This window comes from Brienomyrus brachyistius, chromosome 9 (assembly GCF_023856365.1).
Source record: "Brienomyrus brachyistius isolate T26 chromosome 9, BBRACH_0.4, whole genome shotgun sequence".
Classification (NCBI taxonomy): Eukaryota; Metazoa; Chordata; class Actinopteri; order Osteoglossiformes; family Mormyridae; genus Brienomyrus; species Brienomyrus brachyistius.
In genome coordinates, this window is record NC_064541.1 from 29,919,834 (window position 1) to 30,064,012 (window position 144,179).

Below are 144,179 nucleotides of genomic sequence, written 5' to 3' on the forward strand. Positions count from 1 at the left end.
AGCAGAGAGGCATGCTGGGTAGCCTGAGATGAATCGGTGCCTGTCTGCCGCGAGAGGCTCCGCTCCCCTCTACCAGGGAATTATCGTCCATAAAGCATGCCATTGATTTCACCAGCTGTTTAGGTAAATAAAAACTGCAAGAGCAGGTCTGCCAAGGGCTTGGTGATTGATGGGTCACTGCACTCCCTGTTGCCCAGCGCTCCCCAGGAAATCAGCCCAAGCCAACTCACATCCGTCCTCCTTAAGACCGACAGGCTCTTCCGGGGTGGGGGGGCGGGGGGACCTGGAAGCGGAGGTGGGTGATCGAGGTGTTTTCTGACAGCTGTGGGAGCATCTTCAGCGCTGATGGCTGAAGAGAATTTGTTTTAATTAAAGCGACTGTCACAGCTGACAGTGAAGCCCAGGTTTCAGATCGAGCACCAACTCAAGGACACGACTGCTTTGCCCCTGCGAAGTTCCAGCTTCCTGCTCATCCTGTCATCAAGAAGCTTAACTAAGACAATTAGCAATTAACAATATCTGTGCATATGCCAAGTGGTTTACGTATCATAGAATTTTTCTTAGTTCCTTGGTTTAAATTTTTTTCACTGCTTTATTTTAATGGAAATGCAGTGTGAAGACAATTTTTGGGCCCCATGAAAGCGTATTATATTAGGCCCGCAACCCAGATCAATACAATTACTTAAAGCATTTTTGTGAGGGCCTTTCGAATCATCCTAACTCGCCCTCCCACCCCCTTTATGGCAACCCTGGGTACAAAAAACAGGCATGCATTACACAGACCAGTGTTTCTCAGACCAGTTGTTGGGGACATACAGACGATCCATGTTTTTGCTCCCTCCCAACTCCCTGCAAATTGAGATGGAGCAAAAACATGGACAGTCTCGGGGTGCCTGAGGACTGGTTTGAGAAATTCTAACATAGACCACGGCACAAAAACACAACTCAATAAAAACATGCACTGAATATCTGACATATTATAGTCTGTTTCCTCTCTATGTTTTTCAGTTATTTAATACGTAACTTATTATTTTTTTGTAGGTGGAAACAGCCAACTGAAATGTTATTGGAACATAATATAGGATTCTGAAGCAGATTTTTTATTTTTTTTTTGCCTTCGTGATGCCTGGAATTTAAGGAGAAAATAGATTTCAAAATTACCCTGCAGCGTGTCCTCGGCAAACTCGAGATCGCAGGAATAAACGCTGCCCGCCTTGCAGGATTCCAAGTTCCTCTGGTTATCCTTCTCAAATGCATAGGGGTTTGTTCCAGGGTACACATAATTAAGACAATTAGATATAAATGGACGTGAAATTTCCTAGAAGGATGGGCGGGCTTGGCCAGGTCGCCCTGATTGCTGTGTCCGTTCTACATGCTGTCGCCTTCTAGTGTCATCATAGGCAACCCGCCATACTTTGTGGGAACCGCCGCTGGAGTCGGACCAACTCACGGTGTTACCCTGTCCCATGGGTGGTCAATTCCGCTTCCTGTTCTCCCACAAGCCAGACCACCCATCATTAGCACCCTCCGCTCAGTGAGGACAATCTCGTTTTCTCCTCATGGATATTAAGAGCTTCAGCAGGACAGAGTGGTTGAGCCGTTTAAGCGGGTACAGGTCTAAATACACCTAATTTCAGGTTAAAGAGGCAGTAAGCGGACAAGTGCTGAAGAGCAACGACGTGCTATATTGGGTCTGAACCTAATTGAAGACAATTATTCATAGTCACCGTCGTTGATTAGGGAGGGGATAATGATATTGGCAGGTGAAGATTAATTAAAGAGCTGAAAGACTACTCATGTGGCCTCTTATTTCTTAGCTTTGCGGCCGATCAAAGACCACACCAGAGGTTTTTTTTAAAGAAATATCGAACCAGCGCCCTACTGCGATCATTTCAGCTTTGGATGAATACCAAGAGTTCATTGTTTTAACTTTTTTTTCATTATCTGGCATATTATTTTTTTCCGGGGAGGGGGTGGCCACTCTAGAGAATTAAACTGTGGAAGGTTTATTGATTCTAATTTCAATAAATATTAGTAAAAATCCCCCCCCATGGTTCATTTTATATGCCATACTTATTTTTTTTTGCCTACAAATTACTTTCAGTGACTTCCAGTCCAGTCAAACAGCATCTTACTTACAACATGGTTACACAATTACAAATTATTTATTTATCTGCTGAACATTAGGACGCCTCCAGTGCCATGTGGGATTCCTGTTCCTCCATAACCCCTCCTCCACTGCCTTCACTGCATAATCTTTCCATTGCAAAACGATGGCTTATTTTTTTACTTAATATATATGCCGAAAACAGACTGCATCAAGTTAAATTCCGGGCACCGGTTCGATTAAAAATAATCCCCTCCTCTCTCCTGTCCCCCTCCCACTTGCGCTACGATCATTCGTAAGACAAATACGCTCGGTAAGTAAGTAAAGTAAGCAAGCAGATCCACACCGTTCCCGGAACGGCCTCTCTGCGGCCAGCTCCGGCATGTTCCGTCATTCCTCACGGGCGAGAGCGGTCAGATCTGCTGGGGGGGGGGGGGGGCACGGCGAGGCCAGCTCGGGACTCTCCTTCGGTGTGAGACGGCCCCCGGCTAAATGAAGATGTTTACTGACAGGCTAATGAACAAATGGGTCCTCTTGATTTAACCTTGATGAATGGTTTACCCAGGTGTTTTCAATAATGACAATAAGCACTGGAAGCCACAAGCCCACTGATACCGGTATAATGTATTATTAGGCCATTAGAGACCTGCTAGAGGAGAGCACTTACGCTCCGGCCTATCAATAATGCCGTGTCCTCGTCTACATTTAGGCCGGGGGAAATTAGTCATACTGATATTCTATTTAATAAAAAATCACAAGAAGTCGCATAAAGAATCTCATTACATTTTAACAGGGTTACAGTAGTCTGGGTGGAGCGTAGGTTTAATTTTCATAAGAGCATCCATTTTTCAATTATGTCAAGCAGGGAAAATGTAAATGGCAAATGGAATGATAACAATATCTCTACAAGCACATTGGCAGATAGGAGCCCGGGAGGAAAGTGGACAGCAGGGCTGGGGTGTGTGTGTGTGTGTGGGTGGGTGTGTGTGCACACAGGCTGTGTAACTGCGTGTCAGGGTTCGGCCATATTGCGTCTCAACAAAGATGATAACTGCTGAGTAACAGATGTGGTGACAATGACACATTCCAAAACCTCCCGCCACTTACAGTGCACATGTGGCTTCCAGCTTTGTCAAAATGGGGTGCAGCTGATAATTGCTTTAATTAAGGCGAGAGGCGTTAATTACATTGCTTAAGCGCAAACGTGTGCGTCTCAGCAAAACGCCCCCCGCCCCTTCTTTTTTCATCACGCACCAGATCCGCAGCCGTCTCTTGGTTCCTGCGCCGCCCTCAGCCCCAGTTCACACGTTCCCTTCCACCCCCATGCGAAGCTCCTCTGTGTCACTCCTGAACATCATGCACGTCCTGTGAGCACCGGACCCCCCAGCAGAGGACAAACTCCAGCAACGGGTTGGATAACTTTACTCAGGAACTTTTCCAACTAGCTTTAGCCAGGATTCTACAAACAATTTTAGCTAATTATTTTAATATAAGACAACTCATATATACGCAGTAAACGAAGAAGCCGAAATTTATTCAGTGTCTGTCCGGGTCGTGGTGCTCAGTAATGGCTCTTCCTTCAGTTTATGTCTGGTAATAGTGTTACATACGGATGCTATTGCATGCTGTCATTCGCTCGCTGTACTGGGATCAGTTAGTGCAGCATTCTGAGTAGCTTCTGCTGTATCTGAACTGATAAACAGAAGAGAAAATGTGACGGCGTCCTCTGACATGAGTGACAGATGTCATTCTCAAGACTCCTCCCCCTGACCCGCCCACTGGCCCTAGAGGAAAGCCTTTCGCCCCAATGTAGAGATCTCTTCTGCATTGCTGGCACTCAGCACCCAGGTCTGTCCCCCCCCCCCCCCCCCAGCAATAATAAACCGCTAATTGAGACCTGGTCTGAGCCAAGCCGCTGAAAGATGGCCACAGGGCCCCGTGTTGCTAAGGTGCTGAAAGAAGTCATTACTGCGGTGGTTCTACCTGTGAGACTCGCGGCTCAGGCCTGCGCCTCGCTGTTTGCAGAAGGAGAGAATAACAAGCCGGAGCACCAAGGAGGCAGAGTGTGTGTGAATCAGGCTGTGAACGACAGGCGCGCCTTAGACCCACACACACACACAGACACACACACACACAGACACACACACACACAGACACACACACGCACGCGCAAACACACGGGCATCCTCTCCCACCCAGTAACGCAGATAAAGTCGCACCAAACCACAGATGTACACAAAATGCAGACACATGAATTCACACACATGGCATGCGAAAATATACACAGGCATACCGAGAAAAATACACAAACACACTTTTGCTCGCACCGAAGATCAAAGGCGGGGTTGTGGAATTGTCTGAAATACACAGCCGGCTCGGCAGATTAAAAGTACAGTGTTAAATACGTTCACAGAATATTTAACTAGGACCAAAAAACCTGTAAATAGCGGTGGAGCGTAGACTCCTCCGCCCCCCCCCCCCCCCCAGATCCAGCAGACCGTGAAGAGAAAGGCCGGCATCCTGCCTTCAACCTCGCATGGACCCTGGTAATCCCCTAATGCCCTCAGAAGCAGACAGATTAAAGCGTCAGAGTGTTGACAGGTGACAGAGGAACTTCTGCAGAGAGTGTGTGTCTCTGAGGCAGACGAACACCCTGAGCTTTCATTCTGCCCTTGCCATGCTAATTAAAATAATTGGCTTTCCAGGTTGCTTGAAGAGTGGCTGGGGTCGTTCTGTCAGTAAACCGCTTATCTAGAAAGTTTCTCATAATTAGGAGGTTAAACAGCCAGAGGAATCTCTCTGTGCACCCCAGCTCTTTAGGGGTGCCTCACGGCTCCTTCCTGGGGTCCAGCTGGGACAGGGACGAAAGCTGTGGACAGCTTCTTTTAGGCCAAGGAATGGGTCGTAAAAGTGTGTCCTATTGACTAAGCTCAGTTGGAGCCTAACCAAACCCATCCCCTTCTAAAACTCACGTTGGTCTTCTCCTTAGTTGCCTAATTATCAGCCTGTGATGGACATATAAAGAGACTCGTCCAAAGCTCCCCTCCATTAGAGAGATAGGACCAGCTGGGTTGCCGCAGAAGGGCTTCGTTCTTTGTGCACTGGCTGACAATAGGTCACCGTAATGGGCTAATTGGGTTACAGGGCTGCAGGCCTCATCTAGGACAACATGGAGGACAACAGCTTCTCTTTATACGTCTGGCAGATTTGAGGATTTCAGGTCTGGCGGTTGTCAGCAGGCTTTGTTTGATCAACAGGTGTCACACGTCCACGGCCTCTTGACTCCATCGAACAAACTCATATGATACATTGATCTCTACCCTACATCTGTACACACACACACACACGCACATACACACAGACGTGTACTCATACTGTTTTTTGAGACCACTCATTCATTTCTGTGGGAAAAATGCTAATGCTAACTATAATAACCTTAACCCCTGCTCAGTCCTAATCATAACCATAAGTAACCAAACAAAATACAAGACTTCTGGCTTTTTTTTTTTATTTTTGTCACAGATTTTTATAAACCTGGGTTTCCCTTATGGGGACATTTGGTCCCCACAAGGTAAGGTGTATCTGGACCACACACACACACACACACACACAAATGCAGGTAATGCTTTGCTAACAGAATGACCGAGATTCAGGGAAAGAGACCGACTGATGCTGAAAATGCTTGAAACTGTTTCATTTTCAGCTCCGCTTCAGTGGTTTCTGAAATATTTTTTTTCCTTTGTTAGAGACTCATGCAGCTCGGAAGATTTGCTCAAGGTCACTGTCTAAATGCTGCTTCGACATCATGCTTCTGTAAAATGACGGCCGCCAGTTTTTGAACTGCATCTAACCCCACAGTCCACAGGTGACAAGATCTCACTCTGCCTTGTGAACGCAGAAGTTGGCCTCACTACTGATTTTTTGGATGATTTTGTCTTTCCTTAGCACTAAAAAAAAAAATCCAGTTATTTTTTTCTTCACCAAGCTGTTTTCTTCTTCTACCTTTTTATGTGGCTGTAAGTAATTTGCCATTTTACGAGCCATAATGGTTTGTTTTTTTCCAGGCCAAAGATGACACACCGTTACTGTTGCTGTTTCACGGTCTTGCGGAGACAGGGGTGGGGGAGTCGGCAGCACGGAGTGTCACCCCCCTCACCGCCTCCCCAGCGCCGCCTGCGATCGTTCTCCTGGGAGAGCGGCCGGCTGTACCAGCATTTATTTATTTACTCTTTGTCAGGCCCATATGCTGGCTGTGTACTCGGCTATTCCAAAGCAAACACGTTTACTGACCTTAATTTTCAAATGTCTTGACCAAGTCCTGTGCAGGAGAGTAAGAACATAAGAACATAAGAACTATACAAACGAGAGGAGGCCATTCGGCCCATCAAGCTCGCTTGGGGAAGGACCAACAAACTCCTGAAGTATTAGTGTGTGTATATATGTGTGAATATGTATTTGCGTGTATATCATGGACATAAATTACATGGGGGATGGGGTAGTTGTAACCCCCCCCCCCCAATAATCAAAAGCAGCCAATACAGTCTCCCCAGTACCCCCCCGAGTTGTTCAAACCAAACTTACGCCCTATATACATACATATATAAGAATGTATGGCCACCTTTGTTAAATGTTGCTGGATTACGCCCAGGGTTGCCTGCTTAGCTGGCTGTCCTGTGCCGTGAGCCTGTCATGTGACTGCATGCTCTGCACATTGCTCTAATCATGTGGAAGAGATGATCACAGGGCAGGAAATCCAAGCTCAGTCCTAGAGGAAGCAATCTTTCTGCACCGAGCCAAGCCAATCATGTCCCTTCGACGTCTCTCCCAAAGCCACCTCAGTCTCTCTGAAACTCCAGCCATGACCCTCATACCAGGTGGAACCACTCTCTGTCATGGTGAAGAAATAAAAACCACGAAAACTAAAATTGTTTCATCAAGGCTGCACTCCTGTTTGCATTGGTTTAAAGGCTTAACATATTTTAAAGATTTCGCCAGTTGTAACAGGACTTAAATCATTAACAAATAAGGTCTGGTTTTGCCAAAAGATGTGTTTTAAGGGAACTTAATGCGTACCTGATGACTGATAGTTATCTAGTAACATTTCTGGACATTTGAGGCTGAAAATATAGACAGACGTCTCTATGCAAAAAAAAGCCGGAACGGTGAGGAACTGTGCTGCTGTTGTCGTGGTGATAAAACCCTCCCCCCAGGTAAGCAGCTTAGGCCCCCAGTGGCCCAGAAAGATGCCTCATTAAGGTAATGGGCTTTTTAAAGGGACAAGGGACTTTTGATACATACAAGTCCTGAGACTATACGGGTGCAGAGAAAGGGTTGGCAAAGTGGGTAATTTATTTCAACATTCCACAGTGCTTTGCTGCGCCCTCGTTAACCTAATTTGGTGATTACTTGGGATGTTCTTCTCTGTGCCCATGGAGGGGGGTGCAAACAAATGGCCCTGCCGAGAGGTTTATGTGTGCTTTCGGCTACACTCTACGCCGGCGGTCTATCGGCACATCAGCAATATGGAGAGCAAGCGGCAGGTGTGAAGGTGGGTGGGGGGGTCAGGTTATTACCCGGATTAGAACTGCCCAGAAGGCCTTGAGCTTGATCTTGAGCAGGTGGATTTGCCCCACTCCACAGCTGGCCTGTTGGCATAGCAACGTGTTACGTGCATGTCCATGTGGGTAGGATCGTGCTTTGAAAAAGAAGAAACATTCGCTCATTCGTGGAAAATTCACGGGAAGGTCAAAAAAAACCAAACAATCTGTGCTTCTGACGCTTCCTAACATCCCACGCAGCTGGGCAGTGCTTGCGGCAGCTGTGCACGCCCTCGGTTTCAGACTCGAGGGCAGGATGGATGCCGAGAGCGGGCCGGCCCAGCCCGACTTAAATGCCTCCGCGGCTCTGTGGGTCACGGAACACTGGGAGTCCCGCTGCTTCACACATGATTCCTGTCTCCGGGATCTTCCGCAGAACACAAAGCCAGCGCACATCCAGGGCCTGGCGGCAGCAGGGAATAAGCTGCACCGTTGCACTCACAGGGTGGATCAGTGGGCGGAAACTATTGCCTCAAAACTCTTGTGTGGGGGGTCAGCAGGCTAAGGCCCTCGCCTGTCACTGGATGGCTGCCAGTTGATGTCCACCCTCAGCACGTCTGCCGGCCCTTAAGCAAGGTCCTTACCCCCCAGCTCCTGGGGTGCTGCTACAGGTGGCTCCCCCTTGCCGTCAAGCTTACTTTCACCTACAGAGAGCAAGATGGGGTGGGCAAAAATTAAATTTCCCTACAGGGATTAATAAAGTTTTTGGGGGCAGACTCAGTAGGCTAAGTCTCTGTGCCTGTGATCAGAATATTAGCAGTTCAAGCCCAAGCCTTGACAGAACAGCCATGTGCCAAGGCCCTTAACCCCCCAGCTCCAGGGGTGCTGCATGACCCTGCACTGTGACCCCCCCCCCCCCCCCCCCTAAGCTATGGACGGAAAGACCGGGCGAGCAAAGAGAAGCGTTGCAATGTCCTGTATTTCTGCACTTGGAAAATAAAGCGTGTCCCCCTGTTTGGGTCTGGGAAATGGGTTAGAATTCTGGTGTCTCATGAACTGCCTGCAATGTGCTCATGTACATGCCCTGCGATGGACCAGCCCGCTGTCCAGATTACAGCTCTGCTCTGTCTGGGATGATGATCACTGCTAATCATATACAAATCTGTCACTCTTTAAGCGACAGGTATTAGCCATATATACAAAATTATGGATATAAACAATCCGCTGTATGAATGTATGTGTAAATCACCTATATAAAATATTCATAAAATATTCTTCCATAGTATACTGTTCTTTTTAAATCTTCCCTCGTTAACGTAACGTTGTATGACGATATGCCCAGGTTTGTGCAGTGTCCCTTCCCAGTGTTTCTGCACTGGCGAGGGGCCCCATCGTCATGGCGACAGGCCGGCGTAAACCCCAGGCTCCTGCTTACAGCTCTGAGGCTGATCAGTCCCCGGTATGTAGTGTGTTTACAGAACGCCTGTCATCTGTCCGTCTGTTAGCGCCTCGCACTGCGGTATGTGTTACCAAGGCCCTCTGTGTGTGCAGCAGCTATGTGTGTGTCCGTCTCTGCATGTGTGTGTGGACTGTGCTTCACAGGATACCACCCCTGACCACCCCCCCGAAAATAAGGAATAAGGTGCCAGTTATGGCTGGTCTGAAGCAGGGGTTAGCAAGAAGCAATGGCCAATTTGACCGAGACAGCTAAAATTGAGCGTACTGGAAGGGTACGTAAGTGTGATCTATAATGAAAGTCTAAATGTTGCCTGAGTCCAGTGCTCTTCAGTATCAAGGGAAAAGACTGCGGATTTTGCTTCATCGAGTGAGTAAGTATACACACCTTCCCCCGTATTACGTACTGAAGAAGGCGTGAGCCGCTACGCATTAGCATTTTTAACTGCAATTAGGATGTCATTATAATAAAGCCAATTTAACTTAAGGAGTGCCTTGGTTTGCAATTTTCTTTTCTGTTTCATAAAAAAGACTATACTTCCATCTGAGGTGTCTTTAATGCCCTTCAGTGCCATATACAAAAAAAATCCGTGAAACGCAAAACATGACCTGAAAACGTAAAAGCGAGAGCATCGAATCGCCAATCCCCCCCCCCCTCCCCCGCAAGGACATAGGGTATATACAAGGACATCCCGAAATAAAAATAAATAAATAAAATACCGTGAACGTAAAAGCGATAAAACCGGATGCCCCGTCACACGAACAGGCAGGGTGACTCTGAACGGTGACGCTCCTTTGGCTGCAGGACCGCTGCCTGCCAAGCGCGCTGTTCTGGGAGGTAAATGCCCTACCGTCCCAGCAGGAGATGCCTAAGTGAATGAGCTTCCAAGGAATGCTAAATGGAGCGTAATGTTGAGATAACGGATTCCGTAAGAATAACCGATCATTGACAATACGCGGCCCTGGCCGGTAATAAACATGTCACGGGAATCGGGAGTCGGCTGAAGTGAAATGAATATCCTCCGACCCTGACAGTACTGCAAACCCAAAGCACGGTTTGTTTTATGGCTTGCTGAGTAAATCACCGTGAATTTAACCTCCATCGAACAAAATTAATACCGCAGGGAAAAGCAGATAATAAGAAATAAAGGATTGATTTGTTAATGTGAGCGCAATACATGGTTATAGATGGACAGAGGCTACTTTCATTCTTTCAACCCAATGCCTCTGTGAGGAAAAGCCCGACGATGACTTTGGTGTGATCTTCGCCGACTGGACGACGCGAAGGCGGGTTGTGCTGCGGAAGGGGCGAGAGTGGAAGCGGCACCTGGTAAACCGAATGGATGCTCAGGTGAGTAATCGGTGCTATAGAAGGTAATAATGGGCAAATGCATTAGTCAGACCGACTATAAGCAGGAAAGTTGCAGAAAATAATAACCTAATAATCACTGTATAATTTAATGACGCTCTGCTGTCACATGTAAAGTGGTCACAGCCCTCCTCCTGCACCTGACCTCACCACACCTCCTGGAGGCTTTACAGGCTCTCCGACTACTTATAAATACCGAATTAATGGGCTCACCTAAAACCTCAAATGTCAAATTGCGTTAAGCCATATGACCTCTTCCAGTGGACCATTCTGAGCTACATTGTTTTACTAACAATCTTCATAATTAATAAGAATAACAATTATTATGCTGATGTAATTATTTAAATGTGAAATCATGTTAAGTGCTTTTGATTGCTCTTTTGTTTTAATGTCACAGCACTTTATTACCTGACTGTCGGAAATGCATTTCTGATTGTCGTAGCTGTGCTTTAATTACCGCTAATTTGTTACCTAATCCATCAGTCAGAGTGACATAATTAGGAGGCCCTCCAAGCCCATTCTCTTCTGACGGATTGCCTTCCCAATGATGTGGCTGGGCCTACAGCCCCCCCCCCCCCTTCCTCCTCACCCCCACCCCCATTGCTGACCCCGCTCAACCACGGACCTCCATCCAAATACTCATAGTTACATTGGCACCCGCTGCCTTCCACGGCGGGACTCCAGATGTGGAACCCCCACTGATGCCCCCCCCCCCCAGTTCCACTCATCTGGGAGCCGTTTAGGGGGGCGGGTTGGGAAACTTCACTGATCCGACTGAGCTTTGCATAAACATTAGTCAACAATTCACACTTTAGAATCCCCCCCCCCACCACCCTGGGCTGTTGGCCTTGACAGCCAGCTTTCGTCTCTCCTGCGCCTGTTTGCAGTCATTCTTTTTGTTTGGTTTCATTTATGTTTGTTTCACTATTGTTAGTGTTTTCACACATGTTCCATTTCCTTCACATTTTCTCCACTTCACTCATTCTGCCCATTAGACGTGCCCCCCCCCCCCCCCCCCCCCCCCCCATCTAAGTGATTGAGGGTCGTTTGAAAAATAAAGCCTCCGAATCAAATCACCACCCCACAATTGAAAGTCGAAATCCTTCTGACCATTCTCTGTAAAAACTGTTACTAACTGGAAAACCGTGGAAAGCCTTTGGGCAGATTGATTTTCCCAAGCTGACCGGTGCTTTTACATCCAAAAGAACCCTTTCTGTTTCTCAGATAGCAGCCATATCTGTCCATGACATGGCTGCAAATGGTTTGTCTGGGCACTTGATCAAAGGTGTGTTTATCGGAGCACAAGAAACAGAGACTAAGATATATATGCACGCATGCGTTCACATCTGACACGTGGGAACAGTGATGATTCCAACATCAATGACGCTAAGGACTCCGAATCCTCATTAGTGACCCAAGCTCAAAGATATTCAGCAGGCAAAAAAGCAGAGTTAATTTTTCATTTTTGTTGATGTACCTGCAAAACTAGGTTTTCAAGAGTCATTATCCATGTCTGGACATTTTCTCAGAATTTTGTCCCAGTGCCCGTTCACACACACGCACCTTCCAGGTACCTCTCCCCACCGTCGGCTTGATTACAGCGCAGCGGCCCTCAGCACCGTCCCCAGGATCTGGGATGTCATCGTCCGGCACCAGGGTCCACGGTTTCCCCGGCAAAACAAGCCGCAATCTGCCGTTTATTTGGTGAGAAAACAAATTCCCTCAGTGTGGTCGCAAGCTGAGCTAACAGCAGAGATATTTCTGATGGCACCTCACTCATGCACACAGTGGGCACCGGGCCCCCGGACTCCGTATTTAGGTTCGGTCTGGGATGCTGAGAATGCCACCAACAACTTGGCTTGGGCACAGCGGGTGACGGAGTGGCAAACTCGCCATGGCCACTGCAGCGCTTTTCAGGCCCAGAAACAACATCTCACTGAAATGCCAGTAGAATCTTTGTATGTAGCACACTGATCTCTTCAAGGTACCAAATGAAATCACAGCCCCTATCGCTAGCAGAAGTTCTGGGTCGAATAGCAGTGGTTTCACTGGAAAGCATCTTCCTCAGTATGCTAGTTCTGAACTGAAAACCAGGCTCAGGTCAAGGCCATCTTTATAAGCACAGTCCCCTGTGTTAGCGTGCTAATCTGGCAGCACACAAGCCCTGCGTGGTTCAGTGTCTTTACTGTATACTGGAGGTTAGAGGCGACACAAAGACAACAAACAAGAAGAGAATTGGGGAATCATATGTGAATTTCTCACTCTTAATGAAAGTCCGTTACGGTAATGAAAGTTACGTTTGTAGTTGATGGTGACCTTTTGCTACAGTAATACTGTTATGTTTTGGAAATGGTTGTTCTCAGTGTGGCTTGATGTTCACGGTCTGCAACTTCTAAAAATCACTTGAGTAGCTGACATCAGATTAATTGATTTTTTAATGTTTAATGTTTGTGAAACATATTGGGAAATGTGTGATATATTTCTATGCGTTTAAACAGTAATGCAGATGCAATGCAGATTGGTCCAGTTTGGTTACTGGACTCATTTTGGTGGAAAATCATCACAAACACTGAGTCAAAGCAGTATTATGGAATATGCACCAACAATCATGTGAATCTTGCCCATCTTCACCACGTTATTGGGACTCCATTTGCCTTTATCAAAGATTGTTGTCTGGATTCACATTTTCTCTGTTAAAGATCATGTGTAGGATAAAACCACCAATCAAACCAAGGATCATGGCCAACCAGTCAAATGTCCCAGAGTCTCTCGACCAATCAGATTTAGTGTCTACTGGGTCTACCAGGGTCTGTAGTTTTGATGTTCTCTAGATCAATCAGGCAGCCACTGTTTTCTAGCTATTTCTCCAGATACTGAGATAATCCACTGAAATAAAATGTCTCACTTATGTTTGTAGTGGGAAGGTCATGACTGCAGGGCTTGTTATCCCTAAAACCTTTATTAAGCTACTTTCAGTTTACATACTAGCTTTTGTTCAATGAAAGGTCCATCTTCAATACTAATCTGATCTCTCTCAGCTTGATTACACTCTCAGCTGTATTGTGGAGCTCCGTGCCGCACTGATTAAATGAAGCAACCGATTGGAATGAATGAGCAGAGTTAAGTCTGATGTATTTAAATGTCGCTAGTTACTAATGTGGACACAGACTGTGCTTCAACTATTTCCATAGTGAGTGGAACAGTGCTTGCAAACCAGAGATTACTAATAAGCTGTAATATACAGATCGATAGATAGTCTACTGCTCCAAGTGGTGACAGAGTGCACTGCATGTGAGAAAGGCAGAAGTAAAGGTGGGAGATGAAATATCACCAGTACATTAACTATAGCACTTTGAGTTTTGTGACTTTATTTCAGTTTTATGTGACTCAACTTTGAGTAGGAACCCCATACATGAAATGCACTGTGGAAGTCTATATAAAAGGCACTAAAGGAACTAGATTTGGCCACCAGCTGGATCTCTTGACTGGGTCTTGAGTGATTTTTGGTGTGATGTTATTTTTCTCACAGCTGATTTCTGCCCCACGGCGAACATCGCTTTCTATAATGTAGGTCCACCCAGTCATGGAGTTTACAGGTTCACAGACGGCTCCTGTCTGCCAGATTTCCAGCACTACCCGCTGCGTGCTTACCATGCATCACCTCAGCCAGGCCGCAGCCACTCCCACGCCTGGCATGGTGGCATGTGCCTAAGTAAAAACAAACAGGGAGTGCTCTCCAAGCTCACCAAAGATGTCAGAAGAGGGGAAAAAGGCAGTCCGTTCAGGGAGTTTGTTTGTGGAGATGGTGGGAAGCTGTCATGATGTCACTGTCGCCTAGCCAACCAAAACAGATGAGATCAGGGCACCTTCCTGGTGTCCCATAACCAAGCGATTCCTGTCGCCCAGCAGTGCTGAGAGGCACACAAGGGGAATCCCAATGAACCAGATGCTATTTCAATGTGGGAGAACCAAGTATGTATGTTGTTATGAATCATTTTAGGCCACCCGAAATCAAACATGAATGCAATTTCACGTTTAGAAAAAGACAACACAGGATTACAGCAAATTTACATGCCAGCTAAACTGACAAAAACTATTGTTATAATCAGTTAATAATCTGCCCATATATCATACATACATTATTTCGCATTACAACTTTCAATTCAGTTAATGGAAAAATAGTTATAGTTCTCCATCAGACTTGATTCTTCACACATAAAAAAAAAATAAAAATCATCGCAAGTACTGCACAACATTTTCGTAAAAAGATGGTGAGATATAATTAATTTACATATCACACAGCGTCTTATCAATAGACATCTTTGATGTAAAACATTGCAGTATTTGCAGGAAACAGCGGCACCAAGTGACAGAGATACGTTAAGGGCTCGTATTTGTAACCAAAAAGGTGCAGTTGAACGTAACTTGAACTGCGCGTTAAGTTATACGACACAGGCGAAGTTAATTCCGTCCATTTCAAGGTACACAGAACAAATGATTAACTAGATATTTTACATAACTGATGGAAATTACAATTGGGTTCACGACTGCAACAATTGAAAGCAGCGGCGGTTCTAGTCCAGGGGGGCAGACTGGGGCAACTGGCCTTTTCAGGGGCCAGATGAATTTAACCTTAAGGTCCTCCAAGTTTTACTTACATTTTACAGATATGTAACTCCGTTTTCTTGTTTAGACTGTCTTGCTTCCACAAGCTTGATTATTTTTTTCTGCCGTTAACTTCGCTTTTCACGAGCTGAAGCGACGTGTCCGTCAAGAAACTGAGCTTACGATTGTTTCGCCTGTCGCCAGGGCACAAAATTTTAAGCTGTTAAATAGTGACATGGTAAACATCAGGTTTGGTAGGCTAAATTGTGAATTCTTCACATTGTCATTGTAAGACTTGATTTGCGCAAAAATACTGCATTGCGAATCATTATATTTAAGAGACAGATATCATTACTAGTATAGTTTTTGAACCCAAAATCCTGAACAAGATCTTTCCATTTAAACGTCGGTATCCTAGATATCCCTGTCTTCCACTTTCCTGAAACTTCATTGTGATTCGGTTTATGAAACACCCCGTGTATAACAGGGTAGTTTCGTTTTTACACCGAGTACCGACACTGTATTAAGTGTGTAGTACTTTTGTGCCTTTAAATGCTCTGTCGACCGTATGTCAGTCAGTCAACCAAGTAACAAGCAGGAATCAACAAAGCAGCCTAACTGGCAGTAAATCGTAATCCCATAGTACGTGCAGTGAATGATAGCTTTATTATTTGGTCGGTTTTATTCAAGGGGCTGGGAAATTCATTTCCCTCAGTTATCTTTAGTAAGTTTGTGTTTAAATGATAATCTGCCGGAATTTGTCCGAAGAATAATTTTTAAATTAACATTTTATGCACTTCTGTTATGAAAGTAGGCATATGTCATGCAAAGTGTATATTCGTACTCTTTTTAGAGTAGTTAGTACCTGATGAAAAATGACTCCTAACCCTACCCGTTGGCGGACGGTGTGTTGTAATGAACGCTGCCTCGGCAAGGGGGAGAGAAATAAGGGAACAGCGGAAACACCCGTTCTAGACGGTGACCCGATTTAACCCATATCAGCTAAAACACCATTTTAGCACATAACCTGTTTTTGTTGTATTTTAGTTTTGTCTTCATAATATGTACCCGCGTTTTCTTGATTCAGACTAAGGCTATAGACCACCTTCGTTTTATGTTTGTTTTTAATTTGACGCGGATTTGCCAGGTTTATATACATATTGTGTTTTGTATGTGTAGCGATCACTTAGGAAGGAAACAAAAAGATACATCACCCACAATTTGCACGGGTTATCATTTACTCACCCAGCAATGTAAACCGCGTTCCCAACGCTTGAGCGCAAATACTTTAGCTGATTGTAGAACAAACATTGTTTTACTCGTTATAATTCGCAAAAATAAAAACATCTAACACCATCTTCAAAATTATTCACTGCCGTGGCGCTTTTAAACTGGGACTTGTTTGTCGTGAGGTATAGACCTATGTTTTTTTGTCTTAATAACAACGTCTTTCATATTGTTTCACTATTATTTTGAGGTATTAAACGTTGGATTTAAACCCACTCTATTTAAAATGCTCTGAGTAAAAAGTTCATATTTATAAAAATGTGTGAAAGTGGAGTTAATCATAAATGAATAGTTATTGGCAGCGCAGCCTAGCCACATTAATGCCTAGTTGTGATGTGCCATGTGCCTCACTTGTACATCTATTTGCGCAGAAGCACCTGCTAAATAAAAATATATGTAAATGTAAATGAATACGAGCAGTAGTTTTGTCTGTTACTTTTTGCCAATAGACATAATGAAAGAAAATCATTTATAACCCTGAAGCAAGTCTGCAGCAAAGGTCAGTTTATTAGAACTTATGCAAACCAAGCATGAATGAAGTTCAAGGTTTCACCAGTGCTGCTTACATAATGCAGTAGCCTACAGGGTGTTAAATAGGTTCTTAATCGCTTGACATGTTTGACTATGAGCATCTTTCATTAAAGTGCAGCTTAACCATGTGAAATGCTGGTGTAAGATAACAGAGAAGTGTCTTCTAGTTGCGATTAGGTGATTTATAAAGGTACAACGTAATTGTGTTTAAACTGTAGTTTTGATTTAAACCGGCGGCACAGGGGACACAGCAATGGAAGTTACGAAACCACGTGCCAGTTGTGTCTACAGTATACCTACCGTAATTGGCCTGGACTCACTGCCCAGCTTCTCGCATGGTCATGCCATCGTTGGCAGTGTCAACCAAAACAGCTTTTTATAATTTGATATTTATCTACTTTTTTATCCTCTACATCTTCATCTACCTGTTTCCCACTGCAGGGAACCCTCCCTACTAGTTCCATTTTGTTGCCTACCTCTTTGTGCCATGTTAAATTACTAAAGAATCTATAGGGAACCAAGTTAACTTCTTAGGTTGTTTGTGTTTTTTCTCACCTGTCGAACGTGTTTTCCTGCATTAGTCCATTGTGTTTGGATGGTTGACGGAGGGATTTCTCCAAAATGAACAGGCGTGCTTACAATGATTACAGCTGTGCTACTGCTCTAAGATCTGCACGTAGAGTTTTGGGAAATATGTGCATCAGGTTTGCTAATTGTGTGAAAACAACAGTAATGCGTTTATAATTGTGGAGACAAAGTACATGCATCTGCGGTGTTGGCGTCTGCAACTGATTCATTGGTGAATTCATTCAGTCAAGGCGTGTAACCAACTGAGAAAAACTGTAACACGCAGCGACGTGTTATATCCTAAAATAAACCGTTTAGCATAACTCGTTTTAAACCAGGGGTAAAGTCAAGCTAATGACAAGTAAGCTAATGACGAGCAATTGCCCTTCGGTTATGTGTGTCTAAGTGAATTTGTAATCGACATTTTGGCATAAATTGCGGTAGTAATTGAAACCTTCGGAACATGTTATTTTTAAAAGAACAATCGCACCATCTAGTGGCTATGTGTAAAATCAAGCATTTCGTCCCTACTATCCAACTGAAAAGCGAACCTACGAAAGTCTTAACCTTTTCAGTTGTTAAAGGTTGATAAAGGGTTGTTGATTAAAAAATGATTAATTGTATAGTTTGTTCGAAAGGCAAGGCTTGGTTTACGTTGAAGCACTCAAAACTGGACCTAAACAAACCTTTTTTTAAAAAGCATGAAAGTATTAATTTCACCACTCAAGGCAAATACTTAAAGGAAATTATGCTGGTGTAATAACGGTTTAAGGCCGGTGCCCGTTAGAGTAGGCTATTCATAAATAGGAGCAGAGCAGTGAAAAGTTCTTTATCGGTGGAACAGCAGTTATTTAATATAATACAGAAGCATTAAAAACACGAATTTGACGCAATACAAATGAAGTTCGTGTGAATTTCATCAAAGTGAACACATTCATAAGCGGTTAGAATTGGGCACCGATGCTGCTGTGTCTTTAAATGGAGCAGATCCGCCACGCTGACTGGGGCCGCGGAGGGTGACTCCGGATGGGGGCAGAGACTCCGAGGAGCAGGTAGAGAAAGTACGGCTGTGGCTTCGCATGGAAAGGCACAGAGAGCGGACCCGGTGAGCAGCCGAGCGCCTGCTCCATCTAAGCACCACCGATACTTCCTCCCTTTTAAAAAAAACCACCCCAACTACTTCCCGGATTTGGGGTATGAAAACATGGCGGTAAAAGCAAGAAAGCAGCCTGCGAGGGACGCGTCAGCTCAGATCACGGACAAGGAGAGAAGCGCGTCCGCGTCCTCAGCACCGAGCACCGGCAGGGGCAGGCGATCGGGCAGGGATGGCAAAGGCGGCGCTTTCGGCTGCAGCTCGCCGCACAGCAGGAACGGGCTGTTCGCCGCCGGCGCGTCCTCCCGGAGCAGGCTGGGCCTCTCACCGTCCGCGCTGCTGGCCGCAGCCGTCACCGTAGCGCTTGGTGAGCGGGGTGTTGGCTCTCTTACGTACCGAGCGCATCTAGCCCGCAGTCCGGCCGCGGCTCCAGCGCAGATTGTGCGGTATGGTGGTTTGCGGATGCTAATAAAGACTTTCCGTCAGTGACGCTGTTTTATTTCTTTTTGATCAGTTGCTGTTTTGGTTTCTCGCTGTGATTGCTTTTCCCATTAACGAAAGGCATATAAATACTTAATATTATATTTAATTATCAGGGAGCCAAGTAATGGGGGGGTGCATTAAAACTTAATATAGCCCGTGAGCAAATGAACATACATTTTTAAGAATTTCCGGCAGTAGGCTCAGTCATTTAGCCTAGTTTTACGAAACAATTTGTTTTTAAATCCGTATTACCAGAGTTTGCACTCCCCTTATTTGAGTCAATAGAAACGCATGACGAAACGTGTCCTGATCCTGGATCAGGGGGGAGCTCGACTCAGTTAACCTGATAGTCGGACCCCTAGCAAAACCCTGCCGAAGTAACCAGTGATCTAGAAAGTGACCCATTTAACATGAGTGTGTGTGTTTGACTGCGCTGGTTAAGTTACTCTTCCACGTGTGGGCTTGCGGATAATTACTGAGCTGTAATTAAACTTAAGCAGATCACCACCTCAGCCCTGTTCGTCTTGTCGGAGTGGAAAATTGTCTTACCAAATGTGGGCAGGGTTCTATTGCATGAAATTGACATTTTCATTTAAAATAATATTTTAAAAGTGGTTGTATGCAGGCCAAACGCGGCTTGATGTGCAAACATGGTCTGTTGACTCCCGATAAGCCTACGGTTTTATTCTCTGAATTTTAAACCGAATACTGTTCATTAAAAAACATCTTGAATATCTGATGAGAACAAAGCCTCTCACTTGTGTTATTCAAGTAATAAGGGTGATTTGAAGGGGAAAATTAACATTCTTTTTTTACGATTGTTATTTATAGCTGCTGTAGCAGGCCTGGCGCACTGGTGAGTTCATTTCCTTGGTGGTGATGCCGTTATTTACCCCTGTTGATTGCTGCTACTCGGCAAGTCAATCTCAACCACACTGGGGGAAAATTCGCTGTTAGTCTAATCAAGGCAGCACTCAATCAGATAGTCAATGAGGTGTTTTGTTCCCCCATAGGTATCATCTTTCATACCTGTTTGAAAATGACAGGCACTTTTCCCACCTTTCGACACTGGAGAAGGAGATGGCGTTTCGGACAGAGATGGTAAGTGAGCAGGTCGTCTACCTGAAGGCATTGGTGCACTTCTTCAAGGGGGGGACAAAAAGTGGAGCTCTACTTAAATGGCACCATGTTCTCTGAAAATAATGTTTACCGGTAAAGTAGCTCATCCTCATGCTTCTCTCGACAGGGTCTTTATTTTTCATACTTTAAGACCATAATCGAAGCACCATCCTTTGCCACTGGACTGCATTCGATAATGAACGATCGCTTGACGGAATACCCGCTGGTCATAAACACGCTGAAGAGGTTCAACCTGTACCCAGAGGTGGGTGTTGGGTGTCCTGTGCCAGTTTGAGAAGCACCAGTTTGGGGCTGCCCTGTGTCTGCTCTCCAGCGGGATCTGATGAGATCAGTGCCTGTTCATCGCTGCTCAGCGAACTCTGCTGGAACGGCTGAATTTGCCAAAGTCACGCCAGGAGAAATGATCCCAAAAGGTCACTGTTGGGTTTTATGGCTGATGTTCGAAGGATGTTGTTTTTGTTATTAATCGTTATTGCCTTGACTTAGCAGCCGAGCCTCCCCCTTCGGAGGCCTACCTTCCTCCCTGTTTGGAGGCCTACCTGGTATCTCTTATGTGTGATTTTGCGAATTTGGCATGAATGGGGCACTTAGCTGCAGTAAGGAGGAGTCTGACTGATGCCTTCAGAGGTAACTAGAAGATAGAAGCACCACTGGTAGCACCTTGGGCTGCAGACACTGCCTTTGGCTTGTTTGCTTTTTGGAAACTTCCTGTTAAACTCCCTTCCCCCTCCTTTTTGTCTTGGTAGGTGGTCTTGGCCAGCTGGTACAGAATCTACACCAGTACAATGAACTTCTTTGGGATTCCCACTAAGATGTGCTGGTCTGTGAACAGGGGAGAGGGGCTGAATGCGGTGGACAGCTGTGAAGGTACTCAGTCCTATTTGCTGCAGAGACGTCTTGCCGGAGGCCTTTCGTTTGGCTTTGGTGTGGGTCCAGCGTTTGTTTGTGACCTTTGCCTTGCCCACACTGATGTTTCTCTTTTTCACACATGATGCTGGTGGAAACCCGGGTGTCTATAACTTGTTCTTTCCGTTTTGACCACGAACCTTTTCCGAGAGGAAGGTGGCCCAACCCCAGTTCGGTGATGTTTACAGTAAGGCAGATTAACCTGGGGGGGTCGAGTGTATTGACTGGGTGTGTGTGCGCTGTCTCCCCCGCCAGGTCTGGGGGACCCCGCCTACTTCTACGTCACGTTTGTGTTCCTCCTGAATGGAGGGATGATGAGCCTGTTCTTTGTATACGGGGCGTATTTGAGGTAAGTCCTCTGAAGTACTGATAGATTATGTTGGTGGAAAACAGAGTGTTTAGTGAACCCCCCCCCCCTCCGGTTGCCCACTTCCAGTGACTTTCTCTCTTCATCTGTCCATGAAGTTCATAGGTTAGACAAGAAATTTGTTGAAGTTTGCAGGAAATCTCTGACCGTTATAGATGCTGAAAAGGCTGAATTATGTGTGCTGTTGGGGGGGGGGGGGGGTCCCATACTGACTGGTACAAAGTAAAAAGACAGGTAGAGCGACAATGTTACGACCAGAAGCCGCTTAGGGGAGCTGAATGTGGCCGTCTGGTACATTATGACCGGCACCCACCACCAAAAAACAATGAACACCTTCAACTTTGGTTTAGACGCCCTGAACTAAAGGAAACCTTTTTGGGTTTTTTTTTGGTTTTGTTGACAAAAGACCAACAGAGGTACCTTACCTTGGAGAGCCAGTGAAAGGAAGCCATTGTGGTATTGATATGGTACAGTTTGTTAGATTGTTTGTTTGGTAACTTTTATTTTAATAGCATCAGTTACCAATTCCTGTGAGTCTTGCTAGGTTATGTTTAGTTTTCCGCTCTCTGCTAAAGTGATGTCATCGTGCACTAAGCCCAATGACTTATTTACAACAATACGCAATACATTATTACTGTAAATAACCCATTGTACTTGCTGCATAGTTTTGCACATATTCTGTTGTTCTGTACTTGTGCTGACATGCACTTCTGCTCTTTTTATACATTTATCTACAAAACATCCACATTGCGTATAACAACTGGACTGTACTGATCAGCCAGTGTCAGTCGGAGTCATATTCCCTATATGCGAGAACATGCTTGGCCAAATGAACCTGATTTTCATTCTGATGTCTGTTAATCATCAGGTTATTTTTTTAATTAGCATGTGTACTTTGTAATCGGCACGTCATCTGTGTCGTGATTTAACCTTAGTTTTAGTTCAGTTTACTTCACATGAAGACATCCGCATTCAAGGACATGGGTAGATTGTAACACACAAAGTTCAGTGAGGTCAGTACTTCAGGTACTTGGGGCATTCCAGTGGCAGTTGGGCAGGCTGTAAGTGAGACTGTCTGTGTCGCTGTCTCTGTCTGTGTCGCTGTCTCTGTCTGTGTCGCTGTCTCTGTCTGTGTCGCTGTCTCTGTCGCTGTCTCTGTCTGTGTCGCTGTCTCTGTCTGTGTTGCTGTCTCTGTCGCTGTCTGTGTCTCGGCCATTGAGAGCCCATCCTCCCATGATGCTCGCCTCACGGTCTCTCCTCCCTCATCCCACACAGCGGAAGTCACCTTGGTGGAGTCATCACCACGCTCTGCTTTTTCTTCAACCACGGCGAGGTGCGTGGGGTTGGGGGCAGGGTGGGGTGGGGGCGGGGGGGCATGCCGTACTGCCATATGTGCATAGGCTGACCCAGGTTTTTCCGCAGCCATTCTTGAATTTTTACTCTGTTGCTCTCCCCTCTGTTCTTTCAAATTACTGCTGCTGTTATTAATGCGAGCAGTACAGTGTGTTAATGTCCCACGTTGACGGCGGAGGTCAGCGCTATGGCTGTCCGATGGTGTCTGACGTTCTTTGCCCTGCGGTGACAGAGCACTCGCGTCATGTGGACGCCCCCCCTCCGTGAGAGCTTCTCCTACCCCTTCCTCGTTCTGCAGATGCTGCTGCTGACCTACATCCTCCGGTAGGTGTGTGTGTGATGGGGGGAGAGAGAGAGAGATGTGTGGGGGTCAGCACATACTGCAAAGCTTCCATCAGCATTATGCTCAAGTTGCCATGGGGGGGGGGGGCGGGTGGACTCCTTTTTGTCTATGCAGGGCCCCCACGCCTGGGAAGAAGGCCTTGCTGGCACTGGGAGTCTCCAGTTTGCTCTTCATGGTGCCCTGGCAATTTGCCCAGTTCGTTTTACTCACTCAGGTAGGTGGCTCATTCAAGGTCGGGGGTTCCAGGCGACATCGCCTAGCAACAGTCACCACGTGACTCCGCTCCGAGCCACAGGGCTTGGTGCTGGAGGAAAAAAAAAAAACATCATGCTAGAGAAGTGCACTTCAGAAGCTTTGGGGGGCATTAGTGTGAGAAATAAACTGGAGAACACTTAGTGGGTGGGGATTAGTTGGCTGTAAGTCACTTGCCTCAACCAATGAAAAAAGTCATGAGCTAACCCTGAAAGTGATTGACGGCACTTAGCCCCGCCCACCGGTCGCCGAAGCTCTGCTTCTCCGGTTTGTCACGGTTTGTGGTGCTGTTATGTTGCGTGACGATTCCCTCGTTTCAGATCGCCTGCCTGTTTGCTTGCTACATCCTGGGCTACCTTTCCCCTGCCAAGATGCACGCACTCCTCGTCACGCACATGGTAATTCTGCCCCGGGGGGGTGCCACAGGCTCAGCCTGACAGTTTTTTGATTTTCCACGTTTGAACCTTTGTGGACTATTGTAGAGGTTGACCGACCAGCTAGGGGAAAAAATGGCCAGTTTTTTTAAAAAAAAAATGTATTTTAAAGGGGCAGTTCACCTCAAAACTGAAAATAAGCTTTAGAGGGACTTCAGTGCTGTCTGTCCATCTAGGTTGTTCTGCTGCGAGTTTCCTATTTTTGGGAGGCATCTCTCTTACCAGAAATCATCACCCAGTTATTGAGTTAGCAGTTTAACGTACAAACTATTTTCTTCTACCAAATTGCACATATGTATTACAGTGCAGGAGATACGAGCATGAGCACAATGGCGATGGCCATGCACCCCCCCCCCCCCCCCCGAAGAAAATTACTGAAAAACTCATTTCGGTCGACCTCTACTCCTGAGTAGCAAAATGCAGACCACAATGCAGACTAGCGACAGAACAGGCCGGGGGAGCTGCCTCCTGCATTCCCCTCGCCTATCGCCCCCCCGTGGCTGGTCGTGAAGGTGCCCACTGGCCCACGGTGGCCCCCTCCTCCTCTTCCCAGGTCTCGTTGGGGGTCTGCTTCGTGGCCATGTTCGGGAACGCGATGCTGCTGACGTCTTTCTACGCCTCCTCGCTGGCATCCATCTGGGTGAGCGGCATCTCTGGCCGGCAGGAATTCGGCTCACTTATCCGCCGCGCCGCGGGCTGCTTTGGCGGCCGACGCTGGCAGAGACGCCCGTTTTACTCCTACAAATGATCTGCTGTCTTCCAGGGGATCACTGCACTGAGAGGCCGAATCATCAGGGCCTGCAAACCGGGGATGATGACCTGGGTAAGATCACCGGCTTGGTGCCTCTGGTCATTGTCGCCGCGTGTCTGAAACGCTGTGATGTGATGCGCCCTCTGTTTCGGCCAGCTGGTGCAAGGACTCGGCTGGGTCGTCGTCACAGTCGCCCTGAAATTCGCCCTGTCCGCTGCATTCGGATCCGCGGACGATGTGAGCTGTGGATGTTTGGTGGTGATGGGGACGGGGACGGGCGGGGGTGTCTTCTGTGAAGCCGGCTGCCCCTCTGACGCCTTTTTATTTTCGTGGTTTATTTTTATTTCCCAGGCTCACATAAGCAGCCTGATCAAGTCCAAGTTCACCAATTACAGGGACTTCGACACCTTGATGTACACTTGCGCCGCCGAGTTTGACTTCATGGAAAGAGAGGTGAGGTGGGGGGGGGGGTTTCATCTACAAAAATAATTAATTGCCGGAGGTGGTGATTATTTGGGAAAGCGAGCGTGATTATGTAACGGCCAGCCTCTCGGTAGAGCTGCCTCTCGAAGCGTCTCCTCCTCCTCTCTTTCAGACCCCTCTCCGCTACACAAAGACGCTGCTGCTTCCGGTGAACGTCCTCATCTTGGTGGCCGTCGCGGTGAAGGTGAGAAGCGCTTGGGCGTCCGTCGCCGATTCCGCCAGCATCGCCTGACCCGCACAGACGGCGTCGACTTGGCTAGTGACGAGCGGGTGATGGCCCGTCCACTCGGCAGGCTGAGAGTTTGACTGACTGAAATGACTGCTGTAGCTGCTTCAGACCGGCCTTCTGTTCACTGTGCTGCGTCCTCCTCAGATGATAAAAGATATTCTGCGGTCGCTGAGGCAGGAAGCCGAGCCAGTGAAAGGGCCTCATGTGGATTCTGAGCAGTAAGACCCCCCCCCCCATTCTTTGGCCTTGCATGCAGTGGTATGGTCCATTCTGCTAAGAACAGCGTGTCTGTGTAATTAATGAAACTTAGATGTAGCAGGACCTACACAGAACCACTAGTTAACAAGTTCTTGGCTTGAGGCTGCTTTCTGTAAGCTTTGTTTGTGAAAAATAGACCACAGTCTCATCTCTCTCTCTCTCTCTCTCTCTCCTCTCTCTCTCCCATCTCTGAAGAACCACACAAAGTGCCAATGGAGAGGTAATCTGTTCTCTGCAATCCCCTCACCGAATAACCAACGCTTTCCCCACCCCGCCCGGTCTGAATACTTAGCCTACCATTTGCGTATGCCAATGTTGCAGCTGCATGAAAGCTGCAAACTAAGGGCCTTATTATGGTCTGTGCCCGGTTGTCTTGGAGATTGTGTTTTCTCTCACATAATGCCATTTGTCTGTAAGATCTAAGGCAGTAATCTTCTTTAAATGAATTTTCATTACCTGCCTCATTAAGTGGTAATGGAGGGCGTTTTTCTGCATGGCGTCTCTCACTCTCGGTTCTATCAGAGTGACACACATGAAGGAGTTTGGCTCGAGCGTCACCATCCTGTCAAAGCTTTTAATCAATATGACATCAACCCCCCCTTTTGTTAATCTACCTCTTCCTCTCTATCTTCCGTTTTCCTTTACTCTTCCACCTCTCCCTCCCTTCCCCTGTTTTCTTTCCCTCTTCCTCTTCGTTTCTCCCTCCCCCTTTCTTCATGTCTCCCTTTCCCTCTCTTCTTCCCCTTTCTCTTATCACTCTCTCCCTTCTCTCCATTTTTTCCCCCTTCATTTCTCCTCTTCCTCCTCCCTTTCCCATATTCTTTCCCTCTCATCACTCCCTCCCTCCCTCTTCCTCTTTCTCTCGCTCCCTCCCTCCAGTTGGTGTTTCACGCCCTGCAGCTCCTCGCCTTTGCCGTCTTGGCCGTCCTCATCATGAGGCTGAAGCTCTTCCTCACGCCCCACATGTGCCTGATGGCCTCGCTGATCTGCTCGCGTCCGGTGAGCCATGCCCCCCCCCTCCTGGCTGGGCTTCTCTATGCCCCCCCGTGTAAAATAAGCCAGCTCTTAGCCGTGTTGGCACGACTGTAAGACACCGGGGAACAAAACCGCTAATGAGGACAACAGAGCCCGTGTGGGAGTGCGCTGTCAGCGGTCCTGGCTGGGGTGGGGAGCTAATGGCGTTTAGCATTTTACTTTTAAATGCAACATGCACTTTTAGAGGAGATGTGTTTTGTCAACAGCCTATTCGTGTCGATGTGCGCGAGTGTGTATGTGCGTGACGCCGAATTTGTCGTGCGCCTCAGCTCTTCGGCTGGATCAGAGAACGGCACAAGCATCAGCTGGCAGCCATCGCGGCGCTCTGCCTGATGGCCGTGCAGGGCGTGTCCAATCTGCAGGCGCAGTGGAGCATCATGGGAGAGTTCAGCAACCTGCCGCAGGAGGAACTCCTGGAGTGGATTCAGGAGAACACCCGGCCCAGTGAGTGACGTCATTCTGCTTCTGGGTGTTGTAAGCCCCGCCCCCTCACACCAGGGCACCGCCTCCCCGCCCCACAGGTGACGTCTTCGCAGGAGCCATGCCCACGATGGCCAGCGTGAAGCTGTCGGCCCACAGGCCCATCGTGAATCACCCACACTATGAAGACGCTGGCCTGAGGTAAGCAGAGTGCCTCCCCCCACCCCCACCCACGGTGGCACTGCTGTGCTGACCTCGCCCGTAACTCCGCCCCTCACAGGGAGCGGACAAAGCTGGTGTACTCCATGTACAGCCGCATGCCACCCGAGCTGGTGAAGAAGAAGCTGATCAAACTGCAGGTGGACTACTTTGTCCTGGAGGACTCATGGTGTACCCGGCGCTCTAGGTAACCCCGGAACCCCACCCCGCCCCGCCCTCCTGTGTGGGACCTGTATGCACTCTCATGCTGCCTCCCACATCACCCAGGCCCGGCTGCAGCATGCCCGAGATCTGGGACGTGGAGGACCCCAAGAACCGTGGGAAGGTGCCGCTTTGCACACTGATGTCCCGCGACCCGCGGCCTCACTTCACCGTGGTGTTCCAGAATGACGTTTACAAAGTCCTCCGCATCCCCAGAGGCACCAAAGAGCTGAGATAGCCCGACTCGGGGCCACGGCATCTACACGGCTCTCGGCTTTCACCAGGACCAGGCTGCCGGATCTCCAGCCCTGTTCCCCCGTACCCCCAGACAGACACGTCCCCCTTCTCGGGTTAACCAGGGTCAGACTTTACCATGACCATCTTGCACGCTTGGGGATGTGAAGGTGCCCCCCCCCCCCCACAGTGTTCTGTATGGGTTTTGTCTGCATTTTTATGTTTTTATGTCGCCACTTGTGGTGCCGTTTTTTTCAGATCGTGATCTGACAGATTTCTGTGCTATGCAGGTTTCTTTAGGAGCAGATGGTGATTGCAGTAGAGTGTTTTATTCAGGACAATGTTCTACACTAAGATTGAACTGGGCAGTTTCCCAGATTGTGAGTCAGGTCGGGTGAGGTAATAATGGCTTAGGACCTGCCCTCCCTCCATGCTTCAGGCAATCAGGAATCACACTCGGTGTCCCAGATGAAAGGCTCGTCCTTGGAGCACACAGTCACTGAGCTTGAAGGTTTTCGCAGAAGGAAACTCTCACCCTTTTGTGTCTCGCTTTTGTCAGTATTATATTGCACGGGATATGCAAGTGTGGCCCATATGTGTTTGTAACCCTTTCTGTCTCACACGGGTTTGAATCTGGCTTTGGCCCTTTGAATGTTCTCCCAGCGTACGTGGGGTTCCCTCGGGGCTAGCTAACATGCTAACGGGTTAGCCGTGCTGTTGCAAGGAGGAAAGGTTTCAATCATGCAAACATTTCAAAAACGGTTATGCAAAATGCTCAGTGTTGCCTGCGTTCCTCATTCGCGTTTTTCTGGTAAGCTGGGGAAGGAACCTTCACGAAGCTCATTCCCAAAACCTCACTCTGCAGCGTTAACCATTAGAACATGAAAGTTTCACTATTTTTCACTAGTGTTTCTCTTCAGCGTTATTCGGCAATAGTTTGACATTTTTTGCTGCATATTATGCACAGGCCATATTTAATAGATATCTGAAGGACTGGCTTCATTGCGCAATAGTTCTGTTTTGTGCAATTCACAGGTTGTCCAAGGTTCAAACCCTTTTGACACAAAAAACAACTGTAGACAGACAGCAGCTGTAAAGTCTTTGAGCTTTTAATCTGTGAGGCTCTATCAAGTTTGCCGGAATGTCGATCTGTTTGCGTTTAGGCTTATTTAGTGAGAAGAGAAGGCAGCTGTCTCGTTCCGGTTTCTATGGTAATCGCTTTTCTTGAATTTCTTGGGGGCAAAAGTGATTGTAAGCAGCCTGTTTGCGTCTTGTGTTTTTATTCTCCGTAGTGTTTAGTGTTTCTGTTGTCGGAGTGTGATGTTTGTACCTCCAAATGTCAGGGAAAAATATTTTGATAATGGAAAAGGCCTTTGAAAAGGTGAAAGGAAAGCTGTGCTGTGAAATTGAATTTTGGCCAATTTTTCAATTTAGTCTTTTATTTTTAGATGCAAATGAGCTGTGATTTCCATCATCCAACAGGACGTGGCCAGTTAATTGCGGCTTAATTATGTAGCAACCCTTAGCTCTGAAAGTGCCCTTGTTACTTTTTGACCGTGCCAAGGTGATGTTCTGCAAGATTCACATTGGGGTCTCCTGGGTCCTTGGATCCAAGTCGAGGTGGTCAGTCGGGCAGCAGGTTGGACGGCCGTGAATCCTGCAGTCGCTGTTGCTTCAGGACTGATACCCTCCCTTCATTTGTTACTGTGATTTAAAAAAAAAATCACCCCTTCAATCTGCACCACGAGTCAGTGTTAAGACTAAATCATCAGTCTGTGACAACCTCAGGTGACCAAGCCAACACTTTGCAGAAAATCATTTAGCTACAAATAGACAAAATTACCAGAAACCAGTTGTAGCAGTAGATTCGGGTGAGGTTGAAATTGATGCTAAATGTGAGCTTTTGCCCAGACTGGTACGTGATTTAGGATGTTTAGGGGTGGTGGGCAGGTCTCGCCCAGAAAGAACCCCCTATAGATGAACTTTATATCCCTGTAATTTTGAACTTTTTAGAGTTAAAAAAAAACCCAGCGGTATTGTAGGTCTCTTTTCTAAACTGTATTTTGTCTGTATTTTAAATAAAGCATTTCTTAGATGTGTGTTGATCATTTGAGTTCTCTTTTTTTAGCATAAAGTCTGCTTGCTATACTGGCTAGTCATTGTGTTTAGGAGAGGGGCTGACCTTTGACCTTCTAGATGTCTTTGGGCAAACTTTGCTGTGTAGTGTTATGTTCATAAACCACTAGTTTGTGATACAGATGCATATACGTAAATACTACAGAATTTTGAGGGGGTCATTTAGCAAATGCTTCTCTCTAAACCACTACAGTGAGAGGGGAGGGTCGGCCAGTTTCCAAGAAGTGATTGATGTCCAGGACCTCGAGCTAAGTGCCAGTGATAGGCCACCTTCTGCGCCTAGTGGACAGAGGTACGCTTTCACATGCTGGCCGATACTCTGCTCCCTTATGGTCAGGCTGTAGGTCAATAAAACGCGGAAGCACGGGTTCAGTAACTTTTATTGCTTTAAGAAGTTATTTATATTACAAAAAATATTTTTGTCGGCATTTCCCCTTCTGTCATGGTGACATTCACCAAATGATGCAGGAAAGGCCGAAATCGGTCTATTCACATTGATCAGGGCTGGACTGATGCCGCCGCCCCCCCCCCCACAAAAAAAAATCAAGTTAATTGTAGTCCAGTACAAAGACTACAGGCCGCAGTGTGTGCTGATGACAGACGGGTCCGCTGATTGCTGCGCACATACAACACGATTGAACACGGCTGCTGCATGTTTTTCCCGTAGAAGCTAAAGGAAGACGTTAACTACACAGACCAGCCATGACGGGAGGGCGTCCCCTCTCCCCCCAAAACCAAACACCCTGCTTCGCTCTCTCATGCAAAACAAGGACGAAATAAATGCACATTAGTAAGGAAATTAAGTCTGAAGTGTGACTCCATTCTCAAATACGAAAGGAAAGCTGACGTACAAATATCTCGTCAACGGACGAACGAAAGGATAACGCAAAAGCAGCAGAGTTAAAATATGACACATTAATAGCCAGTTAAAGTAAGGTGGAGGTGGGGGGGGGGGGGGTAGCTCTCCCCCATTGCTGAAAGCCATGCGGCTGGGGATATACAATTAAAAACGTATCATAAAACGCCCAGCTGCGCATACAAAAGACAGACGATACCATTTAGAGGATAGGGTCTGCGTGCTTGTAGTGTGTTGGGCAATAAGGAGCGGGGCGGGGTGACTGACCAGGCACACGCATCCGTTTGCCGAAGGGGTGCAACGGGAGTACAGTGTTGCTATGGTAACGACTTAGGGCCCTGACGTCACTGCACTATTCCAAAGGCCTGAGGCTGAATGCCAGCCCCCCCCCATCAAGCCCGATGCCAGAAATTTATATCACCATCAGGAAACGGACAATTTCACTTGGAAAGAACATTTTTACATTTAAATTCAGTCCCTGGTTTTGGCGCCCTGTTAAAGATCTTTATGAAGTTTAATTTCCTCTTCTGGTACTATCTCCTCAGCTATCTGGCTATAATTAGACAGAGTGCGCTCGCAATGCAGAGTAATTACACCCCAAATCCTTCGCTTTTAATGTGCACGGACTGTACCCTGCAGCACGCGCACAGTCCCGACGCCGATTCAACGTTATCGCAAACCCAACTTGTCGCTCCCAGGTCCGCCGCATTTAGTGTGAAAGCGCTATTCACAAGTGGCACTTTTGTCATTTACAAAGGAGCAGAACGATCCTGTCATTTTAAAGTGGAGGGTTGAAGCACGGTGTATATGCACTGGGAGGCCTCCAGGAAATCAATACACGCTTTACGTGTACATTCCCGAGTCGGCTCCAAGTACACGTTAAATATTAGGCCTACGTGTGCGTCACCCATCCCACGTATGTGACGGCAAAACTAAAAGTGCATGGACACTAAAATTAACATACAAAAACAGACGGTGCCTCACCTGCATTGCTTCAGAATTTGGCAATAAATTAAAACTTTAACAGAATATGCCAATAATAGCAATAATAATGAAGAAAATCAACAATATAATATATATATATATATATCCCCCATTACAGTAAATATTACATATGTAAACCTTTTAAATAAAATTAAAAAGTCTTGTCTTCCCCCCTAATCAACAACAGTTAACACTGTTTTGTCTAGTTCTACCCGTTATGGAGATTTCCAAGTACTAAAGTAAGGTTAACAGTAAAAAATGGGGGGGGGGGGTTATTATTAATATTAATGATTATGTATGAAGTTCATTTTTTTAAACTTGGAGCAGCCATAGATTTCATACAACAAAAATGATCTGCAATAAATCACAGAATTGGCAGTTTTGCGCCACCTGCTGGTCATCGAGGACATTCCCCGAGAAACTCTTCCGGTACCTGCTCTCCCAATGTCCATTATTCTGTTCCTTAAGGTTGCAGCACGTTTCGCTACTGGCCTGCTGGAGGATGTCTGGGGGTCATCGCCGACGAGACAAGCATCTTGCTATTAACCGCAAGCCCGATTTAGACAGGTAACTTCGGCCTGCAAAAAACTGCGGAAAATGTGTTTTGGACCTTGTGATCGCTAAAAGAAAAGGAAGGAGGAACATTTAGAAGAACTAATGCGGTAATTAAATGGCGTGTAGCCTTGCAGTTAAACAAGCAGAACTGGCAAAGAACAGCGTGAATTTTTTTTGCTCGTCTTTTGTAAGGAGCAGAACACAATGTTTATACGGGACGTGTGCAGAACTACGTCCCGTTAACTGGTAATGTACACAAAAACCCTGTCAATTCAGCATAATGAAGATCTGAAACTTAGTTGCATTTCACATAAAATTAACAACAAATAAAAAACAATGCGACTATAAGTTAGGTAAAATTATGATTCAAGCCCATAAAAAAAAATAAATAAAAGAATGAGTGAGACCCTCTACCCGCCCCCCCCCCCCCCCACACACACCCCCACCCCCCCCGGGGCCCTCTTTGGCTTCGCTGGCACTGGCCTCCGCTTGGCTGAGGTCGTCCTTTCTAAAGCCCCAAAGCTCTTATCTTCCTCCTCCCGAAGCTCAGAGCGAAGTCTCTGCATCCACTGCCTTCTCCCTGGTCTCGTCCTCAATGTTGATCTTCACAGGCATCTTCTCCTGACTAGGAGCGAGAGCCACAGCACTGTCACATGACCCTGTGCACTGCGTGTGTGTGTGTGTGTGTGTGTGTGTGCATATGTGGTAGTATAAGTATTGATGATAACTTGGGGAAACAGCAGTGTGCATTTGAGGTAGAGGTGGGTGACAGTTAAAATATCAAATCACAATACTATTTATTTCTCTTTTTTTGAGGGGGGGGGGTGGTTATGAAAGGGGTGGAGAGGGAAAGGCCACCATCTTCATCAGGATGCAGTGTTAGACAGCTGTGCCAATCCCATCCAGCTGTCCCTGCTCAATTTGCACTGCACTCTCATCTAAGACTAGAGCAACCAGCCGGGCTGTGGTCAGTGTTCGTATTTTTCCTGCACTGTACCTGTGATAAATGTTTACGATTTTTACCAACATTTTGACAAGGGGTGTCAAAGACTTGATTTCAGCTGTTAATGTCGAAGAGTTTTTTTTGTATCTAAGTTGCAGTATTACGTACTACATTGAAAATATGCACATTATGAAGAGTTTTCTGCTGGTTCCACTTACATGTCAGGAGTCAGCATTTATCAAGAAAGTGTGCAAAGTTTGACATTGAAAAATGCTGCCCTGTTACGTTAATGTCAGACAGACAATGTACATTCAGCATGTACATACAAAACACAGACAAACGTATAAATTCACTGCCTCAGTCTATGTACCAACCAGGTGAGGTGATAAAAAAAAACATACAATGCAAAACATTCCCAGTTCCGTTCAGTAAGCATTGTGTCAGAAAAATGCACACGCCTTGTCATTAAAATGCGACTCAAACCTCGCTATAATTAAAATTCTCTCTGTCAAGCATGATTGTGACACTGCATTAATCACCCAGCCCTAGTTTAAAATCACCATGCTGCCTGTCATATTTCATCCTGACACACCCCATCATCTGCATGTGTTAATCGCATTCCTAAGAAAATACCGTCATGCATCATGCCTTGCTGGAACCGTATTAAATGGTTCTACCACCGGGCGGCGCTGCATGGTGATGGAGATGCTGGTCCTGTGCATGGCAGCCATGCAGAGCTGAGCAGGGACCTGATGTAGCTCAGCTGTCACATAAAGTCACTGCTTAGCTATACTGAACTCCATGACCGCTAAAGTTTTCCTTTTTGCTAACCAATAAGAAAGATCCTTAGTAAAAGCCCCACCTCTTCCCCATCCACAACCTCTTCGTCAGCTTCAGGATAGGAGTGCATGGGTCTGTCTTGGATAGGCTAAAGGTACTGCCCGTTTGTCACCTCATACTTACATTCCAATCAAATGTGTTCAGCCGAAGCCAGAAGTGGGTGGGGCTATGTGAAATGGGTGGGGCCAAATGAAGTGGGTGGGGCTATGTGAAATGGGTGGGGCCAGTAACTGTGTGTGGGTTTGTTTATGGAAAGGACAGTGAGTAAAAACAGAGATATAACTACCTTGCACTAGGCTTCAGACCTTTGGCACTGTCAGTAGACAAGGAAACAGCTCTCCACACGCCGCTTTTGGCCATTTCGTCAGAAATGTTTACGATGGAAGGATCAGAGCTGAGTGGGAGACAGACCAGACCACCTTCAGCCAGGCATGCGAGCGGGAGCACACTGGGACCAGTCTCCCCAGTAAGCACGCGAACCCAGCTCAAACCCACAACATCAAAATGCTAGAAGAAACATTGCCTTCAAGATGACATGCAATATTCTCCAGGTACTGCAAATGCAATGAAGTTCTCCAGTGACACGCAAAACTGGCAAAACCAAACTGGCAAATATCTCCAGCACTGTAAAAGAACATGTAAGAAAGACAGAGACACTAAGCCACAGGGACACCTGCTATAACATTAGTGCCACGTTATTTGCATCTAGTTTCCTGTGACCTCATAAGCCAATTATTTAATTAATGGGGGGGAGGGTGCTTGGGGTGTTCAGCTGTATTACTGAAGCTCTGAAAGAAGCTGAATGGGGTCAGCATCCAGCCCCAAACTGATAACCACCAGGGCAGGAATGTACGCGCACAAACAGTCAGGCACGCACACGCACGGGCACGTGCACAGGCACCGACATAGCCAGCAACGCACGTGCACAGACACTGACACAGCCAGAGACGCACGTGCACAGGCACAGACACAGCCAGAGACGCACGTGCACAGGCACAGACACAGCCAGAGACGCACGTGCACAGGCACTCACATGCACAGACGCACACACACAAACAGCCAGACAAGCTCACGCAAGCACTCACATGCACAGACACGCACAGACACGCACACCCACAGACACGCACAGGCACTCACAGTCACTCACAGTCACTCACATGCACAGACAAGCACACCCACAGACACGCACAGGCACTCACATGCACAGACACGCACAGTCACTCACATACACAGACACAGACAGGACGGGGCCTTCTTAATAGTAATGCTATTCTCCGCCCCATGCAAGCGTTCTGATGGTAAAGTTAAAAACCATCAAAAGTTAATTATTAAGAAAAGACGCAAAAAAAATCCCACAAGGTGTAGAAGTGTGAAAGGCGCAGGCTGAGGGCAAAGCATAACACCAACCCCTGCGGTGGCCTCGTCCTGGGAAGACGTGTCGGATACTACGGGCTCCGATCTGTGCCGAGAAACACGACAGGGGTTCAAGGGGCCGCCAAACCACCACGCCACTCCTGCAGCTGTCCGGCGCGCTCAAGAGCGCCACCTAGCGTCATGCGAGACTCCCCGTCACGGCGCCTTAATGGCGTTAAGCCGACCCGTGGCTGGGATTGTTATGGCTGACGACAAGCACGGTGAGAGGCAGGAGTCCTGACGCTGAAGAAACAGTGCAGGAACAAAATGAAATGAAAGAGAGCGAACAACAGGGGGCGCCAGCGACCTCCCTCACCTGTCTTTGAGAGACTTGGCTGGGAGCTTAAGGACATCCTGCTCCCCGAAGCGGATCTTGGCTGACTCGCTCTCGTCTGTTTCCAGCATGCGCTCCGACTCCTGTTACCACGGCGACATCAGCATGAAAATGCTACTCATTCTTATGTGCAAATATCATTCTCATCTGTGTGCTCTTGTCTAAAAACACGGCGATCGTGAAGGGCGACTGTACCTCCTCATCTTCCTCCTCATCTTCCTCCTCCTTCTTCTTCTTGTCATCCTCCTTCTTCTTCTTGTTTTCGGGCATGAGGTCGTCCAGCCAGCTGAGGTCCCGCTTGCTGAAGCAGGTAAAGTCCAAGAGCTTCCGAACAAACACCAGCGCAAGCACCTGGAGAGCAGAGGGGTCTGGCGTGAGTCGCGGGAGCGGCCGGCACCCGGCAAACCCTGCGGGAACGCGAGGGTCCGGAGGTGTTCAGGTGGCCAGACGGCACGCACCATCATGGGGAAGACCACGGCGGCCGAAGACACCTTGATGACCCAGAGCAGAATGAGGCACGTGAGCTGGACGATGGTGAAGAGGTGCACCTTCCACAGCGGCACGTAGCGTAGGTAGATCAGGTCGGGCTGGTGCTTGGCTGGCATGCCGAACAGTTTGATCCGGTCGAACAACTGAGGAATTGGGATTCACCATGAGAGGATGAGATAAGCAGGACAGTCTAACAGGCATGTATCAGCAAACAGAAGATATCGTGTTTTATGAAATGTTTCTATCATCCAACCCGTGAAAATCTGAAATTCTCAAAGTTTATAAAATGTAACCATAACCCAGCCGTGAGCATGTTCTGACGGCATAGGAAATACAGCCGTCCGTAATCAGGGACTGTCCTCAGGACAAAATCCACAGCCACCGGGTGCAATCCCAGGCGAAAGGCATCAGCTGGAACTTCCAAACGGCAATTCGATGACTTTAACAGCAGCAGGATGGACACCGAGTGTGTCTGTGTTAATGTGTAAACGTGTGTTTGTGTGTGTCAATGTGCTCCAGGTATACATTACATTTTAGGGACCAAATGTCCCCACAATGTGACAAAAAAACCTATTTTGACGTTGGCAGACCATTTTTTTTCGGTCCCGACAACAGGAAATTCAATTTAATAAAAATCTGAGACTGCAATAAAAAATATATATATAAATGCAAAAGGACTTGTATTTAGTTTCGTTACTTATGGTTAAGGTTAGGTTTGGGTGGGGTTAAGGTTGTCATTGTTGGGATTAGGGTTTTGCCTTTAGAAATGAATGGACGGTCCCCACAAAGATATGAGTACAGGTCTGTGTGTACGTGTGTGTCAATGTGTACGTGTGTGGGTCTGTGTGTGTGTTTGTATGTGTGCCCCAGTGTGTTCCTCTGTGTGTGTGTGATGTGTATGTCTATTTGTGTCTGCGTGCGTTAATGTGCTACCTATGTGTGGCTGAGTGTGTGTGTGTGTGTGTGTGTGTGTGTGTCCACACATTCATCACCCATCAAACAGTTGACTGCTTTTGGTCATTCCTTACCTGGATACCTTTCAGCGATGACACACCCATATACAGAAAGACCCCATAGAGAACAGGCATAGGAATAAACTGTAAATAAGAAGGGAAAGAGAGATTGTCATGAACTTTTCCCGATTCCTTAACTTGCCCCTCAACAGACTGGTACTGAAGTACATCACTGCGCCTACGAACTGAGACACCTCACTTGATTGGCTTTCAATTGGCTGAGCTCTAGTCAAGGCCCCTCGGCCAATGGGCAGAGCCCTCACCTTGAGCACAGAGGTCATGAAGACTGACAGGCCCATGAGAAAGAAGATCATGAAGCCGGTGAACCTCTGCTCGCGGATGCCCAGGAACTTGGGCTGCTCCCCGGGGGCCGAGCAGCCCGACTCCAGCTTCAGGCTGTTGACGTGCGAGATGGAGAGCACGGTGGCGGCCACGAACCAGGGCAGGCCCATGATGGAGCACACGCCCAGCATCACCGCCACCACCAGCAGGTCCAGGTGATACCCGCAGCCCTTCTGTTTGGGGGCGAACGGGGATGAGGAGAATCTGATGTCTGCGATCCTTGGCGGCCCATCAAAGCAAATCACCACAGTGGGGTCAACAAGGGCGGACCCTGAGAGGCCAGACCGCAATGGACTCCCAACCTTGAGTCGATGCTCCTTCCGGTTGATGATGACTGCCGTGATCTGCTGGTCCATGAAGATGAGGATGGTGCAGAGCAGGGCCGGGATGGAAGCCGCCAGCAGCGTCCACCACGGGTTGTCCCCCAGCGGGGAGATGAGCCAGCCCCGATTGCTGGAGGTGGGCTGCAGGGATAGTTGATCTCAATTGACCAAAACACAAGCCTGACTAACCTATGCACATTCATGCTTATTTGGTCTAGACTGCAAGCCCCCCAGCCTACCTCAAAGCGATCGGGGACACGCAGCTTCGGAGAGGGGATGCCCACAAGGTAGTCAATCAGGACCATTATCATGATGGTGATGAACACCGCAAAGTCACTGATGGTGGAGCGAACCTGTGGGTCACATGACCGGTCATGTGATGTCGGTCGAGTCAGCAATACTGTTCACATACACAGTGCTTATGTAGTCACTAAAAAGGCATGCACTTTAGTGCAAAAAGGTGAGCGTGAATGGGTGCACGAGATGCCGGTCTCACCCTCGTGGGGAAGTAGCGCTTGGTCTTGAACTGCTTGAGGAAGGTGGAGAGGAAGAACGTGGTAAAGAAGAGGATGACAGACCAGAAGAGCACATCTGGGATGTAGGGTCCATGCTGTCCGCAGGCCAGGCCGACAAACACGCCGTCAAACTCCTTACATGTCTGTGGGGGGGAGTTAAGAGAAGGAAGAAAGTGTGGAGGAAATGAGGGAGAAAGAGACAAACATGCTTGGTCATATCCATGCATACATCCATCCCTCCATCCATTTTCTGTAACCGCTTGTCCTGCTCAGGTTCACACGGGGTCCAGAGCCCATCCTGGGAGCTAAAAGAGCCAACACAACCCAGGACGGGGTGCCAACCCCTCGCAGGGCACCCACACAACATTCACACAACATTCACACAAACATTCACATCCACAAGGAATTTGGTAACTCCAATTAACCTCAGCCTGTTTTTGGACTGTGGGGGAAAACTGGGGATCCTGGAGGAAACCCCACGACGACATGGGGAGAACATGCAAACTCCCTGGAGACTAAGGCGGGGACTCAAACCCACCTCCCAGAGGTGTGAGCCGCTTCTGTCTGGTTATATTTAATTAGCCAAATTCTTTCAAGACTAATCTTGTAACACTTGGCTATCTGACAACCATTGAGCTGTGATGCTTTGCCAAAATAACTGCTGGACAGCTCCACCCCTCGGCCCCAGTACGGCCTCACTGGTTCAAAGTCACCAGGGACACCCGCCAACGTCTGTTGCTCCACTGCGCACTGAAACAGATCACTGCTCCACTGCGCACTGAAAGAGTGGATTGACGTACAGCATCAGGTCCGGGCGGCTGATGGGCAGGATTGACTCTGCTAAATGTAATCTGTCACGCACCCAGACTCCACCACAAGCCTCCAAACAAAAGCAGGCGAGACAAAGAGCCTATTGTCAGAGCCCTTTCTCGCTCAGTGTCTCAGATAATGGGAGGCAGGCAGAAATACAGGCTGTTACTGATCTGACCCAGACTGTGATTTAAGAAACCTGCACTTATCATTCTGGTTAAAAGCTTTTTTCACCTGGCCACCCCCACTGATAAATGTTCATGATGGCATAGCACAGGCCCCAGATAAGCCACTACTGCTCCACACAGAACAGGTTTGTTCTAAACTCTGTTCATTTCATTCTGCCAGCTGCTTACTGTTCGATGGCAAGGCTCCTGGTTCGCTATTAAACGTTCAGCTTTGAGTAGCCACGTGTTCAGGTCGGCCTCCGCGTTTGCAGCAGTGTGCCGGAATTCTCTTCTCCACCAGGGGGGTGCTATTAACTCGATGCTTTATGCACAGGTTAAAGCTGAACGTGAGTCATGGTGACACAATTAGGAAAAGTTAATCAGGGTGATGCGTAGATGGTCACAGCTGTCAGGAACCCCACAAACACACACACACACACACACACACACACACACACACACTCTTGCTGACAGTCACTCACGGTCACATCCAGATCGCTCCAGGGAACAGACTCTGCTGTGAAGCCAGACTGATTCCAGCGCCGCACGGCCTCAGGAGTGCCGTTGACAGGTGGAGAACACGTACACCTGGGGGTGAGCCAAGGGGGGGGGGAGAAGGTGTGTGTGTATACGTGTGTGCGGGTTAATTATACCACACAGTCCAGCTTCCTCTGGATGGGCGTGTTGCCGTAGCGACTCACGTGTAGAAGGTCAGGTTGTCCAGGTGGCTGTGCATGTTGATGGGGTAGACCTCACCCAGTTGGAAGAGCTTCTCCAGCGCCTCGTAGATGAAGATGATGCAGATGAGAGAGGCGAAGGCCTCCTCTGTGAAGCGGGGTGATGTAGCAGACCAGCGAGCTGGCGTCCGTGGCAACCAACAGCAGGCACAGGAAGGCCGTCCACAGGCCTATGCTGGTACGTAAGGGCAGGTAGGAGAGGCCGTAGTCCCTGTGCGGAGAGGGAGTAGAGGGGGATGAGGCAGGGAATGGAGGTGAGGGCACGAGAGAGAGAGAGACAGACGCAGAGAGAGATGCCAGTTGATGCAACAACGTCTTCATCAGAATGACTGGGACCAGCGACCTGGTCGTCTGGATCACAGTCTCAGTGCAGAAGCTCAGTCACACACACAGCGCCAAACAGGACAGAGTGGAACCCAAACACTCCTGTCAATCACCTCCTCCTCCCTCCGGCAGAAACAACTCCATGCCGCTTTAACGCGTGAAACCCTGCAAACCTCCCCACTCCTAACTCTAACCCTACTGACAATCTACTAACAATCTGCAAGTTAACGCAGCGATCTGGGGCACCACCCTGTTCTGGTCAGCGTGCCCGGTCTGTGCGCCTCCTTCGCAGAATTCATGAGGAGCTGCGGCTGTTACACAAAGTGGCCAGGAGAGGGTGCTGTGTTGAAACAAACCGGACGGTTGGCGCCTGAGCAGACTGTTCAGGAGTTGTTTCGGGGAGCTGGGGTCCAGACGCAGATGAGGTGCTTCCCTTCCGCATTATCAGACACACCTGCAAACACAGGCTGGGGCAAACAGGCCCATTCTGGGAGGCAGACCGACTCTTACTTGCAGAACTTGAAGAGGATCTTCTCAAAGACCAGGACGGGCCCAGTGCTGCCCAGGATAGTGAGAGGCTGTCCCGCGAACAGGGAGTAGGCAACACCTGTCAGAGAGGCCCCAAACAGGGACTCGATGGCACTCTGTAAATGGGGGGGGGGGGTGTTTTAGAGTGTGTTTTAAGCAGGGTAACGGGTCTAGCAGAGCCATCAATCCATAGAAAAGCGACGATTTCTTAGGGACCACGCTATGTGTCTGGCTTGGCACTGCCGGTGTCTGTACTCACGATGTTGCCCTTGGTCGCCTCGCCCAGCAGGCCGCCGAAAGTGATGACGGGCGACATGCAGGCGCAGTAGAGGAAGAGGATGGAGGCAAGCACTGGAGGCTCAGCGCATCGCGCAGGTCGCTCCAGAAGACGGGGGCCTTCCGCTTCACGTCCCTCACCAGGCCGCCGAAGACCCTGTGCAGGGAGGGGCCTCCGTCATCCAAGCCGAAGGCACCGATCACGGGCACCCAGGCAAAACACGCTGACCACACCAACCGCCATCAACCAGTTTGACCGCACTGACCACTGTGATCCACACTGACCGCTGTCGTGCTTTCATTCTCTGGGCTACGTGTACATCCGTTCTTACCGGGGGGGTCCCGCCGCCGCCCAGTCCTATCAGCAGGCACCTGGGGCACCAGGAGGTAAGCCCCACATCAAAGCTGTTCCGGTCCTCAGCTCGGCCCTCTCGGCTATTCGGGATTTGCTGTATTATCGGTTATTTTCTGTCTCTAAGTCTGCCGCCCCCCCGCCTTCCCTAATGCTGCTTTCATTAGGCCGCTGCTTTGGTCACAGTGAGTGCCTAATTTTAGCCTCATAAAAAGGTACTTAGTGGGAATGAGGCTGTAGCGCCAGGTGGTAATTTCTCCACGGCGTTTGCCAGGCTGCAGGGCGCCTTCAGCTGAAAGACCCCCTTGTTCCTTAGACGTTAAACGTCCCCTTGCTCTTCCATGTACGTCTCTACGTTTGACACACGCTGACTGCGCTGGGCTGCTTGGCATGACACCCACTGCTGGCTCCCTGTGTGAATGGACCGCGGTTGCCATGGTTACCCACGGTAACCGCAGCGACCGCGCTATACCGCCGCTCATCCAGCCTCACCGTCTGTCCGCTGGAGCTCGGCCCTGTATGATGCTCCACCTCCTTCTCTGACTCCGAGGCCCCCACCAAGCCGTTCGGCAGGGGGGGCATCCTTCTCTTCTCCTGATGGGGGGGCGCAAGAGTTTGGGTGTCTTATTAGCACTCAGTGCAGCTCAGGCACTGCTAGGCCCCCAAAACACAGACCCTCTGACAAGCACTAAAGCCCACTTAGATACACCATGACACCCCCCCCCCACCCCACCCCTACGCAGACTTTAAACACTTTGTACTCCCATAGTTGTTAATGCTGGAAGTTGAGCGTAGATAGCAAACACTGCAGTGCAGACTAATCTCACACCAGCCCCTTCTATGTCCTGCACCTTCATTCTTGCACAAATTTAGTAGATTCCAACATTCTACTGCCTCCATTTCCTTCCAAGAAGCAGATGACAGCTAAGGTACCCACCCTTCATTAACGCCCCTGCCATCGGGGGGGGGGGGGGGGGGGGGGGGGGGGGAGGCCAAATGGTGAATAAAATGGTGACGCACACTCTGTTCACCCCAAAGCACAGGCACCCAACCACATTCATGTCCTCCCTCCTCTGAAGTGGCCAGTGACCGATGTGTCGATGTTGTAGGGCTGTCATCAACATCAATGGAAACCCCCCCCCCCCCCCCCCCCCCCCCACAAAGGGGCTGAAAAACAAGATGGCCGTGTACCTGAGACGGGACGTTCTTCGGGGGCTCGATCCGTATCTTGGGGTCCCATTCCCCGGGCGGTAACACGGTTACCTGGTCTAGGAACTCGTCGATGCCGGACAGGAGGTCATTCCGGTCTTTGGCCTTGTACGCCACGTCGTGGAAAATCTAAGGCAGGGTTTATCGAAAGCACACATCACAACACACTTCTGCACATCATAATCTCAAACATAAAGAACTACGAGTCATGCAGGACGAGCCTTTTTGAGAACGTCGGGCCTTTCTAAGAATTGCTTAGTGACACACGATGTTTCAGATTAAGACATTCCTGCTGTGTGACGCACCTCATCTGTCATCAGCGTGGCGATAGACCTCCCGATTTCGGTGGGTACTGAGACCCTTTGCCAAATGGCCCGAGAAGCAGGAAGAGGAACCTGTAGGACGGAGTACGCTGGTGTCAGGGCTAAGCGTCTGAAGGCCCCAGCCGCCCTACGGAAAGCAGTTCTGCCACATTCCCGGCTCCTTAGAACACAACAACACAGGTGCCAGCTGCCCCTGGTCCAAGTCGATTATGTAACTAGTGCCCTGGAACACGGAACCACTTTCTGTTTCTTTGCCTCTCTGAATGAGGGCATCAGACATTAGACGGAGATGGGTTTTATCGTGACCCAAGGTCGGGGCAGAGGCGGGGCAGCACCTGGTGGGCACGGGCACCTCCGTCAGGCCCGTGAGGAGAATGGCGGGGGCCAGGCGGATGAAGGCGATGATGGGTCTCTCCAGGAAGTCTACCTCGCCCACCAGCACGTTGGAGGCCTCGGCTCCTGGCGGGATCTTCCTCATGAAGTTCATGTCCACCTGGGTGAACAGCCTGGAGGTCAGAGATTCAAACGGAGATGGGGGGGGGGGGGGGGGAGCGGTGGATATGTACTGGCCTCCTGTCCTTCAGTTCGGGAGCCACGAGGAGGGTGGGGGCTCTGCGGTGAGCACGTGCGAGGACATCAAAGGCGAAGCACGATAACATTCCAAACATGGCAGCTCGACAAACACACTCCACGCGGACACGCAAGGGCGTGCCACTGGACAGCTCACACGCCAATAAGGGCGCAAAAACACCCCAGGGGATGAAATTAAGAGTCTCTGCCTGCCTGGGGCACTTCACGGAGTGAAAAGCTGACCTCAGGTCAACCGCATTCATTTGATTTGCAGTTGCTGCCTCGGAATGCAGCACAGTACAGTCTCCCGCACTACCATTCCATCACCAGAGGTACAGAGTCACGTCCCAGGCTAAATGAAGCCGCACCGGAACTCGCGGTCACGCTCACGCTCACAGACAGAGGGCGCTATCACGGGCACAGTCACAAGACACAATCAGAACGATCACGATCACGATGTCACAGTCGCCCCAAGTGACAAAACTTACGGCTGCTTTCCTGGGGCTCCCTCCATTTGAGCCACAACTACAGTGAAAGGAGGGATGGCAGTCCTGGGTGACCGGGGCGGGGTGGGGTGGGGTGGGGGTGGGGTGGGGTGGGAGTGGGGCAAGACAGACAGAAACAGGGTCTCACAGCGCCTCACAGTCAGTCAGTTTTCATATAACCTGAATGTCACTGGAATCACCGAACATTTTGTACAAGAGGCAAGAAAAACAGGAACAATCCAATAAATATGATGACGGGAAACATGGCCAAAGGTCGTACGCCCGAGGTCGCCCCCAGCAGGCTGTCAGGGATTTTTAACCCTCACTGCACCAGCACGGCAGGGTTCTGCTCCATTTCAGAGGCTGGATGACCTTCAGAGGTATGTTTGAGGCCTCTGGCGTGTATAAGGACCTGGTGGAGCAACTGCAAATTCACAAGCGTGTTACGGAACTGACCCCTGAGGTCGGCCCAGTTCTGCATCCCGCAGGGTGAGAGTGGGCGCTGAAATTGTGTTCTGGAATCCTTCCAGAAATGTCCAGAAGAACAGAGGCAGGTGTTGCTGAGGACGTTTACCTTGCTGAAGTCCACGGTGCTGTTCTCTCGGCTGCCACTGTTGATCCGGCACTCCGCTGAGTTTGGTGTTCTCTAGGCTTCCTGGTGCTGACTGTGGAGACGCCAGGAGACCTGGGGGGCGGGGTGGGGGGGTTGGAGACCAGTTAGGGCCAGAAGTTAAAGGCAGCCTGGAAAAATCCATGCATTGTGTGGCAAGACAGGCCAATCAAGCCCCTACTGGGCAATAGTAGGCAGTGAGGCCACCACGGGGGCAATTCTGGGCAGTGAGCCCATCACGGGGCAAAACAGGACAGTTAGGCACCAAGGGGCAATACAAGGCAATGAGGCCACCACAGGACAGTACAGCGGGTGAGAAGACCACTGGGCAATACAAGCCAATTAGGCCATTACAGGGCAATACAAGGCAACTAGGCCACCACAGGGCAATAAAGGGCAATGAGGCCACCGCATGACAACAGAGGGCAATTAGGCCACTACAGAGCAATGAGGTCACCGTGTGACAGTAACGGGCAATTAGACGACTACAAGGCAATACAGGGCAATGAGGCCACCATGTGACAGTACAGGGCAATTAGGCTACCACAGGGCTATACTGGATAATGAGGCCACCATGGACAATACAAGGCAGTGAGGGCACCATGGGCCATTTTAGGGCAACCAATAAGGCCACCATTCTGTGTAGTTCCTGCTCCAATACTGCTCACACCTGTACCCAGGTTTTCACTGCCTAGCTGGCTTCCTGACAGCCATATATCTTTAATGTGCTAATTACCTCACTTGCATGCTGTCTGCTAAATAAAAATAAATTTAAATGTACATATAAACCAAAAATATCGCCACGATGTCAACCTACAATCAAAATTTCTTCTCCTACCCTAATAATCAGGTTCATCTTCTTTAACATGAATTAAAGCATAACAGCCTCATTAAACTTTAGCTCTTTTTTGCTCCGCAACAAGGAAACTGCCTTTCATCCAAGCGCAGCCAATCCAAACACTGTCACTCGAGCCACAACCAATCCCAACATTCTCATTAGAGCTGCAGCCAATTCTAACCCTCCTTAGAGCCACAGCCAATCCCAATTGTTCTCTCAATCCCATCTGTTTAAACCAAAAGATCAGGAGGGATCCTGACTTAAGATGCTTAATACAGCAAGTCTGGCTAACAAAAATATGACCATATTCTTTGCAAACACATCTTTCATTTAACTTGCAATAGTCTCTCTCCCAGTACATTACATGGCACCTGAGACAGGACCCAAACAGAATATATGGACAGCCCCAAGCGACTTAAATTTCGGTATAATCTTGTGTGAGCAAGAGTGGAGATGATCCCCTGCCCCCCATCCCTCTATACAAGCTGGAAATAATGCAGAAATTACATTCTTCCGTTCTAACTAAGCTGTTAATCCACCAAGCAAACAAAAAGGAGGATGATTAGCAATGATGAAGACATGGCGCCAATCGAGGAGGATGGAGTGGCGGGTGGGGGATGGTGGGGCTGGCAGCAGGCGAGTGACAGAACGATGCGAGGTGACAGATCGGTGTGCGACTCGCCTGCAGAGAGACCCCTCCCCTTCACAGCCGTGCATGGGGGAGCACCTGTCACTACGCGCCCTGGACCGGACGGGGTGCTTCTCAGAGCATCGTGTCCACCAGTGCCATGAAATGGGGTCAGCTGCTCTGACATCAGGGAGCCCGAGAGACCCGCTGAAGCTCACAGTGAAGGGCCGAGAACCACAAGGGAACAACCAGGAACCGCACAGGAACTTCGGGGAACAACACCGAGCCGCACAGAACCTTGGAATACAGGAGAGAGACGGCATTTCCCACAAGAAATGCTTATGACTCATAACCTCTAAGCCACTCATCGAAGGATGGCATTAAACGAAATCTTTCAAAGTGTGTTTCATATTCGCAACCCAAATATGTTTCAAATATTAAAAAGTAAAACATACAAAGGCTAATAGTAAATATCTGCCATTCCACTGACGTGAGCCCCCCACATGGTCTATTTTCCACGTGTGCTGGCTTCTCATGTGTCATTGAAAGAGTGGAACAGCACCACCGCCAGGCAGAAACAAGAAACAACATCTCCAACAGGCTGCAAACCAACCACACCTCCTGATCCTGAGAAATGTCATAAATCTTCCAAGAAGCTGTCCTGAAGATGTGCAGAAAGCAGAACTTTTCTACAAAGATCCACACCATACTCAGGAATCCCATTACCAAGATGTTACTGTAATTTACCATGATTTGGTTGTTTCCCAGGATGGGACACCCATGAAGAGGTGGCCGTGGCAGTCACCAAGACGCCTCAGAGCCCAGCTACATGGGAGCGAGGACAGCAAGGTGGTCCCCGCAGGTCTGGAAAGCCACTCCAGGCAGGGGGAGGACAAGGGGAGGAACACAGCGGAGGGGGGCAGCGTGCAGGCGTGCGAGAGTGAGAGGCGGCAGGCCAACCTTTGTACAAACACACACACACACCTTGGTGTACCTATCTAAATAGGGACCGTCCATTCATTTCTATGGGGAAAACCCTAATCCCAATCACGACACCCTTAACCCCCACCCAGCCCTAACCTTAACCATAAGGAACCAACTAAAAATACAAGACTTTTGGCATTTTCACGTTTTTGATTGCATTCACAGATTTTTATAAAACTGGGGTTATCCAAATAGGGACCTCAAAAGATGTCTGCAAAAGTAAGGAAATTTCAGGTTTTACTACACCTTGGGGACAATTTAGTCAGTGGTGGCTTAATGGTTAGGGAAGCGCACTTATAATTGAATGATTGCAGTTTCGAATCCCCGACCAACAAGGCACCACTGACATACCCCGAGCAAGGTACCGCCCCCCAGCACTGCTCCCTGGGCGCTGAATTAGCTGCCCCCTGCTATGTCACGACGTCACATATGGGTTAAATGCAGAGGGACACATTCCGTTGTTGCGCACTGTGTGCTGTGGTGTGTCAGCAATGACCACTGATCACTAAATTCTAAATTCAAATGTGATCTATGCAAACCCACACACACACACACACACACACACACTTGCACAGAGGTTCACTGTGACACATGCACAGATATTAGCATTGCATATAGGCTAGTGGCCCTGGCACTACAGTGCCCCCCCCCATAAGGCTTACTCCAGCAGGCACCACACCATGCCCCCCCACCCCTGTATTTGCCTTCTGGTGATGGGGGGCAGCAGGGGACACAAGGCGAATGTCCTGTGGCAGCTTCTCCTCTGGAGGGGGGTGCTCTTTGTCTTCCTCGGGGGGGGAACACGACCACCTCGGGGATGCTTCCCCAGCTGGGGCGGGGGCTCCGGGGGCTTCAGGCAGGACCGAGGCGGGGGCAGGGGGCGCTTTGGGGGGCAGGGGCTACTTTGTGGGGACGGGACGGGGGTGGAGCTGGGGGAGGGAAGGATTATGGAAGAAGCTCGGCGCAGCAGGGAAAGACGAGAGGGCGAGAGGCCCTCCCCTGCAAGGAGAAGAAAAGAGGGGGAGCAGAGAGAGGGAGAAGGACGGAGCATGGAGAAGAGGAGGAAGGAGGAGAAAGAGAAACCAGGATGGAGAAAACTGACTGTGTTTGGAAAGGAACAACACATCAGAGTGGAGCTAGCAGTGCAAGGGAGGCGGAGCAAGCAGTGCAAGGGAGGCGGAGCAAGCAGTGCAAGGGAGGCGGAGCAAGCAGTGCAAGGGAGGCGGAGCAAGCAGTGCAGGTGGTCACATGCCACAAAAACCACCCAATGGCTTGCATGGGCACAAAGAGCACCATTCACGTGTGAGAAAATGCAGGCGAGGATGCATGGGGGGGTGGGAGGTTTCAGTGACTCTTGGGAACAGTTATGTCCATTTGAAGGTTACATTCCTCACAACAATGACAGCATAGAGCACGTGTCAAACACGCCAAGCACACGCTAAGCTCACACCTTACAGCAGGATTTAGAACTTGTATAACAGGACTTAGTGTCTGCCTGCTTCTCACATCAGGCACAGGGTTACAGACGCTGTCAGCGGCTTTGCCCAGGATTCAGGGGCCCGGCGTCTATTTTTGCTCCAACATGAGCAGGGCCTTCTCAGTCGGTCACCGACCTTCCGAAGCTCAGAAGTGACACCTTATCATGGCGTGACTTTCAGACCAACTCCGTTTCTGTGCCGGGGAGTGACTCAGAGAAGCGGCGTCATCGAGACGCAGCAACCGAGAAAGAAATTCCCCGTAAGTCACCTGCCAACTCAGCCAATCAGCCGGCCGTGCTGCTGTTTACCCCGCCTCTACAAAAACAAGCTTAAAACCGGCATCTGCGAAAAACAAGCTCGCAAGCCGAGTGATACACACCCCAATTTTTAGTCCTTGTTCCCCGAGGCAGGCGTTTCGTGAAGGAGAGCAGGGAAGGGCATTAACTCCCACCATCTCCTCTGTCACAGGTTTACAACATTAATGCCCACAGGGGGGGGCCCAAACTCTGCAGTTAGATGTGAGTTGTAAGCAGAACAGCCAGGACTCTCACCGTTGCGCTCGAGCAAATGCGGGTCGGAGTGTTTCTTGCCTATGTCGGCGATGGAGCGCACCAGCGGGATGCGATTGCTCAGCTTCTTCTCGCTCTGGTGGTGATGTCGCTTTAGCATGGCTTCACGCACCTTCTCACGCAGCCCCTCGTCCAGCTGCACAGATGCCACCATGCTGTCGATCACCATGTCTGTGGGAGAAGCGTGTCAGAGTGGGGGGGGGGGTTGGGGTGGGCGCGGGGCAGGGCGCGGGGCGGCCCGGGGTACCTGCGATCTCCTCGATGGTGTTTGCCCGCATGTCGAGCATGACGGTGCCGTTCAGGATGCAGCTGCGCAGCTCGAACAGGCTGTGCAGCGACAGCGTGGCCACGTAGGGCTTGCTCCAGCGCTCGCCGCCATCCTCCACATCCTCCTCGAACTTCAACCACCTGCGCAGAAAGCAGTTGTATCTTCGTGGGGACCGCTCATCCATTTCTAGGGACAAAACCCTAATCCCAACATGACGACCCTAACCCCTACGCAGCCCCAACCTTATCCATAAGTAACCAAACAAAATAGAAGACTTCGGCATTTTAGTTTTTTACTGCAGTCATGGATACTTATAAAACTGAGTTTCCACTTGTGGGGACAAGAGAAAAAATGGTTTAAAAAAACAGGTTTTTATCACATTGTAGGGACATTTGGTCCCCACAAAGTAACGTAACACAGACACACACGCGCATGCACACAGACAGTGAACGCACACACAGTGGCCTCTTCATTAGCTACACCTGCTCGTTAATATTAACAGCCTTCTAGCCTTCTCCTTCAAAACAGCAAATCATGTGGCCACACCTGAATATATACAGCTTGCAGGTCCAGGAGGTTCACGTACTGTTTGGACACCCTTCACAAGGGCTAAGATACATGACCTAAGTGATTTTAAATGTGGCGAGACTGCTGGTGTCGATCCAGCCACCCTACTGTGGTGCTGTTTGCAGACACACAGAGATCCAACACAAACACACACATGGAAGAGCCCCTGCCTGTCACACGACCCCCAAGTCCCCCCACCTGGCCGTCTCCCTCCACTCGTAGGTGCTCCCGTCCCGGAAGGACAGCTCGTCCAGCTCTGTGAAGAGGTCATGTGGAATGTGCTCCTCGTCGTCGTCTTCGGTGCCCAGGATGAACTGGACCCGCTGAGGAGGGCGTGTCTGGGGGGGGCGGCGGACAGGAATCAGGCAATATTTCCCACCGTTTTACTCAACGACACGGAATAAAGGGGCAACAAAACCGACACACATGATCACGCGACTGACGCCTGCAGTGCTCACCCCCCCCCCGGCATTACCATAGGTGGGCGACTCGCGGCCGTCCTCGCGGTCGGAGCCCCCCCGCTCCCGCCGCTTGCGGTGGTGCTTGTGGCCGCGGTGCCGGTGCCGGCGCCTGCCCTGCCTGCCCAGCGGGACGTGGACGCCGACGTACACGGCTCGGTGACCTGGGGGTGGGGGGTGGAGGAGGACAATGGTAAGTGGAAACTCGTCCCCCTCAGCCAATCAATACCCCAGCTGGTTACATTAATTTAAAATCTATGTATAGATCCATAGTTTCCAGGGTTCAATGAGCTTCTCTGTTCTCTTTAGCATTTCTGACAAGTCGGGGCAAGATTTTCGTCACTGAAGCAGGGGACACGTAACACACAGTAATGCAGTAATTCAATATGACCCCCTTTATTGTGTTTCCTCACCTGACTATACTACCTGACTGATTATATATGCTGGTTTGCTAACAATACAGAGATGTTAAAACATTAATACCTGCACATCAGGTACAGCCATCGGTAGTTATGTCAGTTACTCAGGATACGACAGCAAAAGCGCAGTTCAGAACCTGCAGCAGTTGGGTTTGGACCCTGTGTTCTGCTCTGCACGGCTCCCACTTGCGGGGCCATATGGACATACCCGTACCCCGACCGAATCCGAGCCTCCATGTCAGCACACAATCACAGGGCGAGTAGGGGGGGGGGGGGCTCAGCCTGTGCGTGTCTCCCGGGCAACGGGGCTGGCACGGACCGGGCTGTGCCCACACGCACACACACACCAACATACAGTCTGTGCTGCCAGGGCGACGGTGCACGATCAGCACAGACAGGGCCCATAATCCCTCAGTGGGGACTGGAGGGGCTGTGATTCGGACGTGGACACGACGTTCCTCACAGCATCCAGGGAGCAGGGAGACCGAGAGGCAGGAAAGACCACGGCGGGACTTAATGAGGCCAGGCCCAGTGGGAGGCTAATCCACGCTAATACCACCAGCGACTGCGGAGGTCAGGCAGGGCACAGCAAGGCTCGGACACCCCGGGGAGGGGGCAGCAAGGCCCAGGACTGACAATGACACAAGGGAGCTTCATGCAGTAGTCAGCAAGATGCTTTCTTCGGCTTTTTAATCACGTCCAGCAGCCAAGACGCCTCTGGTATCCCAGCAACACTGAACGCAGAGAGAGATTCTTACTTTCAAGCTCCTCCCTTCTCAAAGTTTGTGTTTAAGGTGGAGCTGGTCTTCCCCAGGTCAATGACAGCCTCCTCATCATGTCCCTAGGAAAGAAAGGGGGGTGGGTGAGAGTGCAGCACTGCTGTCAATCACAGGAGATGGGCGCGGCATAGTAATGTGGGGGGGGCGGGCTTATCTGAGCCTGTGACTCACGTTCCGGGCCAGACATACACTCCCAAACATTAAACATCCACTTTCCTGTTCCATCCTGTCCGTCAGGCAAGTGACAAACACGCCCCAGTCTCGTTCCTGTGAATTACCGAAACCAGTCCCACAGAATCAACATCATCACGTCAGACACGTTTCTTTTTTTTTTTTAACTATATTTCGCCTGCAAACACAGAACCCATGAAATGAGACACGCTGGAGACAGGGCACCGTGATTTAAGAACCACGGGGTTTAATTTCCGGGGGAGCAACTGTCAGGAAGTCACTGGTAGCGGCGTGAGGACACCTGCCCCCCGGCCTGTCAGGCAGCGCTGAGAGGACGTGTCATGCTGCTCGTTGTACTCAGTTCCACTTCCCCCCTATCATCTTGGCTACCCGGCAGTCGTTGTTTTTTTCCTCTCAGTCTGTTTTGGGAAGCCCCTTTCACGTCGCTGTTTTCGTGTGATAGCTCCGACCGCGGGCCTCCGCCCTACGTCACGCAGCCGCGCTTCGCCATGCGCAGGCCCTCTCGGCCCGTACTCTCACGAGTCTCTCATTTTCACTTTTGCTTTGCGACATCTGGAAAAAAACAGACCAGAGCCTCCCCCGGCTCACGGCACTTAAGTACAAGTAATCAGCCAGAAATTGGCTGTAGGGATATACAGGGAGCTGAAGTGGGCTTTAATTGGCTCAATGACACCACAAAACAGAAACACCCCACCCACCCACCCACCCCAGCCCGCCCTCTTCTTCACACCTTCTCAGTCAATAACACGGCTTCCTCGCAGGCTGGAAACCCCACAGTGACCTTTGCTTAATTAATCCTGACAGATACCTGATCCAGTTGATCAGAACCAGTTCCTAAGGGATTTCAGTCATTCCTTGGTGAATGGGGCAACGCGCAGACCAGTGGGTTCAGACTATGTCTAGGATCGGGTATGAATCCCAGGGCTGCCAGAGTGATGTCATCGCCAGGGCCCTGAGCAAGGCCCTCAACCCCCAATTACTCCAGGGACTGTTCTGACGTTTTTTTATGGATAAAAACATTTGCTAAATAAGGGCATTGTATCCGAATGCTTCTCGTGCTGAGAAGGCCTGTGGTATTGTGGGCCTTGTGGACACTGTTACCATCTTCCTTCCCTGCTTTCCTCTGGTGTTTCTGCCTTGAGGAGGGGGGGATGAGGAGCAGCAGAGACCCTCACAGATCCTGGGGGACGTCTGGTCTTAAGAGTCCCATAGAGTGGCCAAACAGACAGAGTGTAAATGAAAGCATATTGGCGGCCGCGGCGTCACACTAACTGCCCTGGATCAACGCAGTGGACCGATCAGTGCGGCCAAGAGCCCAGAACCAAGGCAGCCGGACCGAGCAGCACGCCGGTTAGATAATGCCGCAGCCGGCGATGCGGAACGAGCCACTACGTGTCTGACGAGGCACCGCCTGCCCCCCTCAGGCTGTACAAACACGCAGCTCGCAGACAGACCCCCCCTCCCGGGTGGGAGTGGGGGGGAGGAAGCTAGCAAACTGAAATCCCCTGTATCCCCCTGGGTTTGGACTCGGCTGGGACGGGATGCAGGTGCGCAGAGACAGACAGAGACACACACAAACACACACAATGACAGACACACACACAAACACACAGTGACAGACACACACACACAGTGACAGACACACACACACAGTGACAGACACACACACACAGTGACAGACACACACACAAACACACACACAAACACACACAGTGACAGACACACACACAAACACACACAATGACAGACACACACACAAACACACACAATGACAGACACACACACAAATGTACAGACATAGACAGATACACACACTGATCCTGACGACTTCGGTGATACTGGAAAAGCTCCCCTTGCCAAAAGCCAATCAGAAAGCAAGACCTAAGTCCTTCTTGGGGTGGGGTGGGGGGGGGGGGGGGGGGGGGGTGGGGGGGCAGCATAACATGTACAGAAAAGCCTTATGATACACGGCATGTACTTGCTAGATCTTTCCATCTGACTAACGTAAGCTGCAGAAGCAGACGCTCAGGGAGTCCCACACGCTCAGGGAGTCCCACACGCTCAGGGAGTCCCACACGCTCAGGGAGTCCCACACGCTCAGGGTGTCCCACACGCTCAGGGTGTCCCACACGCTCAGGGTGTCCCACACGCTCTGCGCTTCCTGGGACAGAGCAGCGGCTCCCTGCACCCCAGCACGGGATAAGTGGCCTGTCTTGCACGGGTGACTCACACGTCACAACAGTCAACAACAGCCGCAGGGGCAAGGAATACAAAGCGAGTTCCAGGAGAGCAGACTGCCCTGTGTCACAGAAACCGCTCCGGAGGGTCATCTGACGCGTGAGCGGCGTGGATATGAATCCCGTGTGAACACACGGACGCACACCGTCCCGTATTCATATCTTTGTGGGGACTCCCAGCAGTGACAACCTTAACCGCTACCCAGGCCTAACCTACAAGTAACTACAAGTAACCAGCAAGACAACAATTTTGGCATCTTTACTTTTTTGATTGGAGTCACAGATTTTTATAAAATTCATTTCCCCCTTTGGGGACTGAGAAACTAGTCACACTGTGGGGACATTTGGTGGCGGGTTACAGTAATTCCCAGGCCAGATGCCGAAGGCGGCTCACATCCCAACGCTTGTGCTTCGAAGAGCATCTAAGTGGGCCGGCATGAAGGGACCTTTCAGACGCAGGCGTTTGCTGCTACTGCGTCGCCGTCCCAGCGGACCTGAGCATGGCGCCTCCTAGGGACCAATGGCAGAGAATTCATCACGCCGCTCTCGCCTAACCTGGCGCGTCTGTAACTTGATCAAACACGGGGGCTGATAAGCCTCTTATTTATGATTTGTCTCTAAGTCCAGCCGGTAATTAAAGTCTGTAGCGAGTCTTGCGCCGAGCAGGCCTTCCTCCACACGACGCAGGTCATGCGAGGACACGCTGGGCCACACGGCGGGGGGGCGAGAAACCCCCAGATAGGCTACAACCTGCCGGAATCCACCGGCAAACCACCACCCTCAGTGGCACTAGGCGGAGACACGGATCAGACTTGACCGAGTCCTCGACCGCGACCTTAAAGCAATATTAAGACCAGTCCGTCCACTGGGGGGATGGAGACAGTCGCTAAGGAGACCCTGTGAATTTTTTTTCTGGCAATAAAACAGCAGATTCCTCCATGGACCCGGCAGCTGTGAAAGGCGACTTCCTCAAACTGGATCAGAACCCCCAACTCGCCCATTCATGCGGGGTGGTGCCGAAGCGGGGGAGGGTGGGAGCGGCCCTGACCACAATGCCAGGAAGCGAGCGGCTCGCCCCCGCCCCATGTGGCCCTCCCACCCTGGGCTGCGGCAGGGAGCGCAGTCTGCATCTTGGCCCGGACGCCTCCCTTATGTAGTATGGCCCACGGCCAGGGGGGCGTCGGCAGCGGCGCGAGCCGGATGCTAACCAGCCATTAAACCGCCAGCAGGCTAACAGACAGTGTCCGGAGCCCGGCTGGCACTACTCGCCACGCGCACGGACAACGGCAGGCCTGAAGGGGGCGCTAGGTGCTGCCTATTATTATTAAGGTGTTAATAACAGAGGTGATAAAATATGACTGTGGGTTTCTTCAGTCAGGGCCTAGAGGATGAATCAGGGGTTACAATACAGTACAGAGGGGTGATACTGGATGAAAAGTACAGGGGATAGAGGTGGGGGGGATGAAGGAAGAATGCCCATGTTTAATATATAAGCAGTTGAATCTGAAAAGGGTAAGTCATGTGACCCAGCACTACCAATGAGAGGATCCATGATACATTCTGTAAAATCAAAACATGTAAACATACCACAGAGAATGGAGTGAAAACAAAGGGGGGAGGGGGGGGGCAGCCTGAACGCAGAACATGAGCGGCCCCGTGTGACCCTGAGCAAAGACCCTGATATCACACCGCTTTGCACCAACCTCCATCATCACATGTAGATGTTTTTGCTCGAATTTTTTGAGATTTTTTTTTTTTTTTAGATTTTTTTCTCATCTCATCACCATTTATCCCGGATTTGATAAAATACTTTCGTTTATTACAGAAATAAAAGGGTAAAATAATAAAACTCGATAACTACCCCAGAAATATACCCACAAAATTGAGTCTAGACATGGAATTTGTATAATCTGCAGCCAACCTCATTCTACATATTAGAGAAAATTAGCACATGTTACGGTAATGAGTTTGTGGGTTGGATGGTACAGCAGGAATTTACCAATAGCACCAAACAGTAGTTTGCACTAGTGTTCTGTTGTTCTCCATGAATTATTACCAGCACAGAGATATGAAATGGCGTGAGTGGATCCAGTCTTAATAGCTGAGCACATTTAAATAGCTGAATCCTATTATAAAACAGGAAGCTGCTATGATTTTTTTTATTTTGCAGGGTTAAAAATGATTGTTATTGTGAACTTATTACCAAGGTAAATGTTTTTTAAAAATCACGATATGGATTTCAGGCTACATCACCTGGTTTTTTAACCTTTAAAAAACATCAGTGAAAGCATTTTATTGATGTGGACTCTTGCTGCAGTGGTTGGGTGAAGTATAAAAACATCACTAGACTTAAAAACATATTAATAGTCGAATAAAAATGTTGCTTGTACTATTAAGCTACATGCAAATGATCTCTTAATAATAATTAATAAAAACACACTTTTGAAACATTTGTAAACGTATGTGAATGACAACACTATAGAGCTAAATATACATTAATAATCTAATAAAACATATCGGTTGTACTATAAAGTTAAACGCAAACGATCTCTTAATATTTAAGGAAAACGTGCTTAAAAAAACCATTTGTTATTGCATTTTATTGCTTTTGACTCTTGCTGCAGCGCTATGGTGAACTGGAAACTTCACAGGGTTACTTGAAATGTACGGGGTACCTTAAAATTACATCATTGTGATTGCATCACCGGCCTAACAGCTGAGCAATAAGGGGAAGGATTTCGGATGGGGGTGATTTGGCATGACAGCTGGACATCAGGATTGTGAAGGAGATGAATCCAAGCAACTAGAGGAGGCGGGACCAAGATATCTGATTGAAATTACAAATTTCCCGAAGTGCATTGATTCGTGAGCTGAGTGCATCGTTACACCCTTAACCTCTAATCATTTCTTTTAAGGTGGTGACCCACACTGCTTTGCGCATCTGGATACTAAACAGTCTGAAAAATGGGCAACATGTTACTTGATGGGGCACAAATAATGCTATTACCTCTTTGTTAATTAGCCACAAACCAAGTCTATTTACATAATGATCTCATTAATGAATTGTGACAACTTCAAGCAATTACTATACTCTATATGGCAATTCTGTAAACCATTGTGAACCACTGAAGGTACAAGTTATGAATAACACAAGTGAAATACCGATCTCATGTTTGTTGATCATTAATGAATCATAACGCATCTTTTATGTCAAGTAGCCGCCACATTTGCTCATGATTTATTCTTCAGTAGTAACTGAGTTACTACTAAGTATTTGTGCCTCCTGAGGAGGATCTATTAACAAAAACACGTCAACAACTCTGATTGCTCACCTTTGAGCGAGACAGTGAAAACTATGAAAATCTTCTGAAAAACAAGTCTGTTCCTGTAAAGACGTCTGACGGATAATGCTAGTCTGCCAGCGTTTGATGCAAACGTTTGATAGCAAAAGAAAATTCAGTGCAGATGGTGAGAAATCAAAAGATATCAGGCGGGAAGTGATGGGGTTTATCACTCGATGATCAGCCCTTCTCTGTAGCCGAGGACACTGGCTTTCAGCAATCAATAATACAACCAAGTAACAGGATGCGTAAAACGTGTAGCTGGGAGAAGATGCAGGATTCTGAGTTAATTGGTATTCCATGTGTTGGTAGCAGTTACTGTATCAATACTACAGTAATCATGGCAGATTTTTTTCCTGTTATTGGTTTAAGAAACAAATAGTCATTTGAAATGTGTCAAAGCAGTTAATGTTGTATATATTATATTATCGTATCTATAATATCATCATATACTCAGTTATACTACAACATATTCTGGGACTAATATCAATATAAAGCACTCTGGGACTGTCAGTGTTATTTTTGAAAAGTAATTTATTTATTTTTTCCATTTATTTGGGTGGAGTGTCCCTTTATTTAAGCAGAACTTTCCAAACATTCAGTATCAGTGCCAGTTTTCGAAATAAATCGGCTATCGGTATCAGCCAGAAATTTCCTTATCGGTGCCTCACTAGTTCTCACATTACATGCCAAAAGTCTGGCCAAAAATCTCTTAATTCAAAATGCAATTAATCTTGTGGGAGAATGGGAGAGCCCGTGTCAGTCAGCTTCTCTTGTGAACGTTTGGTCAAACTGGCCCAGAAACCACATACTATTCATTCGCACCAGGAGTAAACACAGCAATTTCACGCGAGCCAGTAGGCGCGCCGTTGTAGAGACAGACGCTGATTTCAGGTTGGGTGAATCAGGGGCTTTTTTGCATAGTGAATTCTTTTACCTGGCACAGTTACAAAATTCATACCATACTGCGTTAGCCACTTCTTCCCAAACGTCATGCGGACGCTCAGCTATTCTTATGGACTGAGTAGAGATAAACAACTCAACCGTTTTAAACCTCATTGGTCACGATCTTCGTCAGCTGACCTCATCCTCTACCGGCATGACTGCGGGCTAGAAAGCTTTTTTCGGTGTTTGTTTCCTGCAGAAACACTCCTGCCTGAGCAAACGTCAACCTGTAATTCCACAAACGGGGTGGCTGAGCGCCGCCCCCATTCCGGCTGCTTTCAATGGAGGCGTGACCCTGCAACCGGCGCCGTCGCCAAGACCGGGCCTTCCTCGCCGGCCTGCGATGATGAGGCCCGAACAGGTGCCGTGACGACGGCCCTCAGCGGACGCGGGAGTGGGATGCGGCATTTGGCAGCTCGAGTTAAGGTGGGTGGTTTGAAATTAAGCCCTTCTGACTGAGCCCACATGTATTCCAGCTACCAGGTCAGTCACATAACCTGCTGAGGTGGGGATAACAGTCCCTTCACGTCCATGGATTGGGGGGGGGGGGGTTGCAACTATGTATTTATAGGTGGGGGTGGCTCCCTAACGACAGGCGGCGAGGACACCAACATAGAATAACAACAGTAACAACAGCAATTATGACAAATTCCAGCAGAAGCTCAAATTTACTGCCACCTGTTAATTGGTCGGGGCTAGGAACCAATAAACAGGGGCCCCACCCACCGTAACAGACACACACATGCACACATACGCAAACACGTTTGTCTTCATATCTTTGTGGGGACCGTCCATTAATTTCTATGGGAACAACCATAATCCCAACAATGATGACCTTAACCCTACCCAGCCCTAACCTTTACCATAAGCAACCAAAGAAAATACAAGCCTTTTTGGCATTTTTAGTTTTCTGACTGCAGTCACAGATGGAAAACGTGGTCCCCGTGAGGTCAAAATAATGGGTTTTTTATCACAGTGCAGGGACATTTGATCATAATATATCAGAAGAAAAGTAAGGAATTAAATATAAACAACTTAGCACAAACGTTTGTACCCACCGCAGGTTTTTACCACTTCTCTACTTCATAAACTGCAGATTTTCTATTCTTGTTAAGCACTGGAAAGTTGAGTGAACAACTATAAAAACAAGTTTCCTTCAAAACATGGAAAGAGTATGTAACAGGGCATGTCGGAAATCCTGTAAACTGGTTGTGTGGTGATGGCATCGGGAAATTCTAGGCTGTCCTTTTACTTTAACTGCACTAAGTTAACGTTTTCTTCCCATAAAACGGAGCAGCATTTAATACCCCTTGTAGAAATGCCTCACATTTTCTCTACTGTTATAACTGCTAGAGGAGGTTACTTTGATTCATCAAGGGTATGACATTTTCTTGCTAATAAATGTGCACAAATGGTAAACGTACTGTAAACTTATCTGTTAGCAAAGAATAAGAAGCATATATTTAGTAAATGCTAAGCAAGCAACATGCAAATGCAGAAAATCTCAGTGTGTTCAAAAATTTTTACTGGTAGTGTCCACATAACCCACACGCACACACACACACACACACACACACACACACCCACACACACGTACGTACAAACACAGACACACAAACAAGACCCTAAAACAAATGTTTACAAGCTCTTGAGAACTTCCTCCCTGCTACTCCTGGATGGAGAGCTGTGGACAGCATCCTAGAGGTCACAGAACCCAACTGAGGTACAGGCTGGGGCGGGGGCACCATACACAGACCCTATCAGTTAAGTCCCCCCCGCCCCCCCCTTCAGACTCCAAACTGCCTCCCCAATCCAGCTTGAAAACATCCTACGACGACGTACAGCGTCACTGGAATGTCTGGCTCTTTTGGGAGCAGATCCCAGTGCGAGTGTAGCAGCACGTGCTGAGCTAAGAGAGACACACGCATACACACATGCACACAGACTAACAGAAACACGGACACAGACACACACAGTAACAGATACACACACACACACGCATATGCTAAGAGAAACACGCATACACTCTTGGCTGCGCTGCCTACATCCTGCCGCACGGACACCCAGCATGGACCTTGGGTACGCCCCGCTGCCCGCTGACAGCTGCGTCTCTCCGGGTCAGGTTTGCGTCAAGTGTGCATTTAACGAGCCACCCATTCGCACACGACGACCTGAGGGAAGCACAACCCCCAACATGACGTCTGTGAACGTGCTCGGAACACGTGCAAAACGCAACCGAGGCATGTTACTGTCCGTGACGTCAAAAGCAGACTTATAATACAAATACACTCACACACACACAGGTTTGTAATTATATCTTTGTGGGGACTCTCCATTGATTTCTATGGGGAAAACTCTAATCCCAACATGACGACCTTAACCCCAACCCACCCTTAAACTTAACCGTAAGTACCCAAACTTTTGGCATTTCTATTTTTTTTCTTTATTGCATCCACAGATCTTTGTGGGGGCCTGAAAAATGGTCCCCACAAAGTCAAGATAACAGGTTTCTTGTTACATTGTGAGTATTAATTTGGTCCCCACATTGTAATAAAACAATACAGACACATGCACAAAACAGACACAAAATCAAGTAAACACACACACGCATACACACGGAGAAATGCTGAAACACATACATACACAGGCACACTGACACACACACGTACCCTGGCAGGACGTGGCCCCCTGGCCGTCAGGCTCAGCACTTCGTCCCAGAAGTCCGGCATGGCGGCAGAACAGCCCAAATGCTGGGGGCCTGCACCCCGACAAAAGGTCAGGCTATATCCGTACTAGAGGGTCAGCGTTGGCCGGGAAGGAGGAGGGGGGCACAATAAATAAAAGGGGGCCAACTGGCCCCAAACAAAAGGAGGAAATTTTCCTACAGCCCCCGGTGTTGCGTCTGTTTGCTGGTCCCAGACAGATGGTTACTGTTAAAGGCAGAAGTTTCCGTGGTGATGCTGGGGGAAAGCGAGGTGGGCGGGGGCTGCTGTGGGCGGAGCCAGTTAGCTGACTGGCCAATGGTCACGAGAGCCTACAGCCAGAGAGGAGGGCTCTGCAACTTAACTTGGAAGGCTGACAGTGGAGCAGGCTGGGGGCTAAAAATTAGCTTTTATTTATAGAAAAGGACACAGGGGCCGCTGGCTGGGGGCCACACACACGGCTGCTCTTTTCTCTTACGGAATTTGGCCCTCGGTTCCGTCGTGGCGGTAAGGGGACGGTCTCCCGCGAGCCGGGAAGCACACGCAACAAGGCGGGCTCAGGTTACCGCTGCTATAATCATACAGAACGCAAACCGCTACACCCTTAAAAAGACCGTCGGCACTGTGAAACGGAGCACATACAGCATCTCCCGAGAGGAGCAGATCTGCCCAACCTTCTAATCTCATGCGACGGAGAAGTTGGCGGGTCCTTCTGGAAGATGACAGCGAGGGTATAAATGTCAGCCAACAGCCTGCTGTGAGTGGGACTGCGGAGGTCCATCACACGGCACCAGACTGACTCAGGGGCCCCAGAGATCCAAGAATCAGAACAACAAACCTCTATTAACACGGCTAGTATCAAACTGAATCCCAGCACAGGCAGTTAGATGCCATTTGTTTTGAACCCATACTCATCGTAAAGATAAGAATCAAACATCTGTGGTTGGAGGCCCTGGGTGCCCCGACCACAACGCAGCAGGTCGTAGTGGCACGAGATCTGAACTCTCTGATGTTTTGCCTGTTTGCGGGAAGCGGTTGGTGCCGCGGCGAGAGCAGCTGAGTGCAGAAAGAGGAGGACGGTGACCCTGCAGGCCACTCGAAGCCCCTGACGGTGGCAGAGGCAGAAAGATTCACAACACAAGTCGGAAACACTGAGCTTCAAAGGGCAGGCATGTCTGAGAATCTGATATGAGAATGCGAGCACACACACACACACACACACACACACACTCACGCTCACGGAGTCTGTGCCGCGGCGACATCCATGATCCTCTCTGCACACGTGAGTTTGAGTGCTGCCTGTCAAGAGCGAGGGAATGACAGAAACAGGCTTCCCATTGATTTAATCAATAAATTAACAGACAAAATCACCTTCAATCTGGCAGCGGACGTCAACTACCAGCAGCCAACCCAAGTGTATAAACAAACACAGCTGAACTTCCCAGGCCAACCTGCCAAGCTGACAATGTGGACGCAAGGAAATATCGGCTGACGTTTCCATTATTCCTCCAAGATGCTATTTTCCCATGATTCTCCGCAATCAGCAAGCACACATCCTCATGCTGGTTCAGAAAACACTACATAAAAACACACCCATTCAGGAGACAGTGCCGTGTGAAATCCACAACTCTGGACAACAGAGAGCGACGTGACCCTGGACAGTGGTGATACACAGCTTTGATCTTCCATCCAGGGTATTTGATCTTCGCATCTGACTGAGGTCTTTCCTGCTCCAGCTATAGAGGTGTCAGAGTGTCAGAGGATTCCAAGCCAGCACCTTCAAGGGTCCCTTGTGTCATCGAACAGCTGTCCCCCTACGTCTCGAGACATACACAGTTTACGCTCTCATAGATCCGTGAAAGTTACAGGACAGATTGCAAGGGACCAACCCATCTAGGGGGTGAAGTACACACAGATCTCACCCAACCCTCAAATATTCCAAACCTGCCCTCTGGTTCACTACTGACGATTAGATCAGTCAGACATTCGATTTTACCCCCAGGGCACAGCACTCTGCCACAGAGGGGACTGAATGCTCTCAGATCTGTGAGCAGAAGCCACAAGCTGAGGCATAAATCTGGCTTGGCTATTCAAGTACACATGGTCTGTCGTTATTGGCTCCCAGTAACGGTCACATTGTTTGTTTTATCGACGCTTAGCCCCCCTGGCGGGGTGCCAGGTAGCCCACAGGGGGAGAAGCACAGCAGCCTTCAGCTTCCAGGTCCTAAAGGCCACCCGTTCTGTAGAATTCAGACCGTCATTTTCAAAAGTGACTCTCCTGAGCTGGGCCTTGATACGACGCAATTGTTTGCAGGCTGCACTCTCTTTGCAATTCGGTTCTCCTTTGTAAGCACCAACGTCAAAGGGCACAGGTGACCCTGGGAGGCATGTTGACTTAGCTGTATGTAGCCAGCAAGTTGCAGTGTCAAGGGAAATTCAACCACAGTGGTTTGGCTCAACAGTACAATGTTCAGGTTACAAGTCATTACCACAACAACAACAACGATATCATCAGGCAGCTTTTCAGTACTCAGAAAACCCTTCTCTGAAGCAATACTTGGCCAAGGTCCCCAAAGAACCAGAGTTCAGTGGTCAGTAGGTGACCGCATAAGCTTTCGCATTTGAGCTCCAAGTTCAGCCTGAAGCTTCGTGAAAATGCAACTTTGGCTTGGTGGCTTTCCGGAACAATGCAGGCTTAATTCGGTTACAACGGCCAAACACTAGAGATGACAATTCCCCATGACATGATTTCCTCTTCTGATACCACAATGGCCGATTACGTTTTCGAATGGTTAGAATTTCAAATCCAGGTCAGCCCCCACCCCCCACCCCAACGCGACTGCTGGGTTTGCATACATGGAGTTTTGCGTACTATAACCTGACCCCCCCCCCCACCCGACTGAAATGGCACACCAGCTTTATGACCAAGCCACACTGTTCACAGACCCATGAAGATCTCCGACTAAGAATTCGCGAGGAGATAGAAGCTGGAGTTTGCCGTGCCAGATAAGAGATGGGAGGCTCTGCTGCAAGACAAAAGCCTGCTGCTGGTCCCTGACGTGTAAACGGTCCTCCTCCACGGCAGCGTGTGGGTTGTTTGGGGCTGAAGGCCAAATGAGGACTTGACTGACAGGTTCCTGCAGGAGGAAACACACATGGCCTCGAACGCAACGCAGGAAAAGGCAAATTGATACAAACCTTCACGTGTACATGGAGGGAAACATGCAGAGACTCCTGCACCTGAAGAAAAAGGCATCCAGAAGAGGAGAAACTCAACACTTATCTACCTCCGAGTGTTGTGGAGACGACACAGCAAGCCTCGGCAGAGACATAAAGCAAATCCTACCTGTTAGCTGACAAAAACACAGCAGCAAGTCGACCAATCATAAGGGGTCGCATGGCATAAAACGAGAGCATGCGAATCTTAAAGGGCTCGAGCCCCAGACCTCTGGTGGGATGGTGCCCTTATTTCAGATGTTCAGGAAGAGATAAGCTGCTCTCTGAATGCATGAGCGTGGGTGGAGATATCTCCCTAGGGATCCCTCAAAACCACAGTGGCAAGCTTTTAAGAAGCAAAGCAGAAGTGCACAAAGACGTAGAAGATGCACCTCGTCTCCAGGCCGGCAGGTCGGGTAGCATGGAACACCACCACCACGAAAACCACAGTGTTAGTTACCCCCCACACACCAGGGCCGGCCACTTTGACCGACCGAAACCAGAGAGCTGGCCTGGGTGGCCAGACTGGCCCAGTCACCGGCTATGTGCTTATGAGTGACAGAGAAGCAGAATGTGTGGGGGTAAGACCACCGTCTGCACCACTACCCAGAAACCCACTGCCTTTGTACTGAGCTGCCAGACAGCAGACAATGCCAGCTTCCTGCCGTCTGATAATCCAGCTACTGTTTAAATGCCTGGGGGAGGGGGGGGGGTGCTCTCAGACTCTCCACAATGGGGATAAAGTACCGCCGCTCAGAATGACCAACCTGCGGAGGTTTGGTGAAGTTTTCTGTACCATCCTGTGCCACAGGGGTCTAGTGCCCCGGGGACAGACAGGACGGCGAGCTGCCCTACAGCTGCCCACTCAGCCACTGACGGCTCACCTGCCAACGTTTTGTCTCACGCTTGTCCGGGGGGGGGGGGGGGGGGTCAAAAGGTTTAATTGTCATCTCCTGTGAATACACGGCTCAGGTGGTGTGTGTGTGTCTGGGGGGGGGGTGATTGTACAGTCTTTTCTAATTTAGAGAAGCATTAATTCCAAATCCTGCACCTTCAGTGCCACAAGAGAAGCATTTTACACGTTTCTTTTAATGTGAGAAGTGTCACCTGCAGAAGGTGCTGCTTACGGCAGGTATTAAACACAATTCGTCCAACGTTTTTCGGTCGACTCGCTCATGTTAATAAAACATGAAATTAATCAGTTTTTCAAGTTACAGTGGCAGAACGTCATGGGGGGTTAGGAAGGGATGCCAAGAAAACCTGGGCGAGTCCGGGAAGGAAAACATGCGACTGGAAAAAAGAAAATACAGAAGTAAGAGGGAAAAGTGTCCATGGAAAGAGACAGCAAGCGAGTGAGTGTGAAAGAGAAGAGAGAAAGGGAGAGAGAGATGGAGAGAAGAGGAACTGGAAACAGATCAGAAAGGCTTTGTTGTGCCACCATGACCATGGTGTCTGGCTCTCTGGAAGCCAGCCAGTGCAAATAAAAGATATGAGGGCTGGAGCGAAGTGGGGGGGGGCACCAGTGTCAGTATGGAGTGGGGGGGGGGATGCTGCCATACAAGGCCTGCACAGGGCTCACGCTGGGAGACAGATTTCTGACTAAATTCAGAAGCTGGACACCTGGAACACGGAGGTCACTTACAGTCCCGCCGCATGGACGCGTGCACTGGGTGATGTCCCACTCCCCACGAGGCTGGGGATGGAGCTGAAGGCCCCCCCCCCCCCCCCGACCCACATTTCTAAAGAGCTCAGCTAAGCGTTTTTGGGTGGATGGCGGCACTTCTGAAGGACCCTCGCGGAGAAGCAGAGACGCTGCCGTCACCTGAGCGACTGACACTCGAGTTGCATTCCTCCGGACCACCGAGGACCCCCAGCCCCCCAAGAAGCAAAAGTGCTTCTGATGCTCACTGTTCCGGGAACGATATCGCAGCTCGCAAGCCTGGCATAGCGACACGGGAGCCGGAGTCTGAAGGCCGAGGCCTGATCGCCGGCACCGAGCAGCTGCCCAAACAGCCCTGACATCCAGCTGCCATCTCCTCCGGCCTTTTCAAACGGCAGGTTTTCATTCCAAGCGCTTAAGTCCTCAGCTGATCTAATTACAAACCCGGCTAGATTCATTTACCTCATAAACATACCTGGCCCAGAAGCCTCTATTTCTTCATCCTAAATAAGAAACTCGGGTCCTATCCCACCCCCCCTCAAAGAAATGGATAGCGACAATTTCACTGCTCTCAAAGATCTGTCAATGAAAAGTGAATTTCAAATGTATTCAGAAACCCTAAATTACAAGTTAATCACAACAAAAATTATTTATATTTAAAATGATTTTATAAAACAGCTCTTAGGCTGTTGCAGAAACCCAACATTTCTCCAGCACACAGGGTGACCCAAAGCACACAGAAGGTTTTGGAGACCAAGAAGACCCACGGATCGATCCCATCTTCACTGGAAAGCACTCACCCATCACACGTACAACCCGGGGGCTCTGCAACACCCTCCCCCGCACACATGGCAAGAAGCCAGCCGTTCCTGAGCTCCACAGTCTGCTCCATGTATCTGTGCTGTCCCCCCCCCCCCGCACTCCTCATTGGCTAAACTAGCAGCCATCCCCCACCTGCCCCTCTCTCCCTATTGGCTGAGCTCAGAGCCTCCCTACCAGATCATTCCCTCATTGGTCAACCGGGCCTTCCCACCTGCTTCTCAATCAACACCCGCTGCCTGACAGCCTCCCAGCTGTTAACGTTTAAATATAAAAAGTGTGTTCATTGGAACAGAGCGAGACTCCGCTTCAGCACAGTCACACACCTATAACATTAACGGCCAAGCTAAATCTGCCTTTAATTCCTATAGTAGTAAATCACAGGTCCTCATTAACAACAAGCTCCTGGAAGTGAAACTGCTAAGCTTACAATAAAAAATAAAAGGGCAAAGACAATAGACCCTGCATTTCATAAATATTAACCGCAGACACACCTGTGACATTCGTAGAATTTTGTTGTGGGACAGAAACTCTTGCGCAACCATCAGTGATTAAACACAAACAATATCCCGTTTTAGGACGTCAAAGAGATGGATGAGAGACCTCAAGAAACAATGAGAGAAGACTCCGTCCCCAGTTTGCACCCGGATAAGTCCGTCACCCGAGGAGTGGACAATCATGAAAAAAAATGTGGCGAGTGATTTTCTACAAACTACCCGCAACTTTGGCTGCTCAGCAGAACAGCAGAAGCTGCTTGCGAGTCTGTACTGGGTCGTGGAAACTACTTCTCGGCCCGTTTTCCATCAGACCCGGCGATTACGAGGGAAACTCGGCTCAGCGTTTTACAAAACATGTTTCCTCTTTTCTCAGAAGGCACATGCGGGGTGATGATCTTACACGATTCTTCTCCAGCTGGTGTATGTGCACATGAGAGATTCAGAATTCAGAAAAAGCGAGAGAGAGAGAGAGACACACACACACACACATAAGTGGTTGCTATGGCAGCCTTAGGCAAAGAGGGAGCCAAACATCTCCACTATTGAGGAGGGAGCCCTCCCCTCTCCTCTGCCTTCCGTGGGGGGCGCCCTGTCCCCCGTATGTCTGACTGACAGGGCGGGGTGTGCGCTCCGGACAGGAGCGCGCTTCTGTTGATGTGCACTGTGCCTTGCGGATAACAGCAATCCGCATTGTTTCGAGTTGCTTCAAATCAGGACAAAGGCATATGTTTTAATTGTTTTATTTAATTGATTTGACAGTATGAGAACAAATGACCTGGGGATCATACTTTTTAGAACAGCAAGCTGACAATTTTCCCTCCCAATTTTAAAAAGCCCTGGAGGAGAGGAGGGAAACAAACAACCACAGAAGGATTAATTAGAAGAAGTGGCTTAGCGTGACTTCCAGGGAACTGGAACCTGGACAAAAACATCCTGCAGAATCCGGCCTGCGGAACAAGGGTGTGTGTGGGAAGCCAACAAAGAGCCCAGCGCTGCAGCACCTGTCTGTAGGAGGCTGGGGCAGCCCTAGGACTCCCTGCACATTGTTCAGTCACACGGTTCAATGCCCGTCCGGACCCAAAGCCCCATGGATTAGAGAGGCCTTCACACAGAATGCACTGGGATCGAAGTTTATTCACCCCCTGTGCTGGTGTTACGGAGTTTGACGTGGGTTTGGAACCCTTCAACGCACACAGACTGCTCTCCTAATTAATTACTCGTCGTTCAGGTCATCGCCGGGAGCCGCCTGTCACCTGATCCCACTTCCCCTGCTCCCGAAGTGTCCGCTGGGGGCGAACAATCAACTGGACTGTCAGGCCGAGGTCAGGCCACACAGGCAGCCCCAGAGGCTCCCAGTACACAGGAGAACCACACAGTCATTAACACAAGCTACATGTGTGTCTAAAATGGCCATTGGCCCTAGCTGACCGCTCCCCTCCCCCCTCCCGCAAACACACTATGGGAGGGAGAAGGTTCCCACCCCAGGTTGGGCCACACCTTTTAAGGTCCAACGCTTCCTTGAATACAAGTGTATAATATTTGTGTACATACACACACACACACACACACACAAGGCAACAGACCGTGTACCTTGAGGACGCACAGTGTGGATGTATCAATGCGAGAAGCGGGTATAAACACACACACACACACACAGCAGAGGAGGGAAGCTGAGCGTGAAAGGCGTCGGCCAGCAAGCTCGCAGCGTGAGCCTGAAAGCTGACCCCCCCTCACCCCCGCACTCCTGACGCGACACTGACATCCTTCCACGCCTCACTGAGGAGCGTCAATCACACTTTTAACTCAGAGGCCCCAGAATCGGCACACTGGCTCAGTACCACCTGTGATTCGCTGCTTTTTTCTGGTAACCCCCCCAATGCAAATTTAGTTTCAAATCTTCAAAGTAAAACTGTCATAAGTTCCTCCTCTTCCTCTTCTCACTCCCAGCATGGCATGCCAGAGGGGGGGTATCCTTTAAAAAGCGCTCCCCAGTGAACTGTCCTTGCGTGAACTCTCCCAGCACCAGCAGGGCTCGTGGGAGTGACGATCTTCCATTCGCTCACCTTCTCCTGAGGCAGATACAGCCTGGGACCTTATCACCCCCCCCCCCCCCCAAAAAAAAAGTTACCAAAAACAAACCCGTCATGTCCGACAAAATATAACCTCTTAACCCATAACAACCAAGTTTGGTATTTCGGTGAATCCAGGGAAAATGTGACTGTCTGGGAATTCTGCAACCTGGACTTATTTGGCAGCTCGCTGGCTATGAAGGTGGCCAGTTTGTGACACACCCAGGCTCTGTGCTCGAATCTCTCTGTGTGCAGTTTGCTTGTCCTCCCCACGTTTCGTCCAGGTTGTCCACATTCCTCCAGCAACCCACAGACATGCAAATAGACAAACATTTCTCTAAATAGCCAGTAATGTATGATAGTTGTGTGTATGGAAACATGCTCATATCCTATTGGTGAATGGCTTCCAGTCCAGGTCACATCCCAGGCTTATGCCTAGTGCTGTTTGGAATAGGCTCCAGGCTAAGCAGTAAGCAGTTAGCAGACCGGCAGTCTGATTCTTCTAGAGGTAATCAAAACTGCTAACAATTTTAAGGGGGTCATAATTTTTTCCTAGTATCCTTGAGTACCTGAACCGCAGCTGTTCAGGCCACCACAGTCACATCTGTTTCTAATAAACGTTCAAAAACTCACTCTCTGCAACAGACCCCCGGACAGGACCGTCACCCGTGCAAATGTACTGTCAATAAGCACGCGTCTGCTTCTTGCGGTGTGGATTTGCATGTTATGTAACTTGCATCTCATGGAAGCGTTTTACTTCGTCTTCCGAACCGGACCCGACTCCTCCTCTGCCATGCGTCACCTAGCCCGTCCATAGATGCACGCCCACCCAGGGTCCCAGGACTGACACCTTATCTCAGCGACGCGTGAGAGCCACTGATCTATATTTACCAAAGGGGATGCCCATAAATCATTAACCGAGGCACTGAATAAAAATGCAAACACGGGAGATGGTCCAAAATCCACCGTTCTCACATCCGAGTCCACTCCGAACTGCAGAAAGGTATGATATAGAAGGATATTTCATATGCCATTGGAACCTGACCGGTTAGAACACGGCAGGCTATAATATTCCAGAATATGCAGGGAAAAGTGCCGATTACCAGATTTGTTTAGGTTAAAAGAGCTTCATTCATCGTAATATACATGAGGAAATGAGATCAAAGTCACGCTTGCGATACTAACGGCTTAAGTCAAAAGGAGGAAGACTTCGTGGGGCGTCCCTGTATCGCAATTTCGCGAACAAGAAAAGTTTGTATAAGAAAAAATCGTAGTTTGTAACGAAAGTCGTGAATGAATGAGTCCCACGGCGACCTGCAGCACCTGCCAAACCTCCACGTGAACGCGCGCAACGTGCCGATACCAGTGACAACCTCCAAAAGAGTTCCATCAAAATTAAAATGGAAACCTAAAATGCTGTGAAATGTAAAGCATACTCCGACTCTGATGTAGCCGTGGTACTTCGGCGCTCTTTTACGCGTGGTGCCTCGATGAAACCCAGCCGCCACCGGCAGCCTTGCAGTTTGCAAAAGCGGCTTCGCATGCGGGCAGACCGCAGCCGATCCCCGGTATGCTTAGTGAGTTACACCGGGTCACCACCATCGCTTGGCGTGGGGGGAGAACATGTCTCATCCACATTTTCATCTTCTCGGTACCCTCGCCATGCTGTAACTGAACCCCATGCTGATCAAACTTCAGTTCCGGAACGAACAGCTTTCGGCTGCGAGATGGGACAAAAGTTAGCAGTGGCTTTGATCCGTAGGGACGGGCATCCCACATGCTTGGGGTATCCGCAGCCGGGATAGCCCTTCTCCCAGCCGATGGAGCGTAGCTAAACACCAGCATGCAGCGCCGCGCTTCCTTACGGCGCACCACCATGTTAGTTGCGGCCAGCCTGTCTTCCTCTATTCCGCTTACCGACACGACACAACACTGGCAGCCTACCGGCCATCCGGCACCCCCACATGGCTCCCCTCCTTCTTCCCTCTTTCTTTCTGTTCTTTACAAAAGGCGAAGCTAAGCACCCATCTGCCGCTACGGACTAACTGTAAAGGTTTAACCCAAGGCGTAATAAAGTTTCCACTTTACCGAGGTCAGGAGGGGGCTCATCTGCTCGGTGTTCTCCTCCTCCATGTCCTTCGGCTATGGTCTCTTCGGCCACCCTGCCTCACACTGATCGGAGTATGATTTTAGGAATAATGCCCCGCGTAATTGTCACCGGTAATGCGAAAGACTGGCATTTTCATATAGATTAACAAAAAAGGGGGAGAAGAGAGAGGGCTCCGTCCCTTTCGGAGAGACGCCGCTTTGCACCAATAGTGTTTGGGGGGCGTGGTCTTTTCCAAAAAACGGGGCGGGGTTTAGTAACAAAGACGCGCAAGGCTTATCGTTCGGACCTTTTCTGCCCGTGGATCAGTGAACAGTAGCATGCTTAGATCCGTACGAATACCACAGACTAAATGTAAAGTGTCATGATCTAGTACGAGTTGCTTGAACACTTCAGCCATAGGCCACCTGTGGAATTATACTGAGTATATTTAATGGAAGACATTTCTGCTCGCATGGTGTAAATGAAAATGAAACTAAATTAGATATATTACATTAAAACACATAACCGGACCGCACATAATATTTACCAAATAGGCCTATATTTCTTTAAAGTTACCTTCGTGTTGAAATCAAGCTTACCCCTTGCTGTGCTATAATAATCTATACTGCCTTAACATATTAAATACATAATTCATGAACAACGTAATTTCTGGTCGATTTACTGAAACTTTGAGTGTCTTTCTTTTTAAAATGTCACTAATTATTTGAATTTTAAATTTTACGCGTTCCTTCTGACAACGACGTCAGCGAAGTGAATGAATATGCAAGATTTACAAAATGTTCGCTTACTTGAAGATCTAAACGTAAGTCATCGAAGTGGTCTACTGGTTTCAGAACTACAGACTCGGGCCATTTCATCAGAAAGGGGTCTGCGCGTGCCTGCTATGGTATAGACTACTGTGTTTGCAGAGACACTCATCCATCACAACGGTCGCCAGTGGGGAGTTTGTCCAAATCAGGAAGTCGTCGGGGGTGGGGGGGTGATATGACAAACATAGTTTTTTGCAATACACAGTGGGGAGCCTGGAGGACGCGGGGAACTGTGTGGCGGTCAGGCGGTGCAATCGGCGGCGACAGATAGGCTAGTTTTTTCAGTGCTGTTTTCTGTGCCCTGTCAATACGTGTTTCCCGGAGGCAATGCGTTACAGAAGTATTTCAGATAAGACTAACACACAGTTAAACCCACAATGCGGAACCTATTAATATTTCTTTCTAAAATTCTAGGCCTATTATTAAAACCTACTTTTAGTGTTGGTTAACGTGTGTTTCAAAAGTGGGTGCTTTCTTGTGGCATCGTCGTCGTTAGTACTTTTTTAGCCAGTGTTAAGTTTGTGCGCAGGGTCAGAGCTGTCAGTCGTACTTGGCCCGGCTGCGGTCCCTCTAAGAAGCTTACAGAGATTATCTGATTTGTTTGCACTTAAAAATTCAGCAGTGATGTTTACATCGGTTTTAAATAGGCCTAATCCAATAGATTAATCCAATAGTCCACGTACCTCTTTTTCCAAAACTGACAGAGATCTGTAATCTGTTGAAAGTGCAAAGCATGGATATATTCATAATTTCATTCATAATTTCTTCCGAATTAACGTTTTCTGTAATATTAGCACATGGAAACCAGTCTCGAAGTCCATCACTGCTTGGTTAGTGAACTATAAAAGCAGCATTTAATTAAACTTTTATTTATTTTAACAATGTGGAAAAAATAGGGTAGCCAGTTGAAAACACAGATCAGTCCAGTTGGGGAAAAAGGTGTAATAATAGAAATCTTTTTAATAAATGCATAAGTTGCCGGTTTAAATACCACGATTCACACGGTATTTTACCACTGAATTAAACATATTTAACTGTATTCAATAATAAACTACTCATAAGTATGGGGAAATAATATTAAATTATACTTTGGGTAAGGCAAAGACCCTGGCAATTGGTGCAGAAGCGAGGCTCCGGCGGCCCATAGTTTGAGAAACGCTGAGTTACACTACAGACGTTGAATGGAAACTATTCGCAATTATACTGATCCGGGACCGGGTGTTATGTGAGGTTTACAGTATATAGAGATTGCGCAATTTGTTTTTGAATCCAATACATAACTCTCACTACAACAATGCATTCTGTTTGTGCTGATGACTCGATCGGAAGCAGTATCATAAGTGGATATTTTAGCACTTAGTCATATATTCAAAATGTAATAACTCAGAATGGTCGGTCATTAACTTGGAGGAGAACATTAGAGCAAGATTTTTTCACCTGTTACTGCTGGATACTTAGGCTAATATTTCCTACAGTCGATTTTCACTAAATATCAAAATATCGGCGTGGCGTCAGTAGAATGCAAATTACTTATTGAAGTTCATTATGCACAATGTAACTAAGACGACTGCACGAGCTGTTATATATTTTTTTAAAGGGCAGCGATAAGATGTAGGCTTTCGTACACGCGGAGGTGTCACTTTTATGGCCGGTTTCCTCCATGTGACTTATTCAGACACCGCGGGGATGCACGGAAGCCAACGTGTCAAAATACGATAAACATTTCCTGCTTTTGTTTCAGAGCGTAAATAAACCAAGTGTGTTTCAAATCATAAGCTTCACGAATAGTGACACGCTTCGTCTTTTGAGGTTTTACCGGCTTCTCCGAGGGCAACGTAGAAGGCGTTCGGCATCGGGATGCAGTGAAAGGTGAAGATTTCTTAAAGTAAATGAAATTCGGTTTCCGTTGCTGGCGAGAAGGTTTGTGGTCACGTTTTCATACTTGTATTTCAAAAGAAACGTCATCGCCCTGTAATTGCATCGCTGCTGTGAAATAGCAGCATGTAAAGACTGTACACTAGTGCATGTCAACACTGTACACCAGCTCATGAAAAGGGGCCTTCACAGCAGCTATGGTTTCAGCATGCATTTTATCGCAACACACTAAAAATGTACATACCTCGTTCTTCTACTCTCCCTTATCGATTAAATTCTGGGTTTAAATCTTTTTGTCTGGACTTTGGTTTCCAAATATACCCTTGGGGTAACATTATCTATATCGTCACTGTTCAGGGATGTGCAGCTACTTTCTGGGGGGACAGGTGCTCAAAGGTTAAGAAATGGACGCTCACCACATTTAAAGTTCACGCGCAAGTTCACATTACATACAGACACAACTGGCTGCACGTGCCTGACAGGGCTTGACGTAACTCGTATGCAAGTAGTATATATATTCTCGGTATGAGGGATCAAATGCGTGGTAATTTCTTTTCTTGTCATGACAGCACAAATGTACATAAAATAAGTACGTATCGTTGCTGTTATGTCAAGAAATTATGAAGCATTTTAACTTTTATTCTGCGAATCAATACCTATATGGTAGGATCTTTTACCGGTATATATATATACATATATATTCATATGAAGCATTTATTTGATTCACTATAGGCATCTCAGGCTATTTGTGGTGGAAAGCCAAATTCTGGGATCGTGGAAGTGTGGTTATATAAATGACTTCCCTCCTGAAACCAAAACCCAAAAGATCTTCAGCAACCACCTAGGAATTGAAGCTTATTTTTCTGCAACCATCTGCAAATTTGTAATCTGCTACTTTAAATGTTTGTTAAATGGGTTTGCTTTTAAAGTTTCATTAGTAAAAACGCCACAAAGACTGGACGATGATGATCATTGTCTTCATATCCAGAAAGGTGTCCTTTTCACGTTTACAAATGCAGGCCGCTGTGCTGCGTATATACGTTCTCTGCTTCCATCTTGTGGCCACAAATGGAAACACGGGCTAATCAATAAAGGGAAAGGCGATCCCACGCTAAGCGAACAGAGGACGGAAGAAGCGAGTTTGTGTTTCAGGCGCGGCTGTGCATTTATCAGTGGGGTGGGATAATGATGATAAAAAAAACAAATGTAATGCTTGATATATAACCAGAATTCCACCTATCCATCTATCAATCTTCCATAACAATTTATCCAGTACAGAATTGCGACAAGGTAGGAAACCTAGGAGGACAAATGCGCAAATTTAAAAAGTCGAGGTAATGTCAGGACCATGTGTAATTTTCTGCAGAGGTGCACAGTCACTCGTAAGAGTGAAAGTGGTGAGATGCCCTAATAATGCCCTGGGGACAGGGGCAGTCTGCCGGGATGCAAACGGAGACGACAGCGAACCGCGGAAATCCAGATGCTTCGGCTTCATCTTGCCGTGGGACGCCGAGCCCTGCCGAGGTGAACATGCTGTCGTCGCCGTCACCCCACCTCCCCCCTTCCCACCCCCCCACTTCCCTCAGCTTGAGAATCTGGATTCTGCGTCGGACTGCAAAGAGGCCTGTTAATATAATGTTACCAAACATATCCGTATTGCCACCATCATCATCTTCGGAATCCCTTGCTTCTCTAGAACAAGTTATTGGGGGATTCAAAAGTATAATTAATAAGAATGACAAGGTGATATCGCCTGTGAATTAGGCGGTAGCACCATCTAAGTGAATAAAACACAGTGAGTTACTGATAACTCGGGCTCTACAAAACCTTGTATCTGACATCATTAAAAGCCAAACCCCAGAGCTCCAGACTTCTTGCCATGCTGTTCTACAGTCCAAACTAACACGTAGAACTAAATTAATTAATTCTCTACCGATTAATGGCCTTCTCTCCCACTATTTTGTTCTTATACATGATTTTATACCTTTAGACATAGTCATAGACATATGACTCTTTGGTTTGTCACTATGGAATACGCACTTGGATATGCGCATTATTTTCAGAGAACGAGTTAGACACGGATACGTGTTCTTATGAATACTGACAACGTTTTCCGCCGCCTTAGAATCAGAAAAAAATACAGATTTTCATTTTCTGTTTCATAAGTTCGCTTCCAAAGCATCCCCACGTCCAATCTCGTATCTATTTTCTTCATAAATATATACAAGGGCATCACTGTGGACGTATTATATATATATATCTTACTCTCCGGATATCATTTGATTATCTCTGATGCAGGCCCAGGCTGTGTATGAAAGGCGGGCAGTTCACCGGAAAAGATCATCCGTCGGAATCATTGTGTTTATATTGGTCTGTCCCTGGCTCTGCATCCGTACGCGCAAATACAAAGCCGGCCCCTGCATGAGCTGCATGCATTAATCCCGGGACTAAACTGCAGGATATCTGAGAAAATATGTTAGCTTCAACCCGGCCGTGCAGCCTCGGAGGATTCAGCATGCAAACGATGCCTTCCTCTACCATTACGCACGTTTGCTGCCACAAACTCCATTAAAACAACAGCAAAAAAATGATTTTGTATTACTTTCGTCGAATAGGAATTATAATACTTTTTTTTTCGTCGAGAGAGTGATTGAAAGCAGAAGATCATCAAAAAGTCAATCCATCTAATCTTAATCCGCCGAGTTCAATTAACTGAGGTCCCTGATTGCGAGGAAATGATTCACGGTCTTTCCCTGCTTAATAAGGCAGAATATGAAGCCGCGTATATGTGGGTTTCATTACCGACTCGTCCTCTGAGACAGAGGTTTAGGCAAATCTGCGCAAACTCCCGAGTCCTGAGACCCGGCTAGATGACTGAAGCCACCCGCCCCTCAGTCACCCCCCCCCCCCCCCCAGGCGGAGTTATTACCGTCGCGGATGGCTGAGTTTCCATCGCTTTCAATGCGTCGCCGCGCCGAGTCAAAGCTACACGACGCGTTTAATACATAAGCAGCCGGCGATCCTTTGACGTTCATGCGGCGCCTTTATGTAACGGATTGTGCTTTAGATGAAATATGAGAGGCCACCAGTCAAAACACGGAATAAAATTGATTAAAATTAATAATGAAAACGATAAAAAATGATTGGCATTGACAATGTAATCCAGCGAATTACTGGTATAAAAAAGGTACCAGTTTGAACGCCCCCCACCCTCAAAATGATACGGGTGTGAACCTATGCCCCACGAATTTTATTTCTGGCTACGGACATACCAGTATTAAAAAACCCATCACTATAACGGCCCAGAAACTAGTCAATGATATATATTTTTTACGTAACTGCTTTGTCTACCCATGTGCGCCCCCCACCCTTCCTCAGCCAGGATAAGTGGTTAGAAGTTGGATGGAAATTTTATAACATCCAACCAAACACTAATGGATTAACATACAATTTTCAAACAGAAATATATCTTTCACTAGGCCTTTTGGAGAGCTCACGTTAAAATGTGGTTTAACTATTAACAGTTGACTTTACAAAAAAAAATCAAGTGTTTTACCTATTGCATACGATTTCAGAATTGATACAAATTGACAACCAATTTCTAAGCAATCTTTGCGTCCACTGACCTGAGTGAGAAGGACGTTCCCGCACTAACTTACTGTAGACCAAGGAGCCAGTAAGTAGGCCTGTATAAAATCATACTGGCAGAAAAGCTGTCATCCTCCGGCAGAAAGGGTCACCTTCCCTTATTAGTGATGTGAAGAGGGAGCACTACAGCGATCGGAAGTCAAAGGATAGCATCTGATCCCCTGGCAGGAAAAACTATGACAGATAAGAAAAAACCACAAGAGCCTTTACCAATCGTGGTTTAAACGTCATTTCGATGGGTTTGCCGTGTGTTAGCTCAACGCAAAGGCACCTATAAAATGTGTATCATATTAAAACGTCAACCCAAGTCTATCACATAATTCTTCACCTTAGTGTTGCCCGTGGGACAGTGTCTTGTACCCACAAAATCCTCACTAAGAACAACAATGAGATAAGCGCCGTTGCAAATGCTTGAACATGCAAATTTATTTCCCTTTAAACACATATTATGAGAGCATTTTAACTGGCCATTAAAGGAAATTCGCCTGAAAACATCATTTAAAACCACTCAGTGAACTTATTGTTCGTCTCATATCTTCATCTGCACGACAATGGCCTTGAAATCCATAAAAAAAGCAATCCGAAGTAGGGCGGAAAGTGACAACAGCTAAAGCCCGAAATACCGAGGTGATGCGGGAGAAGCCTTTCATTCATTTTTAAATCAAGAACACGGATGTTTATTGGCTTCACAAAACAGCCAGTTTTATCGCCCAGGACAGGAACTCCTTACACAGATGGAGATAAAGAACGCGGAGGTCGGATGTGTAATGTCTATGAATGGCCAGGAGGTGGCGAGCAGCAACGCCAAAACATAGAGCCAAATCACCGAGGAGGTGAAGTATTTATTGGGCTGTCGTATATCTTACTCTTTCACGGCGAAATGAAAGAAAAAAGAAAACGAAGAATGATAACCCCAACCCTTTTAAATACAAAATTGGTAATTTAAGAATACAGATCTGTTCATTTTATCTAAACCCATTGTAATTATGCAAAAATGTAATGTTCCTTTATACCTATGTGGGCTACCTCTTGGGTAGCAACACACCGCCCGCAGGCGCACAGACCAATGAGGTGCGAGCCTGCACGCGTCCACCTTCCCCAGAGCTTTCGCACGCTTTAGGATGCAGCGCATCTTAGAAAGAAAGAAAAAAAAATGCAGTCATGCTGCAGGTGGAAAATCGCGCGAGGAGAGCCGCGTCTCCTTGGTGGAGCTCGTGGACTCCTGTATGGCCAACGACCGCGGGCCCTCTATGGCCCGTATCTGACACACTCCAGGCCGGTCCACCATCATTTCTCATCTTTCATCCAAACTACACAAACACACAGGTAGCAGGCTGTCGAAAAGATGCAGGGAAAGCAGTGATGAATGTAAAAGTGCAATAAGAAAGAAAAAAAAAACAGAAATTAACCAGCCAGGGGAAGGTGAAGTGACTTTGGTTGGTGAGAGTGTCATCTCACACACCACAAAACTTTTTAGGGCGAAAATCTATATATAAATACATAGGGGAGACTGGGGATGAATATAACATGGGATAGTTCTCAAACCAGGAAGGAGGTACAAATGGCATAACTCACTCTGCACATGCTCAGTTTAGCCTTCATTTCACATTGAAGAAGGAGCACCCTGTAACACACTCGGATTTGTAAGGAAAGAAGAGGTTTGAGGTAAGAAAGTCATTTTTTTACTTTTGTGATAGCACTACAAGCTTTGTACTTACATTATTCAAACCTAAATCATGTGCCGGTGTACATACCTTTTACGCAAGTTCTGAGTGCTAATATTGTTGCTCTTTGCGGCAAGGTAAACTTGTTCATGACACCACAGTCTGGGACGGTTGTAGCAGCATTTCTCCAGCTGTCCCCCGGGTCACTTCTCAAGCAACATTTCAAAGTCAAATGGGGAGAACTCTAATCCCAGCATGACGACCTTAACCCCCACCCAGCTCTAACCTTAACCGTAAGTAGCCAAACTAAATATGAGACTTTTGGCATTTTTAGTTTTTTTTTTTTAATTGCCTTCACAGATCCATTTAGGGACCTGACAATTGGTCCCCACAACTTCAAAATAACAGGTTTTTATCACATTGTGGGGAACACACACACACACACACACACACAGACATGCACAATACTATTCGGTTATTACTATTATTTGCTATTATAAAATTTTTAAAAAACTGCACAGTTGCAAGTTCTTTTTGGTTTTATTATGATCTGTAATTTTTGTTGTAACATAAATTATACACATATGCATATATACCCACAAATTTCAATGAACAAAAATAATATTAACTTTGAATAACTTGATTTTTTTTACATTGCTTATAATGTAACATTTAACCCATAGCTATGTTACAACTGTCACTGACTATGGGGTAAATTGTAGCATTTCACTCCATGTGTTTGAAGCTAAACCATTCACTGTCTGTGTACGATACAGAGATAACACCAGTGCTGATTAATAGAAGACACATTCATGTATTTTGTATCGAATTGTGGATGTGATTCCTTAAAAAAGCTCCGAGCTACGGACAAAAATGTAAAAAAATGCTACAACCATCCCAGGTCTCCCCCACTAGTGGCCGAAATTGTGGAAACGCCTAGCATTTTTGGCGTTATGCTTAAAAAATTACTACATGAATATTGTCGGCATTGTTTATAAGCAAAAAATGTTTACAAATATACACTGGATGATTAAATAAGTAGCTGCAGTAACGGTTGAATAAAGTTCTGCAATCTCTAAAAATTGGAAGTGTTTCCACAATTATGGCCACAGGTGCATGTGATTTATACATATTTGTCCATGTCTGTCTTGTTGTCTTCTGGTGCTCGTGTAACCTTCATGATCCCTGTTGACCATGGTGCTGTACCTCATAGAGCTTTTCCGTGTGTTGCTTGTGGCCTGCCTGCTTTAAATTCTCAGGCAGTGGCTTATTGACCAGTTGTTAATCCCCTTTTGAATCTGTAACTTTATTGGTCTCAATGGAGAACAGCAAAACCTGAAAGCAGGAGACAGTCCGCAGAGGGTCGTCTCCAGCTGAGGCGTTTCTTAGCCTGACATCTTGCTTTCTATTGCCTGTGCATGAGCAGTACGTTTTAGCGTACGCACGTACGGACGTGTATAACAGGTAAACAAACAGTGACAGCCATATGCATGCTGCGGCGCACTAACACCACGAAGGACAGGTAGGCGTAACCACATACGCCACGGCGACCTTTTATTTAATGTAACTCATCAGATAAAGTTCACAATCGATTTGTATTCTCCTTGTAGCTCACTTGAGGGCCTGGATCACATGACCAAGGCAGGCAGCTGATTACAGAAACAATGTAGGGTGAACTCTGAAGGTTTCTGAGACCTACAGTATTTATTTTTGAAACCTGTGTGGGGATTCTCTCCGAGAAGTGCAGGGGCCACTGGAAAAGTGTCCCGCTAAATTTTTTGGTCCTCTTCCTGCAGCGGCCTTTCCTGCAGCTCTGTGTTTCATGAATCCTGCCCATTTGAAACAGCCCCCCACCCCCCCACCCCCCGAAACACACACACACCCAAGAGTCAATTTGGCAAACCTAGATCTGTGACCACTGACCGCTGACTAGAACGGAAACGCACCTGCGAGAGAACAGGTGACGTAACATGAATCACACTGCCGTGGCGAACGCTTCCATCCCATGTTTTTAAAGCGACTTACGATTTTATGCACATATCCCATCGCCTGTCAAGATATGCGTTTATGCCTCTGACCGCTTGGAAACCCCATAAAACATCCATATGCACCTAGATGTGGTTAGTCCTTCCTTCTGTCCAGCTCCCAGCGCATCTTCTTGCTTGTAATTATATAAATAGTAAAAGGGATTAACTGAAAAAGATTGACATGAGGAAAAATAATCATTGTATACTGTCAGCCGCACATATTTACATGTAGCCTGCGTCTGTCTCTCAGCTCGCAGTATTACCACAGTCATCCATTTCCCAGAACTGCTCATCCAGTTCAAGGTCACAGTGATCTTGGAGCTCGTCCCAGTTAGTGGAGGGCGTGAGGGCGAGGCAGGGTGCCCTCCAGGATAGAGGCCCTGTCTGTCACAGAGCACACATCGATACACACGCTCACAGGCATGCTAAGGCCAGCCCAGTGAAGGGCCGTGGGAGGGAAGCCCGGAGGAAGCGGGGAAAGGATTCAAGCCACATATGCGGAGCTGGGACTGGAACCAAACTCATAACGGCGGTGGTACGAGGCCCCAGTGCAGAGACACTGTGCTATCCTGTTCCTACTCAAAAAATCAGTCAGGGGATTATATCTTACACCATTCAGTCTTCATGCAAGTTATTTTTCAGTATGAAGTGCTTTATCAACATTCAAGCAGTACGCAATAGCCATACAAAAAATTCCTAATAAATATATTTTAAACATAAGGTATATATCACATTTTTGTAACGCTTCACTTAAGGGGACACAAATATACTATTGTACCCTTAATTAATCATGAACTCACTCTTACTTAATGTATAAATTAACCACAAACTAATTTTGTTCATGATTAGTACTTGAGTAGTAACTGAATTACTATTAAGTCGTTTCTTTAAAAGCATCGTTTAAAAGCTTCAGAAATCCACTTTTTCATGAAAAAGTGTAAGTGGTTAGTACTGTGTTGAGACTTTTTACGGGTAAACACTCACCAGAGACAATCGTGACTCCTTCATGCTTTATGTGCACGGAGAATGGTTCCAATCCTCCGACACTGTGCGATTTCGAAAGTTCAACGCGGCAGACATTAAGTGAACTGGGTAAGATTTCCTGTTTCGTCGCTCAGTCCTGCCATATGCAAGTGAAAACTGAAACCGAAACGCGATTGTCAGCGACTTGATCTCAGGCGAGTTTACCTACAGTACACCGGCCAAAAAGCAATCGCTGAATTTTGTGGTTTGTGGCACCTTTGGCAAATGGCACCGTTTTCACTGAGCGTAAAAATGAAAAAAAAAAATATATATATATATTTTTGATTGAATCGAATTTGCTTTTCCCATATAAACTTTGAAAATATCGAAATTTTTGTCACTAAATGTTTTTGATTAAATGCACGTGGTTTTCCTTATTTCTGATTAGAGAGTTCGATCAGAAGAATGAGATGCAATGTGTGTCCACGCGTCAGTGAAAATAAAATTACATGATGAAATTTTAACTAATTATAATGTTTAACAACTCATACCAGCTGCGAGGATATATGAGTTTTGCTGTAATTCTAAACTTTGGGACACACTAACGCTCTCCAGGGTCCTGAATCCAGACCATCAAGGGGTGTCCAGGAATGTGCCTGACTGGAAGAGCAATTTAGGTCTTAGTGTAAGCTGAAGTCCCCTTCTTCTTACCTGGCTGCACATCTCCTGATTGGCTCTCTCAACCATGCCCCTCGTTAAACAATTGCTGTTCTATGTGAAAACTCGTCTGATTGGCTGTCTCAGCCATGCCCCTCCTTAAACAATTGCGCTTCTATGTGAAAACTCGTCTGATTGGCTGTCTCAGCCATGCCCCTCCTTAAACAATTGCTCTTCTATGTGAAAACTCGTCTGATTGGCTGTCTCAGCCATGTCCACAATTGAGATTACGTGCCATTGTGCTATGAAGTGACACCTGCAAACCTACAACCAACAGGCAAGAATACCAGTCCAGCACCTCACAAGACAAGGGGCCACTTTTACAGAACAGCTATGACACCATCTATGAAATCCTGGCCTACAGGAAATCTTCTGCTGCTGATTGGTGCTGTGGGGTGGCCACCAGTGGCCTCCACTCTCCGGGCCTCCTTGGGAATGGATTCTCCATTGACTTGCAGGCTTGTGCCATCTTGCCTTTACTTGCATGTCTTTAGGGCCTCTTGCTGGTCATGAGAAGGATTAGATCAGAGTTTAGCTGCGTGTTACATGCCTGCACCGATGTTTGCTCCGTCGTCTTGAGTTGCAATGCACATGCGCAAATTGTTGCCTCTCATGTGAATCCACTGTGGTTCCATTGTGACAAATCACCATGTTTGACACAGGGACCAGAAAAGTGGAACTCAAAGATCCAACCGGGAAAAGAATGAGCTGGTGTGACATACAGTTATCCGTTCATTATTTTCCCAAGAACAACAATATTAACAATATTAATGTTATTATGTTATAACCCTGAACCTTGAAGCCTTGCTGGTACTTTCAGCCTTCAGCCTAAGCCGTCGTCAACTTATGACCACGATCGGTTCCGACTGACCAGTCATAACTCCATTTGGTTGTAAATTGACCCTTAATTTTATATGCAAAATAATTGTGTATAGTGTACCATATAATAAAATTAAATCATCTTTAAATCATATTTTTTTTTTGGTGTTTTTAACTTTTTAATCGCTATTTTCTTGTGGGGATGCTAATGCTGCTGGCAGTTGGGACGGAAACAGACGCGGAGTCCGGACCACACACTCATGCTCTTATTGCGGTTGTACAGTCGATCCGTCATAAACCGCAAAGGTCGTTAGTGGACGGCGGCCAGTAGAGCATTCAGTTTACAGAAGTAACAAACATGTAGTTTCATTTCAGCATCCTGGGACTCGCGGGAAGGGCTTCATCATCAAGGGGTGAATCTACTAACAGCACTGTCTTAGGGCTAAAGGTATCGGCGTCTTCCCACATGCAGGCTTTTAACAGCGCAGCTCTGGCTGCCTGTGCTCCCTCCAATCCAAGTTCTCGTGCTTCACATCTTTGGCCCGCAGCTCGCAAAGATGGCAAACGCGCCTTACAGGGCTGCTTCAGAGGGAAGTGTTGATTGCTCACGGGATTGTCGGCTGTGCCTGAGACTGACACGCGATATGCCTGAAACGTAGCGGGGGGGGGGGGGGGGGGGGGCTCCATCCAGCGGACGTCACCGCTGCCTCCAAGTTATAATCCCAGATGTGCTAAGTATGATTCAGTGATAATGGAAGCTGTGAAGATCATGAAGTGCTTTCCTGAGAGGTAAGATATGCTAATTGACAAATCTGAGCTGTTTAAATGCAGAATTCTCCTCATCATGGGCTAGGCTGGATTGCAAGGGGGGAAACGGCAAATGGTCTGTTTGACTGCCTAACAGGCACTGTGACCTTCTAGGACCGAGGCGGGTAAATCGTCATTAAAGGCTTCGTTTGCTCTCATTCATTACAGCTAATTTAGACAAGCCTAACATTCATATTATGGGTTGCCAAGTCTTTGACAAAGTGGTGTGATAGATTATGTAGACGACATGAAGAACTGAATAGAAAGGGAACGAGACATTTCCTGTTTGCAGGTAATTATCCCCATGTGTTAAAATGCCTAAATATATCAGGCCTCACCATTACAGCATTTACACAAATCAAACACCAGTGCTACAACCTATTGATAGAAATTCATTAAGTCCCCACTCTGTGTCCCCCCCAACACCACACTCCACAAATCCACCAAGGAAGCCTCTACATTATGCCCTATTTGCTCAAATCAGGCCCCCAAAGTACGAGCTGTTTACACACTTCAACCGCCCTCCCCCCACCCTTCCAAGCCAGCCCATACCACCCTTCCACACCCGGGTCCCAAAAGCCCGGCCCACTGTTTAAAGCGACAGATAAACCAGTCAAACCCTAAGCTAACCCTGGCCCTAACTCTTAACCGCACCCCCTCGCTGCACCTCTGAGATTCTGATTCTGGCAGCGATCCTAGGAGGATTAATTAGTTACATTTATGCACAAGTCGGGCCGTCTGACACCAGTCGGAGCATCAGAACCCCATTTGAAGGTGTTAATTGGCGTGAGTCAGACACTTACGTTTCAGTCAAGGAGCCCAACAGCATAGTCAACTAAAATAAGAAAGCCAAGGTGCTGAGGTATTTAAATTAATTCAAACAGGAGAAAATTAGGATAACAGTGGAGAAAACTGAAGTATTACCAGGCCAGGCCGTCATGTGCTACATGGCTTTGTGTTGATTCTTTTTGGCTCATGGAAACAGAAACCATTAAATAAACAAATGAAGTCAAGGGTACCAAAGGGGGTATGACAGTATTTAGCTGTTATTAGAGACCCCAACTGTCTGCTAAAGGCCTTTGCCTCCATCTGCTCCTCTAGGATGTTTGTAATCCTTTACAGTAACTTCTGTGCTGGAACAAAAACAGGATAGAAAACAGAGTGAAGCAGGATACTATGGTGGGGGGGGGGGTAAATTATAACCAGTCAGGTTTAAGTAAAACTACGGCTAATGGCAGCTGCACTGTAAAGCCTCCTCTGCCACAGTGAGAGGTACGTTTGAGCTGCCAAATTCTCCTCGTCATGGGGGTAGAAGAGGTGGGCTGGGTTTTTTTTGGACTGTTCAGCATTATTATAATCACTATATAATACTAATAACACTACTATTAATACTATTAAACATGATTAAAACTAGTAATATTAATAGTATTAATAGTATTATTAATACTATTAAATGCTACTATTAAACAGTCATCATCTATCTACCATCACTTGGGTAGGCCTGGACCCTAATAATAATAATAATAACAACAATTATCATTATTATTAATAATAATAATAATAATAATAATAATAACTACAATAAAGTTGTTATTATTATAATAAAAGAATAACACTAACAACAACAGTACTGCTTTTTAGCGGTGAGAATACTTCGGGCTGGGGACGCCATGCTAGGCTCAGAAAGCTAAGACTGTCTTTGGCCAGGAGGGGGTGACTTTTGAGAACGCAGTCTGGCCAAGATGTCTCGATGTCAACATATAACACCATGACGAGGCTGGGCAGGAGAAGCCATAGCTGCGTTATATATATGTACAACCCTGAATACAAGTGTTATCGTTATGGCGTTGAGATGTCCGACGAAGCACATCTGGGACACAAGCAAAGAAAAAAAACGCCTTTATGTAAGGTCCCCATGGGCTGCACTGTAGCAGCCTTAATGTCCTGTAAAACCATCAAAAACTAGCGAGCGATGTCACGCGAAGTAGTTGGGCGCCATTGTGCCAGTTGACCGACGTGATATTTGCTTTTCTGCTATGAGACACCAAGAAGTCATTGGCAGTGTATGACGTAACCGGCAATAGGTGTATCGCTCAGAACAGAAAAAAAAAAATATATATATATATATATATATAATTATTGATATGCTGGATTACCGCCTGGATTTAATTGATCTTGATCTCATTCATTTACGATATTGTTTTACAAATCTTCCAGACACATCAGTAAATGCATGCTTCGGTGTTGTGTCATAACGCAATTGCCCGTAGAGTATTATATGCTAATTCAGAAACAGTCGCTGGACGCTTACAGAAGCTGATGAATCTAAACTCCTTAAATAAAATTGTCCTGTACGCCATGCAGATAAAATAATCTGCAGTAACATTGATTCATAGGCAAAGGCCTGTCGGAGCCACCTAACCTGTGACAAAGTTAACAGGATCCTTAAAACTCGCTTCTATTTCGCTTACATACTTCAAAATAACGATGAAAAACCAGGAACAGGTAGAGATCAGCTGTTACCATATTCCGACCGATTGAGGCCTTGGACCAAAGCCCTTGTATTCTAGGTGTTAGTAAAATAACCTTAAAGAATATGAGTCACGTAAACCAAACATAGCCAACTGTATAAAATACATATAGCCTATAAAAGTAACAAAGTAAAAACCACCGTCGCTTTTTATGTTGCCGTTACTGTCGCAATGTCTGAGCTGCTGCCTATAGTAGATTAAGCGATTAAGCATTTGCTACAATATTACCTAAAATTAAATTAGGCCTACATGGTGTTAAAATGTACAATAAGAATTTATTATCCAAATCCTGTTTCATTAACACCTACATAAAAATATCGACATGATAAATATTTCTTTTCCCCATAAGATGAACGGGGCATGTTACGTGCAGGTGCAATTGCTTATAAAATAACACATTATTTCATAAACAATGAACATAAAAATTAAAAGAGTAAAAGAAAAATCACCAAATAACATAAATTGATATTAATTATAGAGGTTATTTTTGGAATTTTCGCGAATACCCTAAATAACGAAGTTTTTTTTTTTAATCAAATGATAGTATTTGTAATGCGTTTCCTTTGTGTTTTCGTGTCTCTTTTATTACGTTATTTATATTACAAATTTGTACGGGTGATTCCAAAAATATTCAGCCTCCACGTTTGTGTTTTGTCATACCATAGCGTCCGTTCGCTATTCTGCGATATTCTAAAGAGTAAAAATGTTCAGTCTTATGATTTCTTGTAAGAGAGTAAATTTGAAGAAAACGTAGGTGATCTGATTGCGGCTTGAAGGGTTTTTCTTCCCTGTCGGGGAGTCTCAGAAGTATTTTCCTTTTGAACCTGTGGGTGAAAGAAATCTCTGAGGTGGTAAGGCGGTATGAGTGTACATGCGTACACACACATTGACCTGCAGCGTGGGCAAGAAGCGATCGTGCATTATCAGCACAGGAGGATTAAAATGATTGTAAATTTAAAACATCTAACAGGCAACTCTTTTCCTGAATGTCCGCCTAACCGGTTTAATATATAGCGAAAGCATGTAAGAATATGTGCCATATAATCGATATTAGCAACATTTTCTCGTTGATATTAAAATAGTATAAACATCGAGACAGATGTTTATATTGATGGAAATAATTTTGTAATGGTCCTATGTTATCAAATACATTGTTATGCATATATCCTTCCATTTTCCACACCCGCTTGTTCTATGCAGGGTCGCGGGTTGCCGGAGCCCGTCCCGGGAACTAAGGGTGTAAGGCAGGGAATAACCCAGGATGGGGAGCCAACCTATCGCAGGGCACACTCACACACCATTCACGGACATTTTCACAAATATATAATTTTATATGCTGCTTTACGTGTAACACTGGTTATGATTATTACTCTTATTGCCGTTGCAAAATTTGATAAGACGTGAGGACATCACCAGCTACAAATGAAAAAAACGTATGCAAAATGGTTTTCCGATAGAAAGCCGGTATCCACCGATAAAACGAGATATAAAACGGCATTCGGCTCTTTCCTTTGTGCTATAGCTGCAGCGTCACTGCAAACAGCAAGGCGTAAATCTAATGTTATCGCGTGTCGGTGAACGTGATAAAGACCAGCAAAAAAATGATTTAAAAGCATAGGCACAAACCTAAACGACTAAGTTGCGAGAAAACAGCGCTGGGGGACAAATGGAACTTTGCAGCGAGCAAGAGCAAAGTTGCGGGTTGCAGAAGCGCGAGGAGATGAGCTCAGGCACCCGCTAAGCTGCCTTTCGGACACTCAGCCGCAGAGAAGCCAGCATTTCACAGGCGAGGTCACGCAGCTTTACAGAGTAACTGCAGCGCTGAACCACCAGCTATTATTCCAGAAAATGGACAAAAATTACAGTAAACTGTGCCCCGCAATTACTTTGGCGATCTTATCATTTTTGCTTAAGCAGATGTATATTTTTCCAGAAGATAAGTCACCTATTAAAACTCAATTTTCAGTCTCAACTGTATGCAACGGACCGGGGGGGTGGAATCAATACCTAGGCCTATATATATATATCATATACCAAATATAAAATCAGCCGCATATTAGTCACCTTTATCAAACCAAAATTTATGTTTATAAATACAGCTTAAAGAGGTAGCCTTCACTTTTAAATTATGGATTATTTTTGTATTTATGACGAAGTAAGGTTTTCCCTATAGGCTAAAACTAGGTGTAAAGCTCGAAGCGAACTGAAAGTTAATACTGATTCCCCCTCAAGTACTGTCAAAACTTTCAGAAACGTTTAAAGCGTGTAGCGCTTTTTTGATTTTGTGTTCATTGCAAAGGGAACGAGTACCCTGACTTCACAGCAATTTAAAAATTTCACGCAAGAAATTATAGAATTACATATACAGTTGCAAAATATCTTTAAATATTTTTTCAAACATTTTAAAAAGGTCTTTGTCTAGGACGCAATAACATTGCAGTTTAGAGCCATCCTCTACAGCCCACTCAGTTCCAACTTTCGTTTCCAAGGTTAAAAAATCTGATTTTAAAAAATGAAACTAATAAACCTTAACGGCAATTACCCCCGCATATTCACTCATTCACGCGTGTCATCTCAAACACAACATGTTCAGCGATTAGGTAAAACGCAACCCTTTTATTTAATTAAAAAAAAGAAAACGAATACAGCGAACCTGGTCACAAAATTAAAATTTTAATCAAACTTTAAGAAAGGTTACTTAGAGGGGTGCAAATGCATACCCCTCAACGTCGCGAGCACAGCTTCGCCTTCACCAATATTATCTGATAGGCTACTTCTAAAAGTTCGGACACGGATGGCACGAGGTGAGACAAATACTTAATGTGTTCCAGCACACAGCCTTAACTATGGCTTCAGGACCACGAAAACTCTGAAAAGCACGCGAGCCGTTTTTATTATCGATTTCTGTAACACTGGCATGTAGACATTTTTGTACAAGATACCGCACATTGTACATTGCACAAATACTGTACAGGAAAGAGCCGTCAATAAATAGATCACATCTGTATAAAATAAGGGATGGGGCATGCTTATCAAAATAAATGGGGATGGGGTAACATCGATGATCAAATATTCGCACGACTTGCGTGATGTACATTTTGGCACCTTAAGTTACACAGTAGCACGCTGCTCAAACTGACTTCAGGGCTGGGGGGGTCCAAGGGACGTTTTGGGGAGGGAATCTGACCGACATTAAAATTAAATTAAATTAAGGGCTTGGGTAAAAGGCATAGTAGCCCATATTTTTAGTGGTCTCCTTGCTATACTCATCAGTGGTCAAGTCCTCACATTTGATGGTGGGAGAGTTCTCTGTACTGGAGTGACTAGGGGACACCCGGCGCCTCTTACACACCATAGGGTAAATGCCAGAGTCAGAGGAGTCCAGCGATTTCAGAGATGGGGGTGTGTCGATCCAAGTGGGGGCTGGTCCGGGAGCCGTTGTCCCATCCTCCTCCCGGGCCTTGTCCTTGCCTGACAGGTGGTCCTCAGAGTAGCCTGGGGGGCTGGGCCGTGGGGACCAGGGCAGACTTGTGGCCACCTTCCGCTGGTAAGGGCCACGGGGGCCCCAGCTGGTGGCCATGGAGGTGAACGCCGAGTCAGCGTAGTATCCAAGGCTGTGCGGACTCTGCAGTGGGAGGGGCTTCAAGCTGTAGGGCAGTAGGCCCCCACTGCTGTAGTCTCCCTCGTAGGCCCCCAGCTCCAGCTTTCCAGTGCCCGGCTGCTGCATGGGGCCCACAAACCAGCGCTGTGCCGGGGTCCCGTCCTCCCCCTGCGGCGACAGGAGCCCATTGGTCTGCGGCACGGCCCGCTCGCCGTTGTAGAAGCGGTTCTGCTGAAGGTTGTTCACGAACTGGTCCTGGAAGAAGGGCTGGACGGCATAACGGGCACCTGGCACGATCTGGTGGGAGCGCGGCGAGTCGGTGGGCGACGGGGTCAACCGGTCGCTCTCGGGGGCTGTGTACATGCTGTAATGGAAGGTGTTCATTCACTAGACAACCGAACACTGACAATGTTAAGGACTAACCCCCCCCCCCCCCCCAATGCACATGCCAATACTTACGAATCATAGTTGTCTCTGAAGCCTTTTGCAAAAGGATTGTGATCAATTTTCAGTTGTGTGATCTACAAAAAAAGTAAAGAACTTTTAGAATTTGGAATAATACTATGAAGTGCTTTTCATGACGGCTGAATCAAGCCAGTGACTTTTGTGGAACCATTCCACGTACATCAGTGTTCTGGTAGGCAGTGACAGCGATGAACTGGTTCTCAGGGAAAGTGAAGGTCTGAGTCTTTGAGTCACTGCTCATGTCCTCCACGCCGTCTTCCGTAACCTCCACGATATGCAGCCGCGGCTGGTATTTGTGTAGAGATTGAAGGACGATCATCTATACAGGGGTTACAGAGATGAGGGAGAAGAGGTCAGTTTATGCTAGAGATTTGTGAGCCATTCTACAGTAAAGGGACACATTTTAAGAGTAATGAAGTCCTGGGTGACATGCAGCACACATCTTCGGCATTTTTTTTTTATTATTTGAATTAAGTGAAAAGACAAAGGGGTGGGGTGTATGTAGTTTCAGACCGTAGTGAATCTTACATGGGCAAATACTTAGAGTCATTGGTCTTGCCACAACCTAATTGCACTTCCAATGTGCAAGATTTTTTTTTTTTTTTTAAAGGAAAAAAAAAAAAAAACCGAAGTTGCGGAGTGTCGTCAGAATCGAACAGAAGCGCGTGGCAGAGGGCATTCTCACTTGAGTGCTGTTATTGGCGCCTTTGTTGTTAGTCAGTTTCAGTTTGCCGAAAGAGATCTCCTGCCTCATCCAGTGAGCCCCGGTGTTTGGAGACTCCGGATGGACATACATCTTGTTACCTTACAAAAAAAATAAAAATAAAAAATAAAAAACACAGAATACTTCAGGATAAGCGCGTAGTAGCAGAGTTCACCTACATTGCCAGGTCTTAATCGACCATCCTCAGAAATGTACACGAGACGTTTCGTACCACATGCTCCGATTATAACTTAAGACGCGCAAATGAGTGACCATGTTCGGCTGCTGCAAAATTCCGAAAGCCGTTTGGCAATACCTTGCATATTATTGTCGGCTTTTCCACAGGTCACCCATTTGCCTCCCTGGAATCTCCAGTGGTTCGGATCGGCCAAGATGATCTCAACAAAGACGTTGTAATGGGCCGTGAGGTTTAACCCAGTGATATTAAAACTGAGAAATGGAAACATTCGCCTGCCGAAAGAAAGAGCGAGCAAATATTAAGAATGTTCTTAAAATACCTTAACGGAAACGGCAAGAAATAAAATTTTATATATATGGTACACAGGTATACACACACACACTGAAACTCCCAATGACCTAGATGTGGTAATTTGCTACACCTCCAACAAAACACGCGGCTTAACATCAATTCAGATAAGGCAGCGAGAACAATGTCACAAATTAGGCTGACGTTTCATTAACGCATTTATTTTGGGTATATTACGCATCATTTTAATTAAATCGACGAGTAATTTAAAACATTGATAAGGAACCAACACACACACGTTTAAAAGATATACTGTTAACGGTCGTAGTGTTAAAGGCAGCAAGTGCCGTTCAACAGCATACCTGCCCTGCTTGGTGATGATCATCTCCGTTTGATGCCGATGAAACTTCAGCCACAGTGGCCGATTGCAGAGGTAAACTTGAGCCCTCGCCCCAGTTCCAGTGATCGGTACGGAGCCAATACCCGACCCCGTGCCCGCGTAAGACGGGTACAAACACCCAGGACCTTGTCCAAATTGATACCCTGAGGCAAACTGGCTGCGGCTGGCGCAAACAGCAGAGGAAAACCCCGCCGGTGGCAGGACAGATCCATAGTGAAGAGAGGCCGAATACCTGGATCCATTGGACCCGGGATAAACAGTCCCAGCCTGACTCGCATACGGGAACAGGGAACACGGACTGGCCACATCGGTCGTCTGCTGCGACGACGACGAAATAAAATAGCGATCGGAACCGAATCCGTCTATGTTGTACCGACTACCACTCGAAAGGTCGTCTTCCCCGACGACCGGAGAACTTTTTCTTCCATCAGAGGTCGTTTTAGTTCCGGAGAAGTTCTCGTTCTCTCCCTCGCCCAGCATAGTGCTTCCTCCGCCGCTTAAGTACTTTTTGGGCCCGCTGCCTGGTTCGGATTCCGTCCGATCCACGTCTTGAAATTCTAGCTGCGATGATCCAGGGCTGTTATTGCCGTCCGATGACGAAAGGTTGTAAAAAGTCTTGGGCAAGTTGACGGCTGCGCTGGGCAAAATCCCCTCTCCCAACTGCATCCTTGAAAAGCGACAGAGACTTTAAGAAGGGCACAGCAGAAAAGCCTCCAAGCAACGCAAAGGCTGCCTTCAGACGCTACACTGGCCCCCGTTTCCCCGCTACTGTCCGTGGTTGCCCTACGCAGCCACACCTCCAGCTTTTTTTTTTTTCCACGACTCCCACTAATCTGATAGTGATTTTAAAAAAATCATTTCGGGGTTCTTATATACCATCGCCTCCTTAATTTGCCATGAGCGTCATGGGAGGGGCTTCGGGATATCCGTGGCAAACGTCCCCCCGTTTTTTCCCCGTGCCCATTGGCCGAACGAAGCAGACATTAATTTAATTAGACACACGCTAATTAACACGAGCGGCTCCGAACCCTTCAAGAAAACATTTCAAGGCGTAGTTTCACTTTTAAACATCATTCTGCGTCGAGAAACTAGTTTGTGCGAAGTGGGCTACGTGTTGAATTTGAGAAGGACTTGCACTAAAACTCATAATCGATTTACAGTTATTTTCTTTAAACTGCTTTGATGAATACCTAGAATATATTTACCATCATGTGGGAGCTTCAATGATTGAACAATTAATCTGATGCAACCCCGAAATCCACTGTTCGCCTTTCAATGCACGACTGAGATTTGGGCGTCCGAAACTCGCATGAATTTAGTTTTATCTTCCCTCTGTGTGTGTGTGTGTGTAAACACATATACATACACACACTCATATCTATGAAGGCCCATACACATAGTTGTGTATTGAAGCCAGACGCGTCCTATTTGGATATACTTTAACTTGAATGGCGAGTCCACAAGCGCATTAAGAGATAACTGGTTTCTAATTAGCAGTCTGCTACGGCGTCTTTTTTTCCTTGACACGTGCGTTATGGGCCGAAGTCTTTCTTCATGGTTCACTAATTAATCATGGACCGCGTTCAACGGCTCCATCGGTTTCAATATTTTTCGTGTGAAAAGGGGGACATCAATTTATGCATAAATAAAAACAAACAAACATATAGGCCTACTTAAAATTTACCTGTACAACAATATTATTCATAAGGGTGTTTATAAACACAATAAAACGTTTCAAATTTAAAGACTAAATTAAATTAACATTTAAACATTTCAATATTCAAATCAGTATCTAACGTTTAAAAATATACAATTTTTGTGCATACCTTGATTTCCCCCTCTTTCTACAGCAGTTCTTTTCTTATAAATGTAGTGACAAATTATAGTTTGTTTACAGAATAAACGAATCGCGGGTGTTTGAAAAAAGGCGTGAAAAGTTTCAGTGGAAACTTGTCGCCCGTGCTGCTTAGTTGCCTTACCCCAAAAAAAAGGTGTTGACGCGTATTTTTTCTAAGTCGCTTATCCGACGCTGGTGTGTATTTTTCGGTGATATTGGATAGCCAGAATTTATCGAAAAACTATCATTTTCGTTTGTATCCCCTTGCAGCCATTTATAATAGTCTTCACGAATTCGTATAAAGTAAATCCTGCTTAAACAAATGCCATGATTAAAATTAATTTCTATTTACAATTTAAGACAACATTCACGATAAAAAAAATGTAAATAAAAGCGTCAATATTTTCGGAAGTTAATATATTATTTTTCTCAAATCGATTAAAAACGTATGAATGCATGTCTGAAGGAAATCACGCGCGCGGAAAAAGCTATTTAATGCTAATATCGCGTCTAACTCAGTGCAGTCTGTGTGGATAATCAGCAGCTAGTTTGGCTTCATAGAAAAGGGAACCACGGATTGAAATCCCACCGGATCCCTTCCCTTCTAGGAGGGAAAACGGCCAATTATTTTTCCGTCTGAAGGAACCTGTGATGTAGCGCGGATAGACAGCTAAGCGAGGGGACACGGCGTTATTAAAACAGCTGCTCGCCGGTGATACCAAGCCACGACCAAATCTGACTAGATGGAAGCCGATCCCCTTCTGCGTGAAAATGCAAAGGAACCCCGGAGCCCGGTGCGAACTCGCATAAAGCCGCGTACGCTTTTCAACAACCAACAAGTTGACAGCATTTCCCATAAACAGCCTGATTCTCGTTTTGCCCAACGTCTTAAATCGTACAACATTAACGATTAATTAAATCATGCACACGGGTTTTACAAACTAAAATAAACTTACCAGCGCTGTTCTTCGTCTAATTTACCCAACGCGTACAAATGCACTTAAGGAGAGCGATATATTGCATTTGTAAAAACCATATTTTAAGGGGACTGTAAATTCACAGTTGCTGCTAATCAACCAGGGCCATTCGCACTGTGAGTAAGGAATTAGAAACGGCGCTAATTTATACTTTGTTCACCACATCTTTTTTTCGCTTTGAAGGAAAAGCAGAAACGGCTTGTTCTTAAAGGGTCACGGTCTAGGGTATTGTGTCACGTCCAGCACCCCCATGTGGCAGTAGAGTGCATTTACTCTTTTCTCTCTGGTCCCCGACAGTATGGTTTCGTATTCGGTGTACGAGTATAGTGATCTTAGACGTCTACTCTTACACCCATATTTAATTAGACTTTCAATATATATAGATATTTAATTTTTGATTTTTTTTTATCGGACTGCATTTTTACCCTCACACGTCAATTGATATGTATAATGGTTAATTAATGATAAACATTATTAGTAATAGTGGGCTAGCAGTCAATGCCAACGGCAGGTAATAAAGCAATAAAGTGATTATGAGAATAGACTCGAAATCAGAAGTGTTCGGATTAAAATAGTAGAACAGGAAAGCTGTTGTAATGTTGAAAGTGGTAGGCGTATTAAATACGTTCGACAAAAGTAATTAAATTGCGCGAACGTTCGGCAAAATATTTACAGAAAATGCTACATTTTAAAATTAAAAGACACTGACCTAAAAGTCAAACAAAACTAATCCAAAAAAGAGTCCGAGTATTTATAATATTCCTTGCAGTACTACCTACAATCGTGCTTCCAGCATTGCAGGAATTTAAACGCTGTTCAATTAAATGTCCGGACCATTAGAGGTAAGTGCTCTGCGGTGCATCGCAGTAGTAGTGGCCGGGATTACGCTCTCTGGCCTCGGCTGCCGAGACCCCGCCATGTCATGCGCTTATATAAATTGCACAACATATATTTTAAAAAATAATATATATATAAGCATTTATGTTTTACATATATAATTCTACGAAAAACATATTTTATTACCTGTATTTTTAATGATTTGAACATATTTTAACAATGTTTTCAAAAACCTGAAACTGTAAATCGTTCATATTTTTTCCTTTATTTAAAAACTTTGAACTATGTTTTAAATTTACCTGCATTATTATTATTTGTTATTATTATTATTATTGTTACATTGTACATTTACATGAATATATTCAAATATGTGTCACTAAACCTTTTAGATTTTATGACATTTATTCAGAAGCTGTTCTAAGATACTATGTCTTTAAATGTTTTAGAGGTTTGTATCCTTTCGCAATTCCTTATCCTGAAGATCTAGGAGCGCTTACATCACCTTAGTTGAAACGATTCCCCGATCGCTCGCGTGTGCACGTATTTGTTTGGTATATCTGTCTGCATGCGCGTGCGCTTGCGTGGGAGAGAGTGAGATAAAGGAGGGAAAAGGGACAAAGATCTGTGAAATGCTTCACGGAAACACGCTGGTGGGGCAAGACAGTCTCACAATTCAAAAAGGAAGTTCGAAATGGATTTTAATATGTCCTCCCAGGTGGAACATCAGAGAGGCTGGGGCCAGTATCACCAGTCTTGGGGGGGGGGGGTGTCTGGCTGTAGCGTCATAATGAGAAGAGGAGAGGCTAGTAAACAAAATCCCCCAAAATCAATATTTAGCAACAAAATATATAGCAACAAAACCAATGCCATGCTGTCCTGAAGTAGAAGGGCAGCGAGGCAAAAGCACGCACCGTGCTGCAGAGCCATGAGCCCCTCCCAGGGGGCAGTGTGGAGGGGGGCACCTGAAGAGACAACTGCATCAGACGGTGAATGGCGGGAGAGCTTCACCCGACTCGGGGTGTCCTTCTGTCAGCGTGAGCTACGCTTCAGCACACGTGGAAGTCCTGGTCACAATCCCCGACGCGGATGTTCGATTGGAGATCGGCCTCCTATGGAAGAGCAGCATAATGACACCGTGTTTAATGTTGTCTCATTTTGCCTCGACTTGCTGGAAGCTTTTAATTACTAAAGAGTATTGAGAGTACATGCACTAATGGGAAGCCTTCATACTCGGGGTCCTGCAGAAGGCACTTATCATAAAAGAGGACTAATCAATACTCAATTCACAAAGCATAGGGAGAAGAAGCCTTTCGTAGGGCCTAATCACAACACTGACAGGACTTAAAAGGCGACATTAGGCACCCACATCATGCTATCAAAGTGGAGCGTGGAGGTGATAATTTAGTGTCAGGGACCTTCCCACGTTGCAGCGAGTCTCCTCTGTTCCCGGGCGGCTTGGCGCGGAAGGGCTGCCCTCCGGAAAGCTCATATCTGTCCGCTCCGTGGCTGTGTCAGTCTTCGGGTGGCTCTGCGAGATCTGCAGCAATCGAGAAAACGTTTAATGGAGCCATGGCGGCGATGGGGGTAGATAGTAGTATATGTGTGTGTGTGTGTATGTGTGTGTGCGGGGGGGGGGGGTTAAACTCACCGCTGGAGGCCAGTGCCCTGTATGGTTCGGAAGCACCTTTCTGTGTGTGACAGATTCACACCTGGAACTCCAGGTAATGTGACTCACTGCCCCGTCGCATGTCGTTCCAAAGCGAAAACTGTGAAACCTGAAGAGTGTACTCCTTGCAGAGTCTCTGGTTTCTGAACTACCTTGGTGATTTTCCTGATGTTCTTTATGTAAATAAGTATAGGAAGTAGCCTCACCTGGTATTTTAGGTGTTAATTAGTTGCTAATTGAAGCATTACGCTACTCTGACTACTCTGACCCTGTGGAATTATAAATATACTATTTATTATTTTACTATATACTATTTACACACATGTATTCAAACACATTTCTCAGTAAATATCTTAATGGCTGCACTGTTTAATATAGTTTATATATTATATGTCATATATAGTTCTCTCCTTCACGCTGATAATAAATGACAGAGGAACTTGGTAGACATTAACAATTCTTTTTTCATTAAGTTTGTTGATCAAAAACCAAGCATAATGTATTATTGATTTCACAGATCTACTTCTGTCTCGATACAATGATTACTGATTAATCAACAACAATAATAATAATAATGATTATTATTATTAATAATAATAATAATATGACATTTGCAAGGGAGTAAATCCTTACCAATAAGAGACAATCACTGGGAGGTCTGCAGACAGACCTGTCACATCACGCTTCCACCGGTCGACACGATGTGACGTTAAAATGAAAGCGGACCCCGAGCAGCGCGCCCTTAGGGCCGTAAGCCGAGGCTATCATAGTGGAGCGGCGACTGCCGAGGGCTCGGAGGTCAAAGTGAGAAGCCGCACAAAGCGGGACGGCACCACCGACAACACCAGGCTCTGATCTGCCTCTCTGGATGCGTTTGATCGTCTCTGTTTGCCATCGCTTCCATTTTCACTGTCTGCGATTGTCTTTATTATAATCATAAAATTACATAAAACTAAAACACGCCTTTAAGTTATTTTAAAAGCACAATTTGCGTCTTAAGTAGTATAAAAGTCAGTTATTTTGTGATTTTCTTAAAACGGATATAAGGAATCGTGAGTGTCCGTTTATTGCAAAGGCGAAATAAAATAGCGATCCATCCATCTTATAACCGGTCATCCAAGTCATACTTGTGGGGATTAACAAAACATTTCGATATAAAATGCTAAACACACAAAAAAAAATCACGAACAATCTTCATAATCAATCATATTTAACTCGCCGCGAACGTATTAATTTAATAAGTAAGGCAAATGAACCTGCTTGGAAGTCTTCTCGAGGCGTTTTATTTCGCCGTTTTTTTTTGGTCTAATTTCCATCAATTATCGCTATGGTCCTGTGGAGTCCAAATAAACAAATTAAACGTGATTTATATAGCGCCTACTCGCAAATGTAAGCGCAAACGGGGCCAAAGTTAACGTCTCCCTGTAAAAGAGCGTCGCCTCTGACCTGTCAGCGTGTTCCTTGACCACCTATAAAAATCTCAGTGTGTTCAGCATGACCTCCCGTGGCCGGGGGCCAGGGGCCGCACGACAGGGGAAGGGAAGTCTTACCATATTGTTGTCAGAGCGGATAATCAGCAGAGCACATGAAAGGGAAGCATTCCAGGTTTTACGGGCCAAGCCGGCTGCAGCAGCCTTCGCTGACGGCTGAGTTCACGTACCCCCGCCACAAGGATTAATAACTGCGTCTCATTAGCGGATCCCTGGACACAAGACCCCTGGCGGGAGGGGCACTGGGAACTGAAACAACTGCGGCGGCCTCTCGCCTTCGCAGGGATCCGAGACGTGGCATCTTTACCTCCAGGAGTCACGTGCACATTATTATTATTATTATTATTATTATTATTATTATTATTATTGTTATTATTATTATTATTATTATTATTATTATTATCACCGAACAAAAATTTTCAGGGCTGCGCGTTGCCTTTGCACGTCCAGCGTTGCGGATTTCCTCCTGCAGTGTCGCTGTAGAAAACAAAAATATATATATTAAAAATAACGCAGTAAATCACCCCGGAGCTCGCAGGTCAGTGACTTGGCGAACGTGAAGGTTAACCCGGGCGGTTGCGGCCAGGTAGAGGCGGCAGGGAGGCGCCGCTTTCCAGGAGCTCTATTTGGCCGCGGATGCCCGGAAAACGTCGATGAACTGAGAAAGCGCGCTTTGAGCCCGATGCTAGTCAGCGTCTGACACAGAGAAGACACACAGATATGCAAAAATACACAGCCAGACACACCGCTCTGACCTTGCACAGCACAAACGTGGGAAATAAAGTTCGATGCGTTTCTTTTAAATTATTACAATGTTAATAAAATGCGTTCATAATTATGCTTTATTTTAGGCCTATTCATTAACTCATCTTCGTCATTTTCTTTGAGGTTTTTGTTATTTTACATTTCTTAGGTGCCTCATTTAAATTACAGAAACCCATTACCAACGATCATTGTTCTGTCAACCTTGTTTTTAGCGATAGATGTCGTTGTAAATTGCAAAGGGGCAAGAACTTTCGATGGTCGTTACAGCCCATTCAAGGTATGGCAGCAGCCATCTCGGATGAAGCGGCATAACACGCAGACGTACCGCTTCACCGACGTAGGCTCATCGCCTTCAGATAACTGCAGAAATGATCTTAAAAGCATCCTTTTCTAACTGCAGGCAGGGGGCCGGGGGTTTCTCTTGGAGCCCGCGATAAGTCCTCGCGGATCATTAGAGAATTAACACAGCAAACATGCAAAGCACAGCCCTTCGCAAATTTACCTTGTATGAATTTCTAGGATTTTAATCCCAAACTGATAAGCATAACCCCGTTTAACTTATTGGCATCTATATAACAGGCCGAATTCATAAACTACACAATATTTTCCCTTCAAGTATTGTAATCATGTTAATTATTATGGATAACCTCATAAATGGAAATAATAGTAATCAGCAAACTGAAACGTAAAAAATATAAACTGTACGTCAATTCATATAGAACAATTATTTTTGTCGATAATCATAGAAGCAATAATATTAATAATGAATTTCTTAACTTATCCACCACAGAATTGCAAAAGCAACAACAACAACAATAATAATAATAATAATAATAATAATAATAATAATAATAATAATAATAATAATAGCCATCTATCAACAGTTTGTCCAGTACTGCATCACAGCGAGTATATAATAATAATAATAATAATAATAATAATAATGTTGGAATGCTGTTCACTTTTGTTAATAACCAATCTTCATTAGTTCTCTGTAGTTGGGCTCCCTCAGGAGCCTGATCTAGGATCAGTAACTTGACTCCTGTGTTCTTCTTCTACCCTCTGTCCTCACCACACTTATGAGACCTCCGGCCTCATACCTTCAAAAGGTACGTTTCCATGTTCCTGCTCGCCGCTTGGAGAGTGAGAGGTCACCCCTGGCCCCTTACAACTGCATGGGTTTCCCAGATACTGAGACTCTGTGGAGGAGACACACACTCATTGATCAGAATATAAAGCTGTCAGAGACCTTAGTAAAACTGAAATCAGAATGAAAATGCTTTTAAATATCTGATTTAAGGTGGTGCTGAGGCACCACACAAGCAGGTGAAATGCTGTCAGCTCAATTCTAGGGGATCTGTTGCTGATAATCTGTTGTCTTTTGGGTAATATCCAAATGTCAGTGTGTAATATTTGTGTTTAAAAGCAAATGAATGAAAACTACACACTGAAAGATAAATGAATAATACACACATTGTGTGTTGTTTTTTTTTAGAAACTCTGGGTTCGATTTATATTGTAATTAAAAAATTTGTGCTGAACATGAGTGGTATCAAATGCGACGGCTAATTGTTATGGTCCGCAAATGGTTAATTAGGTAATATAATGATATGATTCCATCTGGGTTTCAGATCAGGGATCCAGTCCGATGATCTGCGTTCTGACTCAGGCCTCATTCGCCTTCAGCGCAACGCGGCAATTGTGCGTCTGCAGGGTGCAAGAGGAGCATAAACGTGCGGTGTGCTTGCTGACTAACTACAACGTCTGTAGCCCCCCAGCCACACTTGCCACAAGCCCCCAGCACAGCACGACATGGTGGGGTAGTCGAGGGGGGTGGAGGGCGTGGGGTGTGGCTGAGATTGGTCGAGGGTGGGCTTCTATCGCGGTGGAAAACCTGACTCACAAACTGCAATAAGGGTCCTCTTACATTGTTGTGTTTTTGTATTTTGTTGGACTGGGAACACAAACAGATTTGCACCAAAGCCCTCCCCCCACTCCTTCCACAATGTGGTTAAGCCAGTGAATCAGACGTGTGAATGTAGAGTTTTAACACTTCTGACTGCTGGCATGGGAGCTTCTGATGAAGCACGGGGGATGTCTCCAACCGAGGACAGGCGCTTGTCGGGGGGAGGAGGCCTTAATTAAATATAAATGTTTGATGGCTGGGGACTGGCCTCACAGTGAGCCCCTCCAGTACACGTTGTGGGTCCAGGCCCTCTGTGTGTACTCTTTGCTGAGGGTGTCCCCCCGGGGACCTGCAAAAGAGCAAACCCATCTCCGGCATGGAGGATTTCCCAGAATGCTGTTCACCACCAGCCCATATGGTTGTTCTCAAATGAGACAAAGACCGGAATAAACAAACTGATAATAAACTCTAACAGCAAACAGGTACATCTCACGGGACTGTGATTCCGTTTGATGTGAGACTTTGACACTTTGAAGCAGATTTTTTTTTTTTTTTTAACATTTATAAAAAACTTTTCTTCAGGCAGTATGTAATCAGTATTTAGATGTCATTATGTCAGCATGTGGTGCTTTGTGTGTGTAGGAAAGAGACAGATGACATGACGAGAGGTATTCTTCTATGTGCACAGGGGGCATCGAAAGGCAGCAAAGGAAGATTCCTGAAACTCCTTAGTCTGTATAAATCGTCAGTATAAAATTTGTCCCAGCTAAAAACTGAAGAGACCGCCCAGTCAAACTAATACACATAAAGGGGCCTAATCTAAAGGTTACTTGGGAGGCCCTCCTGCTAAGAACACTGATGATTGTCACACATTACAGGTACTTCAAGAGAACAGAGCAACTGGCAACACTGCCTATAGCTGGAACTGGCCCTACCCAGGGAAACTCATACAGGTCAGAGGGAAACATACAGTCACACTGATACTCATACAGGTCAGAGGGAAACATACAGTCACACTGATACTCATACAGGTCAGAGGGAAATACACAGTCACACTGATACTCATACAGGTCAGAGGGAAACATACAGTCACACTGATACTCATACAGGTCATAAGAAAACACACAGTCAGGCTCTGATAGTCATGCAGGTCAGAGGGAAACACACAGTCACACTGATACTCATACAGGTCAGAGGGAAACACACAGTCAGACACTGATACTCATACAGGTCAGAGGAAAACACACAGTCACACTGATACTCATACAGGTCAGAGGGAAACACACAGTCACACTGATATTCATACAGGTCAGAGGAAAACACACAGTCACACTGATACTCATATAGGTCAGAGGAAAATACACAGTCAGACACTGATACTCATACAGGTCAGAGGGAAACACACAGTCAGACACTGATACTCATACAGGTCAGAGGAAAACACACAGTCAGACACTGATACTCATACAGGTCAGATGGAAACACACAGTCAGACACTGATACTCATACAGGTCAGAGGGAAACACTCAGTCAGACACTGATACTCATACAGGTCAGAGGGAAACACTCAGTCAGACACTGATACTCATACAGGTCAGAGGGAAACACACAGACACTGATACTCATACAGGTCAGAGGGAAACACTCAGTCAGACACTGATACTCATACAGGTCAGAGGGAAACACACAGTCAGACACTGATACTCATACATGTCAGAGGGAAACACACAGTCAGACACTGACATACAGGTCAGAGGAAAACACACAGTCACACTGATACTCATACAGGTCAGAGGGAAACACACAGTCAGACACTGATACTCATACAGGTCAGAGGAAAACACACAGTCACACTGATACTCATACAGGTCAGAGGGAAACACACAGTCACACTGATACTCATACAAGTCAGAGGGAAACACACAGTCACATAGATACTCATACAGGTCATAAGAAAACACACAGTCAGGCTCTGATAGTCATACAGGTCAGAGGGAAACACACAGTCAGACACTGATACTCATACAGGTTAGAGGGAAACAGTCAGACACTGATACTCATACAGGTCAGAGGGAAACACACAGTCAGACACTGATACTCATACAGGTCAGAGGAAAACACACAGTCACACTGATACTCATACAGGTCAGAGGGAAACACACAGTCAGACACTGATACTCATACAGGTCAGAGGAAAACACACAGTCACACTGATACTCATACAGGTCAGAGGAAAACACACAGTCACACTGATACTCATACAAGTCAGAGGGAAACACGCAGTCACACAGATACTCATACAGGTCATAAGAAAACACACAGTCAGGCTCTGATAGTCATACAGGTCAGAGGGAAACACACAGTCAGACACTGATACTCATACAGGTTAGAGGGAAACACTCAGTCAGACACTGATACTCATACAGGTCAGAGGGAAACACACAGTTAGACACTGATACTCATACAGGTATCACAACCTAAGGTATTTTGTACTCAATTCGGGAAATTGGCTGTAGTATATTACAGGGCTGGATGACATGCGATATTAATACCAACATCACATGTTATGCACATGCAATTTTTACTACTCATATTAAAATCAAGTTTTACTTACTTTTTTTGTATGGACATCATAGCAAAGGGAGTTTAAGTTTTGCTAAAACATTATTACTCTGACATAGAAAAAACCTAGCTAGCTCTGCAATTTTAAATATTTTTCTTTTATATAATATCTAATATACACTCAGTGACAAAAAAGAAGTTAAGCACCCAGAAGTAATGGTCCGATTTGGGTGTAACTGGGTACATGTGCAGACCGGTGATGGGTATGCATTAAGCCCTCGCGCTTCTTGATTCGGGAATTCACAGATCCGCAAAAATTTCATTGCAACCGAACTAATTTGCATCCGCGATTTTTTCGTACATCTGCGAAATCCTTGAAAAACCCTACGGAAGTGTTTATGCTTAATTTTCGTAGTAATTTAGAAGTGTAAAATTAGTAAGAAAAATTTAGTTAGTAAAGAGTTGGTATGTCTAGTCGCCAGACACAGAGGGTTCCTCGTAGACGCATTAGACAGCATTACTATCACCTGATGGAGTTTATAGGCGTCGCATTGTGGGTTTGCATGCGGTCGGGTGGCCGTATTGTGCAACTGCCCGGCATGTGGGGCATGCAGATGTCACAGTCACTCGATGTTGGAACCAATGGGCACGTGAGGGCACCAACACACGAGGTGAAGGTTCCGGTCGCCCAAGACGGACCACACCAAGGGAGGAACATCATATTGTGTGGCAAACATTACAGAACCGCATGACATCTGCGCCTGCCATCTGGACTCAGGTAATGGACTCTCTACATCACCCCATGTCATCCCGCGCCACGTCTCAACGACTGGCATCAGTCACCGTTGGCTGCCGCAGCCGAGAGGCGTGGACTGATGACGAGTGGCGTCGTACCATGTTCAGTGATGAATCTTGGTTCTGCATAACCATGGATGGCCATCGCGTGAATGTATGGCAGCACTGAGGGGACAGTACCAATCCTGCCAATGTTGTGGAGAGTCACATCGGCGTTACTCCTGGCTTCATGGTGTGGGGAGCCATAGGGTATGATGTCATGGTGTGGGGAGGCATAGGGTATGATGTCATGGAGTGGGAGCCATAGGGTATGACATCATGGTGTGGTCATCTCTGATAGTAATTCTGGGGACCCTGACAGCACAGTGCTGCATCCTGCGTCTGTATGTCTTACCGCTCCTGAGACTTTCAACACACGTGTGTCTATACACTGCCTGCGTCATGTTGAGGTCCTCCCATGGCCAGCCAAGTCCCCCGATCTTTCCCCAATCTAACATGTGAGGGATCGGCTCAGACCTCAACTCAGACCCAGTGCCAATCTGCAGGATATCGAGGGCCCGTTACAACAGCTGTTGGCCGACTTGCCGCAGGAGAGGATACAATGGCTGTACGACTCCCTTCTGCACATGTGTCCAGGCCCGGGGGGGCCACACCCTACTGACATGGGACCAGCAGTGTGCCCATACTGACAACTCTGGTGTCCGTTCGATCTGATATTATAATCATTGCGATTCAGTCACATGACCTTTCACCACGTGTAGATTAATTTAACTTCCACCACTACATCTGGGTGCTTATCTTTTTTTATTACCGAGTGTAAGTTTAAAAATCAGTTAAAATTTCACCTACGCTGCATTTACATGAGCACCCCTTGCTATCTAAATCAGTGTTCGGGAGGCTATCAGTTGTCAGTCGTTCAGCCTAGTGTACGTAACCTTGGGGTGGTTTTAGATCAGTCTTTATATTTTGATGCTCATATTAAATCACTTGCACGATCTTGATTGTTTCATTTAAGACAAATCTCTAAGCTCCACATGATAGTGTATAGAGCTGCGCTTGAAATGCTTATTCATGCCTTCATCCCGTCTCGTTTGGGCCACTGTAATTATTTATTTTCAGGACTGAATAAAACTTCTGTCTCCCGTCTCCAAGCTGTTCAAAATGCAGCGGCTGGGTTTCTAACACATTCTAGTAGGAGGGCACACTTTACACTTTTATTGTCATCTTTGCACTGGCATCCTGATGATTTTAAAATAAGGTTTGAGATCGTCGTGATTATCTATAGGGCTGTGAATAGTCAAGCCCCGAAGTATTTAATGGATCTCCTTAACAATTATGAAACCGCTTGAGTGCTCAACCGTGCCTTCCAGTCTGTTGCCCCGAGGTTTTGGAATGATCTTCATCTTTCGATACGTACAGCTGATTCAGTTGAGTCTCTTAAACGTAGTCTTGAAACAGTTTTATTTAAACAGTGGTTAATTTAAAGCTTTGTTAGATTTTCTTACTTTATTTTTATTATATATTTTATTCTTTGTGTACTGTATGGTTGACTGTTTTGGACTTTGTATAACGCGTTGTGACTTTTGTCTGTGTAAAACATTTTATAGAAAAGGTTTTACTTACTTTCTTTCTTGCCTACTTACTCTTAGACATGTTTGTGAAAAATTTGTGAACCCCATTTTGCTTTATAAATACCCCAATATTTATTACAACAAAATCACATCGCCAGGACAGTACATTATATGCTATATTCTATATTAAACTAAATACTTTAAACAGATCTTTTTGATGTATCTGTTCTCCTGACCTGTATGAGTATCAGTGCCTGACTGTTTCCATCTGACCTGTATGCGTTTCTGTGCCCGACTGTCTGTTTTCCTGGGCAGGTCTGGCTCCAGCTATAGACAGAATTAGTAGTTTCCATGTGTCCTCAAGTGAAGGAAGCGAAACACTCATCAATGTTCCTGGTAGAGGGGCCTTTACAGTTTACAGGCAGTGTCACCCTGCATCAGTACAGAACTGAGAGAGGGATCCCGTTGAATGTCTTAGGTGGACCCCCAGCATAAGATCCCAACTATTTGTGTGAAACCCAGCTATGTGACACCCCTCAAAGGGATGAAAGCAGTTTTGCATATTCATACACCTATGAGTGGCCATGGAACCAGGGGGGAGTGGCTGACCTTGAGATGTAGTCACAAGGTCTCTGGCAGGGGAGTTGGAGTATGGAATGGGGACTTTGGGGACAGTAATGGAGGCGGGATCGACAACACAATCGTGCAAATGAAGACAAAGGATTGCAGACTAATGTGGGAAAAGGCTGTACGAGGTAGAGGATCAGGCATTAGGACATGAGGGCATTAGGGCAGCGTGCTGGCATGAGCGGACCTCGGTTTTACAGGTCTTTGTCTTATAGGATTGCAGAGTGAAGGTTGGTGACTGATTCAAGGATTCGAGGATCTTTTTATGCGTCACATGAAAGGTACACAGTCAGACTGTAACTTGAAGTGAAATGCAAGATACTCAATTCTACCACAATAAAACAGGAATGTAATACAATAAAATAGTAATATAATACAATAAAAATGGGGGGAAAATGGTAAATAAGGGCCAGAAAGTGATCCAGATACACTATATTTCCAAAATTATTAAGACACCTGGCTTTACACACACACATGAACTTTAATGACATCCCATTCTTCATACATAGGCTTTAATATGGAGTTGGCCCACCCTTTGCAGCTATAACAGCTTCAGCTCTTCTGGGAAGGTTGTCCACCAGGTTTAGGAGTGTGTTTATGCGTTTGACCATTCTTCCAGGAGAGCATTTGTCAGGTCAGGCACTGATGTTGAATGACAAGGCCTGGCTTGCAGTCTCTGCTCTAATTCATCCCAAAGGTTTGCTATCAGGTTGAGGTCAGGGTTTTGTGCAGGCCAGTCAAGTTCCTCCACACCAGACTCGCTGATCTCTGTCCTTATGGACCTTGCTTTGTGCACTGGTGCACAGTCATGTTGGAACAGGAAGAGCCCATCCCCAAACTGTTCCCACAAAGCTGGGAGCATGAAATTGTCCAAAATGGCTTTGAATGCTGCAGCATTAATGGTTCCTTTAACTGGAACTAAGGGGCCAAACCCAGCCCCTGAAAAACAACCCCACACCATAATCCCCCCTCCACCAAACTTTACACTTGGCACAATGCAGTCAGGCAAGTACAGTTCTCCTGGCAACTGCCAAACCCAGACTCATCCATCAGATTGCCAGACAGAGAAGCGTGATTCGTCACTCCAGAGAATTCATCTCCACTGCCCTAGAGTCCAGTGGCGATGTGCTTTACACTACTGCATCTGACACTTTGCATTGCACTTGGTGATGTAAGGCTTGGATGCAGCTGCTCGGCCATGGAAACCCATTCCATGAAGTTCTCTATGCACAGTTCTTGAGGTAATCTGAAGGCCACACGAAGTTTGGAGGTCTGTAGCTATTGACAGTTGGTTGCTGTTGATCCCAATTGCTTCCTCTTTCTTATAATACCACTAACAGTTGACCGCGGAATAATTAGTAGCGAGTAAAATTCAGGAATGGACTTATTGCATCCTATCACAGTACCACGCTTAAATTCACTGAGCCCCTGAGAGTGACCCATTCTTTCGTAAATATTTGCAGAAGCAGTCTGCATGCCTAGGTTCTTGATTTTATACACCTGTGGCTATGGAAGATTGGAACACCCCAATTCAATGATTTGGAGGGGTGTCCTAATTATTTTGGCAGTATAGTGTAAAAGAAAGAAAACGAAATGGAAGAACCAGAGGAAGAAAATGTCCAGTATAGCTGAATGAAATGCATGATGCAAGTGAGTGAGAACTAAATTATAACTGCTGTTACGGTAGTGATGTGATGAGGTTGTCACAAGACCTCTCCACCCCAAATCATAGAAGCACGTGTAGAGGGAGTGTTTGTGGTACTTATTTACACATAGACAGGTGAGATATCTAACACTAAATATAACTATATGTACTTCTACAACACGTTTCAGCAGTTTTGACTACTCGTCTGCTTGTATGTGCATGCAGTATACAAGCGGATATGTGTGAGCCAGTCATCACACCCTGTGTCTGCGTGTGCGTGCAGTGTGTGTGCATGCATGTGATCCAGCCTGCTCACCTCGGGTCTGCGCTGTGCATGCAGTGTGTGTGTGTGTATGTGTGAGCCGGCTTTCTCGCCCTGTGTCTGCGTGTGCATGCAGTGCGTGTGTGTGTGCATGCATGCGAGCCCGCTGGCTCATCCTGCAAGTGTGTGTGTGCACGCGTGTGAGCCTGCCTGCTCACCCTGTGTGGGAGGTGCTCTACCTGCACCTCTCCACTGCTTAGCCGAGTGAGAGAGTGGGTGGCAAGGATGGGGGATTTGTGATGGAGAGGGTGAGAGTCATCAGATGACAGGTTTTTGTTTTTATTCAGAGAAAAGCTGCAGTGAGCCTCAGCCCCCCACATTTAAAAATTTCCCTCTGTCTACCCTCCATATCTCTCTGATGATGTCAAGTCTTCATCTTACACCCTTGATTCAAATAAATATCTAGCTATTAAATCGATGCAAATTTCATGAAATTCTCCTAGAGAACAGCCTCAGTTTGGGGACAGCACAGGCTGCAGTTCCCAGAAACCTCTGCTTTAATTTCTCATCTGTTTTTCTTTTGTTTGTTTTTATTTTTGCCAGGTCAGGAGGGTCGGAGGAATGAACGGGGGCTTGTATTTTTTTAGCAGCCTGGTGGATGTAAATTTCCACGCCGGCGTATTTGTGGGATGCCGCGTAGCACGGCCCCTCAGCATGAAGGTGGAAACACTCGCCTTTGGCTCACCACCCGGCTGCAGAGGTCACACCTGGTCGCTTGGACGGGGCTGCACAGACGCCCGTTAGGAGACTATAAACAGGAAATGGAGACAGAGGAGGGGCGCCGTGAGTGGCTGCTGGGGGGGGGGGGGGGGGGGTTGGCTTTTGCAGGTCTGGCATGCTTTGCCTGCTTCGGTTTAACTTTGTAAGTGATAATCAGGATTAGGAAGCAGCCATGAAGGTGTCCGTGCTGATAACCACAGCCTCGGGGCTCAGGGCACTCTGCAGCCATCTTCAAGTATTCGGCCATGTTGTCTCTTTGGCTATTTGCTCCCCATCTCAGGAACGACACAGCCTGCAAAAGTGCTGGCAGGAATGGCTGGGATCTCTATTCGGGGTGGGGGTGGGGTGGGGGGTGTGTGTTTGGGGGGCTGGCCCCGCGGTGTGACGAGAAGCAGCAGTGCGCCCGCGCTGGCTTGTTGACACGTATAAAGGCTCTCACGCGGTGCTCTGCTGTCCCGCTCGAGGACTGCTCCACCGGCTCGGCCCCCCACCACTACAGCCCCCCCCCCGTCTGCCCGCTTCCATCCTGGCCAGCACCAGAAGGTCAGGCCTCTGCCAGGCCCGGTCGCCGCCTGCCCCGGTGATGTCATAATGGCAGGGGCCTGCAGTGCTCCCCTGATTGGTGCATCCTCACCCACCTGACTCTGTGAGGGCTGCCAGCGGGCCGCATCATCGCCCCGGTGCCCAAAGAGCATGCTCAGAGACACAGGGAGCGGGAACTAGCGCCAGCGCGCTCGCTCTCTCCCTCGCGCCCGCGCCGCGCTCTCGCGTGAGGATGGGCAGCCTGCGCGGGCAGCTCGGATGGGCCCTCTACGCCAGAAGGTCAAATCTTTTTGCGACCCCCTCCCCCGGTACCCCCCGCATCCGTGTTTATGGTTTGGTCCTGTCTCCTGTAAAGTGCAGCAGCAGGAGCGAACCATCACATTTGGTGCCCAGCGTGGGGGCGGTTGCTGAGCTGTCATGCTCCAGCTACCCTACAGAGCTTTTCTTCTGCCTTTCAGTGCAATTCCGACTATCCTCATTTGCATCCGCTAATTAGATCCTGTTAGCATAATTCATACACACGACACCCTTTTGAAGCTAATGAATAGATACATATACAGAGGGCCTGTAAAGGCCAGCTACAAACCTTGGGTTACGCGAAAGACAAGAAGACAAGGCGGAAAAACGTGGAAATGGCGCATTGGGGCTCCTGGCAGGTTCTTGATGAGCAGAGCAGCAAAGGGCAGCGGGACTGCTCACATCCCTCACGTCCAGCCATGTCGTGACCCTCCCTCCCCTCCCCCCCCCCCCCCCCTTCAGACAAGATGTAATTGGATTACCTTCCCTACCGAAATCTCCAAGACGGAAGTTATTTCAGAACACCTTTAAATCAACGGCGCGCTGGCGCTGAAGAGTTCCCGTTTCACAGGGTTATTTTTGGAGAAGCATATGTTGGACCTGAGAGGTTTCGCAGATTCAGATTAGCCAAATCTTCACTTCCTGCTAAAAGGCTTTATTAGCGTGATCAGGACCAGTGAAATGCGAGCCAGGAATCACCTGAATGGACTGGTTTTAATGGTGGAAACGAGTAAGGAGGCGAAATTCCACTAATTGGATATGTGTGTGGACGTCCGGATTGGTGCGATTGTTTGTGTAACGCGCGCCTGATAGTGTCCGTTTGTGGGTCTGATTCTGCGGGTCACCTCAATGAGTGGGTTTGCCTGTGTGTGCTCCTTTAAGATGTGTGGGTGTATGTGATTATGTAGATGAATTCATGTGTGTCTGTATGTGTGCTATTACATCTTGTGTCTGTATGTGTGTAAGGTCAAATGTGGCTGATCAGAGTGTCAAACTTCCACCCTCCGAATGTGGGACCCCCCCCCCACCCCTGGTGACTTGGAAGAACGGCGAGTCCTCGGCCCCCCGCGTGGACCCCAGACAGGATGTGATCTCAGTCAGTCTCCGCCATGGCCCTTGTTGTCCATTCACACCTCCCCCGAGCTGTCTGTATCTCTGGGCCGTGGCCCTCTGACTTTGCCTGCCTGTTTCCACTCCAAGGAACTTTCCAAAAAAGTTGTAAGTGAAGTGAGAACCCAAGCCAGCTTCACTGGACCTGTACACTTGCTATTAATGACGATACTCGCTGTGAAACTGCGGAAGATATTAAGCAATTTCCTCCGGGATGATAAAAATAATAAAAAACTTTTCGTTGACCTTTGCTGACCTTTCCGCCCGTACCTGACCCTTCTCCATCACCCCTGGAATCAGCCATCACTAGCAATCCTACTAAGCCAATTATGCGAGATGTCTCATTGCGTTCTTCATTAACCCTAACTATCATGTGTAACTTTAACTCCCACCTGCATTCTTTGGTTAATTAGGTTTGATTGAGCTGTTATTTAAGCAAATCCCTTACATACTATGTTAAAATTAAGTTACTTTAAACATAATGCTTCAATTTAAATTAGTCCTGTATTTTTCCAAATTATTTGAAATTGTTACTAGGGGTATTTGTAACATCTATAGTTTTGCACCTTCCGATCAGTAGTGCATCAATTCAGTTTATTTTAAATTAATCAATGATTACGTGTTTGTAAGCTTTAAAAAGTAGACTAAATGTCCGATTAAAAAATAAATGTACTAAGTATGTCCTGTTTTTGCTTGGTGTGCTGGCTCAGCGGGAATCTGCACCCTCACACCTCCGTAGTCGGGGGCTGAAGTGCCACTCTGTGTGTGTGTGTGTGTGTGTGTTCATGTTTTCGCTGTGTGCGCGTGGGTTTCCTCCAGGTTCTCTGGTTTTCTCTAGAAGTCCAAAAACATACAGCCAGACAAATAGGTGTCTCCATGTTGTCTACAATGTGTCACTGTGTGGGTGTATTGGTATGTGCCCTGTGATGGATTGGCATCCCATCCAGGGTGTCCCCTGCCTTGTGCCCTGTGATGGACTGGCATCCCATCCAGGGTGTCCCCTGCCTTGTGCCCTGTGATGGACTGGCATCCCATCCAGGGTGTCCCCTGCCTTGTGCCCTGTGATGGACTGGCATCCCATCCAGGGTGTCCCCTGCCTTGTGCCCTGTGATGGACTGGCATCCCATCCAGGGTGTCCCCTGCCTTGTGCCCTGTGACGGACTGGCATCCCATACAGGGTGTCCCCTGCCTTGTGCCCTGTGACGGACTGGCATCCCATCCAGGGTGTCCCCTGCCTTGTGCCCTGTGACGGACTGGCATCCCATCCAGGGTGTCCCCTGCCTTGTGCCCTGTGATGGACTGGCATCCCATCCAGGGTGTCCCCTGCCTTGTGCCCTGTGACGGACTGGCATCCCATACAGGGTGTCCCCTGCCTTGTGCCCTGTGATGGACTGGCATCCCATCTAGGGTGTCCCCTGCCTTGTGCCCTGTGACGGACTGGCATCCCATACAGGGTGTCCCCTGCCTTGTGCCCTGTGATGGATTGGCATCCCGTACAGGGTGTCCCCTGCCTTGTACCCTGTGACGGACTGGGATTCCATCCAGGGTGTCCCCTGCCTTGTGCCCTGTGACGGACTGGCATCCCATACAGGGTGTCCCCTGCCTTGTGCCCTGTGACGGACTGGCATCCCATACAGGGTGTCCCCCATCTCGTGCCCTGTGATGGACTAACTATGGATGGATGACTGTGTTTTCTGAACACAAACCATAAAATCAAGGGAATATATCGTATTAATACTCATCAATTCTGTCCTAATTAATTAGGAGGTCTGTTGGAACTGGGTTTGGTAAACACAGAACTGACACAAATAAAAACAGAAGCACATAAGCATAAACATTTATAAAAAATAAAGAAACCAAATATGGTCTTTTAAATTGTTGAATTCTTACTTTATGATTCTTGTGGCTCAGTAAGAATTCTGTGATCAAGATAAGGTAGGAATACAAAACATTACGGGGTAACAATGGGGAAGGTCAGAGGAAGGAGAGCAGTGTTCAGCACTTAAGCCCGTGCCGCTCACACTCCCAAGCTTGCTGCAGCCGTGGTGTTAAAGATGCAGAGGCAATGCCAGGCTCGGCGCAGAAGAGTGGCAGTGCAGAGCCCAAGGCTGAACTGAGTCCTATTTGCGACAGCAAGTACAGTAGAGTGGTCAGTGAAGATTGCAAAGTTTTGGAATGGGACACCTCTCAGCTGGCTGGATTGGGAAGCTGAGATGTTCTGCTTTTCACGGCTGGGCACCTGTGGGGCCCTTGGATTGGCCCTCCCCAATAGCTTGAGTTGTGGTTGGTGAGTCTGTCTTCAGGGACCCTGGCCCAGTACTCAGCTTCTCATGGACTGAGAAGTGTGTTCCTCTCTCTGGGAGAGGTGCCCCTGCTCACTATTTCCACGACGAGGATCCACCATGGCTTCACGTGCATTGCTGTGCTCTCAGTCTGCACGGTCACACCAAAGCCCCCTACAGCTCTTCACACAATTCTCTCCATGAAGCTTGTCAGATCCACTTCTCTGGAGGCTTCATCGAGGCGCTTCGATCTCAATGGTCTGAGCATAGGTCAGAGGTGACCCCACTGTGTATGGAGCTTCCGATTCTGGGTGATCTCTTAATGATCTGATATGCTAAGTGAATGAGTCGCAAATCAGGTGTTTTCCCACCGGAGCTCCAGAACCTAGTTCCTGGTTCCGAGTTCCTGGAGCCATCTTGACCAGGAACTTTTGTAGTTATTGGCCACTTTTGTGTGTCACTGTCAGACATCATAACAGGAACTGGGAACTTGTTAAATCAACGTGGACCATGCAAAAAGCTCATAGGTTAAACTTCATGCGTAATTTCATACAAAAGTACCCCGTCACCCCAAAATAATGGAGGTTGAACAAGTTGTCTTGTCATTTTTTTTTGTTAGTTATTGGGGGGATTGATTGCGCAGTCCAAAAATGGGACGTTGATTGAAATTGATACATTCCATGTAACTGAGATACAATATTATTTCATCTACTCAATTTTTGCTCCACTACTTCTATCTCTTCTCCCCACATTTTCACATAACTTCCAAGTTAGTGCTGGTTCCTGTGGGCAACCATTCAGCCAATTTATCGCTGTAAGACTCACCCCAGTAGTTTGCGGTAGAATGAAAAGTACTTACTGTAGTATGAAGTAGGGCCTAACAAATGGTTCCCGAACTGCCTCAGAGGAACTACAATTGGACTGAGTTTCTGTAGTGGAAACATGATGGAGTCCCAGGTGAGGTAGGGGCAAGACACTATAATGAGGTAGGTCTATAGTCCCCGGTCAGGTAGGCACTTTAGTCCCCAGAGTGGTAGGGACTCGAGTCCCCTGTGAGGTAAGGGCTAGAATCATCGGTGAGGTGTGGGCTATAGTCCCAGCTAAATAAGGTGGGTCTGTTTGTGTCATATTCACTCAGCTTCAGTAACCATCCCAATACAACTTAGCACAAACTGCAGGACACCAGTACTCTCTGAAACAGTAATTATTTCATTAGCATTAAAAATCAACAGATTAACGAATAATGAAAATTATCATTATGGTATTTTCAAAATTTCTTAATCTGCAAATATTCCACCTGGAATCATATCCTTGAGGACATTCTTATCCTTTCAAGTTAGGCTCACCAGCCACTTTGTCTGACAGAGGCAATATTAACTGGGCAAACTGGGACACATCAGTCTGTCAGCATCACGGACATCAAGAGAGGAAAGCGAAGGAATAACTAAAACAGTCCCTTCGGCTAAATGAAAGCTGCAGCTCCTGGGATAAATGAAATTCATCAGCAATCTACCTTTAGTTGTTTTCATTTGCTTCAGTGTTACCCATGATATTTTAAAAAACATACAGTTAACAATATCCCCATAAAGGACAGTGTGCGGCTCATGACCATTCTGCTTTCAATGTGTGTGGGTCACAGCCAATGAAATCCATTCTCTTTTATATATCGTTGGCTATTGTTTTATTTTAATTTATTCTGCTTTTATAAAATTACTTTGCCTGGGCGTATGTGTCACGCCCGGCTCGTACGATCCTCGTGTGTGCCACGCCCCCCTGATTATCTTCCCTGATCGTACCCAGCTGTGTCTAGTTATTTTGATCTGTCCTGTCTATTTGAGTCCAAGTCTTGCCTGTGTCTGGTATCCGTCATTGATGTTCGTCGATGTCTGATGTCTCCGAGCCCCGTATCACTAATAAATCCCCATTTTCCCTGATTCCGCCTGCCTTGCTTTCTTGCTTCCTGCCTGTTGCCTGCCCGTGCGATCATCCGTTCACCGGCACCGATCGTGACAGTATGCAGTGTGCTGAATATGGCCGCACCAAGATGCCTACCGAAGGAGGCTGTGAAATACTATTGCAAGCCCTCCTATTGTGCCTCTAGTGGTCTGGGGCTCCCAGCAAATACCCAGGACTCTGCAAATAAGCCAGGACACGTCCGCGTACAACAAGTGCCCACAATTATTCGCACAGAACCGATCATAACCAGCTCCGTACTTATCGGTGCGACCTTCTTCCTGGTCGGCTACTAAGCCTCCCTCACCATCCACACAGACAGCACTCTGTGATCATAGCTAACATTCTCTAAGCAAAGGTAATATTTTTCACTACATCTAAATGTATAATTTCCACTGCAAGGGGGATGAGTGAAGCTGGATTTACCCCAAACGTAATGATTTTTTAAATATGTATTGCACATTATTATGCATTTTCACTATTATTCATTTTACACTAGAGTCCCTGGTGAGGTAGACTGGCGACTCCCCAGCACTGGCAGATTCAGGTATGGGTGACATGAGTTGCCACCCAGGGTGTCATCTTGCCCCGGAGGGGCTGCCAAAATATTTGGAATTGTGTTATTTGCACGGTTGATTTTCTATTGGATCATTTTTCACGTTACGCGAATGAGATCATGCCACTGTGTGCATTTTGTGAGCTGGGCAGGCTGTCACTCAGAAGTACAAGCCAATGAGACGGTAAAGGGGGTGGGGCCCACTGGATGTCCGAGGTAGCGGGAGCAGGGCAGTGCAGCAAATGGCCCACCTATAAGTACTAATGCAGTTAGCATTAGTGACACTATGAAATGCTACCATATAAATCAGAATTCATTCACAATACTGTGAATATGTAGTTGCACAAACATGTTGAATTTTTTTCTGGTTTGTGCGAAGTCGTTAATAATAATATAAAGCCGGTCTGCCCACCACCGAGATGAATTTGTTTAGTCTTGGCTCTTGGTCGGCGGCGTTGGGGATGGGTGATGTATTGATGCTCGATGCTAAATGAACAGAAATGGATAAGAAAAGGTCCAAAGGCATCAGGTGGCCAGTTTAGAAGGAAGAGGAAAGAAGACGAGGGGGAACTTGCAGAAGATAAAGGAATGCAGCTGTTTCACCTCTTTATGAGAATAATATGATGCATTTAATGAAATAGGCTGGTATAACACTAGTGTGTTATTTAGCTAATAATTTCATCCTCTTTTTATTGTCTGAAATTGGTTTCTGATTTTGTTACTTCGGTTTTAATCTTTATCACTCTTATTTGGTATATATTTTAATATTTTTATATTTGTAAAGTTTATCATTTTGTACTTGTATTTTTCTAAATGTCTTAATAAAAATGACAGTTAGTGCCAAATGGTGCTTTTTTTGGAAGGGGAGTGGTTGAGGGGAGATTTTTTTATTGGCCGGAGGAGGACTGAAGGGGGGGGAGGGGGTTCGCCCAGGACACCACACAAGCTAGAGCTGCCATTGGTCCCTGGCAAGGTATGATAGGGGTCAAAGACCCCTGTACAGTATGCGAGGGGATAAAGTCCTTTGTTTTTGGTGACATTTTATTATTTATTTGTTTATTTATTTAGTTCTTATATTAATTTGTTCTTTATTTAATTACTTACTTAATTTTCTTCTTTTAAAATACCTGTAAAGCACTTACAGAACCTGTGGTTAAAACAGTGCTATACACATAAAGATTGATTAATTACTTGATTGATTCATTGATTGACAGAAGTTCCTGGTTCCTGAAAAAGTTCTGGTTTTGTAAAACTTCTTGTGGTGGGAAACTGTCTAATGTAAAAATGACCTGAAGGCACCGTTAATCCAGGTTTGTATTGGGAAAGGATACTTAATTCTTAAATGCTTCAATTCCCTCTTTCATTCATTAAACTTACAGTGCAGCTTCTATTATTGCATCATTGTGTTTTCTTGAAGAATGAAGAATTGACTGTAGTCATTGCAGTTAAATCCTGGTTTAGTATGTTACTTGACCATTTTCATAAATCTGCGATGGGTTGGTGCCCCGTCCTGGGTTGTTCCCTGCCTTAAGTCCATAGCCCCTGGGATATGTTCTGCACCCCCACGAACCTATACAGGACAGGCGGGTACAGAAAGGATAGATGACAGTTTCACAAATGATCAAGCAATTGATTGTATTCTATTAGTACAAACACCTATGACAGTTTGATAATATTTTTGTAATTGTTTGAATGCCTTAGTACAAACACATTCCGTTAACCTCTGATCAGGAAGTTGCTGTTCGGAATTCTGCTAGGAGCGTGGCTGTCCACTCTCAGAAGAAGGTACTTGGGACATGTTCTTTAATAAAGTGCCCCAATAATAATGAGGGCCGCCCAGAGCATTAAGAATAGACTCTCGATGCTGCAGGCCGTCGTTCCTTTGAGAAACTTGATCAGCCTGAATTCATCTAGTAAAATATTCAGCTTTACTTTTGAGTAAAAAAGCACGAGCTGAGAATGACAAAAGCCTCGGTCGAGTATGTAAAGTGTAGATGTGAATTTCTGTTGTTACTCCTTGCCGTTATGGAGACCTTTGGTCCTGAGGGCACACAGACTAAGCATACATCTGTAATGCGTGATGCGTGCCACTGCTTCTTCCAGTAGATACTCCAGGATTCCCGAAAACATGAAGCGTGTGCTATCTGGTGCAGCTTCAGTGAGGCCCCCCCCAGAGACTGAGCCATGCTGACAGGACGTGACAGAAGATGGGGTGTGATGACACACCAAGCCAGCCGAACCCCCACAGAATCCCTATCTCAGATGCGTTAATGTTTGATCTCCAGCCCACAAAGTGTTCCCGTCCTAAACATAAGTTGATGAAATCGGCTTTTGTCTGTGTGGGATCCTCCCGGGACGAGGGACGAGCATGCGGGTGGAGGCGCCTTGGCAGTCCCAGGCGATGCCTGTCAGGCTCTACATTAAACAGCTTGACCTTAATTCGTGGGAATCATTTCCCACACAGAAGGCTACAGGCCGAGCGGAGAGCATCCTACTGGGGGAGTCGCACTGACAAGCGTCCCTGCCGGACAGCACCATATCGCTGAAGGCTTGAGCCCTTGCCAGTGTTAATACGAAGGCCGAAGCAGCGTTATTGTGGAATGAGAGGGCGTGCTTCGCTGACCCCAGTCGTCTGAGCGAGTTACTTTATACTGTCATTGCTGTACAGCTTTTATGTACTAATTTCTATAGGTGCTCTTTCTGTAACTTTACTGTTTCGCATTTCTGTGAAAAATTATATATTACTCAATGTGTATCTACTGGATACACATTGAGTAATACAATACAATCCTGTCTAATATGATTATTATTAATTATAATAATAATACTTTCTCTTATCAAATTACCATACAGGGTGGATGTGAAATCATTGATTACTTTCCTCTGATTTTATATGTCTAACAATGCTGAAAAGGATTTGCCTTTGTTTTCATTTTTTCCAGACAGATTTACAAAGTAGGGTTTATTCCCAGTGTAGACACTGAAGCACTTTAAATTACTTAGCTTTGTGGACGGTGGGTGGGATGATTTACTGGCGTACTGTTTCACGCCATGTTAGCTATAATAATAATCATAATATCTTTTTCCAGTGTCAAACACATGCGCCCCCACCCCCAGAATTACCCCCCACTGAACAGTCAGGGACACCCGAACTCCCGGGGCCACCTGCCAGAGAATCGCTCCTGCAGCGTCTGGTCCCACAGAGCGCCCTCGGATCCAGGGAAGGTCGCAGGGAAACGCTGGAATGATCGTTAGCATGACAAACGTTTTAAAGTACAAAAAAACACACCCTAAATCGGATGAATTTCGCTGTCCTTCGTTGTTTTTAGTTTTGCTTTTTAAAATATACCTTCCAACTGTAATTTGAGATAAGGGCTTTGTGATTGTTGCACTGGACAAAATGCCAAGCAATCATCCTTCATACAATTTTAACCAGTTCTCTAAAAACTTTCTTGGAAAATGCCTGAACAATATAGCGGAACTTCGTAAATAACATCCAGGGAGGGGTACAAAAGCAGTATCACAGGGAAAACGAGAACTTACTATGATAAATGTTGCTTCCTGGATTTTTTTCTTGTCTTTTTCCAGGCAAAAAAGGTTCAAAGCTAGAACCTGCTTCAGCAAATCACCTGCAAGTTCCCGCTTAAATCCCTTACGTCCATTTTCTTCTTCTTCTGCTGACTGCAGTTCAGCAATCTGGACTCTTCACAGCGGCACGTGCGGAACAGTCGACGTTTATAAGAAATATTAGCATATGTTTTTGCAAATAAACAAAGGTTAAAGTCTAAAGTATTTTATTTTTTATTAAAAACATTATAAAGTCTAAACCTTTCAAGAAATTTAATTTAAAATGCACGTGCAGATAAAACGAAAATTGTTAACTGCATATATTTGCATATGTAATGAAATATTCGAGTTCAGACCGCTGTGCGCGTCTGTGATCTGAGTATCTGTAAACTTGGACGTTGAGGTCTGGTCATGTCAGTGGAATCACTGCCAGCCTTCAGAAATGCTGAATCTGGTAACACTTTATAATTATGCATCTACTGAAGCCCCCCTTTCTAAACTTCATTGTCATTCTGCGAGTTCACGGCACCCAAAACGTAAATGTAGCTGGATTATTTTACCCATTGATTGATTTATTGGTGCCGTCGTTAATCATTTTCCCAGAGGTAATCTGTAAGCCTTTTATTTCATTGACTCGTGCTCTGTTCTAACACACTTAAGCCAAAACTAATTAAACGGCTTTACATAAAGCTGTCCCATGAATCTGTGATGAAGTGAGTTGCCGCGAAATATATGATTTCTTTCCCGCAAGCAATGAAAACCATATAGGAACACATTTTTCAGATTCATAAAGGAAAGACAAATCGACAGTAATGAAAGCAATTCACCACATTAAAGGGAAGTTTGATTAACATCTCTTAATTTTATTTACATATTTGTAATCTTATAACAAATTTCCGCCAAACTGTTTCCTAAACAAAATAGAAGCAAATATTCCCTTTACTGCATAGTCTTTTTCTATATATTGTATTAATATTCACCTTTACTCCATTGTTTTATTTCTCTTTATGTCTGAGACAAGAAAGGGACAATGACGCGGCTTCATGTAAAACATACTGGGAGCTGGACGGTTGTTCTCAAAATATAGTTTTTAAACATAACCTGGTTACCAAACAGTCGATAGAAAACAAAATTCGCAGTATTCATTATGAAATAAGATTCTCCCGGGAAATACATCTTTACCACAGTTGAAACAGATTGCATTGTATTAGAACACTTAAAAGCTCCTAAGTTATGAAAGATCGATATTATTATTATTGTTATTATTACGTGATATTTTGAAATGAAACCTGAGAAATAAATCAATAAAATGAAGTTCATAATACATATTTATCCAGCTATCCAGTTACAAATGATTTATTTTCAGTTACTTCAAGGATATACGTAATCATATATGGCCAATAAATCTGCTGATGAAAAAATAGTGTATTTCTCAAGTAAATTCCTTCACTTAAATTTGAAGCAGTTTCCCATAATGCATCACGACACACCACAATAGACACAACTGTTTGCAGGTAATCTGCAGGCATGAATGCATGGTTACCAAGGACAAATGAAACACGGCAATTGTTAATCTATGCCGTGTCTGACAATAAGGCACAGTTAGCAAGTTTTTTTTTTTATCTCGAGTTGGAGCCGCACCCCAGTAAATATCACCTGGTTTCTGTGCTGGGAAAAATAGCAGCCGCAGACGTTATTGGGCAGGACTAATTTTAGAGGTTCCGCGCAGCGAGAGGAACTGTGGGCGTGGAGCGGGGAATCAAAAAAAAAAAAAAAGACAAAAAGCTAGGATAGACACTGGCTGCAAGGGTTTGTTTTTCCAAGCGAACAACGGGAGCATTGTTCGGCAGCGAGAGCCAGGAGAGAGCTTTCCGGGGGGTCTGCTGTCACTGGTAGACACCCGCCTGCGTTCCCGCCTTGCCGGGATGGATGGCAGGCGGGCCAGGAGCCCCCGCCAGCTACGAGGGGGAGCGCACAGCCCTCTGGCTGCAGGCTTTACCCTCTGAGGCTCCGGAAACTTCTTCTTACCTCCGAGCATTTGGCGGATGTTCAGCTTAGCCAGTGTCTCATCTTAGGTATGTCTTAGCGGGCTGAATGCAGGATACCTCCTAATGGCTGTTTCAGCCACTGCCCCGAAGTTATGGTGGAGAACCTCAGGCAGCTAATAAGCTACTAATCTAGTGAGGCTCTGGGGAACAGCAAGGGAGCACTCAGCAGGAAAGGCGGAAGGAGCCAGTTTGAAGTATGAAGCGTGCATTTGGTCTGATGACCGCATGTACTGGAAAAGATTGTAATGGTCTTCATTCTTTACAGTCGTGGAATGTTTGATGGAGTGAGATACTGTGTCCAGAGACTGGGTCTGTGGTGTTTGCTGTCTGATGCACACAGACAGTGACCTTCATTTAACCTTGAGGGGCATCATTTTGACTCTCACTCTTGTAGTATTTAGCTTCTATTACCCCCATCAAATCCAAATTGATAAACACAGCCACTTTTAATACCTTAAAATAAGGCATCCCACCAATAGGAAACTCTTTTAGTCATTGCTTTCCTCAATGGGATATTCATCTCAAAACTTGTACAAACAAACAAACTTAAGAAACACAAAGAGACTTCTTCAGGGACACACACATGGTGGAGCTATGTCATGGATGCCCCTGCACTGCAGAGAAGATACCTCCTGCTCTCGTCTGACATTCGCTGTCCAGCCACAGGACAATAGGCCTGCTGTCCCCCCCCCCCCCCCCCCACCGTTGCCCCGGGTCGCAGCTTGCCCGGTCCTTTTATCCAGCCGCTGTTCAGGCGGGCACTAACCACGGGGCCCCCACGCTGCATTCCCCCCTTTTGTCCATCGCTGGGGGGAGCACCTCACTTTAATGGACAATTTAAAAAAAACACGAGGAGAGTGCGGAGGTTAAACGCGCCTTAATGCGCCGCTAATCCCTTCATTAGCACAGACGTGGAACTTGTTGAGAGCCGTGAGGTGGCGTTTGTTAATTGAGCGCTGTGCGCGCTCAGTCATTAACGGGGGAGGGATGACACTGTGGCTCATGGTGCCTATTGGGGGGGGCGGTGGGAGAGGAATGGGAAGAAGGACGACATCAAGAAAGGATGGAAAAACCTAAGTAAAAAAGTACAGGACCAAGAGAACAAAAGTTTACTGGCAGTAAAAATATGGGAAGACAAATGGGAAATGTCATACACAAAATGATCGTTATTCTATACATCAGCTTGTCATTTGCTGTTTGTCCTCATTTTAGTCATCAGCTGCAAAATGCGTAATAAAACACGGGAGTCAATGACGTTGGGATCGGCGGCGCCCCCTCTGCTCCCACTGGCAGCTGTGCCTTCCTGCACATCCGGTCTGCTTCCTATCGGTGCTGGCCGCCATGGCTGTTCCTGCCCCTCCTCGCATGACATTCCATCCCATCCCCTTTGCTTTTCCACTTGTGCAGAAGTTGCACGTGTCATTCTTTGTGCTTTTTTTTTTTTGGTATCCAAACTATTTTTAAGTGTGAAAAAATGTAAATAGCTCACGACGGAATGGAGGGGGGTTGTCACGGAGACGGGGGTGTGCACCCCGCTGGGATTCCTTGTTTCTGCAGGCGTTAGTTATGCCGCTGTCTCGGTGAGACAAAAGGAGTCTCAGTCCAAGACGACTCACTCGTCTCCAACAGGCAGAGAGTCGATCACAATGGGGGGGGGGGCCTTCCGTTAGTGGTGAATCGTATTGTGTTCCCTCAGACACCTTATGATTGCATCCTTTTCCCTTGAATTTCCGTGGCCACCTCCCTGAGCCCTAAGCAGGCAGGAGGACACGAGGATTATCGGAGGACAAGCGCTTGCAGGTCAGGTCTCCCACAGCAGCCCAGGGACGGCTTGCTGTGCCTCTTTACGGTATGGGGACTGGGTGCACCCGGAAAGTTCTCCCTCCGGTGTGGTCTGCCAAGGCTGTCTGTTACGTCAGTTTTGAAAGTATGAAGAAATGGGTAGAAAAGGGAAAAGTGGCCGGAAGAGAGTAGGAGGTGGGCTGAGGAGAGAGGAACGTGGCCAGAGGAGAAAGAGAGGCAGTCAGAGGAGAGAGGGAGGTGGCCTGTAGAGAAAGGAAGGTAGCAGGAAGAGAGAGGGAGGTGACCTGAGGTGAGAGGGAAGTGGCTGGAGGAGAGAGGGAGGCAGGTGGCAATAGAGAGGGAGGTTACCGGAGGAGAGAGGGAGGTGACCTGAGGTGAGAGGGAGGTGACCTGAGGTGAGAGGGAAGTGGCTGGAGGAGAGAGGGAGGCAGGTGGCAATAGAGAGGGAGGTTACCGGAGGAGAGAGGGAGGTGACCTGAGGTGAGAGGGAGGTGACCTGAGGTGAGCGGGAGGCAGGTGGAGATAGAGAGGGAGGTTACCGGAGGAGAGAGGGAGGCGGCTTGAGGAGAGAGGGAGGTGACCTGAGGTGAGAGGGAGGCAGGTGGAGATAGAGATGAGAGGGTTACCGGAGGAAAGAGGGAGGTGACCTGAGGAGAGAGGGAGGCAGGTGGAGATAGAGAGGGAGGCAGCCTGTCTCTCACACATACTCATGCAATGGTGGTGCAAGACATGCATTTACACACACATGAGAACATATGCATTCATGCTTAGACATAGGAACAATTACATTCATGGATATACGGAAACACACACATTCATAAACATACACAGGAACACACACGTTCACACACACAGGCTTGTAATTATATCTTTGTGGGGACTCTCAGTTCATTTCTATGGGGAAAACTCTAATCGCAACATGACGACCTTAACCCCTACCCAGCCCTAACCTTAACCATAAGGAACCAAACTAAATACGAGATTTTTGGCATTTTTCGATTTTTTATTGCATTCACAGATTTTTGCGGGGACCTGGAAAATGGTCCCCAAAACGTGAAAATGGCAGGTTTTTATTACATTGTGGGGTCACTTGGTCCCCACAATATAATATAAACATAATCCACATATTCACACACTCATTGGAACACATGCAGTCACATATTCATCCACACACACAGGAACACACATATTCACACACACACAATTGGGAACAACCATATTCACGCACAAACACTTGCGAATACACAGATTGACACACACATACACACACACAAAGGAAAACACGCATTCACACACACACACACGAAAACACATTCACAAGCACGCACATGTAGGGTATATCTATTCTTATGGAGCCCGCTCATTCACTTCTATGGGAAAAATGCTAACGCTAACTATGACAAGCTTAACCCCCACCCTGCCCTAACCCTAACCATAAGTAACCAAGCAAAATACAAGAGTTTTTGCATTTTTAGTTTTTTTCATAGCAGTCACTGATTCTTATAAAATAGAGTTTTCCCTTATGGGGACCAGGAAATCGGTCCCCATAAGGGAAGAAAAACTAATATTTATCACATTATGGGGACATTGTGTCCCCATAAGGATAGGTATACCCACTCGCTTGGGAACACACACATTCACACACACACAGGAGCACATGCATTCAGACGCTTGAGAAAACATGCATTCACGTACAAACATACAGGGACACACAGAGGACCACAGGCATTCTCACACACACCCATATTCACACACAGGAATACATAGCATTCATGCACACCACAGGAACACACGTGTGCATGCGTCTACAGTACTCAGTCAGCACACCCGCCTGCACAAGCACGCATATACAACATCGGTTAGCTTGGCTTATGCATCTCTGTCATGTGATCGCGAACGTCGGTCCAGAACCCCTATGCCGCCGGGCCGGTGAGTCATCCCGGTTCTGGCCCATGTGAGGTCCCTGTTGCTTGGATCCATGCACCGGTCACCACGGTGACCGAGCCACATGCTGGCACCACTTTCCCCGGCGCATTTCTTCGGACATATTAACGCTCATGCTTGCGGTGACTCTTCTTTGTTGCCTGAGTCGTCCTTTAGATCAAGGACAATAGTTCTGGACGCTAACCTCTCTACCCCCTTAATTAATGGGCTCTTCCAAACAGTGGACTCATGGGTGCAAAAATCCCACCTCATGCACACTTATCTGCAGAATTGTTTGCGTTGGATCGGGCGAGGCTTGCTGGAGGACCGCGCGGGGTCACATGATTACAAAGGTTTCCCTTTGACAAATAGCATTTCATTCTATTATTCTGTCACACATTTTCCTGGTTAAACAATCAGCTCCTACCAGGGACGCTGGCTCAGTGCCCCTCGGAGATACTCTGAGCCGTCCCCAATGCAAACGAGGCCCTTGAACTTGACCGAGGACTCGACCTCGCTCCCCCCCCCCTCCCCCCCTCCCCGGAGGAGCAACCACTGGTCCCCAACCGCGTCCTGCTCCTCACCGCACTGGGGGACGGCGAAGCGGTGTCACCCCGAAACGAAACTCCTGGTGGAGTCAGGCAAGCAGATTGCTGTCGTGTTGGATTTGCCTCCTGCCCCCCCCCTCCCCCCCCGCTGCTCCTCTCTGCCTTCCTTCTCTGTCACTCTGCAAGCTTTTCTCGCTGTATATTTTATCACTTTCTTTTAAGGCTTGTGTTCCACTGCAACTCTCCTCCTATTATAAACGGAGCCAAAGATTAGACTGAGGAGAAAAACACACACACTTTCTCCAAGGAAAGCCAACCCAATGCACATTTCGGGGCTTTTTCTTTGCTGGGGGGTAACAAACTTCACAGAAATTCATTTAGTATGTATATTTTCACACCTGTAACTGTCTCATGTGAGGCTCAGAAGCCCCCCCTTCTCAGACGCAAGGACAGCTTCCACTGTAGCAGCTTAAGGATGAAAAAAAAAGATGATTTTTTTATTAGTCTAAATTAGTCATCCGATCAAATATAGCGATTTACGGACTGGGGTCACCATTTGTCTTGCAGTTGCATGAACCATCTCTGTCTTTGAGGATTAACAGATTCCCTCTGATTGTATCCAAGACATCAGAATTTCATACCAATCTTAAAGAAAAACATAAAAGCATATTGGATTAAAAATTTGTTTTTCAGATTATTTTTTGTTTTGCTATAGACATAATTATGAGCTTTGGTCCCAATGTATTATGATGTACGAAATGTCATATGATTACATCTCTGACGATTGTTTTTATGTCACTATGTTCTCTTTAGTATAAATATCAAGTTCACTCCTTTAATTCCACGGGCTTGGAATGTTTGATATATATAATCTTAGAGCCGAAGATCGTTACCAACGCGCGCGGCGGCGCATGCTAATTACGGCCGTGTGACTCACAAGCAAAACCATGTCTCGAAAGCCGCAGTGCACCGCAAAGCGGCAAGGGAGGGCGAGTGAGGCAGGCGAAGCACCCAGAAAGGTGGGCGAGGCGGGCGGGGCAGTGGGCAACGGGGGTAAGGCAACGGGCACGCGGGCGAGGCGGTGAGTGGGCGGGGCAGTGGCCGAGGCGGACAAGTGGGTGAGCTGCATTTTGGTGGGTGGCTGGACCCATCAGGATGTCCATGGTGCCAATTAGAACATAGCCAGCAGATTACTAAAAAGAAATTAATTAAATTAATCCAGGTTGGGGGGTGGGAGCTGGTAGGGGGGTGTATGTTGTGTCCGATGGTAAGTTTTTGTCCCATTTCGGTGCTTTTTCTTTAATTAAAATTTGATCCCGCAAAAATCATCAAATCCCTACACCCTCAGCTGTTTGAAGGCCTTAGAATCATTGACAGAACTTTACTGGTAACCAGTAATTATCAAACATGAGCAGAAACTACACACACACACACACACACACACACACACACACAGCCCCTCCTGAAGTGCCCCCACCCTCCCCCTCACCCCCCCCTCCCAACCCAGGCCCCCATGCCTTGGCTCCATCCTCGCTGTCACACTCCTCCACTCAATGTGTTAATAGATCCAGTGGCATCTTATTTTCTCACTTCCGCAAGCCACTGGGTGTGCGGGTGCCCGCCCCAAGTGGGCCGTGGGGGTGGGGGTGCTGGTGTCGGGGGGGGGCAGGGTCATGCGTGAGTGCACGAGTTCCGTGGCAATGGCAGAACAAAAAAAAAAACTAAATACTGCAAGGGGAGATGGGAAGGTGGCTGGTTATTGGTTCCTTGGTTGGTTCCAAGGGGCCGTCTCTATGCAAAGCCACGCCCCCCATTTATATCCAAAGTCTCCCACCTTTCCTGAAGGGGCTCCACATTTATTAGATTATGTTATGACATTTAAAGCTATGCTATTCCTCCAAACTGATCCCATACACAAATTCCACCGAGTATATGAAGTTGTAGCTGAACCTGGGCCCTCAGAACCACCAGCACCAGCATCTCTGCTGTGTACCTTGCATAGTCCTCCCCCTGAGACACCCCGATGATGTCATCAGTGTTCAGCGCTCACATGACAGAGCTGCTTGCTCAGCTCTAAGTTTCCTGCAGCTGATGTGGTGACTAATGTAACCTTTCAGTGAGAAAATGCTGAGGAACAGGCTCTGATGTCACTTCTAACGATGCAGTATGGTTAACAGCAGACAGCATGGGACAACACCGTGTTTAACCGTGGCTTGGCTCATGGTAAGACAGTATAAATGGGTGCATTCGACTTCATGCAGCGGCGTACAGCACTGGCTTAAAGCAATGCATTCTGGTCCCGACTCAATGCATCATGGTTAGATTTTTTTATCTGGCTTCAGCCGGCGCTGCAAAAGATCACCACCCGTCACCATGTCACATGGTACAAAAACCTCGTGAGAGCAAGACGGCTTAAGACATCGTGCAGCGCATCTCAGCTGGCTGCATAAACCGGAACCGCCTCTCTGACAACAGAACTTAGCCCTTATTGGCTGAAGAGTTTAGTCACACTCATGACGTTTGTATCCCAGCCAGTTCCGATGTATCTGCTATTTCTCCCGAAAAGCACGTAAAGCAGTGAGAACTGGTTTTCAGTTAATGTAACTGGTAAAATAAAGTTGAAATAAATTAAATAAATGTTCTAATAATAAACGTAAGTTAGTTGTTTATTTATTGTTAGTTACTATAATGTTTCGCTGCTTTATTTGTTTAATTGTCTAGTCTGTGAAGAAGGCATTCAAGTAAGAATTGCATTGTACTCTGTACATAACAATGAAAAATTTGAATCCTTGAAGTAAATGTATTTCATCTTTTTCCTGGCATCTTTTTACACAGGGCCACTATACACAATAGTTTTTTTTTGTTTTCACTGCTAAGAGGAGTTGGTTATTGTGAAAGAAGTAATGTGCATGAAGGTGATATTTGTATAGATTTATCTACAGCCTTCTGGCAGTGCTGCCATTGCAGTCAGGTCTCGCACTACGAGGAGTAGAAGTTGTCCGACTTGGCTGCAGTCAGTTTATACTCCACCCCTGCAGCCGCTGGTAGATCTCGCTCCATGTCACGTCAGCTGCAGGCAGACCTAAGCCCAAGTGGAATGCACCCAATGAATGAAGAGGCGCACACACACACGCGCACACACACACACACACAAGTAAATCAGTAGTTTCATGGGCAATCGATAATAACAGATGTCTTGTTTACCCCAACGTGAGCATTTCTCTTTCTGTCTCTCCCAACTTGCTTTCTGCAGGGTAGAAGCTTGGCTCTAAAAGACAGCTGCCTATAGCAGCACCAGCAGATGGTCCAAGAACAGGCTTGAACCAACAACCTTTGGATTGCGGGCACAGAGGCTTTACCCACTGAGCCACACGCTGTCCCCTTCCGCAGCAGCTCTGATAAAACAGCACTTGTGAAAAAGTTTTAAATCAAAAACAGATAAAATTCAAAAAACGAAATACATATAAGCCTTTGTGTTCCGTTCTTTTTTGAAACCGGTGGAAATGCGGGCAGGTTCTCAAAAGGCACCAAACGAGAACCAGCCCAGCAATGGCTCCATGGTGGTGGGAACGAGGCACCGTTAGAAGCTGTGTCCTGCTGGGGGAGCCGTGACAGTTTCTTGCTGTGGTTTGCCTAAGAGTCACTGATTTAGCATTTACACCTTCCCACAGCTGTCATTATTTATTTACATTAAACAAGTATCAGTATATTTCTGATAGAGTATACACTGAAATGTTGGTTTTATACGGTAATGGAGTAAGCCTATTCATAGGTTCATTTCTGTTATTGTTTCAGCATGATATTTTTCCTGTTCTTTCATGCTGAAGCTGACTGGGATGTGGAGGCTCTGTGGTCACTGTCCATCGTGTCCCCTGCCTTATGCCCTGTGAAGGATTGGCATCTCATCCAGAGTGTCTCCTGCCTTGTGTCCTGTGATGGACATGCATCCTGTCCATGATGTCCCTGCCTTGTGCCTTGTTATAGACTGGTATACTATCCAGGGTGTCCCCTGCCTTGTGCCTTGTTATAGACTGGTATACTATCCAGGGTGTCCCCTGCCTTGTGCCTTGTTATAGACTGGTATACTATCCAGGGTGTCCCCTGCCTTGTGCCTTGTTATAGACTGGTATACTATCCAGGGTGTCCCCTGCCTTGTGCCTTGTTATAGACTGGTATACTATCCAGGATGTCCCCTGCCTTGTGCCTTGTTATAGACTGGTATACTATCCAGGGTGTCCCCTGCCTTATGCCCTATGATGGACAGGCATCCTGTCCAGGGTGTCCCCTGCCGCTTGGGACAGGCTCCAAGATTACTGCCATCCTCTACTGGATCCCAGGGTATGAATACTTATATTCAATATTTTTTGTGATACTGGCTTTTAATTTTGATTTTAAAATGAATTGTTGATTAGAATATTTTATAGTATAAGTTTTCTGCTTAAATAGTACAATATTGGATGTACAATACTGCAAGCAAAGTCAAAGCCAAATGTCATTTGGTTCTGTGGAAAGATGAAGCCAGTTAGATACAGATATCATGTACAAGGGGGGAGAGCAAGGTCCAAATCAGTAAAAAAGAAGTGGGTCATTTTAGAGATTTTTAGATGCCATTCTTTTTAGGACAAAATGACAAAAACTGAAGAGCAAATGGTTGAACTCTAAGTAGCATTGCTGTGATCTTCACATGGTTTATTGTTACCTTAAACTGCACTGTAAAACCTGTCATTTTTAACATCGTGTTTTATGGGGTTAAGTTTTATAAGTCAGTTTACGCTTTTTCTGAATTGCTCTATAACTGAAAGCTATCAGGAGTCTCTGAGCCACCTTGGGGGTCCGTGGGTAGCTGCTGTGTGAACAGCAGGGTGCAGTGCTTGGGGGGGGGGGGGCATCCCCATCCTCTGCGCGAGGGGGCCCATCTCGGGCACTGTTGGCGGTGACACCAAGGGGGTGACATGGGGCCGTTGCATAACTGCAGCATTGCGATGACTCATTGCAAATCTCTGGGACCTTCGGGTGCATGCGGTTTTGGCGGCGCTGAGTGGGACCCGAGCAGTGGCACGCCAGGGGGGTGCCCACACACACACACATATATACACGAACATGCGCGCGCATACACACAGACACGCACACACCCACACACAGGCAAGGAGGCACACACTCACACAACACACACACAGACAGAAGTACAAGACAGGTCAGAGGTGAACATCTGCCTGCATGTCAGAATGTTCCAGAATACAAAGTGACACGTGTACAATCCAATGTTTATAGTGTTTTAATTTCACAAAATGTGAAGCAGATTTTAACATGTATGACTAGCATTCAAAAGATGATGGCAGAAGGGAAGAAATAATGACTAAAAGGCTTGGGGTTTGACTAAGGCAGATACTTACTTTACTGTGGTTAGCAGAGCATGTGCAAGAACTAGTAAATGACAGCAACACACACATATTGTACAGTAATGTGCATCAATATGTACTCAAACTCTAAAAACATAAAAACATAAAGAATGAAGATATTATTCCTGTTCCTCCTCTGCCACGCAGCAGGAGGCTTGTATACGCCCACACACACAGGGTCATAGACAGGTTTGAAAGGCGTGTGATTTCTGAGGAGTGCACATTAGGTATGGTTGAAGGGTTCCACTAACGTCTCCACAGCAGGGAAAGCCCAGGCTGTAGAAGAACTGAGTCACCAACGGAAAGTTTTATTCACACAGAAGATGTAGGAAAGGATCTGTGACATCAAATTCCACCAACTCACTTATGAAAACAACCTTGTGTCCTGTGATGGACTGGCATCCTGTCCAGGGTGTCCCCTGCCTTGTGCCATGTTATAGACTGGTATACTATCCAGGGTGTCCCCTGCCTTGTGTCCTGTGATGGACTGGCATCCTGTCCAGGGTGTCCCCTGCCTTGTGCCATGTTATAGACTGGTATACTATCCAGGGTGTCCCCTGCCTTGTGCCTTGTTATAGACTGGTATACTATCCAGGGTGTCCCCTGCCTTGTGCCATGTTATAGACTGGTATACTATCCAGGGTGTCCCCTGCCTTGTGCCTTGTTATAGACTGGTATACTATTCAGGGTGTCCCCTGCCTTGTGCCTTGTTATAGACTGGTATACTATCCAGGGTGTCCCCTGCCTTGTGCCTTGTTACGGACTGGTATACTATCCTGGGTGTCCTCTGCCTTGTGCCTTGTTATAGACTGCTATACTATCCAGGATGTCCCCTGCCTTGTGCCTTGTTATAGACTGGTATACTATCCAGGGTGTCCCCTGCCTTGTGCCTTGTTATAGACTGGTATACTATCCAGGGTGTCCCTTGCCTTGTGCCTTGTTATAGACTGGTATACTATCCAGGGTGTCCCCTGCCTTGTGCCTTGTTATAGACTGGTATACTATCCAGGGTGTCCCCTGCCTTGTGCCGTGTTATGGACTGGTATACTCTCCAGGGTGTCCCCTGCCTTGTGCCGTGTTATGGACATGCATCCCATCCATGATGTCCCTGCCTTGTGCCTTGTTATAGACTGGTATCCTGTCCCCTGCCTCGTGCCCTGTTACGGACTGGCATCCTGTTCAGGATGTCCCAGGAAAAGGACACTGAGGTACCACTGATGGTCTGTACATCTAGCCTAATGGTGCACAGTGGGAGATCTTCTGGCGTTCCTTGAAGCTCTGGGCAGCAGCAGGTAACAGCATTGTCCTCTTGGAACCATCGTCCAGCATGGTTTATGCATCCAGTGTTTGACTACCACCGTGGATGAGGACTCTGACAACTTTCAGTGACACATGACTGTCCTCAGTTAGCTTATCCGGATAGAGCAATTCTGTCGGTGAACCGTCTGCCTGGTCCTTCTCCACAACAGGCTTCACTGCTCCCTTTGGGACCCTGTCGTTGACCTCATGCAGAACCTGCAGATGCCTTCCTTGACACAAACTGCAAGGTTTCTTGAGGTTGCACTGTGCTGCCTGGTGGGACCGTACTCAGCACCAACATCTTATATTATTCTAATGGTATTCAGCGTTCCCAGTAGCCACTAGTGATTGGATCTGGAGTGCAAAACTCTCAAAAGCAGCAGCATCTCCATCTCTGATGTCAGGAGAGTCAATCACGGAAGCAATTTTCTTCAGTGCCATCTGATGCAGTTGACCGAATTTATCTGTGTAAGGAGTGGGGGGGGGGTGGAGATATGCATCACCCACTAACTTTGTCTCCTCCAGTTCCAGGTGGTCAACTAAAACCTGGTACTTAAACAGCTTTGGTCCATCCATTAGTAAAAGAGAATTTACGGGGTAATTTTAAGATGAGCAAAACAGCCGGTATCCTGAGTTGTACGATTATGGATTGCTGACTATGGCCTGCAGTAGGCTGATTCAGGAATAATGTGGTCACTGGAAGGCCGTGACAGTGCTGGCTGCAGCCTTGGGATGCCTAAGGGATACTGTTGGGAGCTAGACTGATACTCTGGCTGAAAGTGACCCTTGAAGGGATGCTGCTGGGCCACATGAAACACAGATGTCTTAGGTGCTGCTGGAAGGGGGGTGAGGCCCAACCGTGGAGTAGGCTGAACAGGTGTGGATGGCATAATGGGCTGATGACCTGGACCTTTATGCCAGTCCTTAGGAAGGGGGGAGGCACGGAATACCGTTCAGATCGGTGTTCTCACTTGGGATGGTTTGTCATCTTCGATTCCCATGGCCTCCTGCGTGACCTGATGTTCACTCATCATCCTATCCAGTCGTTCCACTATGGACTGACTGCAGAGTGATGGGTAAGCTTCTTTCACCTCTGGTCAGGCAGAAAAGGGAAGCCACTCATCTTCTACCTCCTTATCTGGTTCACCTCAGATGTGTGACTCTGGCTGCATCAGAGCTGGCTCCAGTCACACGTGCTTACATCCTGACGCTAAGGACTGGAGAAGGAAGGTGGATGGTACTGGAGGCTGGTGGCAACATTCACTAACTTTCTCATCCCGGCCTAACATGGGAGTTTTGCCAGTTCTGATGTCGCGCGCTGCTATGGTTATTGCATCAGGAGGCGTTCCTGCTACAGCCACTTTAACTCACTTTGTATATTGTTGGTAAGGGGTTCAAGGTGCTGGCATGGATTCTGGGGGGTGGTATGTTCCTTTAGCCGCTCCTCCAGTTCTTGCTCCACCTGCTGCTGAACCTTCTGGACTGCGCTATTGGCACATAGTCTATGTCCATCTCTTGAAGAGTCTCCTTAACCTCTGGCTAGATGGAGAACTCTGGCGGAGGTGAGGGGGGTTGTGAGATATTCACTCCCTTTGCCCATGCCTGTCATAAGGGTAATTTGTGTACCCTAACTCATAATCTTCGCAATGGGCAGGGGGGTGAATGCACCTTCTGGGCCTGAGCCTCATACTCTAGAACAGGATTCATCTCCAAAGACCTCCAAGGACCACCAATGTAGTGGAGACAACAGTTGAGATCACTCTCCCTGGACGTTGGATTTGACTCAAGTTGTGTATATCCTGCAGTGTCTGCCAGAAAACCAGATCCTGGACAATCTTTACTGGGTAACTCAAGCGCAACATCCTTTATCCAGTTCTCGCATCACAAAGGGGTTTGCACAGGTGTGTGTGTGATATAAAGGAAACAGAGGATGATAACACTCTCAGCTTGCAAATCACAAATGAAACACAAAAATCTTTCTGTGTACATCGCACTCCATATTCAGAGGCTGAGCTAGTTCTATATACACAGCACTACACTGCATAATACACTACATGTTGTACAATTGCAATCTCTCCCCATTCGTGACAATAACACAGTGGTTATATTCCCGAAATTCACATTCGAAATTCAATTACACATCGCAACGTGAAAGAATCGAATAGCACGTTCACTAATTACTTCACTAGTTATTTAAGCAGAACAATTGCAGAGAAATGCTAAAGTTAAGGACTTACACAATGAAGCCACAAACGTAAAGCTAACCGGACTTAATTTTTCTCTTACCTTCAGCCATTTATGCACACGAGACACGCAGTCATCCATAGTACTATGAAAAGGAAAAAAATGGAGACCGCAACTAAATCTGCACCGTGTGCCGCACGCACAACCATGGAGACAAAAAACTGTCATAACAACTGAATTAACGAAGATTAACTAAATAACAAGGGTTTTTGTCACCAAATCCTTACCTTACCTTGATTGCTGTCACAGATCATTAAAAACTGAGACCTGGAAAATGTCCCCACAAACTAAATGGTAACTGGGTTTAGCACATTGTGAGGACATTTGGTTCCCAAAGTGAGGGAAATATAAATCCCCCGCCTATACACACACACACACACACACACACACACACACACACACACACACGCACACACATGTTGTGGGGAACATAAATTTCTATGGAGAAAACTTTAATCTCCTTTAATGACGACCTTAACCCCTACCCAGCCCTAACCTCAACCATAAGTAACCAAATAAAATACGACAGTTTTGACAATCTTTGTTTTTTTCAGTCACAGATTTTTATAAAACTGAGTTTCCGCTTGTAGGGACCGAAAAAATTATCCCCACAGGGTAAGAAGTTACAGGTTTTAATCACCTTGTGGGAAAATTTGGTCCTCACAATGTAATCTATACGCACACACACACACACACACACAGACACTCTGTCATTGTCTGTAAGTCCCACATGCCATTCACACAGCGGCAGTATGCACCTTACCCCGATAGCGGGGCCTTTGTGCAGACCGTGTCAATCAGGAGTGCGTGTGTTTGTGTGTGTGTGTCTGTGTGGATTATGTTTATAGTACATTGTGGGGACCAAATGTCCCCTACTATGTAATAAAAAGCTGCAATTTTGATGTTGTGGGGACCATTTTCTGGTCTCCACAAAGATCCATGAATGCAATGAAAAAACAAAAAATTGTCTTGTCTAGTCTTGCTTTTTTTTGGTTACTTATGGTCAGGAGTAGGGCTGGGTGGGGGTCAAGGTCATCATGTTGGGATTAGAGGTTTCCCCATAGAAATGAATGGAAAGTCCTCACAATGATATAGTTACAAACTTGTGTGTGTGTGTGTGTGTGTGTGTGTGTGTGCGTGTGTGTGTGTTTGATCCCATTGGGTACTCGAGGCCCATGTGTGCCATCCCAATTCCCTCTGCGGTGCCTTTGTGCACCCCGGTTGGGGGGCCATTGCAGCCAGGAACACGATCTGACAGACACAACACACCCCTGCACGAGGTCCAATGAGACATTCCTCCCAGTTGGGTGGAGGTCGCCGGGGGTCATGGCAGCTTGACAAAGACTCCGCCCACGGGGCGGGCACAAGAGTCGTGGCATCGCGGTCGAGTGCAGTGCTAATTGCCCGTGCTGTCCATTCAGGGGCCTGGGTGGTGCAGACGGCAGCCTAGGCCTTTTGGGGGGTGGGGGGTGGGGGGGCGCAGCTATGAATGGGAGACTGTGAGTAAGTGAGAATATCAGGTCAGTGGAGGGGAGTGCAGGCGTCAGTCCCGACTGTGAGTGAAAACAGAGGCGCTCATCTGCAAGGCTTATCTCCGGTTAGCCACTGCTGCTAACGGGCCAGATACCTTAGAATAGGGAAGTCTGGGGGGGGGGGGGGGTGGGCACACTGCACAAAGGCTGCAGGCTCCTCTGCTTACCACTCACACAGGTAATTATGAGTCTGCCTAAAAGCCCATCAGAAAGCAGAAGCCAAAGGGGTGGGGGGAGGAGAGGGGGGGGGGCTAAATTACTTTTCCCTGCTTTATCTCACCTTAATACGGACGCCATGGGGGCAGCCTTCCACGGGGAGCAGGCCCGGGGCGAACACGGCGCAGGCGGAACGAGGCCAGCCTTTCACGTTTTGTGTTCCTGTGTCATTAAGGAGTCAATCTTGCCTGAGGGTCTCTATCATAAACATATCTGAAGTCCACTCATTATAGGCCAGAACTTAATTTCCACGTGCAAAGAGCCAGCGGGGGCTTAAAAAGGAGGCTCGTCCTGTGAATGGGGCCCATATATAATCCACAAGCTCTAAACAGCATCGCAAAGAACATCTTGTCTTTTGTTGAAGTTTTTTTTTTAATATACTTTCTGGTTTCTTGCCTTTCTTTGCTGGTTCTTGAATAAGGTTAATTACAAAAAAAAGTTTGTTCCAACTGAAAGATATTCTTTAGTCCCTGGCCTTGTTACTGGCAACAAAGGGCCAGAGGCTCCACGGGAATGAAGTAGGCCTCTCAAATGTGTCTCTAATGAGATGAAAGATCTCCTGAAAGCCAGCTGAGGGTCCCAGAAAAATTAGTATTTTCGGCCAGAATTTGACTAACTGAAGGATGGACAAAATGTCCAACAGCTGCTGTCTCGACTCGGGTGACCCACGGTGCATTGAGCCAACGTGCGCACCAGGCTCAAGAGCTCACAGAGAACTCTGGCTGAAGTAGGGAGCCTCTGTATGGGCAGTTTCTGGGGGCTGGCTTAGTGCTGGTGACTGGGGGGGGGGGGGCTGCCTTCCCCTCCTGCAGCTCTGGCTGGCTCTCAGAGAGGGGTGGCTGTTTAGGGGAACGATGACGGCACTTCCTGTTTAGGAACCATGAGTTATGGTCATAGCTGTACGTCCTGTCAGGAAACATCAGTTATGGTCAGAGCTGTACTTCTAGCTAGGAACAGTAAGTAATGGTCAGAACTGTACTTCCTGTCAGGAACACTAAGTAATGGTCAGAACTGTACTTCCTGTCAAGAACACTAAGTAATGGTCAGAACTGTACTTCCTGTCAGAAATCTTCAATTTTAGCCAGAGATGTGCTTCCTGTTAGGAACCATCAGTTATGGTCAGAGTTGTACTTGCTTTTAGGAAATACCAGATAAGGCAAAGCAGTGGAGTGCTGAAATCGGACATACTAAAACTGACCTGCAGGAACCGTTTCACCCATAGGATGCGTCTACAATGGTAACATACTAGTCAGACCTACTACAAGGAGTAGAATTTCATGAGTTGCAGGTAACTGACTTTTGTATCATATTTAATGGTCCTCAAAGGGGCTCCAGTAAAAATCAACTGCTAAAGAGATTTATATCAATCTCTGTGTAAGAAGCACAAAGTGAAAATGACAGCCGACGGAGGAATGAGGACTGGCATCCAGCCATGCACTGCTGGCTGTGGTAATTACAGTCGTCAGGGTCCACTGCCATGCCCCTGGGTATCAAGGTTGGGATGCTGTCATTTAGCACGCAGGGCTGGAACCTGATGTGCGCTGATCAGGCCACAGGTCTCTGCGTTCCCCTTTGTTGTCTCCGACAGAGAGGGGCTCGCTGATGTGAGGAGGCAGGACCGACGACCTTTATACGAGAGGGGTGAGAATCCCCACAGGGGGCGATGATGAGGACGGCACCTCTGGGCCCCTGACTGAGCACCATCACCTTATGACGACGTGTGAAAAAACATCCCAGGCGATTAGTAGCGCCGGTTGTCACCCAGCCCCCCCCCAGGACATGAAACGTCATCTTTGGGAGGTGCAGGGAAATATAGAAACTGTTAGATATCAGTTATTGCCCCCTCCCACCTTCTGCCACTTCGGGGTACAGATAAACGGAACATGTAATCGGGGGGGGGGGGGGGGGGGCACTCTCGATTTGGGGTGATGTGGTCTGACAGTGAAAAAACAAGTTGAGTCTGAGTGGGGGGGCAGAAGGATGGGGTTTCCTGGTGCCTTTTATTCATCTGTAAAGGATTAGGGTGAGAGTTAGGGATCTAGACCCCCCCGGATCATGCTCGTCCTGGAAGATCTGTCTAGATGTCAGCAAAATCAATCTTTATAAAGGTGGCGCTAGAATAATCACACTAAACGTGTTGCCCTTTCAGAGCGACATCAATAATGAGTAAATAAATCGGGAGTGAAATTCTGGCCTTCGACGGCATCGGACATCATGCGGGTCCGTTAGCGCCGAATGCGCCTCGGCGAATCTGGCCAGGGGCCGTTCTTGCCTGAGATAAGACCGGCGGCGAGCGGCGGTGCTTCTGAGAAAGGTCGACTGGATGTCATGAGAAGACGGCTTCTGTGGGTTTATTGGCTCGTAGATGGTGTCGGAGAATGCCGTCCTCATGCACAGACACGTCGGAAGGAAGCCAAGATTCTGCAGAAATTTATGCAATGAGCCTCCATTTAGTGTGGGGGTGGCTCTTATCAGATTTGGGGTCGATTCTGAATGAAATTAAGAGCCACCATAGAATTTCAGTTATATCTACTGGCTAGACGACTAAAATTCATAACTGAAGTGAAGAAAACAGAATTTTGTTAAATGGAATTCAGTGTAACTTTGACATCACTTTAACAGATCATAATAGGCTGCCTGTTTTAAAAACGTCAGGAACATATTGCTGCAAAGGTTGCAATGTTTCATTCAAGTCACACCCTGGAAGTGGCTTTTTGTTTGCAATAAAAAAGCATGAAAAATCAAAAGCGAATTTTTCGGTGTGACCTCAAAGATTTTCGAGCTAGAGAGATTTCAGTTTAAATCATTTAAATGTCATCTGAAGGGAATTGTCAGCGATCAGCTGCAAAGCCGACTGTGCTGTTGGACTCAAATAAATCATGACTACAATCAGAATCTTGTGAGACAGTTTTGTCTGACACAGAAATGAAACATAAAATCTATTGTTTGTGTTCAGCCTTTCGGTTCGAGCTGCCTCCCTTGCACCAGAAGTTTAACACTGGTGCCAAAGCTCTTGCACTCTCCAGCGTGTAGATAAGTCGACGATATCATTTTAAAAATAATAGTGAAGAAACACAAATGAGAAAATTTTTTAGCTTTAACAGCGGCTAAAATAACACTTAGTTTTTACTTTAATGGCTTTGGGTAAGATTCACACATAATCCAAATAAGTGTGAAGACTATTGCTATAATGGCCTGTGTCAATGGCATCTTCACCATCAGGCTCTATCAGGCGGCCCAGCAGACACCTCCAGCACCCCCAACCCTTCCGAACACCTGTCCCTGAATTAGAGGGAGAGGGAGTCAGGATCAAAGTTCACTCTCTTATACAACTGAGAAAAGACAAGTGACATCGTTGTCTCTCTTGGTGAGGTCTGTTTCGCTCCCACATACAGGAGCTGTTATTTGACTCCCATCCAGGCCATCATCCTTAATAAACACTATGTTCAAACAGAAGGATGCTGTCACCTGTACATGGAGCGGAGCAGCCTAGTCTAAAGGTCTTTGATTGACTTGCTGGTGTCACCTGACGTGTCCAAAGGGGAAAGGGGGGGTGGGGGGATGGGGGGTGGCAGAGCTATCATCCGATAAGCACTTGGTGGGAAGCTGGTAAATTTGGGAGGTGGACTAGGACGGCCGAGACAAGCATTCAGGATTTCCTGGGAATGCCTGTCTGCAGGCTTCCATGTGAGATGAATTCAACGTAATTCTCTGTAAAGGCTTTTCCTGCATGCTGAGTGAAACTGGGGGCAGCAAGTCTGCGTGTGCCACGTTTAAGGCCTCGTTGGCTGCAGAAGCGTCAAAGACCTGCGTCTAAAACACACTCAATACCTATGCTGGAGGTAACGCTGGCACACCTTTGTGTGAGCATTCGTGGAAATATGCTAACCCAGTCTACATGTGTGCACATGAAACCAAATGAACTCATGCTGTGGGCGGCGCTGTAGAGGTACTGGGGCAGCTACAGTATGAAATTAGGTCCTTGCAATGAGAGTTCTGGCTGTATACGAGGCACAGGTAAAGCTGTATAAAGGGCTACTCCAGAGGGCCACTCCTGTTGGTCATGAATGTTGGACTAGACGTTGCATTCCTGTCATTTGCAGATGATGCTGAGCTTCTGGGCTCATCTAGCGAGGACCTTCAGCAGACATTTGGATGTGGAGAATCGGAAGCCATTTTGCTCTCTTGGAAAGGAGAGTATTGCTCTTTCCAGGCCAGCAGTGAAGGAGTTCTGATCAAGAAAACTCTGATAAGGTGGTTTGGACATCTCAAAATGCCACATGGCAGGTTTTCAGTGGAGCTGCTCTGGGCACATCCCGCTGGGCCAAGGCCTTGGGGCAGACCCAGGACACATTCCGAAACATCTGGGAGTCCCTCAGAACAAGCTATAAGTTGTGGCTGTGAAAAGAGAGGCCTGGTCTGATCTGCTCAGCATGCTGTCCCTGCGATAGTATCGCCTCTCTGCCTCCATTTCTCTCTTTCCTCCCCCTCTCTCACAGGACGCTATATTTTCCTGTTCTCTCTGCGGTCCTTTCATTCTGATCGATCTTCTGATGAGTCTCTCCACCTAGTGTTCTGACTTTTTCACTTCCTTGATGTCCCCATGGGCGGAGGAGCCTGCATCTTCACTGCACCTGTTTCCACGACGGGTGTCATGCTGGCCTCCTTGTTGCTGTCAAGCCTAGTTGCAAAAAACACGAATCTTGTTGGCCTGGAAACCTGCAGGTGTCAGAGCTCAGGGATGCATTTGCGCATTACTGAAATCCAGGCCCTCAGTCTCTGACTTATCCCATGTATGCATATCTGATGACGTATGACCTTTCACCCTAGACATGCTAACCAGGAGCGCCACTGGAGATTTGTGGAGCTTGGGGGGGTGGGACTAAGATCCAATAGATCTTTCTAGATAACAGAATCAGTCATGACTATTTGGGGCCAGTGGGCTAATTCCACCTCAATGTGTAAAAGTAGAAAATTACAGATCAACGTGTATACAAGGACAGGAGGTGAAACAATGTGCTGTTTCTGAGCAATTACAACCTCTTCTGTAAGCTTGGGCAACACTTTGGCAACATTTTACTGAAATGATGAGCTTTCTCCGTAAAAAGGGACAGCAAAAGTAGCACTGTTTTTACCACCAAAATCCAAATTCCATTATGTAAAAACTAATACCATCACATCTGAGAAAACCATTTATCTACATATGTTTTTGTTTTCCAATGTCATGTAAAATAGTAATTGCCAATGTAAATTTTTGTGACACTCTGTAGTATTTAATTTAAAATCCAGGACATGTATAATCGCAACACATATTAACAAAGCTCCTTTAATTATGAAGATGCTCCGATTAGCTCTGCTTTTCTCTCCCCCCAATGAAGGTTTATGTGTTTTGACAGCAACGTACCTCCAGCTGAGTTTTAATTCTGGCTGTCAGACTGTCCGCAGGAAGCTGTATGTCAGCGCGGAACAATATTTCAGCCCAGGAGCAACAATAAGGCAGCGACGCGACAAAGAACCGCAGGACCGCGGACGTGGACCTCTTTAACCAGGATATTAATGATAATAATAATGTAAATAAAACTGCCGTAATTGTAGATGCTGTTGGTTAACGTGCAAGAGTGGTGTAATGGTGAGTGACGGCAGCAGTGAGAGGGGGCAAATTTGGACTTTCGACTTCCTGTTGGTGTTCGGAAGGATTGTGGCTGACAGGAACAAAACGGGGCACCAAGGTCAAGAGGCTGTAAGTGGGCGTGATGGTGGCACGCCGCCCGCCGGCGCCCCGCGCGCGGACTCGCGTGCCCAAAACGGGCTTTCGAGGGGTCCTCTGTCTTTAATTAAACCCCCCCCAACCCTGGGCCGCTCACGGCGGGGGTGGTGCGCGTCTTTAATATCCGCCCCGCCTCTACCCTCCCCCCGGCCCGGCAGCATATGTGCAGGGACTCTGTGCCAGAAAGCCAACCCCCCCGCGCCCCCCCCCCCCGGAAAAGTGGGGGATCGGGCACCATCTTAAATCGAAGGCTGTCAGAAATATAAAAGCGGCGGGTGCTTTCAGAC

General features: G+C 46.9%; 3 protein-coding genes and 3 long non-coding RNA genes across 14 annotated transcripts; 3 read left to right on the plus strand and 3 right to left on the minus strand.

Annotated features, from left to right (window-relative positions):
- Positions 1-18,396: 18,396 nt before the first annotated feature.
- dpy19l1l (dpy-19-like 1, like (H. sapiens)) lies at positions 18,397-29,758 on the plus strand. The gene is made up of 22 exons (XM_049026294.1): positions 18,397-18,918; positions 19,866-19,890; positions 20,048-20,135; positions 20,281-20,418; positions 20,921-21,041; positions 21,336-21,429; positions 22,723-22,780; positions 23,033-23,124; positions 23,258-23,357; positions 23,716-23,793; positions 24,383-24,469; positions 24,593-24,652; positions 24,737-24,817; positions 24,932-25,033; positions 25,176-25,247; positions 25,437-25,510; positions 25,746-25,770; positions 26,430-26,549; positions 26,855-27,029; positions 27,107-27,206; positions 27,286-27,411; positions 27,492-29,758. The coding sequence occupies exons 1-22, from the start codon at positions 18,663-18,665 to the stop codon at positions 27,661-27,663; spliced, it is 2,244 nt and encodes a 747-aa protein (XP_048882251.1). The 5' UTR covers positions 18,397-18,662; the 3' UTR covers positions 27,664-29,758.
- A 2,877-nt stretch (positions 29,759-32,635) lies between these two features.
- On the minus strand, positions 32,636-71,775 carry slc4a7 (solute carrier family 4 member 7). The gene is given in 28 exon segments (XM_049025466.1): positions 32,636-32,815; positions 34,260-34,367; positions 35,703-35,803; positions 35,916-36,071; positions 36,179-36,352; positions 37,238-37,306; positions 37,486-37,737; positions 37,867-38,028; positions 38,127-38,240; positions 38,384-38,545; positions 39,862-39,967; positions 40,081-40,214; positions 40,216-40,327; positions 40,951-41,084; positions 41,228-41,316; positions 41,319-41,401; positions 42,084-42,190; positions 42,788-42,934; positions 43,111-43,152; positions 43,155-43,200; positions 43,464-43,621; positions 44,758-44,794; positions 49,188-49,461; positions 49,538-49,698; positions 50,324-50,463; positions 50,601-50,747; positions 51,761-51,843; positions 71,548-71,775. Coding segments are annotated over 26 exon segments (3,150 nt in total). The 5' UTR covers positions 50,604-50,747; positions 51,761-51,843; positions 71,548-71,775; the 3' UTR covers positions 32,636-32,736.
- Positions 71,776-73,953: 2,178 nt separating this feature from the next.
- On the plus strand, positions 73,954-84,243 carry LOC125748822 (uncharacterized). 2 transcript variants are annotated; one of them, XR_007399692.1, is made up of 4 exons: positions 73,954-74,247; positions 75,620-75,777; positions 79,703-79,858; positions 83,550-84,243. It is a non-coding gene; the product is annotated as an uncharacterized LOC125748822 (long non-coding RNA). The 2 variants fall into 2 exon arrangements; XR_007399691.1 differs by lacking the exons at positions 73,954-74,247; positions 75,620-75,777 and having other exon boundaries at positions 75,795-79,858.
- Positions 84,244-90,081: 5,838 nt separating this feature from the next.
- On the minus strand, positions 90,082-96,086 carry LOC125748819 (eomesodermin-like). Of its 2 annotated transcripts, XM_049025465.1 has the most exons (7): positions 95,879-96,086; positions 93,048-93,752; positions 92,515-92,669; positions 92,181-92,299; positions 91,656-91,814; positions 91,490-91,551; positions 90,082-91,394 (listed from the first exon to the last, which is right to left on the minus strand). In XM_049025465.1, the coding sequence occupies exons 2-7, from the start codon at positions 93,749-93,751 to the stop codon at positions 90,638-90,640; spliced, it is 1,956 nt and encodes a 651-aa protein (XP_048881422.1). In that variant the 5' UTR covers position 93,752; positions 95,879-96,086; the 3' UTR covers positions 90,082-90,637. The 2 variants fall into 2 exon arrangements, with proteins under 2 accessions (XP_048881422.1, XP_048881421.1); XM_049025464.1 differs by lacking the exon at positions 95,879-96,086 and having other exon boundaries at positions 93,048-95,825.
- Positions 96,087-97,561: 1,475 nt separating this feature from the next.
- LOC125748823 (uncharacterized) lies at positions 97,562-98,730 on the minus strand. Its single transcript, XR_007399693.1, has 3 exons — positions 98,385-98,730; positions 98,103-98,273; positions 97,562-97,845 (listed from the first exon to the last, which is right to left on the minus strand). It is a non-coding gene; the product is annotated as an uncharacterized LOC125748823 (long non-coding RNA).
- Positions 98,731-101,709: 2,979 nt separating this feature from the next.
- Positions 101,710-105,254, plus strand: LOC125748821 (uncharacterized). Of its 7 annotated transcripts, none has more exons than XR_007399684.1 (3): positions 101,710-101,766; positions 102,289-104,749; positions 104,990-105,254. It is a non-coding gene; the product is annotated as an uncharacterized LOC125748821 (long non-coding RNA). The 7 variants fall into 7 exon arrangements; XR_007399685.1 differs by having other exon boundaries at positions 102,289-104,708; positions 104,750-105,254; XR_007399689.1 differs by having other exon boundaries at positions 102,289-104,669.
- The last annotated feature ends 38,925 nt before the right edge of the window (positions 105,255-144,179 follow it).

What these genes read in the sequence shown, in the direction of transcription:
- dpy19l1l (XM_049026294.1), top strand. Translation starts at nt 18,663, where the DNA reads ATGGCGGTAAAAGCAAGAAAGCAGCCTGCGAGGGACGCGTCAGCTCAG. An exon ending in TTTTCTTCAACCACGGCGAG is followed by an intron (nt 22,781 to 23,032) that starts GTGCGTGGGGTT and finishes CTGCGGTGACAG; the next exon opens with AGCACTCGCGTCATGTGGAC. An exon ending in TGGTGGCCGTCGCGGTGAAG is followed by an intron (nt 25,248 to 25,436) that starts GTGAGAAGCGCT and finishes CGTCCTCCTCAG; the next exon opens with ATGATAAAAGATATTCTGCG.
- LOC125748819 (XM_049025465.1), bottom strand. Translation starts at nt 93,751, where the DNA reads ATGCAGTTGGGAGAGGGGATTTTGCCCAGCGCAGCCGTCAACTTGCCC. An exon ending in ATCATCACCAAGCAGGGCAG is followed by an intron (nt 92,670 to 93,047) that starts GTATGCTGTTGA and finishes TTCTTTCGGCAG; the next exon opens with GCGAATGTTTCCATTTCTCA. An exon ending in TTCAGAGACAACTATGATTC is followed by an intron (nt 91,395 to 91,489) that starts GTAAGTATTGGC and finishes CTTCCATTACAG; the next exon opens with CATGTACACAGCCCCCGAGA.